At 47.1% G+C, this 106787-nt stretch overlaps 1 protein-coding gene and 1 pseudogene across 1 annotated transcript; one reads left to right on the top strand and one right to left on the bottom strand.

Annotated features, from left to right (window-relative positions):
• Window positions 1–13130: 13130 nt before the first annotated feature.
• Window positions 13131–13979, top strand: LOC142583724 (3'-5' RNA nuclease TATDN2 pseudogene; annotated as a pseudogene).
• Window positions 13980–34390: 20411 nt separating this feature from the next.
• LOC142583370 (CDK5 regulatory subunit-associated protein 3) lies at window positions 34391–75238 on the bottom strand. Its single transcript, XM_075693801.1, has 14 exons — window positions 75123–75238; window positions 74781–74826; window positions 74336–74467; window positions 74067–74216; window positions 73880–73968; window positions 73695–73784; window positions 70446–70585; window positions 68343–68505; window positions 67520–67597; window positions 65011–65128; window positions 53280–53386; window positions 45192–45397; window positions 41523–41694; window positions 34391–36173 (listed from the first exon to the last, which is right to left on the bottom strand). The coding sequence occupies exons 1-14, from the start codon at window positions 75126–75128 to the stop codon at window positions 36102–36104; spliced, it is 1569 nt and encodes a 522-aa protein (XP_075549916.1). The 5' UTR covers window positions 75129–75238; the 3' UTR covers window positions 34391–36101.
• Between the last annotated feature and the right edge of the window lie 31549 nt (window positions 75239–106787).

Here is a 106787-nt window from a genome sequence, read left to right as displayed (position 1 = left end):
ATGCGTGAATGGAAACATTTTATGAAGATTTTACTTTGAGAACGCGTTATTTGCGTAGCCATATCCACGTTTTAGACGAAGCCTCTTACAACACCAGCCAACACGAGCCTCGCAGACACATATACCGTCATTCCCATGACGGCACGGTGCCCCCTTAGGAAACTCCCATAGACGATGGCGCCAGATTACCCTCTAGGTGTTATAGTGAGAAACTCTATGCGTGCACATCATAGTGTGTCGGGATATGACAGTAAAATATTAAAACAGCTGGTCACTGCAAGCCAAGGCATCCCTCCCTTGCCACCAGCCACTCTCTTCCTGCCCAGCGGTTATCAGCAGTGGCCAGTCGAGATTTTCCGGGCCATGGAGGAGCTGTTACGACCGGCCTGCAGAGGTACCGATCAACAATATTCTCCCAGCGCGCCGCAGCTGCGGGGGTGCCGATCTAGAGGAAAGGCGACCTCCGAAGCCTTCCCACCCCACTGCGGCGACTCGCTTTGCAAGGACGACAATGCGCCTCGTCCCCAGCCGTACGGCGCCGCTGTGTCTAGGCGCGGTCGGCGGGCCAAGTATTGTTAGTGGATTCGCCGTCTCCGTTTCAGTTTGTTTGGAGCGGGGGAACTCCTGGAAGATGTTTTGCGGTGCCGTCTCACAGGCCTTAAAAGTCGTCAGTCAATGGACAGACGCAGCGGCCACTGTCTGCGGGGTCAACTCTGGGATCAAGAGGCGTTTGCTCGGGGGCAGGTCCCTTGTCTGCGTGAACCCTCTCAACTCGGTGTGTTCAGTGAAACTTGTGCTGAAGTGAGTGTGTAAACCCTCCCCCTCAAAGGCGGGTCGGCTACGATGACTGAACGCTCCGAATTTGTCGCAGCTTGAAAGGCCGTTTTCCCTCTCCTAGGGTTCGAAGGAACGTGTATTCCTCTTTCAGTCATGTTAGACAGATGAACTGCAACATTATGATGTAGATAGTGTAAATAAATCCCATATTCCTCGTTCTTGATAACAACAAGTGTCTCCCTTTGACAATGTCCTCAGCGTGGATGAGTTGGACGGTTAAAGAACCCCAGGTGGTCTAAATTTCCGGAGACCCCACTACGGCGTGCCTCATAATCAGAAAGTGGTTTTGGCACGTTAAACCCCATAATTTTTTTTTTTACGGCATGGGCCAGCTGCCATCTATTTCATGCCCGACCCCAACCATTACAATGCCCCTAGAGGCCAACAGATGCAGCAAAGCAATAACAAAAACACAGCATCGGCACGGTTTACTCCCCCACACAGTCACTGTTAACTTTATTAAAGGGGTTGGGACACCAAATTTTGAGGCTATAAAAAGCATGTTGTAGGCTGCTTCCGTATGCAAGAACACCCAGAACGAGGTATTGGACGCTGCAAACATTTCAAAATAATTTTAATTCAGCTCCAAAAAGTCATCAAAAACTCCTTCTCGTAGTCGAGACCCATCGCGAGCGCGGCAGTTACTACGTCACAGAGGAGGAACGAAAATATGGACGTCATAGCACACTAGCACAAAAACGTGACGTATGATGAGTACATAGCCTCCACTATGACCGATCTACACGCATATAAAAATCCTTTCTTAATGCAAAGAAGGGGTAAGGCGTGCAGACACGGACACAAGAGGAGAGAAGTAGACAACACGAACGCCGCACGGCGGCCCGCGAACGGCAAACTGCGAGCGGCGAGTTGCCGTGCGGACGCGTTTGAGTGTAACACTAGCCGGCCGACTCCGAAAGGAACCAGGATATGCGGCGTTCGTGTTGTCTGCTTCTCTCCTCGCATAGTTCGGCAGCTCGGAACGGTCTCTCGTTCGCTTGGCCTTTCTCAATGTGAGGGCCCGCCCACGTTACCGGCACGGAAACTCGCCGCACGCCGTTTTCCGTTCGCGGGCCCCCGTGCGACGGCGGTTTTGCTCGCGAACGGCGAGATTTCCTTGCCGTAGAGAAGACGGGCCCGGGGCCCATTTGTGCGGCATCCGTACGGCGAAGCGGCCAATCAGCGACCGAGGAGTGGTCACTCAGGCACCGACGGCAGCTTCACCGCCTCTGATCGTTCGGCGCCGCCGATATCGTCGCTAGGCCTTTTCCGGTTCACTGCAAAGCTAAATCTTACGGCACTTCGGAATAAATCACCGACTCTCACAAGCCGCAATATTTTGTTACCGTTGTTGTCGCTTTTCGCAATAATTATAATAATCGCGACATGCACTTCGAATCGCCAGTTGTTGACCTCTGCTGGCAGAGCACGCATATGCGCGAGCAGACGACGCAGCATAGTTTTACGTCACTAATTTTTGTGGCCCACATGACCAAGCCATGTTGTATTTCCTTCTCTGTGACGTCATAGCATCCCCCGGAGCCCAGAAACCGAAACCGAAATCGCTCGGTATAATAATGTTATTAAATTATTTATCGGATATATATGAATCCCGCTGTGTGTATCGCGCTCCCTGAAGCATGACGCAACGTTTGAATTAACAAACGCATGAACGAAAATTTTGATGTCTCCACCCCTTTAAGCCACTTGAACAAATAAGAGCAATGCAAACAGAGTGACATGCCCCTGTTAGACGGCGTGATTCCCGGTAGTTGTGCTGCCCCTACTGTTCTTTCCAGCCTGTTGAGATGAATAATGCCACTGTGAGAAGGCCCAAAATACTCTGTTGGGCAGACACCATCGAGCATGAATGGCCCTGTGATGAAATAACAGTAGTCTGGGCACGCTTGAAAGGCACCTTTAGCAGTCTGCTTTTCAAAGCACAGTCATGTGTAGCCATGTATAGATGAAATGGCAGTAGTCAATGCGAAATTACCTGCCACTTTTAGGAGCTTGTGTACAAAAAGCACATTCATGTGGCTGCATTCTTTATTTGGGTTTTATCTGGCTCAGGGCAAGTACTAATGCGAATGACAGAACAATTATGAAACATCATTAGCTTAGTGAGGCCCAAAATACTCATTCGACTATTAATAGCAGTAGTCGAGGGCACGCTTGAAAAGGCACCATTAGCAGTCTGCACTTCAAAACACAGTCATGTCGTAGTCATTGAAAGTGCAACGGCAGTAGTCACCGTGAAATTTACCGCCACATTTAGCAACTTGCATGCAAGAAGCACATTCATGTGGCTGCATTCTTTATTTGGGATTTATCTGGCTCAGGCAAGTAATGCGAATAAGAGAACAATTATCAAACATCATTCGTCATTAGCTTAGTGAGGCCCAAAGTACTCATTCGAGTAGCTATTTATAGCAGTAGTCAAGGGCACGCTTTAAAGGCACCGTTAGCAGTCTGCACTTCAAAGTGAAGTCATGTCGTAGTCATTGTAGGTGAAATGGCAGTAGTCAATGCGAAACTGACTGCCACTTTTAACGGCTTGCATGCAAGAAGCACATTCATGTGGCTGCATTCTTTATTTGGGATTTATCTCGCTCAGGCAAGTAATGCGAGTAAGAGAACAATTATCAAACATCATTCGTCATTAGCTTAGTGAGGCCCAAAGTACTCATTCGAGTAGCTATTTGTAGCAGTAGTCAAGGGCACGCTTTAAAGGCACCGTTAGCAGTCTGCACTTCAAAGTGAAGTCATGTCGTAGTCATTGTAGGTGAAATGGCAGTAGTCAATGCGAAACTGACTGCCACTTTTAACGGCTTGCATGCAAGAAGCACATTCATGTGGCTGCATTCTTTATATGGGATTTATCTGGCTCATGCAAGTAATGCGAATAAGAGAACAATAATCAAACATTAGCTTAGTGAGGCCCAAAATACTCGTTCGAGTAGCTATTAATAGCAGTAGTCAAGGGCACGCTTTATAGGCACCATTAGCAGTCTGCACTTCAAAGTGAAGTCATGTCGTAGTCATTGTAGGTGAAATGGCAGTAGTCAATGCGAAACTGACTGCCACTTTTAGCGGCTTGCATGCAAGAAGCACATTCATGTGGCTGCATTCTTTATATGGGATTTATCTGGCTCATGCAAGTAATGCGAATAAGAGAACAATTATGAAACATACATAGCTCAGTGAGGCCCAAAGTACTCATTCGAGCAGCTATTAATAGCAGTAGTCAAGGGCACACTTTAAAGGCACCATTAGCAGTCTGCACTTCAAAGTGAAGTCATGTTGTAGTCACTGTAGGTGAAATGGCAGTAGTCAATGCGAAACTGATTGCCACTTTTAGCAGCTTGCATGCAAGAAGCACATTCATGTGGCTGCATTCTATATTTGGGATTTATCTGGCTCAGGCAAGTAATGCGAATAAGAGAACAATTATCAAACATTAGCTTAGTGAGGCCCAAAATACTCGTTCGAGTAGGTATTAATAGCAGTAGTCAAGGGCACGCTTTAAAGGCACCGTTAGCAGTCTGCACTTCAGAGTCAAGTCATGTCGTAGTCATTGTAGGTGAAATGGCAGTAGTCAATGCGAAACTGATTGCCACTTTTAGCAGCTTGCATGCAAGAAGCACATTCATGTGGCTGCATTCTATATTTGGGATTTATCTGGCTCAGGCAAGTAATGCAAATAAGAGAACAATTATCAAACATTAGCTTAGTGAGGCCCAAAATACTCGTTCGAGTAGGTATTAATAGCAGTAGTCAAGGGCACGCTTTAAAGGCACCGTTAGCAGTCTGCACTTCAGAGTCAAGTCATGTCGTAGTCATTGTAGGTGAAATGGCAGTAGTCAATGCGAAACTGACTGCCACTTTTAACGGCTTGCATGCAAGAAGCACATTCATGTGGCTGCATTCTTTATTTGGGATTTATCTGGCTCATGCAAGTAATGCGAATAAGAGAACAATTATGAAACATACTTAGCTGAGTGAGGCCCAAAGTACTCATTCGAGCAGCTATTAATAGCAGTAGGCAAGGGCACACTTTAAAGGCACCATTAGCAGTCTGCACTTCAAAGTGAAGTCATGTTGTAGTCACTGTAGGTGAAATGGCAGTAGTCAATGCGAAACTGACTGCCACTTTTAGCAGCGTGCATGCAAGAAGCACATTCATGTGGCTGCATTCTATATTTGGGATTTATCTGGCTCAGGCAAGTAATGCGAATAAGAGAACAATTATCAAACATTAGCTTAGTGAGGCCCAAAATACTCGTTCGAGTAGGTATTAATAGCAGTAGTCAAGGGCCTGCTTTAAAGACACCGTTAGCAGTCTGCACTTCAAAGTGAAGTCATGTCGTAGTCATTGTAGGTGAAATAGCAGTAGTCAATGCGAAACTGATTGCCACTTTTAGCAGCTTGCATGCAAGAAGCACATTCATGTGGCTGCATTCATTATTTGGGATCTATATGGCTCAGGCAAGTAATGCAAGTAAGAGAACAATTATCAAACATCATTCGTCATTAGCTTAGTGAGGCCCAAAGTACTCATTCGAGTAGCTATTTATAGCAGTAGTCAAGGGCACGCTTTAAAGGCACCGTTAGCAGTCTGCACTTCAGAGCCAAGTCATGTCGTAGTCATTGTAGGTGAAATGGCAGTAGTCAATGCGAAACTTACTGCCAATTTTAGCAGCTTGCATGCAAGAAGCACATTCATGTGGCTGCATTCTATATTTGGGATTTATCTGGCTCAGGCAAGTGATGCAAGTAAGAGAACAATTATCAAACATCATTCGTCATTAGCTTAGTGAGGCCCAAAGTACTCATTCGTGCAGCTATTTATAGCAGTAGTCAAGGGCACGCTTTAAAGGCACCGTTAGCAGTCTGCACTTCAGAGCCAAGTCATGTCATAGTCATTGTAGGTGAAATGGCAGTAGTCAATGCGAAACTTACTGCCAATTTTAGCAGCTTGCATGCAAGAAACACATTCATGTGGCTGCATTCTATATTTGGGATTTATCTGGCTCAGGCAAGTAATGCGAATAAGAGAACAATTATCAAACATTAGCTTAGTGAGGCCCAAAATACTCGTTTGAGTAGGTATTAATAGCAGTAGTCAAGGGCCTGCTTTAAGAGCACCGTTAGCAGTCTGCATTTCAAAGTGAAGTCATGTCGTAGTCATTGTAGGTGAAATGGCAGTAGTCAATGCGAAACTGATTGCCACTTTTAGCAGCTTGCATGCAAGAAGCACATTCATGTGGCTGCATTCATTATTTGGGATCTATATGGCTCATGCAAGTAATGCGAATAAGAGAACAATTATGAAACATACTTAGCTCAGTGAGGCCCAAAGTACTCATTCGAGCAGCTATTAATAGCAGTAGTCAAGGGCACACTTTAAAGGCACCATTAGCAGTCTGCACTTCAAAGTGAAGTCATGTCGTAGTCACTGTAGGTGAAATGGCAGTAGTCAATGCGAAACTGACTGCCACATTTAGCAGCTTGCATGCAAGAAGCACATTCATGTGGCTGCATTCTATATTTGGGATTTATCTGGCTCAGGCAAGTAATGCGAATAAGAGAACAATTATCAAACATTAGCTTAGTGAGGCCCAAAATACTCGTTTGAGTAGGTAGTAATAGCAGTAGTCAATGGCCTGCTTTAAAAGCACCGTTAGCAGTCTGCACTTCAAAGTGAAGTCATGTCGTAGTAATTGTAGTTGAAATGGCAGTAGTCAATGCGAAACTGATTGCCACTTTTAGCAGCTTGCCTGCAAGAAGCACATTCATGTGGCTGCATTCATTATTTGGGATCTATATGGCTCAGGCAATTAATGCGAATAAGAAAACAATTATCAAACATCATTCGTCATTAGCTTAGTGAGACCCAAAGTACTCATTCGAGTAGCTATTTATAGCAGTAGTCAAGGGCACGCTTTAAAGGCACCGTTAGCAGTCTGCACTTCAAAGTGAAGTCATGTTGTAGTCACTGTAGGTGCAATGGCAGTAGTCAATGCGAAACTGACTGCCACTTTTAGCAGCTTGCATGCAAGAAGCACATTCATGTGGCTGCATTCTATATTTGGGATTTATCTGGCTCAGGCAAGTAATGCGAATAAAAGAACAATTATGAAACATTAGCTTAGTGAGGCCCAAAATACTCATTCAAGTAGCTATTTATAGCAGTAGTCAAGGGCACGCTTTAAAGGCACCGTTAGCAGTCTGCACTTCAGAGTCAAGTCATGTCGTAGTCATTTTAGGTGAAATGGCAGTAGTCAATGCGAAACTGAGTACCACTTTTAGCGGCTTGCATGCAAGAAGCACATTCATGTGGCTGCATTCTTTATTTGGGATTTATCTGCCTCAGGCAAGTAATGCGAATAAGAGAACAATTATCAAACATCATTTGTCATTAGCTTAGTGAGGCCCAAAATACTCATTCAAGTAGCTATTTATAGCAGTAGTCAAGGGCACGCTTTAAAGGCACCGTTAGCAGTCTGCACTTCAGAGTCAAGTCATGTCGTAGTCATTGTAGGTGAAATGGCAGTAGTCAATGCGAAACTGATTGCCACTTTTAGCAGCTTGCATGCAAGAAGCACATCCATGTGGCTGCATTCATTATTTGGGATCTATATGGCTCAGGCAATTAATGCGAATAAGAGAACAATTATCAAACATCATTCGTCATTAGCTTAGTGAGGCCCAAAGTACTCATTCGAGTAGCTATTTATAGCAGTAGTCAAGGGCACGCTTTAAAGGCACAGTTAGCAGTCTGCACTTCAGAGTAAAGTCATGTCGTAGTCATTGTAGGTGAAATGGCAGTAGTCAATGCGAAACTGACTGCCACTTTTAGCGGGTTGCATGCAAGAAGCACATTCATGTGGCTGCATTCCTTATTTGGGATTTATCTGGCTCAGGCAAGTAATGCGAGTAAGAGAACCATTATCAAACATCATTCGTTATTAGCTTAGTGAGGCCCAAAGTACTCATTCGAGCAGCTATTTATAGCAGTAGTCAAGGGCACGCTTTAAAGGTGCCGTTAGCAGTCTGCACTTCAGAGTCAAGTCATGTCGTAGTCATTGTAGGTGAAATGGCAGTAGTCAATGTGAAACTGACTGCCACTTTTAGCAGCTTGCATGCAAGAAGCACATTCATGTGGCTGCATTCTATATTTGGGATTTATCTGGCTCAGGCAAGTAATACGAATAAGAGAACAATTATCAAACATTAGCTTAGTGAGGCCCAAAATACTCATTCAAGTAGCTATTTATAGCAGTAGTCAAGGGCACGCTTTAAAGGCACCGTTAGCAGTCTGCACTTCAGAGTCAAGTCATGTCGTAGTCATTGTAGGTGAAATGGCAGTAGTCAATGCGAAACTGACTACCACTTTTAGCGGCTTGCATGCAAGAAGCAAATTCATGTGGCTGCATTCTTTATTTGGGATTTATCTGGCTCAGGCAAGTAATGCGAATAAGAGAACAATTATCAAACATCATTTGTCATTAGCTTAGTGAGGCCCAAAGTACTCATTCGAGTAGCTATTTATAGCAGTAGTCAAGGGCACGCTTTACAGGCACCGTTAGCAGTCTGCACTTCAGAGTCAAGTCATGTCGTAGTCATTGTAGGTGAAATGGCAGTAGTCAATGCAAAACTGACTGCCACTTTTAGCAGCTTGCATTTAAGAAGCACATTCATGTGGCTGCATTCTATATTTGGGATTTATCTGGCTCAGGCAAGTAATGCGAATAAGAGAACAATTATCAAACATTAGCTTAGTGAGGCCCAAAATACTCGTTTGAGTAGGTATTAATAGCAGTAGTCAATGGCCTGCTTTAAAAGCACCGTTAGCAGTCTGCACTTCAGAGTCAAGTCATGTCGTAGTCATTGTAGGTGAAATGGCAGTAGTCAATGCGAAACTGATTGCCACTTTTAGCAGCTTGCATGCAAGAAGCACATTCATGTGGCTGCATTCATTATTTGGGATCTATATGGCTCAGGCAATTAATGCGAATAAGAGAACAATTATCAAACATCATTCGTCATTAGCTTAGTGAGGCCCAAAGTACTCATTCGAGTAGCTATTTATAGCAGTAGTCAAGGGCACGCTTTAAAGGCACCGTTAGCAGTCTGCACTTCAGAGTCAAGTCATGTCGTAGTCATTGTAGGTGAAATGGCAGTAGTCAATGCGAAACTGACTGCCCCTTTTAGCGGCTTGCATGCAAGAAGCACATCCATGTGGCTGCATTCATAATTTGGGATTTCTATGGCTCAGGCAAGTAATGCGAATAAGAGAACAATTATCAAACATCATTCGTCATTAGCTTAGTGAGGCCCAAAGTACTCATTCGAGTAGCTATTTATAGCAGTAGTCAAGGGCACGCTTTAAAGGCACCGTTAGCAGTGTGCACTTCAGAGTCAAGTCATGTCGTAGTCATTGTAGGTGAAATGGCAGTAGTCAATGCGAAACTGACTGCCACTTTTAGCAGCTTGCATGCAAGAAGCACATTCATGTGGCTGCATTCTATATTTGGGATTTATCTGGCTCAGGCAAGTAATGCGAATAAGAGAACAATTATCAAACATTAGCTTGGTGAGGCCCAAAATACTCGTTCGAGTAGGTATTAATAGCAGTAGTCAAGGGCCTGCTTTAAAGGCACCGTTAGCAGTCTGCACTTCAAAGTGAAGTCATGTCGTAGTCATTGTAGGTGAAATGGCAGTAGTCAATGCGAAACTGATTGCCACTTTTAGCAGCTTGCATGCAAGAAGCACATCCATGTGGCTGCATTCATTATTTGGGATCTATATGGCTCAGGCAATTAATGCGAATAAGAGAACAATTATCAAACATCATTCGTCATTAGCTTAGTGAGGCCCAAAGTACTCATTCGAGTAGCTATTTATAGCAGTAGTCAAGGGCACGCTTTCAAGGCACAGTTAGCAGTCTGCACTTCAGAGTCAAGTCATGTCGTAGTCATTGTAGGTGAAATGGCAGTAGTCAATGCGAAACTGACTGCCACTTTTAGCGGGTTGCATGCAAGAAGCACATTCATGTGGCTGCATTCCTTATTTGGGATTTATCTGGCTCAGGCAAGTAATGCGAGTAAGAGAACCATTATCAAACATCATTCGTTATTAGCTTAGTGAGGCCCAAAGTACTCATTCGAGCAGCTATTTATAGCAGTAGTCAAGGGCCTGCTTTAAAGGCACCGTTAGCAGTCTGCACTTCAAAGTGAAGTCATGTCGTAGTCATTGTAGGTGAAATGGCAGTAGTCAATGCGAAACTGATTGCCACTTTTAGCAGCTTGCATGCAAGAAGCACATCCATGTGGCTGCATTCATTATTTGGGATCTATATGGCTCAGGCAATTAATGCGAATAAGAGAACAATTATCAAACATCATTCGTCATTAGCTTAGTGAGGCCCAAAGTACTCATTCGAGTAGCTATTTATAGCAGTAGTCAAGGGCACGCTTTAAAGGCACAGTTAGCAGTCTGCACTTCAGGGTCAAGTCATGTCGTAGTCATTGTAGGTGAAATGGCAGTAGTCAATGCGAAACTGACTGCCACTTTTAGCGGGTTGCATGCAAGAAGCACATTCATGTGGCTGCATTCCTTATTTGGGATTTATCTGGCTCAGGCAAGTAATGCGAGTAAGAGAACCATTATCAAACATCATTCGTTATTAGCTTAGTGAGGCCCAAAGTACTCATTCGAGCAGCTATTTATAGCAGTAGTCAAGGGCACGCTTTAAAGGCGCCGTTAGCAGTCTGCACTTCAGAGTCAAGTCATGTCGTAGTCATTGTAGGTGAAATGGCAGTAGTCAATGTGAAACTGACTGCCACTTTTAGCAGCTTGCATGCAAGAAGCACATTCATGTGGCTGCATTCTAAATTTGGGATTTATCTGGCTCAGGCAAGTAATACGAATAAGAGAACAATTATCAAACATTAGCGTAGTGAGGCCCAAAATACTCGTTCGAGTAGGTATTCATACCAGTAGTCAAGGGCACGCTTTAAAGGCACCGTTAGCAGTTTAGCAGTCTGCACTTCAAATCGCAGTGATGCCGTAGCTATTGTTTAATTTGTTTATCTGACTGGGCAAGGAACATGAATGCAAGCACAATTATTCACCCGGAACAGCTCCGCTACCATTGTTTGTACTAAAAGACGCTTACTAAAGTTGAATGTGCTTTATTGAGGCAATTCTTTAATTCAGAAGCCGTTGGCATAGCAATGGCCATATCCATACAATGTCGTTGGTAAAGTAATAAATGGTGAAAGTTGCAAAAGCTCTCAGCGCACTGCTTTTCTGGTCTCTATACTGAAAAATGTTTTTGCAACGATGAAAGAGTCAGACAGGAAATGACACCCCATTGCCTGACGTTAGTCGTTTTGAAAATTTGTACCAGCATATATTACAGGCAGCGAAACCGTCAGTTTACTAAGACTGGAAGCATGAGAAATGCCAGACCATAGCAAGGTGCTGTTTCATAATATGGTAACCTTTCATGTGCACTTCTGGTGAGCTGCCACATGCACTGGTGCATAAACATGAAGGGGGGTAAGAGGCAAAGTTACTCTGCAACCCACATGACACTTTTAATAAAATGTGGCAGTAAACCCTTCTGTTTTCATAGCTGATGGAAATTTGTTTTGTGCAAGTTGGTTAATCACATTGCTGCAACAAGAAGCAAGCACAGAAAACACAGCGAGGAGGCAGATTGATAACACAAGGAAGAACAGTGAGAAAGGCTTTAATGAGATGGAAAAGTCCAGCCCTGCTGTTTACAGGAGCTGGTGCTTTGAATGAGAAGAGCTAATGAATATGTGTAAAATGACTTTGCTGAAAGAAAGCTTGCAAAAACAAATGCTAACATAACATGAAAGGACAGAAATAAGAGTAAGCGCAAACACGCATGGAAGCAGGCACATATTCACACACAAACTCCAAACTAAGAAAATTTGAAATATAACAAAATGGGGGAAATAAAAAATTAGACAAACGCAAAAAAACATACACACACACACATTTACAAACAGACGCGTGTAGAGGTATTAGGAGCGGGTTCACAAGCTGATGTGCCCACCTTCTCGCTTGTTTGTTTTTTCTTCTTCTTTTTACCGTTCTCTTAACACTGTCTTGGGAATTTTTAATAGTAACATATCACGAGAACCGAAAAGCAGCGCGGAGCTGTGTTGTGAGAAAGCATATCGAGCGCTGGCAGCACACCTTACGCGTAATTGTGTCACAGCATTACAGCTTGCGCATGCAGTGAGCACTAGTGGGCAGCAATCAAGCGACGGTGCTATACAACGCTCGAACACCGCCGCTAGGCGCTCGGCTACCTCACTGCTGACAACGATCGTTCACGCTAAGTTGACGGCAACAAATCTTTGCGTTGGAGGCTGCTTTTGCAAATATTTTCTGTTAAGGCACTCGTACGTTTGTTTCATGCACGCACGCTTTTCTCATTTCTCCTGAGAATGGTTTTGCTCCATCACTTCACCCCTTCCGAATAAAAACGCAGCGACACAGTACACGCACACCCACAGTACGCACCAGACTTTGGCAAACTTTCCTCGTCGTAACTTCACTCGCGAGCGAAACAAAATAACACGGAACACGAACACGCAAGATGTGTGCTTGTAGCGGTGCGTCGCCGCAGGATTCTGTTTTCGGGCAAAGCGTGGCGCGGCAAAAGCGATGCTTGCTGCAATGTTTCTTCGCCGGATAACGGCTCAAAATAAACGCAAGCGGCACAAATGATGCATCGTAAACTCGCAGTAATATTTCCGGCATGACAGACCATCACAAACACTTCGGGAATTCACTCTGACGAGGGGCTAACGCACACAGCTGACGCGACTTGGCCCCGTTGAAGCGCGGGCGGCCATCCTCTCCGTCGGCGGGGTTACCGGCCGTCCGGCTCATGACGTCAGTCCAGAGTGCGCGCCTGGATGCTCGTGTGCATCCGCCTCGGAGGAGAAAAAGGCCTCTTGTTTCTTAAGTTCTACCTGACTATAGTCTTTCCAATATCTTTGGTTTATTTCTTTTAATTTGCGTTTCTAATTTTTAATTAAGAATTTCTCTGAGCTACCTCCAGCCGCCCGATTCTTGGCCTATCCCCCTTGGTGGGGGCGAGCCATAGTAGAAGTTCATCATCATCATCAGCTCAGGCTGTACAGTTCCAACGAGAAGGAGGCCGATCTCGACTCTCCGGTAGCACCGAGTGCCTGCTTCGGCTGCCGCGCGTCGCCCTAGTTGTAGGCTCATCTTAAGTCACGATGGCATGGCCGGCCCAGCAGAGCAAGAAGTGGCCCTACACGGTGGCTTCGAAGACAGGGCTCATCGACTCGCACTGCCATCTAGACTACCTGTTCAGCAAGGCGAACCACTTCGGCAGCTACGCCGACTACCGGCACGACAACCAGCAAACTTTCCCAGACTGCTACGAAGGCTGCGTGGCCAACTTCTGCAACCCGGTCACCTTCAAGCTGGAGTACATGTGGGACGCGCTGCTCTCCGAGGACAAGGTGTGGGGCGCGTTCGGTGTCCATCCCAAGATGGCGGCCGAGTACAACGACCAGATCGAGCAGCAACTGCTGCACGCGCTCCAGCACCCAAGCGTGGTGGCATTTGGTGAGATCGGCCTCGACTACTCGGACAAGAACCGAGACGTGCAGCAGCAGGTGTTCCGCACGCAGTTGCAGCTCGCCACGAGCCGCGGGCTGCCTCTGGTCATCCACTCCCGCAACGCCACGGCGGACACCGTACGCATCCTGCGCGAGATGGTGCCCTCGAACTACATGGTTCACGTGCACTGCTTCAGCGGTAGCTGGCGCGAGGCGCGCCAGTGGCTCGACCCGTTTCCCCACCTCTGCCTCGGACTGACGCCCAAGCTGGAGTCTTCCGGCGAGCTGGCCGACGCGGCACGCAACATCCCGCTGGACCGGCTGCTTCTGGAGACGGACGCGCCTTTCTTCCTGCCCAAGGACGAGCAAAGAAAGGGCGCGGTCGCCCACCCCGGTATGGTCATCCACGTGGCCACGCAGCTGGCCAACCTCCGAAATATCTCCGTCGACGAGGTCCTGGAGGCGGTGCGCCTCAACACGCAGCGCGTGTACGGCATCTGAGACTCAAATTGCCCAGCAGTGTCGGGCTCGTCGTCAGCAGCGCCATTCGGTAATGGTGGACGTGCAATGCATTGTGCAGCTATAGTGCAGCGTGCCGCACACTGCATTGGCTGCTTCCCGACGAGAATGCAGTGCTAGTAAAATTGTTTTGAAGGCGTCCTATGGGATGTTCACTACGGACTCAGCGCGTCTAGGCTTGCGCCATGCTCATGACTGAATGCTTAACATTTATTACCCCGTTCGATGTAGAGTGTCTTACGAAGATACATAGCCCTCCCATGTCTTTTTTTGTATTTTGTTATTAAGAAGAAAAGTTCTAACTATAGTGCACTGCGCTGCTGTAGGCCGTCGTATGAGTACTCGTTGGCATCAAAGACGTGCCAAGGGCCTAAAACGTTAATAGAGAATCGGCTGCGCCTAAAATATCACGATATTCGCACCAATTTCTACCTCAGTATAATCCTCAGTTTGAAGTGAAAACTGTCGTGCAAAATGAATTCTTGAAAAAAATAACCATAACTTAGTAAATGCGTGGTAGGAACTAAAACCCCTCCATCCACGCGCCACCGCCGCTTTCTTAAGTAGCGACAACCTTTGATGTGCGCCGCCTTTTCCCCTCAGACCAAATCCGGTTCCGGCATTTCCGGTTTCAAGATTTCCGGTCCCGGCGTTCCGCGTCCTGGAGTTGCGCTGCGGGAATTTCTGCTTTGATTGCTGTTAGACCATGGTGAGACCCCCGCGCGTGCTTAGCAGCCGGCGCTAATCTGAGTAGCTCGCTCTGAGTAGTTCGCGGTCGCTGTTTTCCAAACGTACGAAAAACGGCAGTGGTCTCCAAGCACCCAGGCACTACATTCCACTGTACGCTGTCTCTCGTGGCACAACCCGTCGCAGGTTGACGCGAAGCAGCGAACACGGCCAGATCGCCGATTACAATAGGCGGTGGTTCTTTAATGGAATCGCATTAACAGTTTAAACCGCAGCTGGTGCAATTAAAGCCTCTCTGTCGATGCGAAAGTAAACGACGCTAAAGAAACAGCCTCACTTCCACTGGGAACAGGAAGCTGAAGCTACGTAAGTTCCGCTTGACGCCGGAAGCTAAAGGGGTAAGTGGGAGAGGAGCGGGGAGGAGGAGGGTAGGTTGGCGGTTCTTAACTTGGTCGGCGGAAACGTGGATGGAGGGGCTTTAGTAGGAACTACTTTCTGCAGGCCTACCAATGTTGTCGAACACAAATATAGGTCGCCTCCACTAAAACCCCTCCATCCACGCGCCACCGCCGCTTTCTTAAGTAGCGACAACCTTTGTGCGCCGCCTTTCCCCCTCACACCAAATCCGGTTCCGGCACTTCCAGTTTCAAGATTTCCGGTTTTGGCGTTTCCGCTTCCTGGAGTTACGCTGCGGGAATTTCCACTTTGACGGCCGCGCGTGCTTAGCAGAGCTGTGGCAGTCACCATGAGAAGAATGCAAAGGGGACAAGCTGTTGTATTCCGCTGAACTAGTAGTTCGCGGTCCCTGTTTTCCAAATGCACGAAAAACGGCAGTAGTCTCCGAGCACCCAGGCACTACATTCCGCTGTATGTTGTCTCTCGTGGGACAACCCATCATAGGTTGACGCGAAGCAGCGAACACGATCACATCGCTGATTACAATAGGCGGTGGTTCTTGGATGGAATCGCATTCACAGTTTAAACCGCAGCTGGTGCAATTAAAGCCTCTCCATCGACGCGAAAGTAAACAACGCTAAAAAAACATAGCGTCACTTCCACTCGGAACAGGAAGCTGCAGCTACGTAGGTTCCGCTTGACGCCGGAAGCAAGGGGGTGAATGGGAGAGGAGCGCGGAGGAGGAGGGTATGTTGGCGGTACTTAACCTGGTCGGCGGAAACATGCATGGAGGGGCTTTAGCCTCCACTATACTGAACTTACCTAGATAGAAAAAGTTATAATTCGAATATACGTTAACCGATGTCCTTTTTTAGAAAAAACTTTGAAAGTAGCACTCATTTATTTGCCGTAAGCTTGGCGACTAAATCTCGCTCGCCAATGCCACATGATCCATTCTCGTCGGAACTGCCAAAGATGTCTTCCTCGTCGAATTAATGCTTCGCGGGCGTCTTCGGCACCCCAATTAAATAACCAATCGGCGGACCAAGCTACGTTTCTTCCAACAGGTTTCCGAAATTTAGCGAGGGTGTTTTTCAGCATTGTCGCTTGTATTAGTGTAATTTGCACGACTTGGAAAATAATCGAACTAGTTGTAATGGAATTTAGCTGTGTACACAGAGTCGGAAAGCAAACTAGTGGACAGGTCGAATGTTCCAACTTTGGAAGGAGCATTGGTTGCAGTAGCTTCTAAATTTCTCGCGAGCAAATAAACCGACAACTCGCAGCGCTGAATGTAAAGATAGCATCTTGTGCTTACACTGCATGCTAAACTATTGGGAACGAGCTCCTCCACTGGAAAAGCTGGCGCCACCGTCGGTGTGACGTGGCATGAGGGATCACGTGGACACAGCGGCCACGTCGGCTGCTTTGGAAGCGCCGAAGCGAACTGAAAACAAAAGTTTGAAGTCCCACTTGGCTGCGGTTCAGATTAAGTGGTGAGGTTTTCCCGCCTTGGGTATCTACTTGAAAGTACTATAATAGGTAGTGGCTGCTTTTTGAGGCATGCAGCATGGTAGGCTACTGCTCGGTGCAGCAGTGCCAAACGTACGCAACGGAGCTTGGTGTCAGCCTTATTTATTCCCACGTAGCCGCAGGACAAGAAGCTGAGTGAAGCTTGGCTCGCGAAACTTAGAACCGGCAAACAGCCATCGGCTGCAAATCGGCTATGCAGCAAGCACAGACGCGAGGAAGATTTCTGCTACGGCGTCGGGACTACTATGTTCGGTGAGTAGCAGAAAACGCGCAGTGAGACGCTCGCCCGCTGCCCGGCTAATGGCATGACGCTTTATTTGGACTATGAACCTGTTGATGCTAGAGTCTGGCAAGTTCACTGCAGAGTGAAGGGAGTGGTAGCAAGCACATTAAAAAAAGGCTTGGTACATGTTTGTGTTATGAATTAATGTGCTGGATTATGAAAAATAAGCCGCGGGAAATCGCACGCTGAGAAGACCGATAAACATGCAGTGCGACGCAACTTGAGAAAGAATATTGAAACGTCAAATAATTTAGAAGAAAAAAGAGTGAATCGTCGCAACGGCGCATCACAGTCGCCGTGGGCGTCGAAGTCTCTATAACGAAATTATTTTTGAACAGCTCTGATAGCGTCCACGCAAAAATGGTTGTTTGTGTACTGTGAAATGCTCATTATTCTACGGCCTAAAGCTCACGGCACGGTGCGAAAACGCGCTCGCAGCGAAAGCATAACATATGTGCACGGACATACATGCAGACGCACAGTCGGTCGCTGCGAACCCGTGCGATCGCTTCATTGAGGCTTCATTCTGTTATGCTCCAGTCGGTTACACAGAGGGCCCACTATAAGAACATATTTCACATAGTTTGCTCTCAGCGTTTGCCTACCTTTCACGCAAGAAGCCGGTTCGGGAGACCCCATCGCGGCGACCGAATGCAGTGGCATTGACTGTACATATTCGGTAAAGAGATAGCGTCTGTAAACGATTCTGTGCTTTCAGTTTACTCAACAGTATTATTTTAACAGTAAAAAATTCCCTCGTTTTGAGATTACCTACAGAAATGTAGAGGAGGGCTGCCGCGTGGTGTTTTGCTTGAGCGCCGACAGCCAAACCTATAGGAGGAGCGCGCCGCGCTATCCCTTCGCAAGGGAGGCGCATATGACAGATGGCGACTGCGTAAGTCCTCGCCCCCAGTAAAGCATACCGTCAAAACGATTTGTCGTCCCGCGGCATAGCATATGTCATGATCACCTTCAGACCTTCCGAGCTGTAGTTATCGTTCCTGCTACCGCTGCCCGCGGACAAAAGTACACTACCGAGAATATTCCTGCTGCTTAGGGCATGACTAACAATAATGCAAGGGAATGAAGCTAAACAAAACCAAATGAAGCTTAAGCGTACACCGCTAATAGCGCCTGCCTAAACTAAGTACATTCTGCGATTTGAAACGCCACCAACATATTTGAAATATATACAAAGAAAGCAGTGGTACGTCCATTCAGCGGGAATAAGGAAGTCGTCCCGAGTGAAGTGTTTCCAATAAAGCAGCATAGTAGCGGTCATATTTTCTCAATGCGAAAGAGACTTATCCATGTCGGTCTCCAATGCGCGTTGGTTGCTTCTCTAAGGAAACAATGAATTTTACATTGCTGTCTTTCCCCCGCGATGACACGCCCTAATGGCACACAGCAAAATTCTTTCGACATCTGATTTTTCTTTACTTTTTCGGGCTTTTTCGCGGCGATATCACGACGATTTGAGATCTGCGAGGTAACGCTGCAGCGCACGCTGTACTGTGAGAACCTGAGGCTGAACCTAGATCGGCTGGTTCTCGGCGCGGCCGCTAGGGGATTAGCATTTATTTGGAGCCGCGAACAGAGAGAAAAAACTTTATTTTCATGTTAGGTGGTGTGGTGGAAGGACCCTCTGTCCAGAGCCTTGCTTGCGGCATTCTTCAGTGCAACACTGATAAACGCCGCAAGGTAACTTTGGTCGTCGGCGCTGGTTGCTTCTGTCAGCCACCCGGCATGGGGTTTAAGGGAAAGATTTGTATAGGCAGGCAGAAAAGGTGGAGGCGGTCCACGGGTCCAGAGGATATGGGATGTGTTCGGGCGTTCGCCACAGTATCGGGGAAGTGCATTCGTGCTGGCGTAGGGAGTGTTTCAGTCTGGGCCTGACGAATCGGTACACCCTGTTCACGGGTGAGCACTTTGCTGAGCTTGGGGAACTTGCGCCTCGCCTCTTGATAAGGCCGCAGAAGCAGGGGAGCACACCTTTTCATCTGGGCTGGTCCCGGAATGTAGGGTGCCTGGTTCAAAGTCTCGCAGGCGAGCTGGTTAGCTATTTCATTTCCAGGCAGCCCATCATGACCAGGTATCCAGATAGAGAGAGCAAGCAAAGAGAAGAAAGATAGGGAGGTCAACCAGACGACCATCTGGTTTGCTACCCTACACTGGGGGTTAGGCTAAGGGTGAATAGAAAGAATAAAATAGGAAGGAAGTGCTGAGTGTGTGCAGTGAAGCACCGTGACACCAAAGTGGAGTTCCATATATGTGGTGATCTGCGTTGATCACATCTGGGACGACCGAATGGCCAGTGGTCGTAGCCCGAATAGGAGGCTGCGGGTGAGCCATGGGGCTTACTCGAGAGTTGCAAGCACTGGATTAAGAGCATCCAGTATTTGCACTGCACTTCACGCTGACGGTGTACGCAACTTTCTGAAAAGTGCACGAAGGGTATTTATGAGCGACCGAAGCATCACAACCTCTTGCTGGTCTTCTTCGGACAATTTATGCGGAGTCGGCGCTGTGGACTCTACCTCGGTGCGCTGTATCTAGCTATAGTGTACTAGATTAGGTAGCTGTATCCTTTGATGTGACTGTGGGTCCGGCTGTGGCACCAGCTGTGGCATCGGCTGTGGCACCGGCTGTGGTATCGGTCGGGGCTCCGGCTGTGGCTTCACTTGTGGCGGGGGCTGCCGCTTTGGTAGCGTGGGCCAAGCTTCTGTATTGGTACAGTGCTCTAGAGTATTGGTGTTGGCTCTGCGCAGCGCGAGCAAACTCGCGTTCTCGCACACGGCACTTACGCGCCCCATCCCCATGCAATTGCGGCATTGGAGTGGCCTTCGGATAAATGGTCGTACGGGGTGTCTAAAGTTGCCCAAGTTGACGTGTAAGGGAAGCGATTGGCCCTTGAAGATTACCTTCACACAGCGGGATTCGCCGAGTCGAGACAAGTGAGTTATGGCGAAGCCATCAACGGCTGGCTTCACTAGAATAGGCAAGTCAGCGCTGGAGATGGAGACGTCCACGTCGTAAATGACGCCAGTAGTGGTGTCACTGTCCAGAGGAATATACGAGCGGACCTTCATGCCGCCAAGTTCCGTAACTTTGCTCAAAGTTCGCAGCGCAGTCTCATGTACACGTCAATAGCCAAGACATTTTTTTTCGTGTGTTGACTCTGACGTCCGCGACTTGATTTGGCGTCACTGCTTCAAGAAGCACCGAGACATACTGTCCGTTGAGTCACCTCAGGTTGACGGTAGCGAGTTCTAGTACAAATAGAATTGTACTGACTGAAGTATTCCGACTTGGTCCTACAGTCGACGTGCTTGAAGACAGGTAGGTCCTGGTGTTTCGTGTTTCTTGCGGCTACTCAAGCTGAAACTCGTCATCGGAGAAGTCCCCATTGCTGAGCGAGTAGACACTGGTATCGTCGCGGTCGGTGTCGCTCTGGAGGCCAGTGCGCCTCCTGGACGCAGCCACCACTGAAATCGCCATTCCCGGCAGAGGCGCGGGGACGTCAAGCTGCATCCGTGCCACAACCCATGGCGGCTTCCCCGTGATATACACAGTAATCAGGCGAAAATAGCTGAGCTAAAAGAATAGCGTACTCGCTCGCAGTCACTTCGTCTTCCAGGTATCCAGATAATTTCTAAAGGACCCTGAAGGTGCTCTTGAATAAGCGTCGAAATGTGTGCCGGGAGATCGCTGTGCAAAAATTTCCTGCAAGCCGCCATGGAGTCGGTAAATATGATTCTTGGGTAGGCTGAGTTACTAGTGGGAATGTGTTTGATCGCGACTGCGATGGCTGTCAGCTCTGCTAAGGTGTCCGGCACTGCCGTGAGAGGCTGCAGCAGGTCCAAGGAGCTTCGCTCGAATGTCGCCGAGTTCGACATGGACCGCCAGCGTCATGGACTTGACCGAACCTCCATGGCTCCCGTCGCCAGTGCGATGCTGGCGCCGTTCAGACCGATACGTGCACATCGTTCTCTTCTTTCTTTCCGCGCCGCATGCCTCATACGTATGACAATGGGACGTTTCTGTCTTTGGGTTGGGTCAATGAGCGATCGGATGAGATTGCACGTGGAGCTCATATTCAGTGTGTTGTTGAGCGTGTTGCACGTACCGCACCACTGCTCACGAGTGAGACGTTCAGTGTAGTGGACGATCTGCTCGTTGAACGTGCTGATACGTAAGCGTAATTTGCGATTGAGCTTATTTCTTTTCCATCTCTTGATGAGGGCGTGTCGTGCCTCCCAGAGATGAAGATGCCTATCCATGCTTGGTTCCTCCCACTTCTCTATTATCTCCTTCGTGTGTGTCTGGATTCGTTGCCTGACCATCTCTACCCAATCTTTCAGGTGCATGTTCTGGAAGTCTCCTGCATGTGTCTTGCGGAACTCATTCCACTCCGTGAGGCGATGCTTGTGCTGGCGCTGTGGGAATCCTTTGATTTGCAGAAATATATGTATGACAGTGTGGTCACTCGTTAAGGTATATATCGTGCGTGTTAAACGATTTGCGCAGAGAGTCGCCCTTTTAATGAAGGCAAGATCGGATGGGGTATCCCTTTCTACGGAGTTTCCGTGCCGCGTCGGGGAGTCGGTCTCGTCATGGAGAGTTAACTGGGCCTGTTGCACATGGTGCGGATCCTTTGGAGGCGTCTTTTGTGTATCCCCATGAAATGTGTGCTGCATTGAAGTCGCCTGCTATTAGATGACAGAATACATTGTTGGCCGCATATTCGCAACCTCCTTGAAGAAGTCTACTTTCTATTTTGGCGGACTATAAGCATTCGTGATGAACAAGTGGGGCTGTGCCTTGCTCTTGTCTATTTTAGTTGGGAGGATGCGTACAGTGAGGCTCTGCGCTGTGAGCAACATTTGACGCTATATCTTTACGAGTAAGAATGGCCATTGTCGAATTATGGCTATACGTCGTATAGCCTGCAAGGTGAGGTGTTCGGTTAGTTTCCTGGAGTAGGAGAATGCCTAGTCGACGATCTTGAGCGGCAATGTACCGTGTGAGAAGACCCCGTTTTCGAGCAATCCCACTACAGTTCCACTGCCACACCACCAGATTAGTCGTCATTGTTCTACTGATGATGCTGCGGAGCGCCCGCTGTAGGGTAAGGAGTGGGTCGCGTTAGGCTGGTAGATCGACGTGCCGATCACACCCGTCCTGACGCGGTAATGGAGCCATAGCAGCCTGCAGTGGCGTGTGTAAGACCATTGCCTCTGCCTGGTTGCTGAGAAGCTCGTTGAACAGGGAGCGCATTTGGCTCATTATTTGTTAAGTATATATTTTTAGTGCCGCTTCAACTTGAGCAGCAACCTGTTCAGCTATTTTGGCCTCTAGATTGGTTTGCACGTATTTCATTTCGTCCTTTACTTGCTCAAAATCCGGTTCAAGGTTTTGTGAGGCTCTGGCATGGTAGTTTGCCTTTTTCATCGCCGTTTGCAATGACGCTGGTTTTACTTGTACCAAGGGTTGCATCGTATCACCTAATCGTGTGTCTTCAGGTGCGTGTGCCTCTGCTTGCATGTCCATGTCTTCAGTGGGCTCTAATGATTGTGAAGCTAGCGTTGACGTTCGATTAATTAGGTCTGCGAGTTTGAAGTATAGCGTTCTTATAATCCTTGGTTACTTTTTGAGCTCATGTTTGAACTTTAGATGCACAGGTCACGGGATGGAAGGGAGGTGCCCGGGTGACTGACTCACGTTTCGCTGGTTTACGGGTTTCTGTTCTTGTTCGCCTCGGGAATGGTTGTGATCCGGAGACTGGCCGCGACCTCCGGGCCGGCTATGGCCCCCGAAGTGGCCGCGGCCATATAGTTATTGTATGGAACTCTATGGCCGCGGCACCTGGATTCATAGAGTTTCCTCTATGCCAGGTTTCGCTGCGGCCTCTGGATCGACTGCCGGCCCCTGCACTGTCGACGGCTTCTGGAGCTACTTCTGTCTCTCGATGTGTTGTCGGAGTTGCGTTTTGGGCTTGGGCTTGCGATGGTGACTGTTTTCGTTTTCTTCTTGTCGTTTCGTTGTTGCAAACGCTTCGGGTAAGCCGCCTCTGACCTCTTTATGAACTCTGACCTCTTCGCAAGTTGGGTCATAGGCCTTGTGGTCCTTGTCACAACTGGGCAGCCTAGTTTGCAGTCATTATCCTCTACAGGATCCCCGATAGACTTTCTACATGTTCTGCACCTTTGTTTTCCATTGTCGCGACAAACGTCAGATCAGCAAAATTGCGCCTTGGGTCGGTGAGGGATGCAGCGGTATACACCTCCCCCAAAGCTGACCTGGCGAGGCACATGCGGGCCCTTGAAAGTTATGACTGTAGTGGCTGTTTTACCCATCGTACGAGCCGCAATAATTTCATAATTTGTGGCTCAGAGTTCTCGCATCAATTCTTTGGTTGGGGTGTTCAGTTCCACGTTGTTAATCACGCCTCTACGCAAGTTGTGGGGCGACGCAATATGGATGTGGACAGGGTAAGTGTTGCCATTAAGAATGGTTTCCTTAATGCGCTGGATGGAGCATTTCTGTCGCCGATGGCTCATCACTGGTTATTATAGCCAAGTTCACTTCTTTTTTAATGTCAACCGTAGCGGCGCAAGCTTCCGCAGTGGTCAGGGCCGCTGAGACGCATAGCGCGTCGTGAAGCACTCGTAGGCTCCACTGGGTTAGGAATAGGCAAGTTGGCGTACGCAAAATAAGCGTTGCAACGTGCTGTGTACCTTGGGAATGTATCGATACTAGGGTGGTCCATCCATCAGCGTCGGCGACGAATTTCGGGGCCATTGCTGCTGCAGGAGTGCGGGCCTTTGGCGTACTTGCAACGGTAGGCCTACTCTCCCAGCACTTGGGGCTAGCCGGGCGCCCTTCCAGGTCCGTGACAAAAGCACACAAACTCACAGTATGTTGGCCCGATCATAACAGAAGTTGGCCAGAATGTTCGGATAATGTACTACACTAGCTGAGCTATGTGCGAGGACTGGTCCTTGTCGAATAAGCTGGCATTCGGGTCTTCCCTCTGGAGCGATGCGAAGGCACGTGTTCTCGGGCTGGAGCGACGTTCGCCCACCGAGTCGCGAACAGCTTTGTTCCTGAATACAGGTCGTGATTCCTCGGTCAGGAATACAGGTCGATCGATAAGTGTTTATTATGACCAACAAGAACGTCGAGCTATATTCGAATAAATACGGCACTTGGGATTTTGCAGAAGTACTCCAACAAGCATAGGGCATTCGTGTGCGTGTGTGGAGGCTATGGGGAACCAGCACTGGATAGGCGGCGCGTCGAAAAGAGTGCGTTGCACGCCGCCCTGGCGACGAAACGCGGCATATTCCAGCCGCTCGACCAGACGACACGTCCGCGGCCGTTTCATAGTTCGCACATAGGGTTCGCATGTTTCCGTTTTCGCGCCGCTTCAAGTGGACAGTTTTCGTAAAGAAGCTAGCGCCATCAAGTGAAGAAATGACGAAAGAAGCTTTTCAAGCTTTATATATTGTCCACAGTGTGTCGCGGCGATCACGTGCGTTTATTTAACGGTTGCGCCGTGTGCCGTGTGGTGCTAACGGTGCTTGTGTGGCAGCCTGCCTCGCAAATCTAGTAGCTATGGTGCCGGTCTTGCTGCGCTATGGTTTCGGAAGTATTAGTTGGCCTGAAGACATTCCATACTTCTCTGGCTAGACATAAGAAATTCTGATGTTACTTCGCCACAGCAGTCAGTGGAGAAGAAAGGATTACCGCATCAGCTGACTCGGGCAAGCAAAGGTTTCAATGCTCCGCTGCTTGATCCGTAACAACCCTGGCTACATTTAGCACTTATTACATAAATTTACCGGATGCATCTCAGCGCCGAGTCCTCATCCGCATGCGCATTTTTAAAAACACATAGGCGGCTTAGTCGCACGTGCGCCGGCAGTATGCGCACGCAACTCGTATTACAAGGCAGCTTCCCTGCCACATAATTCTTGGCAATGAATGGAAACTATTTACCTTTCGTATCGTTCGCTTGGTGTGGCATTGGAAGGAGCTTGGCGGTGGTATTGCGAAAGAAGAATGGTCTGTACACATGACGGATGGTGCATGCTATTGCTCATTTTGTTTCAGACAAAATGCCGACTGCAGATTCTGCTGTTTGGTACTGGCTGCCGCGGCTGACTGTCTTCACTATCGAATAAACCAAGCACACACGCGAAATTCGATTTAGAAATCAGCCCGACACCGCTTGACAGGGCGACTAGACGGGAACTTACTCCACTCGCCTGACTGCTTGGATCCAACGCCGCCTCCGTTCTTGTTCGTAGGGTTTAGATGGAAAAACGCAGAAGGATACATCCTCCCTCATTCCGACGTAGTTGTGACACTTGTATACGCAACAGTACCGTCGGCGTCCTTTTGTTTTCCTTCGACTTTCAGCGCACGCAACGCCGCTACCAGCAGCCATTTTCGTCCGCGGGAGCGGCAGCATTGTGCACGTTCTGACCGCCAGGGTGGCGCTGCAGGCGTCGTGAAAACTCCAGCGCTGGTTCCCCATACACCATGCAAAGACAAACTCCTAGCACTCTCTGGACAAGAACGGTTTAACGAGGATGCACGTTTTGGCATTGCCGAAACAACACTTGGCTTAACTTGTGACAAACGTTTTGCATTGCTACTGCGTGCAGCCACTTAACATTAAATTATGCTGTGATCCTTATGCTATGTTTAAAAATGATATTAAAAAGGTTCCAGTGGCGCTCCACTTCGTGAACGCGGGTGACGCGCCAGCTATACCGCACACGAGGCTATCGGCGCTCGATGCGCCTAGACGCCTATACTGTCCGCATCGCAGATCATATTCAAGACAGGACTCGCGCGGCCGCGCCATGCGCAGCTGCCACCGGAGTAGAAGGTCCCGTTGTAAACATTCGCTTACTATCTAAGTTACCAAGCATGGTGTCAGCGCACACAGGCAAACACGAACACTTCACACTTGAAGACCGCAAGCACGGACTGTCAAAACGCTGGCGTGAAGTATCGCGGCAGCAGCAGTGAGCGCAGTGACCTTCGTGCTGTCTACCGCTTCAATGCAAATTGAGTGGTGAGGACACATCAAAGCACGAGCCGTTGACCCACCTAGACTGTGCCCTCAAAGCAGATGGCTTTCAAGATAAAGCCCACGCAACCGCGGTGTGAGACAGTGCGGTGGTACCGCTGGCAATGTAGTACAGTTCAGTGCCGCATGGTGGCACGGTGGTAAGGAGAGCAGGATATGGGCTGGACTAGTTTTGAAGTGAGGGAAGCTCGCAGTAGAATTGAGCATGAAGAACGGCTGAGGAATATGGAAGAAAGTAAATGGGCTGGGAGAGTGTTCAGGTATCTGTACAGGAAAAACATTGATTCACAGTGGAGGGAAAGAACTAGGAAGCTTACCAGCAAGTATGCGGCCTGTGAGGTGGGCAACACAGCAACAAAAAAGGTCAAGCGGAAAGTCAGAGGCTGAATTAATCTCATGGGTGGCGGCAATGGAAAAGAAACCTGCCATGAGTAACTACTTAAGAGGAAAAAACGAAATCAGGAAAGAAACCATTTATGATAATTCAAAGGGAAGCTCATTACTTTTCGAAGCGAGATCGGGATGCCTTAGAACACGCACCTATAAAGCGAGATATAAGAAGGAAGAAGAAGCATGTGCTTGCTGCGGTAAAGCTAGGGAAACGACGGAGCATATTTTATTAGAATGTGAAGACGTCTACCCAGCGGTCGATTTAGGCACCACTGGCCTCCTTGAAGCCCTTGGGTTCAGCGGGGGCAGTGGTAAAGCAAACAGGTCCGCAATAGACATTAGTAAGAGGCGATTGGAGGATTGGTGGAAGAAAAGTAGGGAAACGACAAAAGACGGAGACGTACAAAAGCACAGTTCGCAATAGGGGATCAGAAAATTTGCACGTGGTAGTTCATAGTGTTTTTTCTTTCTTTTTTTTCATTGGTTAACCTAGGTAGGATATTAGGTTGCATAGTAGCAAGAGCTTGGTGGCACAACCCACCGCCCCGTTCCAAAGGGGACGCTCATAACATTATTAGCTAGTGTTTTCTTTTGCATAGAGTAGGGGCGCAAATTTTGAATTCTTGATAATAGTAAACGTGCCGGCTTTGTCTAGGTCTGGCGGCTCCCCCGTTCGGCCTAAGTGGTAGGAGGGACCTATTCGATAGGCTTATTTAGTTCTTTCAGCTAGCCAGGTAGGGAGTGATAATTCTCTATTTTTGTTTGGGATAGCGGTCGAGGTCGGCTTTGCTGGAGTAATTTGGCGAACTTGCTCGTTGGGCTCAGGGACGTAGGCCTAGCGATGAAATCGAAGAACGTGAAGGCCGCGGCGGACGGGGAGCAAGTGCAGTGCGACGAGTGCTTGCGATGGTGCTTCCTCGACGAGACTAAATTTCAGAATTTAGCAGACGCGGAGGGGTCTAGCTTCACGTACAGGTCGTGCGAGGGTGTCCGGGAAGCCGTCCGAAAACTGGAAGGGAATTGGGCGGCTAAGTTCGATGAGCTTAAAACTGACCTGAGGGAGCAGCAGGAGAAGCGGGTAGCACTGCAGGCGAAAGTTGACAATTTCGTCAAGGTGGAGGCGGCCCAGGCCGCGCAGTTAGTAAGGACCGGGGCTGAGCTTGAGGAAGAGAAAGAAAGGAGCACCGAACTGGAAAGGCGGCTCGATGCGCTTGAGACGCGGGCAGCGGAGAATGTCGGGTCAGGACATCAAAGCGGTGGCAAAAACTCAGAAAGTAGGGTAGACCCTACAGGCGAAGTGGGAGGCAGGGAGCCAAAGCAAGCGGTCGTCAGCTCGCCGCCAGTGAATCGGCGTAGTTACAGTGAAGCAGCGCAGCACGCCCCGGGTGAGGCGACGCTGCAGCCACAGGGGCGCCAACGAGCGTGAAGAGAGGAGGGGAACAAGCTAACCCCAAGGAATGAGCTCATAGCCAATGATAAGAGGCAGCATAATCTGGAAGTTAGGAGGGAGGGAATGCCCTAGTACTTATAGGTGGGGATTCAAATATGAGGAGGTGCAAAAGAGCTATAATGGAGCGTGCAAAGGGTGATAAGCGGGTCGCAGTCGGGACGTTCCCAGGCAGGACAATGGACGCAGTACTCGGAGAAACAAAAAGCGAGTTTTCTGAGAATGTTGCAGAGCGCAATTTGGTAGTGGTAACGACGGGACTAAACGATGTCTTGAATGGTGAAGCCGCAAAAGTAGTGGAAAGATTAGCGGAGGGAGTTGACGATTTAAGGGCGATAGCACAGCAAGTCCAGATCGTGGTATGCACAGTGCCGGAGGTGCAAGGACAGAACGGCGAAATTGCCAAGGTCGTTGTGGCTGTTAATCGTGAGATAAGAAAGCTAAGCCAGGAGAAAGGATTTGAAGTGACAGACAAACAGAGAAGTGCATAGAGCAGGCTTTGGCGGAGGCTTTACACGAGATGGCATCCACTTTAATGGAAGGCTAGGAGCCCAGATCGGCTGGCGCCTGGCAGGTCAGGCAGTAGCTTTTTAGGGAGTAGACTACGCCTCAGGGCGTAGGAGTGGATAGAAACAGTGTAGAAAGTGCAAGAATAGAAGCTGACGCCAATAAAATGGCCACTAGGAGGTCCAGGAAGAAAACTACAAAAACTAAATTTAACACCAGGATAAGGTACATAAACATGCTAGGCGGTAGAAAGAGAGCGAAGTGGTTAGAAATACAACAGCAGCTGAAGGACGAAGAAGTAGGTGTATACGCGCTATGCGAAACACATCTCAGGGATCTAGAAGACCTACCGTTTATTGAAGGCTACATCTGGGAAGGGAGCAATAGAACAACAACGGAGAGGAAGGGAGGAGGAGTAGGAATGCTCATACACCAAGGAACAAATTGGCAAAGAATAAAGTTAACTTGCAAAGAACATGTCTGGATATCAGGCACAATTGCCGGTAAAGAGACATGGCTAGGAGTAGTTTATTTAGGGACAGGGGCCAAATGCAGGCAAGAGAACAAGGATCTAGTGAAGTGTCTCGATGACGATATAAAGCAGTTTGGAGAAGGTGCCAATATTTGTCTGCTGGGTGACATGAATGGCCACATCGAGGATCTGGATGAATACAGATTGTAATGGGAGGTTGATGCTAGACTTCTGTGAACGACACAACGTAGTTATAGTAAATAGAGAAACTAAGTGTGAGGGACAAATCACGTGGGAGTCCCATAACAGACAAACGACCATTGACTACGGCTTAATGTTGCAGGGGTTGTATAGCAAGCTCGCAATAATGGAAATAGACGAAGAGGGGAAATACAGCCTCGGAAGTGATCATAAGCGTATTAGTCTACAGTTGGGAGCCCTGCTCAAAAGAGAAATGCAGGGAAGTCAAAAAGAGTACGCAAAATTAAATGACGAACAAATAGCGCAAATAGCGGCCATCATAGAGGAAGCAATAGAGAAACATCCCATGGAAAGGTGGGATCATAATCAGTTAGAACTACTCAATAGTACAAAAATAAAAGAAGTAAAAGGAGTAAATCGCTGGAGAGGAAAGAGGAAGCCACGAAGTTGGTGGAATAAGGAAATTAGGGAGGCCATCGAACAACGACAGTTGGCATCTCGGGAACACAGAGAAGCAAAGAGGGCGCAGTTATCTGAAGAGGAAATAGGCCAAAAATGGGAATCTTATGAACAAAAGAAACAAGTGCAGGTGCTCGTTCAGGCTAAAATAAAGCAGTCCTCTGATCGCTGGCTGGCTGAAGTTCCCGATGCAACTAACAAAGGGGGTCAAGAAAATTCTGGAACCACATAAGCTGGCTGGGTAAAGCGAATCACAGAAAGCAGGAACAGATTCACGAAGCCGAAGGAAATTGTTTAGAGGGAGATGAAGCTGTGAACTACATCGGTTCAGTTATAGCAGAGTCATTTAGGAAAGACGGTAGGGTAATCGCCCCAAATGAGGGAGCAACACAGGATAGCGTAATAGAAAACAACTTAGAACTGAGCAATCTTAACTGGAAAAAGGCGGAATCAAATGTTCCAAACGGCACGTCCGCGGGGATAGACGAAATTCCAATCAAGTTAATTAATAAACTTGGCCCAAGAAGCGAGGAAGCGCTGATACAAGCATTGAAGGCAGTCATAACAAATCAGCAAATTTAGCACAGCTGGAAACGGAGTAAAATGAATTTGATTTATAAAGGGAGAGGTGATAAGAACATAAAATCCTTCTGACCAATTACGATAACATCAGTTATATATAGGCTGGCGATGCAGGCGGTGAAATTAAAGATGCAGTCATGGGTAGAAAGTAATAGAATACTCGGAGAACTTCAGAACGGGTTCAGAAGTGGTAGGCGCTTACATGATAGCCTGTTCGTGCTTACCCAGTGCATAGAAATAGCTAAGGCGGAAAATAGACCTCTGTATTTAGCCTTCCTGGACATAAGTGGTGCATACGACAACGTGAACAGGGAACTCCTGTGGAACATATTAAAAGATGAAGGTATCGGTCATGAGGTAACTGATTTTCTACAGGAAATATATCGAGAAAATAATGTTAAAATAACATGGGAAGGAATTAAGAGTACGACAACTGTCGAGGTACACAAAGGATTAAGGCAAGGTTTTCCTCTATCACCGCTGCTGTCACCAGCTGCTGTTCATTCTTTATATGACAAGTATGGAAAGAAGGTTACAACGAAACAATCTAGGCTATAATCTGTCATACAGATTAGGCGGAAAGGTTGTTGAGCAACGACTACCGGGTTTAATGTATGCGGACGATATTGTACTGTTAGCAGAGAGCCAGGAAGATTTGCAAACTCTGGTTAATTACTGTGGAGACGAAGGAGACAGTTTAGGTTTCAGTTTTAGTGCAGCTAAGTTCGGTGGGATGTTTTTCAACGATACAACTGATGACGAGCTTGCAATACAAGGCCATGAAATACCCTGAGTGGCCGAATACAAATATGTCGGGGTATGGATAAACAAAGGGCAGATGTACACGGAAAAGCACGAACAGTCTCTCATAGCAAAAGGGCGAAGAGATGCCGGGATGAATGAGGCATAGGGCATTGTGGGGGTAAAACAGGTATGAGGTACTGAGAGGTATTTGGAAGGGAGTAATGGTGCGGGGCTTACTTTCGGGAATGCGGCCCTGTGTTTAAGGGCAGAGGTTCAGTCGAGACTAGAAGTAAATCAGAGAGCCGTGGAAAGATTAGCACTAGGTGCCCTTTGGGAAAACCACAAATGAAGCAGTACAGGGAGATATGGGCTGGGCATCGTTCAAAGCATGGGAAGCTCAGAGTAAAATACTATACGAAAAACGTCCAAGGAAATTGGACGATAACAGGTGGGCAGCTAAGGTATTTAAATACCTATACAGAAAGGCCGTTGACTCACAATGGCGGAAAAAAACTAGGAAGCTAACCAGTAAGTATGACAGACACAAGAACAAAGATAGACAGAGCATTAAACGACAGGTTAAAAACGCAGAAGGTGAAAATTGGATAAATTCAATGGAAAAGAAGCATAGTGTTGAACTATATCGAGACTGGAAACAGCAGATCAGAAAGGAAGCGTTTTATGATAACTCAAGAGCCAGTGCCCTTCTCTTAGAAGCTAGGTCAGGATGTCTTAGAATGCGGAGCTATAAAAAGAAATCTAACGAATAAGAAGACACATGTACTGTGTGTGGTAAATCTGTAGAAACAATAGAACACCTCATATGTGGTGGTATCAATCCCCATGTCGATGCAGCCACAGTCACGCTTCCTGAGGCCCTAGAGTTCAGAGATAATAATAGTCATGTAAATAAATATGCGGTGGAAATTAGCAAAAGGTGATTGGAGAGTTGGTGGCTCAAAAGCAGAGAGGTGACATAAGGTTAAAAGGATAGGAAGACATATTTAAAGAAAATCGAAAATTTTAATAACAGACAGCACAGGTAAATAAAAATAAAAGGCAAAATAAAAAGCTGAGCATGGTGGCAACTGCCATCACCCCGTTTCAAAGGGGATGCTCCTACCTTCCATCCATCTATCCATTCTCGCATTATTCCCTCATGACAGCTAGTTACCACCTCTGATTGTAGTGTCTGCCATTAGAGGCGGTTGCAGGCGCTGCACAGGGGGTTCCGAACGCGTTGCTTGAGGAAGTGGCGCTCCAAGTACCGGTTAGCTTCAGCGCACGGGTAACGCACAGTGGTAAGGGGGAGCACACCCCATAACAAAGTGCAATTTAGTGCCGCAAATAACGACCTGCCAATGCATGCTGATCGTATTCTTGAATAGCAAGCAGGATTGGTTCTTGATAACTTTTTTTGTTATCCATTAATAGCAAACATTTCAGCAACGCAATTTCAAGCATATGTGCTTCAGACATTGTGTTCAAAGTGTTAGTTTAAAGAGTATGAAACACGCTTAATGATTTTTATCCTCAAATTTCTGCGCTCTGGTTTGCTTGCTTTGCGACTTCAAACAAACACTGCTTCACGAGTTGCCCAATTACGCTTGCGCGTAAAAACTTAAATTTCATTTAAGAATTGATGCATTTATATAATGTATTCCGATCACCTAGCCAGTGCATGGCTTGGAGAAACGCACAGCACTAAACTCGAGGCCAAACAAAATCAACATAGCGCACTATCGTGTGTCTTCTGTGCAGGCCGTTGCAGCCCAGGTAACAGTGCAGATAACCGGCCAGATGCCCTAGTACGGCCACGTACAGAAGAGGGCTGGCATTATTTTGCAAGTCACCTATCACTCAATCACTTTCAGCGTTGTGGGCATGTTATGTTATCCTAGATTAAAAAATATGGGAACAAAGGTTTACACTAGAACTTCCATAGTATCGTATGATGCAATTTTCACTTAGTTTCTGTGTCCTGCTGTCCGACTTGTTTGAAGAGATGTCTGGAAGTAACTTGTGATCACAGTATTGTAGGCATCACGCAAGGCATATTGTTATTTTATCACACTCGGACATTGACGAGTCAGACAGTCCGAAGCAGAGCTGCTTCCTGTTTAGAAGCCTTTGTGAAAAAACCGTCTGTTTCCCCAGCACCCTACCTCTAACCAGCCGGATAGGAATACCTGCTGCATGAGTGACCTCATTTGCCTGACATCTCACGCAACCAAGGCAAGCCTACTTATTATTTATTACAGAGTGCACTTCCTTCTGCTGGTGTTCCTTATTGCTCATAGCAATAAACGTTGTTCAAGTTGACACCCCTGGTTACCTTATTCGTTTGAACCCAACGTAGCTGCGATTACACCCTCTACGGGATGGGAGTACCACAGAACGGCTGTGTGAGGCTACTGGCCCTAGCCACTCGCAGAGTGGACCCCCACAACATACAAGTTGCGTGGACTCCGGGTCACAAGTCCTAATGCAGCAATCAGCAGGCACATACCTACGCTCGACCGCGTGCACACTGGGAGCTGCGAGAGGGATACACCGAGCTGATCCGGCCCGAGGCAATAACCATTAACCTACATGCATATCTTATAACACTATCGCCTTTCCCGAAAAACACTACCGCCATCTTATAATGCCCTGACACGAGAGGAATCCATGATACGGCGGAAACTCCACAAACAAACACATGTCCAAACTTGAGCCTCTAACATGCCATACAACCTGCGCTGTATTCCTGTAAGTGCCCACACAGCGATCAATGTGCAACACTTTACCACATGGCGTGGGCTAGCGCTAGCACACCACAGCTCACACCCATAACACATGCCACCACACGGCAATGGGAGGCTGCGCTGTTCAGCTCCGATTCGACGGACCAGTTCAACCCGGTCAACCAAGCGAGGAGGGCAGCTAAGGCTGCTGGACTCCTGGACTGAGGAGACCAGCCACTGCAGAGCGGAGGAGCTATCTACACTCATGTGCTCTTTTGTATAACATTTTTTCTCTCTCTCTGTTCCCGCCTAATATTCAAAAAATTGAATAGTACATAGCTGATTTGCGAATAGAATTCCTCGAACATTTACTATTTGGTTCAGTGATATATTCAAGTGTTCGCACACCCCTAGTTCTAAGGCAACAATAATTGCAACCATTTCCCATAAACACTTAAGCCACTGGCAACGATTTATGCCAGGTGACCATTTTTGGTTAGAGAATAATGCATCTAACTACATCAACAAAAGTTGTAAAATTTGTCACTCACATCTTCTTTTTTTTTGTAAGGCATTGTTAACAATGCAATGCGAATCTGATTTTATTTATTTCCAAATGTACCTAATCGCTGATGCAATCGCTAAAATATTAATAAGAGGGCCTATATAAAAGCTAATGGTTCTCCTTTTACTATAGCTGATGTTATGTGCTCACACGGACGAGTTCACAAGTGTTCCATGATGCACATGCATGCACCAAGTTCTATCAGAAACATACAGTTTTGCCGCAAATGGCACGAAAGCTACCGTGGAGGCTTATCAATTAAAGCGCACGTGCATAAATCATCTATCTAAGGCACACATTCAAAATGAAATTCCTTTTCAGGTTTATTTCAATCACATTCAAAGTCTGAAGCTCCAATGTGAAACAACAAAAGCCCCAGATCCCTCTGAAAAAATTCAGTGCCCCGTTGCAGGACAAGTCCAAACCTCAAATATTCCTTGAGTTGATCACGTAGCATTAAACACATTTGCCAATACAATTTCAGCAATTCCTCAAGGAATAAACTTTCTCTGTGACTCCAAATAGTAACAAATTTTTTAGGTGTTACAAGCATGCTTGTAACGGCATGGAAGTACAGCAATAGTTCATATTTGCAATGTTAACAGTGAAAGAGACACTCACAGACACTCACTCGGACATGCCAACAGTGACATGTCACAGCAAATTATGCAAAACATTTATGCATGCACCACATGCCGACTTTAACATGATTGCTTACATTTCCAGCAGTACTTTGCATAGGTAATTGCACATTGACTTCTTTATTCCAGTCACTCTTCGAAAGTAAGACTGATGCACCCTGCACCACTAAATCCACTCTCCAGGGCAAACACAACAGTGGAGTCAATAGACTGATATATATATATCTAACTGCAAAATAATATTACAGGGAAAATTCACATGTAAATAGAAGTAAAAATTTGTGGAGGTAATATGCATGTAGAAATGCTGACAGTAATAACAACCATCTTCGTGAAGAGGCAACCAGATGATGTGTACTCTAACAATAATTTTTGACATTGTGCCACATGATGCCGGCATGTCCATTTCATGCTGTATGATGACCACGCTGTAATCACAGCCAATGTATGTTTTGTGTCATTAATGGTTAATCATTACATGCAATGGCACACATTTTGACCAAGGTAATAGCATGGATGTCATTCAGTGTGAGACAGCCCACTAGAACCAAGTGACAGCATGCTTAAAACGCTATGGAAATGTGTTAGGTATATGCTGGAAATGTGTCGGAAATTCGTCCCACACAAATGTCACTCAAAAGTGGCAGCTGCTACCATGGGAGAAGCTGTACAATTTCCGTGGTCTCCCGGCAACCGTCTCCTCTTACAAAATGCGCACTTCAATACTGTACACCTTTTAAAGAGTAATTTTGCCACAGTAATACTCACTTGTGTGTTTCTTGCCAGGAACACCATGGTACCTCAGCGTCCCTCGGTATTCCTGACAAGGTCTTAAATAGAGTGGAAATTCAGGGTAGTTGGTCATTCATGAGCATCTAATTAAAGGACGTAAAGCAAGGGACAAACATACAAGAGACAAGCAGCATCATGTATGTCTCTTTTATGTTCATCTGTTGTTTTACACACTGTTAGATGATCAGGCTTTAAAAAAAAAAAAGGAAATGCACGCTGCACTAACGACAAGCATCAATGTGGGAACATTACACCTTCTCAGCAGGTGTAGTGCTCACTCTGTATATACACCCTTTGGGACAGACGTTACCCTTTAAAGGGAGTACTGTTAACGTACACTTTAATGGGTGTACAGTTACTTAGGCTGTGTCGGGCATACCTTTTGTTATTTACTATCTGTCCTGGAGGAAGCCCTTCACACATGCCTCTAGCTCACGTGAGCCAACAGGAAGCCTGACATGCCAGGGGGGGTCAAGTGGTTGTGACCAAGCAAGCCATCAGGGATGGGTGGCCATTCACTTGCAGTGGTCAACAGCCTCCTGGCAAGTACTCTAGGTGTTGCTAGAACAGAGGTCATCACATGACGTTGATTCCTCCCATTATGTTGACGGGCCGGCCCTTGTACCTCTTTGAGATGTCATCTTGCACCTTGGAGACAAAAGAAGAAAAAAAAAAGCAAATCATCAGATGCAACTTGCCTTGTTGGATAGGAAACATATTTAGGATGTGCAACCAAGAAAAGCTCTAAAAGTAGACACTGAATAAATATAAATTGCGAGATTACTCTAACAAAACCTTCTCCAGATTTCTTTTTCTCATTCCAGAAGATGAGTTAGTTCTTGCATATAAATATGCAACTGAGAGGACCTCTATAAATTTACAATTGAGATCACTCACTGTAAATGGAAGCTCTAATGCAGCTACATTGGCTGCCTAGGAGGTCATGTGCTGCCAGGCATTACTCCTTGCTACACTCTAAAAACAGTTTAGTACACCATTTTGAGGCATATCTTCATCCCGCAACAATAACATTCATCTATTTTATGTCTCTTTCCTTCCTTTAACAATGTGCACCCGGTACTTCCAGGTCACGAATAACATGCGTGTTATCAGCGTGACACAGCATTCTTGACAGAAAAGTTGTGAGCACAAAGTTTTTAAGAAAAGGAAATGCAAGCAAGACAGATGACAACTATTGTTGTGAGACAAAGATACAGCCCATCAGGCGAAAACTGCCTTTAGGGTGTATGAATCAGAGGCCCGCACAGAGGGGACGCCGCACCTCAGTTTAAAAGCAAATATCTGCCAGATGTATGCAAATTTTAAAAAGTATGTAGCAACAACAGCATCTTCTGTTGAAGTCAACTGGCCCAATCCCACTGTCCTCCAAGAACTTTCCACTATCCCTACACTTTCTGCTACACCAGCAGGAGGCACTTTAGTAGTGCGCACTCCATGCCTAGTGTGAAGCCTGTCCCAAAAGCTTGTGCAGTATGTTTTGAAGAAAATTCACAAACCTTGAGATACGTGATTTGATCAACTTTGAAACACTTCCCACTGGACACAATACGTTGATTCCACCTCTTTTTTCCATTGCTGGACACACCCTTGGAAATTCTCTTCTGTTAAGCGCTTCAGCAGTAATGCCGTTTCCGTTTTAATTGATATCACATCTCCAATATGTTGATACCGGAGCAGCAGTTTGCATTTCGCAAACAAAAAGTTGTGGGGGGCTAAATTCTGCAAGCAGAGGGGGTGTTTCCAGCACAGTCATGGAATTGCATGTCAAAGGCTTGCAATGCAGAGTGTGCAGGGGCATTATCGTTGAGCAGAATCCAAGATATACAGTGCACAAGATATCTCAGTAGCTTCAGGACCTCCTCGTAGAAAGCTGCATCAGCAGTTTGACCTAAGTGATGGTGCACAGTGCCACGACAGTGAAAAATACAATCAAAATTACTTCGATTTTTGCTTTGTTCTTCGTGCTTTGTTTTTTTGGCCTTGGCTCAACTTTCTTTTTCCGTGGCAGTTTGGGCGAGTTGGTATGTCATAACTGTTTAAGGCTAGTAGCGCCGCTCAGGACGAGCAAAAAAGGAAAGAGGTAGCGCTCACCCTGTTTTCCGCTCCCTTTGATTACCCCTACCTCTTTCCTTTTTTGCTCGTCCTGAGCGGCGCTACTAGCCTTAAACAGTTTCTTTTTCCACTCCTTGCTCTGTGACTTCGGCTCCATGTCATATTCGTAAATCCATGTCTCTTCCCCAGTGACATGGAGTGATGAATTCTTCCTTGCAAGAATTCCTCGCCATCGTCTGAAGTTTCCCAAGAAAATGCAACATTTTTTTCATCACAACTTTTGCTCAGTAGTCAGCAGCTTTGGCACCATCACGGTGCAAATCTTTACGGTTTTCAAATTTTCAGCAAGAAATCCAGTGAACAGATGACTTTCCTAAGCCAAGTGTTTCTTCCATAATTTTAACAGTAAGTCGGCTGTCACTAGCACAAGATAACACATACATTGATGTTTTCATTTTTGCACGAGGTGGAGAGATGTGCTGATCTAGCATCATCCTTGGGGGTTTTCATGACCTTCCCCAAAAAATGCTGCGCTCACTTGGAACAGTTCTCTCCCTCAAGGCATTCTTTCAGTAGGCCTTTTGCAACAGCTGATATATTTCTGCACCATTCCTGCCAAATTTAAAAAAAATTTGATACTGATCCTTTGCTCCACCTGCTCGTCAATCTTCATTTCAACAAAGACTAAAAGTGGGTTGCATAATATGTGCAACCTACTGCATTTACTCGCATAATGATTGCACTTTCTTGCAAAAAAATTGACGCCTATTCAGGAATGCGATCATTGCGCAAGTGAAATTTCCCGCGAAAATAAAAATTGTTTTTTCATCCCGCATTTGCTGAGGGATGGTAACAGGTCAACAAACAGGCGGCTGCCACTGTAACAGTGGGGGACACCAATACAAAAATGGCGACTGGCGGAGCAAGCCGAACGCACCGAACGCGATTTTTTCTTCTTCTCGTGAGTACATTGAATTGTGATTCAGTAATGAATAACATTGTTAATATCGGCAAGTTTGCAGCTATAACGTACCCATGTCCACTTTGAGGGGACAAAAACAGAGATGGCCGTGCTTAGCTGCCAGTGACATAGGAACATATGGCAGGCATGCTGCGGAAACTGCGGCATTTGTCTTCACCACTATCCTAATACGGCACGTTTCCGTTAAGGGTGGGCGAATATCTTAGCTGTGTTACAAGTGTCGGCGTATGAATAGGGTACACTTCCAATATATCAGTGTAAACGTGGCTACTATCGTTGCCGCTCGCAATTTGTTACGTGCCCACGAGTACAGACAAGAAGAATCAAAAGGCGCCTTTTTTGTTGTTGTTGACCACAACCATTATAAAGCCTACAAATAGTAAAGCCAAGGCAAGTTTGGTTGTAGCCCTTTTTTCATGGAAGTGCGGAAAGTGATGAAAGGAATGAAATGGGGCATCTGCTTAAGAATGTTCGGTGCGTGCAGACCGCTTGGTGTGTCATTCACTTAGCATTTGACAGCATTCGACAGATGGTAAGCGCGATCATCATTAGCTAGACTTGGCACACGAAATATCGCTGCAGCAACTTCAGGGTACGATCGTTACACAAGAAAAAAAAATCACATTTTGACGACAAAATTCAGAGGTGCAATCATTGTGCAAGTAAATATGGTATTTGTCAAGAATCCTGCCTTGTCATACAGACAGGTTGGGCTCATACGATAGTAGTCAACCAGATGCTTTCGAATTGAGAGGGTGTGAGTAGTGCTGCTACACCCTCTCCCACTTTTTTGCCAATTCACGACATGAACCTCTGGGATGGACCTCATTGACCTTGGCAACATTTCAAGAAGAAAAGCAGAAGCACAATTTGAGTGGCCGTAATGCCACTGTCCTTTTTCTACTTCTTTTTCCTCCGTTGAGGCTCGCAATATGTTCACTTCGCACATCTTTGTTGTCTTCTGTGGAGGCAAGCCTTAACAATCTGCCTTCTAAGAGTAGCATAAATTAGCTTGAAATTTCTTAGGTTCCAGGGGTGGAGGAATGCAGCATCCTGAGCTTATTTTACAATTTTTACTTAGTGCAACGAAGATGCGACGACTGCGTGATGACAACAAAGCACATGTCAACAATGCCAGGTAAAAAGATAAAAGTGCTGTATTTATGGCACTGGAATGTTAGCATGTGTTATTGTAAGGGTAAAATACGTCATGCACTTTGTTTTGCAACTACAATGAGAGATGGACGACTTTCACTTTCAGGTTTTCTGTCTGGCATCGCAATGACCAACATGCCTTTCCAATTCGCTCCAAATGAAACAGGGAAATAGCGCACCCCCCAAATTGGAACTACTGCGCGCAACACATCGGTGTGAAATTTGAGCATAAATAAGCCAGCGGTTTAGCCAGTAAACTCAAGCATACCAGATTCTCTCAGTCATGTGACATTTGCTCGCTAGAGGAAACTCTGACGCTACCACCTGTGCTAGTTTCTTAAATGGCACTGAGACACCACGGCAATGAGAGACATGGACAGTCTGGCTTGCATCGAATGCGGTGTGGCAAAAAGTATGCTTTGGCAGTACTGACAAAAGCTTCCCTGGAAGTCAGTCTTCAGTTCTTGGTTCTTCCCTAGTTAGCTTAGCATTATTCTCTGCTCACAACATAATATGTAAAAGAAGCAAGTGGAAACGCAAGATTGAAACCAGTGCACAAAGGGCTACTTTTCCCAAATTCAGTGACCCAAAAGTGGTCATAATTATTAATGATAATGAGGTAGAATAAGGCACCTTCTTATACTTTGCAGCAGGGGCTAACTAAACTATTATGACAGACACAATTTAGAGACCAACATGCTTTTATGGTGCCGTGGCTCTATGAAAAACGTGCCAGTTCATGTCAGTAAATGTGTGATAACAACTGATTAACTAATTAATAAATATTTTAAAAATTAGCTTTTTATTAAGTACTTTATGGCTGATCTAATGACAGAACTTAAGTGTGATTTAGGAGTACCCATGAAATTAATGCGTGCCACATGGTACACAGTCACGCTTTCATTTTATTTATACAACTCCTCAGTTTTAATGCTATTGTCTGACGGTCATGCATTACCTTGCTTTTTTTTCCTTTGCTTCTGGATTTTATGGGTGGTAGTTGTTAAAAGCTTATACATTGTGCACTTATTGCCTGCTGCAAAACATACTTCAATACTGCAACTACAGAGGTGTTTCTTGGCACACAGATGAATGAATTAATAAATGTGGGCAGAGCGCAAAAGAGACAGGACGAACAGAAGTAGCCAAACACGGTGTCCATTCTGTCTACTTCATGCTATACCCACAGTCATGGATAACCAACAAGCCTAACTTAGTACAAGTCTGGAATTAATTCAATCCGTGCCAGAGGCATGACCCCTTAGCATGAAGGAGTCCTGAGACTGGCACTTGTTTCAGCATATTTGTCCATAAACCCTGTCACAGAAAGCATTATACAGTCAACATTATTTGTGTACAACGAGATCTGAGAAAAAGCTGAAGATTTCCAGTCTGCACTGGTACATGCAAACATAGCAGTCTTGCATGGTTTTACGATCATCAAACTGGTCGGAAATTAAACTTTTCCGCAAGTCCCTTGGTTTGTAAGCTTTTGACTCCAACTGTACATCTGAAACTTAGCACTAGCCTTAGGATTTCCTGTAATGACTACTACGTGCCTCAAGCTTGGACTGGCTTCAATTCAGCAATTGCAACGTGTGCCTAGACATAATTAAGTTAAACAGCAAACTACCAAATCTTAATATTACATTATCACACATATATTCACATCTGCTGTTGCTGGTATTGCGTTCTAAAAGGACTACCCCTCCTGCACAGTCAATTGAAATGTTGGCTCTCACCACATGAGAGATTAACCCATGGTAGTATGTGTCATGCACACTGACCTGCTTTTGTAGCTGCCGTATCTTGGCCAAGATGAGGTCCAGCTTGGGCTGCAGCTGCCGTTGCTCTTCAAGCGCCTCCTGACGTCGAGTGGCAACAGCTTCTCGCGACTGCAAGTTCTTGTCGGCCAGGTACAGCTTCTGCTGGAGCGTCTCCACTAAGCGGTCGACGTACCTGCACATTAGTTCAAAGAAGCACTGCCATGACACTCCGACACATCGTTAATTTTTTAAAGTTAAACAAAGGTTAGAACTCTCTTCACCCTGGAGAGAAAAATACGGGCAAGAATCGAGCACCCTTAATGCAATAACTTCCGCGGCTAGCGCTAAGACAGCCACCTTTAGAGCAGGCATTTTGACAAGTTTTAATGCGTTCTGAGGGCACTTCACACACTGTCTGGGGGCTGCTTATTTATCTATTTATGTTTGTATCTATGTGTGTTCATATCTAACCATCTTCCCACCTACCTAGTTCACTGGGTAGTCTGCGGTCGAATGGGTAGCGCATGAGGCTGCTGTGCTGAGGTAACAGGGTTTGACACCAACCATCCAACCAACTTGGGTCACTGAGTGTTTGCCAATGTTAATGTACGTGCCACTTTTCAATTAACCTCTTTCACGCTGACGTGAGTCGCATGGAACTGGGTAGGCAGCACTGTTCGAATAAACTGTTTGATGCCAACTTGGCCCAATGGGTATTTGCCAGCAGGCTTGCGTGCACGCTTCAACGAACATCGCCAACACCAACTTGGCTAACTAGGCAATTGCCACCGGGTACGCACTGCTCTACAATGACAAAAAAAGATCCCACATGAACTGAAATTTGGGCGAGCTTGTAAGAATTCATACTAGACTTAAAGCGTAAGAAACGAGGACACAAGAAGAAGAGCAGACAGGACGAGCGCTAAGAAGTGCTGGTCGATTTCTTCGATGCCGGGCAGAGTCGGATCGACGCCACAAGGGTTCCTCGAGGGGAGCAAGCTGATGCATTAGTCAGCTGCGCCACAAATGCACTGGGTATGCACTGCTTTTCAATGAACATCTCGCCAACTTGAGTCACTGAGTATGTGCCACTGAGTGTGCGGCAAGCGAGAGAACAATTCTCATCGTTTGCAGGCACTAGTGGGCCCCGCTTCTAGTCTCGGAGGCCACGAACCGACTACTCAGTGACTACTACACCAGGTGATGAACCATGTCTAGAAGGAAGAGCAAAAGGGGAGCCCAGCTGCCACATGACGCGTTTCTCAGCTTTTGCACGCATCGATGTGCTCTACATTCTAGACCACGCGCAGACATTATTCCGGTGCCACTGGGTGGTGTGGAGTGTTCTTAGGGAAGCGCAAAACGGGATTCTTGTTACCGTACCACCTCAAACGTACCATATTTACTTGATTCTAACACGCCCTCGATTGTAACGCGCACCCGCTTTCCGTGACCAAAAAAATTTTACAAATGATAACCTAGATTGCAATGTGCACCCGTTTTCCACAACCAAAATAAAGAAAGAGTACAATACCGCACACCTCATCCTTTCATATAGAAATACTATTTTCTCTCATTTGGAAAAAAAGATTTATTCCCAAAACACTAAAGTTGTAATGAATAAAAACGCAAATGGAAGCAGCATACCTTGCCGCCAAGATTTTCACTGCGCCGGTACGAGTCACATGGGGTAATAGATATCACTCATCATCGCTATCAGACAACTACTTACCACTATCAACAGACCAAAGCATTTCATCCTTGGTGCCGTCCATGGCATTCGAAATCTCGAACTTTTTAAAGACCTTGTTGACCATGGCAAATGCAATCGTGCACCCATCCAGCAAAGTCCTGCAGCGAGGCACACTTCATTTTATTGGTGGGCATGAATTCGTGGCAGCCACTGACAAGCCATTCCATGTAGAGCACCCAAATTCTATCTTTCACTGGCTTGTTCAAACAAACATCGATCGGCCGGAGCTGCGATGTCATGCCGTCGGGTATCCCGACAAGGTCGGTGTTGCATGCAGCCAGCTTGTCCTTGATGCGCTGGTCAAAGTGGTACCTGAATGCGTCGACCACAAGCATCCTATGCAGACCCAAATTGCCACTGGGTCTCTTCAGCCAAACGTTATCAATCCAGTCAACGACCAAGTCCGTGGTCATTTTTACTTGTGCACACAATCAGGCCACTCGGAAACACGATTCCTTTTGGGAGCGTCTTCCGTCTGAAGATAAGATATGGGGGCAGCTTGTGCCCATCCGCAGTGCAACAAAGCATTGCGGTGACTAGTTTTCTCGTGGGTGGAAGACAAAATGCGCACTTGCTTCACCCCCTTCTTTTCAACGGTTGTGGTGGCAGGCATGTCAAAGTAGAGCGGCGTGTGATCAGCATTTCCAATCTGTCTGAAGTGGTAGCCGTTTCTATGGCACAGCTTCAAAACATACCGCTGAAAACTGTGCAACTTCTCTTCATATTCTTCGGGCAATTTTCGGCATATCCCTGCCCGACCCTGAAGAGAAAAAGCCTTTTCTTTTTCATAAAATTTGATAGGCAGCACCTGCTCGCTTTCAAGTCACTCCGCATTAGCCTTTTTTGTAGGGCTATCTGCATCGCCCGTACTTTGAGCAGATCGGTCGTCACAGGCCGCTGTGCCGCTCGCTGCTCTTGCACGCAAGCAGCTCTTCTATTTCGGCAAAGCGGCCCTGCTTTGGTCCACTGAAACCTTTCCTTGTTGCTTTGCTGGCGAAAATATTCTTCTGTTTGTGCCAGTCCCGCACGCAAGTTTCGGGAACTCCGAACGGCCGTTATGCGGCCCGATTTCCGTCCATCTCCGCGCACATGATAACGTTCCTTTTAAATGCGGCATCATGGTGGACTTGGCGTGCCTTCTCAGTCTGATTGCTGATTGAATAAACGCAGAAAATGGGAAGACAGGTGGTAGACTAGGTGTAACCAGCGCCTGGTTACACGTAAAACATGGAGGTATGCACATGGAGGAAGCTACGGCAGCTAGGCTAGAAGCGCGTACGAGGTGGCCATTTTTCTAATGCCAATGGTGATATGGTAATGCAGATTTAGAGTCATACTCGATTCTAATGCGCACGCAATTGTTGGACCCATTGTACCAGAAAAAAGCTGTGCATTAAATTCAAGTAAATACGGTAACTCGTTTCGATGGTGGCAATATGTTGTGCTGGTATATTCCTTCAATTTTAAACGTATTACTGTCGAGTCATTGCGAGATTGGTTCTGTAGATTTTTTTCTACTGAATAACAATCAATAAACCAGATTTCATTTTTATACCATGTGATGGCTCAGTGCAACACATTCTTCTTTTTTTGTTGTTGCATTGCCATAAACAAATAAGTTTAGTTTAGTTACGGTTCTAGCTCGGTTGTAGGCCCCAACAGTTCACAGAATTTCTATTCGCATTGGTAGCTGTGTTAGCTAACTCGGCAACTGCTACACCTTTCGTGATAGAATTAGCGACACGGTATAACTAAAAAAGAATTGCTGCAACCTTGTTGCGCAGATTACCCTCTTCCCCCTCCAGACGATGTTTCATCAAAGGTTAGTAACACAACCAACACCACGAGTGCCCGTGTATCCGGTCTCATGTTCTTTGTGTCATGTTATTTGTGAATCTCGACAGCCGGCAACGATACGAGCACAAGGGGCGACCTACTTGGGCGAGCTGTGCAGCTGGTACAGGTGCTGCATGCGCACTGTCGTCAGGGAGGACAGGCACGACCGTACGGTGGCCAAGTGCGCGAGCACCGACTCGCGCGTCTGTAGCTGCACCTCGGCGGGTGCCTGCTGCAGCACGCTGGCCGAGAGGGCATCCCCGTCAAGTTGCATCTCGCTCAGCCACTGGGCCAGGAAGCACTCCAGCTGGGTACGAGTACAAGACAAGCCGTTTTGCAAGTCATTCATCACATGTCACTATGCTACGTCGAGGTGACCAGCATAGGTTGGTAGGATGATAAGCGGACACTCATCTTACTCGCTCGCCAATATAGACAGCTCATGGGATGAAATATCCAATGTCTGGTGTTACGCCGTCCAGCGTTATGGCACCAAAATTCATAGGGAGATGAACCTTCTACCTTTGGTGGGAGCCGGACCCACTACCTGCGCTGTTAATTAAGATTAATTTAATTAACACACACAACCTTTTGGTGAGTCAAACCCACGACATTTGGTGTTAATTAAGGCAAAGTTAAGTAAGGCACTCAAACTAGGCAAACCCCCGATTTTTTGTTGGAGTCGAATCCACGACCTGTGGAGTTAATTAAGACAGTCATACCCACGATCTTTGGTGGGAGTCAAACCGTCAATGTTAGGTAGAATCTATTTGAGATATGGGTGAACCAGCTATATCTCCAAGTTGGATTCCAAGTGACATCGTGAAGGTCGAGAGTCGAACCCACTACCTTTGGTGTTAATTAGGGTGAAGTTAATTATGGCAAAGTTAATTATGGTACTTGAACCCACAGCCATTAGTGTTAATTAGGGTGATTTTTATTAAGGCACAGTTAACTAAGGTAGAGTTCCAGTGCTCGAACCTGCAACCTTAGGTGTTAATTAGTGCAAATGTTATTAAGGCACAGTTAATTAAGGTAGACTTAATTACAGCACTCAAACGCACGACTTTTGGTGGGAGAAAACAATACGAAGTAACAACACATTAGAATGAAAATGTCAAGTAATGTAATGACTGTCTCGTGAGCGGGCAGGATTTCGCATTCATCCTCTCTAGCGTATGCCAAAATAACTGCCAACTTTTTTTGCAGGCAGTCAACCACAAAGGTTTTGTACAGTCGACCACAAGATTCACCGACCATGAGGTTTAAAAGAAGGCAAATATCTCTGCAACTTCTCAACACTGCCTGGTATTCATATTTCCAGTCTAGTACTAGCACATGTGAACAACAGCAGAACTGATATTTGGGCGAGTTGGTACGAATTCATAGTAAATCTTAAATCTTACGTGCGCGCTAAATATTTTACTATGAATGTGAACAACACTGTGGTGATTTTACTGGCTGCTGTTACAGACTATTCAGAAACGTTTTCCGAAATCCTGTGGTCCACAAACTGTGGCGGTCGACAGTGGTCACTCATACTTTAGTGTGCTCACAGTCTTCGGCACTTACTCAAGTTCCTACTCGCACCTTGTGTCAACTCCCGCTCACTTGCACACACACTCACATCCGTTCACAGCCGCCGACAATCCCTCACATCTTCACTCACATTCATTCAAATGCGCTGTCACCAACTTTCGTTCATTCCCGCACTAACCAGCACTCACTCCTGCTCGTACTCATGTCCATTCAAACACACCAGCGCTCATTTCCATTCATATACTCAAGCGTCTGCACACACCCTTCAGTCACTCGCTAACGCTCTATCTTGTGCCTGTGGAGCGAGCGTAAGTCAGTGTATGGGTATGCTGACCTATGCCAGGCTTGGCTTGGCTACTTTACAGGCAACATTTGTCGTACGACACATTGCACAACTAATGCACAACTAAGGGCGAGTCCACATTGGCGACTGACAAAGGTTGCGCAACTGACCACGACTGGTGACAGAGGAGTTACCCACACCGACCAATGTTTGCGATGGCAAGCATAACTTGCCCATCACCACACCGAAATGTAATGCTCGCTGTGACTTGAGGCTTGCATGCTATCAAAATGACACACTATATTTTATAGCAGGCGATGCCAGTCAAATGATATTCTATTGCTCCTCTATTTTTCCTGCTCTTTCTGTTGCTTTTTTTCATATGTTTTGTTTGCTTGTTTTTCATGAATTTCTTAATAGCTGGAGTTTCCTTCTTATAACTGGCATAGCAAGCCCTTCAATGGCCTATTCTCCCACTTGTTCATCATTTAACCCTTCAAGGGCAGGTGTGGGGCTGAAAATTAACTTTTCAACCATTGCACTGATATCTATGAAGTTTTATAGGTTTATGTATCTTGTTGTTTTAAGTATATATTCTAAATTTCCTTAACACCGATCAATTCGAAAAAAGTTATAACTGTGATAGGGGCCAATAAGGCCCCTATCACAGTTATTTTTGTTCTCACTAATGTCAGATATGTAATATTTTGTGTACTATTAAAAAATTTAGAAGTATAAAAAGTACTTCATTTTGTTCCTGACAAAATTTGTCCAGAAACTACTTTGAAAGTAGGTTTTGGCGAAGCAGTTTGGAAATCAGTGTTTGTAAAGGTTTCTTTTGGCCAAAAAGCGCCAACTGAGAAAAATGAGCTGAAAGATTTCAGAACAAGCTATTTTATTTTAATGCCAACAATAATTATTCAATGTGACCCGCTCCATAGGTTAGACCCTCCTCTTGAATTCAAACCAGCTCTGTGACAATTGCTTCAAGTTGCCTTCACTTTTTTTAGAGCACAGCTCTTAATAGCCCCTTCCTGCAGCGAGTGTTGGCGGCGGTGGCGTAACCGAGCGAAGAAGTGCCGTGAAGAATGAAAGCAAATGCTGAGCGCAGCGGTAGGCGAAAGAAAAGCCTTAGCGAAGAGAGGAGGAGGAAGGTGCAGGGAAACCATGAGGTGGAAAGAAGAGGAGGAGCGGAGGGGAGACGGCCGGCACATGCACTGAGTTGCCGGCAGCCACGGCATCTGCAGCCGCGTGGGTGACCTCATCTGCGCTTCCGAGGAGGGAGAGGGCAGGGTGCTGTGTGGAGGGGAGGGACAGTGATCTCTACTGTGTGTGACGGTGATCTCTACTGTTGCAAGGACCAATGGCGAGCAGCTACGAGTATAAGGCTCGACGTGACGCCCTCTTCGGTGTCGTCGCTGCTGACACTGGTTGCACGAATTCCCCACGACGAATGGCCGCTTTCGTCGTTGGTGGAACAAAAGCATGAGAAGAAAAGCATAGTGACACACAACACGGGCGGTGCAGCAACAATGGTTTCGATATGGCGCCAGAGTAGTGCACGTCATCTGTACGAAGTCAAAGTACTGCATGAGCAGAGGTCATTCTGCAGCAGCTGCTGTTAATCGAATCCACATGTCACCCACGCGCTGCCTCTCACAATTTCTCAATGAGCAAGGCTGAAGCACCACACTTCGCTCTGTGTGGAATGTGCTACACAAGAGAGACTGTCCGCACCAGCCAATATATAGCGAAATGAAAACATGTATAGAGCTGCACACAAATTTCGCATTAGGGAGTATCGTAATTGACAGCAATTTTTTTTCCTAGCTTTAGAGCAGTTTAGCACCCTTGTCTACACTCGCAGACAATGGCACCGCAACCAGAATTATGCATTTCTTTTTTAGTTTGTACTTTGAGGTCTGCTGTACTCTCGATGGAAGGTCTCCCATGATTAAAATGCGCGAAAAACAATCTTTCTAATGTGGGCACTGACTCCATGCTCAATTTCTTGCCCACTCTGCAGCTGTGTCTTGAATACAGCGTTCATGGGCGCTTTCAACGGCAAGCACACACCACCACCACGAGAAGAGAATTCATTTTCTTCTTTTCTCCAAACTTGGTGGTGAGCTAGTGAACAGAAGTAGAAAGTGAGTTTTATTTTCTTTTTTGGCGGAAATTGTAATTTTAGCCCTGCATCCCCCCTTAAAGGAGCCTTGAACCACTTTTTATCAAGTAGAGAAAGGAATTTGAAGTTAAAACAGGCTATTTGAGAAATATTTTGCTGCAAAAGGTACTCCAATGCGTTCATCAGAATGGAATTATTCGCAATCAAACATGCCCTTCACGGTGCTTCTGCTCCTTCTTCAATGCCTTGCAATGGGAAGGCTACAGCGGAGCGGGGCGTGCCCACAACACTCTGCCTACTGAATGTCACCTTGTCGCACAGTTCAAATTTAATTTTGGATGTTAATGTAGACAACACTACCAATTTTTCTACCTACGATACACCAGACATAAGACAAATGCGGTTGTCGTCGGCAAACCGCAGTGCGCTTTGCCGGTGGACTCGTCACAGCATTCCACGGTGGCAGCGGTATCTACGCTATATAGCAAACCGCAGCTACATACAACTTTAGTGCCCATGTGCAGCGTTTGCTTTGTGCATGACAGGGCTTGAGTGCGTGGTCGTGCTCATATGCACCAGTGTGACCGTGATACATGGTACGGCCTGGCTTTGTCCTTCACCAACTTGACCGACGGATAGTAGCCACATCCAACTTTCACATCTTTGAACCAAGGCACCTACCGTATTTACACGATTGTAAGTCCACCATTTTTCTTAAATTTGAAAATCTGAAGTGGGGGGATCGACTTACAATCAAAAACGAAACATGGCACCGCCAAAAAAGCGACACCAATGGGAGCTACAACGTAGTTACAATTTTATGTTTGCTCTATGGCTCTACTCGTATCTTTTCGCTATCCCGCGTGTTTGTTCTCTTTTTGGAAGGGTTTTTCAACATTTTTTAGAATTTTACAGTGCACGCAACACTCCTGGGGGGGTGTTGATAGTTGATGGAAGCGCCGCTGTTCCCATTCGTGGCGGCGCCCACAGAACGGCGGCGCTTGCGGGTATGCTTGCGGGGAGTATCGGTAGTTCATGGAAGAGCAGACACCGCGCGAGGATTTCTCTTTCTCTGTTGAAAGGCATTGGCATTGGTTTGACGCGTTCCACTTGACTGCTGGCTACGTGCTACTTCTATGCTTCCTCAGTCGTCATGAGTGCTCCAGGCCCGCTAATCACTCGGCCCTCGTTCACAGCAGCGTTCAAGGGGGCTGCCATCCTTTACGCTGAAGAAACAAATCACTGCGCAGCGGGCCGAAAGTTCAATGAACGGGTGGTGCGTGAGTGGCGACTGCAGCGAAGTGAAATTTTCACCTGTGACGGCAAGTGAGAAATTTCCCATGTGCCAAAGTCTGGACGCTTTCCGGAGCTGTAGGCTAAGCTTGCGGCGTACGTCGCTGAAATGCGTGATTGGTCCCGGCCAGTGAAGTTGCGACATGGTCATTAAGGACCTGCTCCGCTGTGACTATGGGTGGCTGGCGGCCGAAGATAGCGAAATTACGCCATCGGACCTGTAAAAAGAGCCTCCCTGACGACTGCGTGTGATTGGGTGCATTCGGCGTGGGCTGCTGTTCCACAAGATGTCGTGATGTCGTTTGCCAAATGCGAAATTTCGCTAGACGACGACGTGCTGTGGGACCGCAGCAACGATGACGATGGCAGCACTAGTGAAGACGAGTAGTTCAGTGACCATTTCAGCTACTAATAAATTTTCGTTATCGAATGCGCCCTCGGGTATACTCTTTTTTTTTTTCCTGTCACGTGATATGGAGGGGGTCGACTTACAATCGTGTAAATACGGTAACAAGGAGCAGCCAAGAGTGAGCTCACGCTGACAAGCATGCGTGTGGTCTGACCTTAAGGTTCGCGTGCTTCGAGGTTAGATCCTCGTGGGACTGACGAAACTGTTCCAATTAAACAAAGGGCAGAAATAAACGACGAAACGCCGTCGATTCACTAGGCAGTATTGCCTTTAAGTGAGCTTGGCCACGGTACCGCTGTGTTATGCAGTGAGGCATACTATGCGGAGAAAGGTGCCATTGTTACCGCACAGAGCACGCATGGCTTCTTAATTTACACACGCGCATGCGCCGTCTCCGGTCGCATCGCCGCGACGCCTATATAATAAGTTTACTGGCAGGCCTTAAGAGATTTAGACAGACCCCCGGTCTTTTGTTGGCTGTAAGCGTCCCCTCGACTTTGGTAGTTTTTCATCTTAGTGCCTTCCTTTTCGCTAGCTTTCCCGACACACAGGTGGTTTTTCTCCGATTTTCGGTGCAGGGCATGCGCAAGGAACGCGCACTAGGTCCCGTCAACGGTCTCAGATACGAGGCACTCATGGCAGGCGGAACTTGGGCTCAAATCGCCACAGCGACGTCAGGAACGGCTACGAATGGCTGCAAGCATGCTTGCTGGGCGTCTGGGTGCTCGTACGGTGACGGGGAGACGGCGCGTGCGTGCCTGCATAATTAAGACGCGCGCAGTGTGTCCCGCGACGGCGGTCCCACTTCCACTCCTGGCATAATTCACCGCAATAATTTCGGTACACTTAACCGCATAACGCGCCCGCACGGCGGCGAAGTTGACCAGTCAATATCGAATTATCCGGCGAAGGCCAATGTTGAGAAGGAAATAACGGGAGTTTGGGCCCGTTAGAAATGTATTTGCGCCAGCCGGGGCCTTCGGTAGGGATCGACTTATCCGGAGCTATCCAAGGTGTTCATTTCTGCACGCCTTTCCAGGTTTTTTTTCACTGGCACTTTAATGGTTAACATGTCTTCCCGTTGGTCCCATCCACGTCTCCTCGCACTGCCGTGGCCATAGAAGATAAGCGTGAGCGCATTCCGATGTCCAGCTCCTGCACTATTAATTAATTAGGTTGCTTATGCGACTCCAGTCACAAAGCTAAAAAGAAGGTCGCAGTTTCGCCTGAAAGGAGGGGCATCAATTGCGATAGCAAATTACTACACAGCTATACGAAGTAAGTAAAGCTAGTACTTTTATTGGCCGTATAAACGTTGAAACATACACTTACTAACGGAATTAGCAAGCATGGTGCCAGCGCGCACAAGCAAACACGAACACATCACACTCGATGAGCGCGGACACTCGCTGTCAAGGCGTTGGTGCGAGCAAAGGCGGCAGCAGCAGCGAGAGAAGTGACCTAGCTTTGTGCTGTCTATGGCTTCAGCACAAGAGCGGCGAGAACACAGCACGCACAAAGAAAGGTATCAGCCGACTGAAGATCCCTTTCAAGATACGGCGTGCGCGACCGTCCACTTATTGGCAAAGTCGAAGCCCCCCCCCTCCTTCCTCTTGCACTGTCTCCATATATATATGGTGTGCGAGATTGAGCTGCAATCGTCACTTGCCCTAGCGCCCGCGGTGGCGAAATATGCAGTTGCTGCTGGAATACAAAGCCCCTTCCCTCTCTCCACTCACCCCCGCCACGGCCATTCGCGCGACAGAGGATAAATTTCTCCTTCACGCGTGCCGCCAGATTGAGCCGCGAATGCCGGCTTCCCTCCCGTGCTTTCACTCGCGCATACAGCATGGGATGCGCGGGCGACGGTGTTATCGCCCTTCGACTTTATACGAAACATCGCGGCGTCGGCAAAAACGCGACTGGAGTGTCCACATAATTGCTATCGCAATAAAATAAAGCAGTGCTCAACTGATTCGAAAGCCATTGTACAGCCAGACCATTTGCCACCATTGCACGACCTCCGAGGCTCGCCACTGCGAATGCTGCCTAAGAGGGACAAACTGCTTTTTTCAACAAGATCCCAGAATGACTGGCACTTTGTCCGCCACAGTGGCTTAGTGGCTATGGCGTCGTGCAGCTAAGTTCGAGGTTGCTGGTAAAAAATTGGACGCAGCAGCCGCAACTTCGTGGGAGCGAAATTCAAGAACGCTAGGTTCCAGATAAAACTTGACCACGCGACTTTGACGTGCAGACAAAGCACGGCACATGGCAAATGTATTTGCTTGTCACACTTCATTAGAATGTCCAAATAATGGTTGAAAATCAAACTAGCAACCCCACGCCAAGCAGCAGTATGCCGTAGCCACAGTTTTCCTGCTCCGCACAAAATAGAAGGAGAGCTCGAGAGCAAACATCTTGTTAAATACCTACAAACACCCCATTCATCCACACTTTGTGCAATGCAGTGCCTATCAATAGAGCGGAAATGATCAAACCAATGTGAACAGTATCATCTCACACAGGTCATCACGCACCTCCTCTATCTCATTGAAGAACTGTGTTCTTGTCTCTGGGTTGTGAAGCAGTGACAGGGCGTCCACTCCTCTGGCCACCTTGGCACCAGTATGACTCGACTGCTCCTCTGAAAATATAAGGCTGTTTTATAAAAACAGGTGGCACCTACCAATTATGCCTCCCTCAAAATCTTAACCGTAACTGCTCAGTCATCAAGAGTGATCGAACAAGAGATGTCACTGTAGTCAATGTTTAGACAAGGGGACTTTCACAACGTCAGGGCAACAACCACTCACCTTCTTTTTTTCTATTAGAAACTACTTTTTTTTTTCTTTTGAAGTCTGAGTCTTCTTACTTCCCGTTTTCTGGATAAACTAGGCCCTCTATATTGATAATGCCTGCTTAGAAGCAAGTATTTTGTTCGTTTTTGTCCATCCCAACTTCACAGAAGAACTGACCTCCTCTGCCCCACACCCTTATCAGTTCCATGGATTTTTTTTACACCATGTAGCGGTCCGAGGAACGAAGCAGCGTTCGGTTAGGCTGGCACTGTTGATTGCAAGAATATATACACTCATAAATGTAGCCGCTTGCACTTGGTAAAGACACCTGGTAGTGTGTTAGTACTATTAGTGGAGTTAGTGGTGCGACTCTGTTCTGTACTAATAAAGCGCCCTACTAGAACACCTTGTTATCACAAGTAACAGCCCCCTCCTGCAGCCCTTGCTTATCACTACATATTGACATACCTGTCGCCTACTCTATGCACCTGCTTTATTTTTCCTCCCCCATCAGGGATGGGGCAGAGTTCCATATACAAATGCTGCTTAGAAAAGCAGCTGCCACCCAAACAACCAAAAAATCCCATGGTCGAAAGATTCGCTTCCATGACATCCCTGGTTCAACCATTGCTCGACCTCTGTTATGTTTCAACAGCTACTCAGGTGTTTCCAGCATCTGATTGCACACATTGTTGCCTCAGTATACAAATGTCAAGAACTTCCTACGTGCTCACCCTCAATTTCAGTGCCAAAAATATAATACAGCCAAGTGAATTCGGTTTCTGAACAAGACATGATGCTTCCTTGGAAGCTAAGGGTGACATTTGCAGCATTTCAAAATTAAGGCCTCAAAACCCTACATTTCTCCGACAAATTCATTTCCAAAAGCCACACTTAAACATTTTTCTTGTTGTGAAGCCACACCTTTAGGCAAAATTTACATATAACCTGCACCTTGGCTTTATTGTTAAGCTGTTTTTAAATTTTTAATGCGAGCTATACATGCCAAAATATTGTACTTGTGGCAGCTGGCGCGGCGCCACACTGCCGGTTCGGAAACACCACATAAGTCTGTATATTACACAGATGGCAGTGGAGTATGTTCAAATTACAGGGCACTTTCGCACATTGAAGAACACATGATTTTGAGAGGACCACAGCATCAGTTGATATAAACCAGATGTTCATATAAGGTGGGTCGACTTAAGGAGACTCCACTGTATTTGTTTTTGATCGCTTTTATCCTATGTGCCACGGTCTTGGACAGTGCGAGAAAACCAGAAACACCTCGGTGTAGTGTGTCCACTGCATGTCCCAAACAGGCAACTCCACAAATACGCTATATTTTGACCCCTTCGAGTGCCTTCAGATTTTCCTCTTTTTACTTTACATCATGTGGTTATGATTTTTAAGCTGCTTGTCAACAACACCTCCTGGGCCAGGAAGCCAGACTGCTTTTGGCTCATAGTTCGGACTGGTCACATTGAAGAGGATATAATTACAGTGGAACCACGGTTATAGTACAGTCGACTTTCATTACAACAAATGTCCACAACAATTTAATAATGATAATAATAATTTAAAAATGTCCATTTTAATACAGTAAGACCTCATTAATTCGAACTCTGTTAATTCGAATGTTTCTTGCGGTCCAATAAAATTTGACCAGACAATTAGAACCAGCAGCCTATCCAACCTGGTTATTTCGAAGGTTTGGGGTGCTATGCGGCAATTCCCAATCCCCATTTCACTGCAAACCCAACTAAACGATAGCCATTTGGAGCCGCGAGGCGACATTACATAGCAATTGCAATTATTTATAGACGTAGTGCTGCTAGCACAAAAATCAGTCCACGGTACACACCACGCACCGCCGAAATGCGCGACTGCAGAGATGTGCTTCACTGCAACGCAGCGAGCATACCGGTTTTTGTCATACGCTCTCGTCTCCCACTCCGCACGCTCCTCGCAGTCGCAGCGTCAGCGCGTGTTCCATGCCGCTGCCAGTGGCTGCCGTTCACACGTCGCCTGCGTGTGTGTGCGAAATGCCGGTCTGCGCTGTTTCTTTGTGTGCGGTGGTTAGGGGTGTTGCAGCTAGCGTGGCGTTCTTTTTTTTTTTTTCTGAACTGTGCAGAAGTGCCAGCGAGCGAAGATGCCAAAGTATAAGAGTTTTACGCTGCAGCACAAGTTCTGCTTGATCCACGAAGCAGGTAAGAACACATGTTCCAAGACTGAGTTGGCTGAAAGGAACAGTGTGTCCCTCTTGACGTTGTCCACAATATTGAAGAACAAGTCAAAGGTACTGGAGGCCTACAGCAAGACGTATTCTTCAAAGCAGTCGCAAGTACGGGCTCCCATGTACCAAGATGTGGAATCAGCTTTACCTCGCTGGCTGCAGAAAGCAAACGCACCCCACCTTCCCATCAATGGAGCAATACTGCGGGAGAAAGCCAATGACTTGGGTCTGCAACTTCTACCGGCACAACAAGAAAGCCTGGGTCACAGGCGCAATATTTGAAGATTACATTCCGCAGCTTGACCGCTAGTTCGCGGCCACAGGCAGGAATGTTGATAATTGCCCGGCGCATGGTGACATCCCCTACCTGAAAGCTATCAGGAAGGTATTTCTTCCTCCAAACACCAAGTCGATCTTGCAGCCAATGAACTAAGGTGTCATTCACCACACGAGGAAGATTTACCGCCGCCACCTGCTCAAGCGCATCCTCTTATGCTACGACAACGCCAAGGAGTACTCCATCGACCTCCTCGGGGACAAATGTCTTAGGTATTGTGTATGGACGACCGCACGCCAAGTTTCATCCTAGACGCCAGCGCTCGTTTCTCCCCTGGCGGAACGATTTCATCTCCAACGGGTGTAGGTTTCCGCCGCCGCTTCCCTTAGCGGTCGTGCCCGCGTTCAGTTCGCGCTGCGCGCGAAACGTCTCTTGTTTGCGACGGCGCCTCTTCGGATGACCGGAAATTATTATTGCGTTGTTTACTGTCACGACAGCAATGTAAACACGAAAGGGCTGATGCCACCAGTGAAATTCTGCCGATTCACAAGAAAATGGTACGAAAAAAAGCAGACGACAGACATGGATTACTGCGGTGCGCCGAGTGTAGTAAACAACTGGCAAACGAAGCGAGCGCGTTCATTAATCACTCCTGAGTGTATGACGGTTTTTATATGTAACCCACATGAATTTAAAAATTACTCGGTACATAATTCTTTTATTCATATAAAAACTTTGAGTTGTTCGACGAGCGCTTGTCTTGTCTTCTTTCTCGTGTTTCGTTTGTGAGTGCGCTGCCAAAAAATGGAAACCACTTCTGTTGTATGCGCTAGCAGTGGCCGAAGTTCACGCGTGCCGAGAAATTGAATACATGCACGATGCATTGAACATGACCGGAGTACATTCCCGCTTCACCACTGCATCGCTCCATCGACTTACTGGACGATACACGCCCGCGTCTTGGTCGCGACGGCATTGCTGAAACAGGAATGATTACTAATACTTTCAACTTCCGTCTCTTGGGCACTGTTAAAAAGTGGCCAAGCTGTCTACATTGCTGCCTCTATTCCATATTGTAGGGAACGTACTAGTTAAAGTTGTGTGCGCATGTCGTACTTGTGCTATGCAGCGATATATTTTTTTTATTTCCGCACAGTGTCGATGGAAGTCCGTTGTCGCCATCAGAGACAACATGGGTTTGTTGCAAACATTGTGAGACACTGCAAAAAATGAATTTAGCTCGTATGTGCCGCATCGTATGTGCTGACGATTTTTCCAGCGGCACATACGATGTCGTTTACAATTACCTGCTCAGCGTCACTTACACGGTTAAACAGACGCTGCCCTTTTGCAGCCATAAAAATAATCGTCAATCGTATCGATCTACCCGCCGTGGTTGCTCAGTGGCTATGGTGTTGGGCTGCTGAGCACGAGGTCGCGGGATCGAATCCCGGCCACGGCGGCCGCATATCGATGGGGGCGAAATGCGAAAACACCCGTGTGCTTAGATTTAGGTGCACGTTAAAGAACCCCAGGTGGTCAAAATTTCCGGAGTCCTCCACAACGGCGTGCCTCATAATCAGTAAGTGGTTTTGGCACGTAAAACCCCAAATATTATTATAATCGTATCGATCTTCTTAAAGGTAAATAGAAGAGTGTACAGTCTGTTTCACACTTAGGGGAAAACTCGGAACGTATTGCATCGCGATTCGGCAAGCAATGGAGTCGTGCGGTGGCAGCAGCTCGAGCAGGCGCAGACGCTCGAGGGGCGGAGTCGTGATCTGCGTCGTCTGCTACGGCAGCGCGCGCTGGCCGCATTGTCGGGAAGCGTGCTACTGTCAGGGGCAGTGCACCGATTTCATCGGTACTGCGGGAGCTGAGCTTATATTCTTTACTAAACGTTGTGCGAAGCCAAACTCCGAGGCAATGAAGGCATTGGCGATAATGGAGTTCCACAAACTTCTTTTGACAGCATGCTTCGTTTGTTCTTTCGAAAGGCCGGGGTACTGAGCGCGTGCACGTATATTTCTTCACTGTGTGTGCTACCGTAATAAGCAGTGACAAGATGCACCAAGATGTGCGCGGAACGTGCTCAGTCTTTGTTTGACTCGAAAGCAAAACAAAGCACTCAACAATGATAACTATGGGGGTCGAACACGATGAAACAAACGGATACGATTAAAGAAATGTTTTAGGTTAAGACAATGAGCCGGAAGTGATTTTTCTCGACAATCATTCACTACACCAGGCAGACCCTGCCCGCCGGCGGGGAATCGGACACGTCATGCTCGGAACTTCAGTTAGTATCTCGTCATGTCCCCAGCGGCAGCGATGACAGCGCTCATCCTGGAAGGCAGTGAAGTGTAGAATGACTTGATCAGGGATGTCTTCATTCGCAACACGTCTCAGTCGCTGACAATGGTGGATCGAAGCCTATCCTCGGGGGCGACTGATAGAGGGGATGTTGCGCCAGTGATAGTTTCAACGAGCCCCAGACATTTTAAATAATGTTGGCGCGTGGGGATTGAGGCGGCCACTCCAAGAGAGTGACTGCGCGCTCTTCCGGCAGTTCTTGCACAACAGGAGCAGTGTGGATCGGCGACCTATCGCGTTAGAATATACAGTCGCCTTCCAGAAACGGGCCGTCAAGAATGTATGGAATCAGTACGTCGTCTATGACTGCCCTGCACCTTTCAGCGATGAACTTACCTTCGAGGCGTATCAGTGGGCGTCGCACAACGCTTAGTAAAGAATACCGGCTCATTTCACGCAGTAACCATGAGATCGGCGCCCTGCAACTGACAGTAGAACGCTTCCCGACAATGCGGCCAGCGCGCGCCGCCGTAGCAGACGACGCCGTTCAAGATCCCGCCCCTCGAGCAGCTGCGCGAGCTGCTGCCGCCGCCTGACTCAAGCGCTCGCCGCATCGCGATGCAATGCGCTCCGAGTTTCCCTAAATGTCAAACAGACTGTAAATCGCCCTTCGAATGAAATGTCCACGCGCACACACGTACGCACACACCGCGCGTGGCACGAAACGTGCCCAAACACGCGCAGTGCAGGAGGCAATCAAGGCGGTGCGAACGAGAGATGGGAGAGGGGTACCACCCGCTATTAGAATTTTGCTTCGCATGCGGCGCTCTCAACGCCGGCGCAGCAGCGCCGCTCTCGGTGCCGTTCTTGTCCATGCATGGAAGCAAGTGGAACCCACTTTGATCATGCGGTGTTTTGAACACGCTGGCTTCTCATAGGAAAGCACCGTCGATGCTGATGCTGACTATTCATGAGCACTTGATGAAGAAGGAGCCGAGTATTGCGACCGCATCAATGCACTCTGCGCAGAGGATAGCGAATCCGGTGCGGTCGGCTTTGCCGAGTATCTGAACTTTGAAAATGACCAACAAACATACTACTCAGACTTGGAGAGTAAAGCTACTACTGATGCGACCATGTGCGATGACGCTAACAAGCCCTCCCAAGCACCCGCTCTCGGGGAAGTTATCCGCAGTTTTGTTGAGTGCCACAGTGGAAATTCTCAAAACCTGCACGTAGTTGGCCAAGCCAACTAGAAAACATGACCCCTGGAGTTTCGAACTACAGGACGCGGCAAACCAGCATCTCTGATTACTTTAAGTAGTCCAAAGATTGCCGAATAAAAGTAGCACATTCCTGCAGCGAAATTTTTTGCCTGGGTTGCATTCTTTTGTGCTCAGTTAATTCGAAAAACTGCTTAATTCGAAGATTTTTTTTTGTCCCGATGACTTCGAAAACGAGGTTCTACTGTAGAAGTCCGTAATATTCAAAACGCCTCACTTCCAAAACCTTGGTCGCAATGTGTACCAAAGTTATTACAAAGAGTGAGTGACGAACGTCTAAAGTAAAAAACAAACGAAGAAAGTCGCAGTTTCACCGAAGAGGCGAAGCGTTGATTGCGATAGCAAATTAGTAGCCATATGAAGTTGCAAACATTTGTTTGCTAACTAAATTAACAACCACGGTGTCAGGTGCGCACAGGTAAACACGAACACATCTCGCTTGATGACCGCGGAAAATTGCTGTCGAAATGTTGGAGTGAGGAAGTGTGGTAGCAGCAGCGAGCGAATTGACCTTCGTGCTGTCTCTCGCTTCAATGTGAACTAAACGTCAAAAGCACAGCGCATACGAAACTACCGGAACTGGGCGCACTTTTTCCACATCACAGATCGCTTTCAAGATATGGCACCCGCACGGCCATGCCGTAAGCAGCAGCCACTAGAGTAGAAGCCCCTTCTCCTCCGCCTCCCCCGCCCCCGTGCCACATGCGCGAAGGAAGACAGTGCGCTGCCACCCCGTCTTTCTCCCTCGAGAACGCGATTTTTTGCAGTGATTGTCGGCTGACCATCGCAAGTGAGTTGTCAGCCCATGCACAAATGGCAAAAGTCCATTTTATACGCCCGATTTTGAAAAAATTGCCACTAATTTTGTCCACTGTAGCCGATAGTCTGTTGTAGGACAGCCCGTTAAATGTGAACTTCGTCGCATCAATAAGATAGGTAGAGCAAACTAAGGTTGAAATATGGTTCATTATATCCGAAAGTCTGTTGCATGCAGCTCCGTTGTAAGGAGCTCAATATTGTACATCCACCACTTTTGCGACGAACCATATTTTATGACGGATTAGTGCAGACCCGGCAAAGACACCATAGAAGCAATGCATTAAATACCTCGGTTATCCAATGTGATTTTACACCTGACCCACATTAAACGATGACCCACACGATGCGCGGAACTGAACAGCTGATGAAAGGAAAGTGCCGCGAGCCTCTCCTCGCGCCATCTCTCCTTCCGGGGGGGACACTTTCACATGCGGAGCGCTTCACCCCGCTCGACCGGTTTGCTCAGGCACAGCTTTCTTCCCTGAGCCTCGTCTCACTGTTTGTTTCTCTCCCTCTCACCCCCAACAACCGCCCATGCCACCCGCTTTGCTGAAATAGCACCTTTTCTCCTACACAATCACTTTCTCCCTCTCTACTCCTTGGCATGGCCTCTTGCCAGCGTTCCAAGCATTCCAAGTTCTCACTCTCACAGCAGCAGCAGATCGCCAACAAGGCTGCGGCAGGAGCCTTGGGGCGTGCATTCGTCATGTGTTCATGTGTTAGGTATGCGTTCGTCATGATCGTTCAGTTGAAAAGTCGTTCAGTCGAGAAGGTTTAGGTTGTGTCGGTCAAGGACGATGCACAATGTCCCGAAAGCGGACAGTTCTGTTGCTCGGCAATAAGCTGAACATCATTGAGGAGGTGGAAAAGCGGCATGGAGCCACAAAAGCTAGCATTGCCCGGGACCTGAAGATACCTGAATCTGCACGCAAGACGATCCTGACGAACAAAGCTACAATCTTGGAGAACGTAAACAAGTTCAAGCTCAAATGGAAAGCAGCAAAAGAAGGTCAACACAAGAAGTTGGAAAAGGTACTCGTTAAGAGGCTGCATCAAGCACAGAGCTCTGCAGTCAATGTTGATGGCACCATCTTCAAGAAAAGCTGATCTTGTGGCATTGTGTCTGGGTATCGATGACTTGCAAGCATCGAAGGGGTGACTGGATCATTTAAAAAAAAGGAAACAGGATTGTGTACAGTCACTCCTGCGGAGAAAGCACCTTCGTGGACATTTCGACGGTTAACCAGTGGATGCAGTCACTGTCGGAGATGGTTGCGGCATACAAGCCCTGCGACGTTTTCAACCCCGACGAGCGCGGCATTTTTTATAACATGCAGCCCAAGCAAATCCTTGCGCTTAAAGGAGTACTGACACAAAAAAAATCCACGTGGTTTTTTTCTGCTTTAATAAGTAGTTAATGACCCAGTAATCACAGCACGAAACCTCATTTACTTCAGAGCGCGACAGGTAATTATTTGCAGTCTTTTTTGTAGCGACCAGTCGAAGTTTCGGTTTCAGAGACTAACGAGACGGGACAAACGGGAATGTAAACAAAGTGGTCAAGTGTTTGCAAAAAGCCATGACGTATGCTCTGACGCGCAGCCAGCGCACGACCAACTTGCTGAATATTGTCGTGCGACTGCGGCATCGGTCGGACGACTGCAGCCAATGACAGCGCCGGTAGCGTGAACGTAACGGCCACATGGTAAACCCGGCAGGGCGGGGCTTCGATCATGTCTGTTTTTTTTATTTCTCTCCCTGGTCGTAACGCGGGCCTCTTTCGCCGGCGCATAAATGGGCTACAATTTGTTTCTGACACGAAATAACTTCTAGAATAAAGTGACCTCGAAATAGTGCGAGTTATAAAACGTTGTGCGAAATAGTAAATCATTGGCGTGATTTCTACTCGAGCGCGGTAAATGCAGACACGCCAGCAATCGTCTGTATACGAAGCGGCTCACCTGACTGGCCTGTTTACTCATCGCTACTAACGGCACCGGGAAAACTAACCGTATTTTCACTTAAGAGAAACAAAAATGTTCAGGCATTGATTGTGCTGACGAATTTAGGCGCTTTATTATGAGCTGCGGACGCATCGCAAGGACCCTCGGCCTCGGATAGACGGCCGGCGAGCTAGGCCTACATCGTCTCCCAGCGATCGCAAGCTCGCTTGGCATGCTCGTTCGCTTCTGTCGGCGCCAATGAAATCAAATGTGCTGCAATTTAAGCGTGACATAACTGTGTACACGTTGTGCCGACTAACATAGGCACTTCGTTATACGAGCTGCAAGCGATCGTGTCACAAGCGCAACCGGTGTCGGATTCGATGGCCCAGCGAGCTAAGCCTGCCGGCTCTTGGCCATCGGCGGCTGTCAACGGATCCGATACTGCTAACGCAGCCTTGCGGAAACACGTCTACAGTGCTCGCATAGACCTGTTTATATTGTCATCGTTTGTTTCAAACATGATAGCTATGCAAATACGGTTGCTTTCACTTTCTGTTCGAAGTTACGCAGCATTCCGAACTTCCACGCAGAGGCGCCGGTTCTGGGCCGCCGCTCGCTCATTCGTACTATGTGTCCCGAATCGCCGCATGCGGCAAGTCGCACTCGACGTGCCGTACCACAGATCGCACGGAAAATTGCACCATGTATCTCGCGCTTTAGACGTGGCCAATCACTTAGCGACTCAGATATTGCGGCCGGTGATGGCGAGGACGAACCTCAACGAAACCCTCGCATCGGCCACAATCAATGGTAAGACACAACGAATCGGCGTTGAACGTTGTGGCAGCGCAGTCAAGCTGATAGTGTGGGAAATATCCCGATGGACACGACAAAAACTGCAGTTGCAGCTACACGGAGAGCGTCCCACTACAACAGCTAGAATAAGCAACAACGGAGGAGAAGAGCACATTTAAGCCGCATGGTAGCCAACGAAAATTTGTGACGTAGCCACATGACGTAGCGTTTTCTTGGCTATTTACAATCCCGGTTGATGTCAATGTCGCAAGGTGCTCTGTTTTGCGGTTGGCTGTGCGCACGTACTTTAAAATTTATTTTAATGATGTTCTAAGCGATATTCGCCGCTGATATTTTATAGACGATGTGTGTGTGACCAACTAAATCGATCTAACAAGTTATCTCGACTTCAAATTTTTGTGTCAGTACTCCTTTAAGGTTGACAGCTGCTATGGTGGCAAGCGAAGTAAGGAGCGTTTGACGGCACTAATCTGTGCCAACGAGGATGGTTCCGAGAAGCTGCCTGTGCTCATCATTGGAAAATTTGCAAAGCCACGGTGCTTTAAAAACTTGAGGACAATGCCATGCAGCTACAACCTTAATAAAAAGGCGTGGATGATGTCCTCGCTCTTCACCAGTTTTTTGCAGCAGCTCGCCAACAAAATAGGTGCTAAGGCGAGGAAGATACTGCTTTTCGTGGATAATGCACTGTGCCACCCACCAAATATGTCGAGCTTGAGGAATATAAAGGTTGCGTTTTTTTTCCACCCAACTGTACAAGTCGGCTGCAGCCGCTGGATGTCAGCATCATAAAGTGCATGAAGCAAGGCTACAGGAAGCGGTCAGTGCAGTGTCGGCTGGTGGCTATGGAGCACAACGAGTCGGAAAAGAAGGTTTTGTGCTCAATGCCATGCATCTCACCGCCAGTTCGTGGAACGCAGTGTCAGAAAGCACAATCGCCAACTCACTCAAACATTGTGGCATCAAGCGAGAGACTGTCTCCTCTGCTTATAACACGACAACTTCGATCAACTGCACGCTTGATGTCAATGCAGGCTGCGCCGATGGCAATTTCAAGGATTTAAACTTCACCACGACCTTCGCCAAATACGATGAGGCCAATGACAACATTGCTATCGGCTGCAAGGGGTCACTGGACGACGCTTTGAGAAGACATCGCCTGGTGCCGACACCGCTGTAACATCGGATGAGGACGATGACGCCACGGATGTTGCTATACTTGTGCCTACTACATTCGCTGATGTGCTAGGACACATAGGCAGCATGCGTAATTTTATCTATTCACGTGAGGCCGTCGAAGACCTCCTTTTGGACATTGCCCAACTCAAGCGAAAGCTCTTGCATCTTGGGTCGAAGACAGTATAAAAGAAACTGACCAATTTTTTCTTTCTTTTTCTTTCTTTAAATTCGCACCGGCTGGCGGGAATTGTGGTAGTGGATTGCAGCAAAGGTTTGTTCAATAAAGCATGACTGGCACCTGTGCTGCAGTATTCTTTTCACATTTCCCTTTTGGTGGTTTGGGGTTTCCAAGCCCTGCCACATTTTAAAAGCATTTTACGATGCTTTTTCCGGTCCCGAGAAAGTCGTATAATCGGGGTTCCACTGTATATGTTTTCTTGCCAGCGTCTACAAATTCTGGCACCATACCATCATTACGGAGTCGGCAGCAAAGCAGAAAAATGCTTGATACAAGTATTTTGCGACAATATCCCTTGAATACACTTTGATGACAAATAAAGTAAAAGTGCCAACTCAGCCAACAAGAGCATATAAGACATACCGAGTATCTTTTCAGCAGTTCCATCTCCCGCAGTGCCGTCAGCTTCAACACTAATGTCCCAAGAGATTGCATCTCCGCCAGCGACTTCAATTGCCTCTTCGCCGTCACCAAAACCCACCTGTATGATTGCAAATGTGGAAAGTTGGGTGAGTTGGAATATATTCATAATACAGTTGAAGCTTGTTGTAAGGAAGTCACATCAGCCACAAAAACAAGTTCATCACATCTGATATTTGTGATAACCATACAAGTAGATATTGGCAAAAAGAAAATTGCCATCAGGTCTATGTCTAAGAAAGACAAGCAAGGTGCCTTTAACGGATCAGCAAAGAGTCCCCTGCAGATTTTAATCAATATATTAAATACACCGCCATGAAATAAAATGCAACCGTGCGATCAGTGTTCTTGCACGGGATCCGCACGTTGACTTGCCGACTGTGATCCAACCAACTCAAGCTACTGCTACCACCACCTGCAAACTCCTCAGACAAGACAGGGACCATACGTGCATTTGCACGTTCCACTACAATGGCTGTCCATCTAGCCCAAGTATCTGATCTTATATTCGATCATTGATAAGTTTTACAGAGTGTGAACATTTGATGCCAAACTTTTCACGACGGTTTGTCACCAGCCACTCTGCCAGCCGCGCCGCTTAGGCCACAGGGACCAGCGCCATTTCGACGGGAGTTGGAAATCAAAGTTCTGATTTTGTGTCTAGTCGACACAAGTGCAAATTTGTTTGTGGTCGCCATGTTTGGAGCATCGCACCTGTGTTTTAGGCCCAAAACACCATGTGGCATCCAATATGATGGTTACTGCTGTTATAGAATTGTGCTATGTGTGGCAGCTGTGCAGGGAAGTCCGAATAATCGTGTGGGTCCAAACGACAAGCCATTTGAAAAATCAGTCACCAACTGTATTTGACATTTTTGCTACCAGAAGATATATACAGCCGAACCTCATCAGTATGATGCCATTTTGCACGATTTCCCGGTGCCAAAGTTCGTGATCGAGAACAGAGAAAATGACATAATACAATTAGGCTCCTTTTTTGCTGGTTACTTCATACGCCATTGGAACATACGGTCTTTAGGCATCAATGTTTAGTACAACGTCAAACTGAGATCACATGACACGTTTTCCAGCCACTAGGTCCCACGTAAACGAGGGCAGTCATGAGCCACGGGCAATCGAGAACAGTAACCGGTCGCTGCAGCAGCTTCTCCGCAGCACTCGCCAACCCGTATGTGTCACATGAAAATGCCGTCACACGCTCAGTTTCCAATTCCAGTACCAGCAAAGCTCATGGCTTGTTGCATGCTGCATTCACAGCTTCGTTACCAACCCTATCGCAATAGGAATCTTCCTCTGTCTGCTTGACAGTGCGTGACGTAGTGCTATGAGTAGCATTGAAAGTATACAGCACGCTTTTCATATGCGATAACACGAACATGCCACTTTTTGCTGCTGCAGGGGGCTCGAAGTAAATGCCACATTCTGCTCTGGTGGCATCATATTCTGGCATCGCTCACCGGCTTGTTTCAATTTCCGTTTCCTTTGCCGTCTTAAAACTCTACACAACAGGAAACTACAAAGCATGTGTCATGTTGCTAGGGCCCAACAGTCCGAAGTGCGTCGGTGTCTCATGTCGCAACGATTTTCGCCCAAGTGGGTTCGCCAAGACTTCTTGCCAAAATGCCCAGTCCAAAGAAGCTGCTGACCCAGGCCGAACCCGGAGGAGCACGAATGTAAGCTTGCCAAAGCCATAAAACCAATGCGTCTCTCGGTACCACTCGGGTCCCCCGGCTCTGCGCACATTGACGTCTCGTGCTGCAACAATTTATGCAATGCTTTGCATTACAAGGGTGTCAACTAAAAAAAAGAGCCTGCCAAATTTTTTTGTTGCTTCAGATGGTACCTTTTTTTTAGTTAGTATATTTTTTTTTCATTTCTTCCTAAAACATATGAACGACGTTTTACTGTATATTGTGGTAAGTGCAAACAAAAATTTGCTTCGCTATAGCAGATTCCATGTCGGGTCCTGCATTTCTATGAGAACACTCCACTAAATTAAAGCAACACCAACCGAATTTTAATCATACTTCTTTATATCTGACAACTTGTTATATCTGTGTTCATTATATTGATATTTGACTGTAATGGGTACAGCACAAAAAACACAAAGATGACACCAGAATAAACACACTGAATTGAGAAGTATTGCTCAACACCAGGTCATGGGTACGAGGAGGAACGGCCGATACAGAGCCCTTGCTTTCAGTAAGGTAAGTTGTTGAAAGCAAGCACTGTACGTATATCTGTCATCACTTCTTGAGTTTAAGTCCGGATGTTGCACAACACTTTATTCCAATTCAATACGACTGATCAAGAAGCCCACATCACCACCCCTTGTAGAAGGGTAGACACCACAAAACCTGTGTCACATGACATGCCAAGATAAACTGTTAGCCACCAAAGAGAAGAAACATTATAACTCGGAACATACGTGCACAAAGTCTCCGTTGGGGGACGTGGCAGTGGAATCGCTGGCGCTTGTTCCAATATCAAGATCACCAAAATCGATCTGTCGGGATATCAGTACTGTAAGCACACGTCATCTAACCACAAACAAACAAAATTAAGATGAAAAATAACTGAATGCAACGAGGCACTGAGTATATGGTGAAATGAGCAGAGAGGATTACAGGGCAAATAATTCGAAAAATCACCATGTGCAATCAAAAGAAATAATGCATCTGGCAGTTTTTCAACTGCCAGACGCATTACATGCCATGCTTTGCAAGTATGCTACTTGGTGGGAACACAGCATAACAAATGACTAAGAAAATGTGTTGTTCTTTTACATATTACATGCCGTTCTTTCCCAACAGAATTTCAGCTGTGAGTCAGTGCCCGTATTGTGTTCTTCACCATCATTTGTTCTTTTTTACGCTGTTTCTAGTCTTTCAAAAACAAAAGTAGTACACACTAGTCAGCAACTACAAATTTCGCCTGTTTGTCTTCCATTGCCAATAAAGAAAAAGAAAAGTGACGCAACATGATATGTTTGTTCAATTTGCAAATTGCAATATGAGCCTCAAAGTAATTGGTAAGAACTTAATTAGTGAAACTTTGTCAATTACCCGGTTATGCCTTTCAATTTATTGTGCTAGTAATGTCTGTTTCTTTGAGCAATGAGTTCAAGGATTAAAATTGTTCTATCTGCTACAGGCGATTCTTAAAAATTCTGTGCAGTCTAAAAAAAAATATATATCTTTGCCTAGTGTAACGATAACGGTGGTTACAACAAGCAGACACTGTAAAGTTACCTGGTCCTCGCTGTTGCCATTGTCAATGTCCACGGGTAGGACAGGCAGTGTCTCCTCAACCACTTCGGGTGGTTCGCCGTGCCGCCAGTGGTACGTTGTCACATTGCCGTGAGAGATAAGAAACTGCATGAGCGGCACCACCTTGCTGTTGCCATCAGCTTTGCTGCATAGAAGTATGGCAGGTGTGGTCTACCTTTATAGCTCAATTCATAGCTGCCCGACCTAAAAGCCTGAGGTTTTACATGCCAAACCAAACTACAACCTAGTTATGAGGGCCACTACAGTACGAAAGTCCAGATTAATTTTGACCACCTGGGGTTCTTCAACATTCACCTACACCTAGGCACATGGGCACTTTTTGCATTTCGCCCCCATCGAAATGTGGCTACTGCAGCATAATTAAGTGAATGAATAAATAAATAAACAAATAAATAAACAAATCTATCCATCTATTTGTCATTATCATTATGACCACCCTCAATGGCATATTTACTTCTGCCGTAGAGCTCGAAAGCCTCTTCCAGTAACCTTCAGTTCCTCCTGCACTGCATGAACTGACTGCATCAGTCGAGCCCTTCACACCCAATGTGCTTTGGGCTCAACATACTACATTTTCACACTTATTGCCGACACGGGAACTTTAGCAAGTTGACGTATACAAAGTATAAAAGATCTATTTTGTCTCCTGACATGGTTTAGCATAAATTTTCATTTTCATATATACAACTTATAAGGACTGGAACAACTTTCTCAGTGATATCATGGCAGTTGAACATTGTGCACTTCTATGCCAAGCTTAACTTCAATTTTTTCAATTGCGGCAACACCATGTGACCTCAAATCCTGCTCTTCATTGTATTTGTCGCAGAACTACTCACTAATGGTACATTTGGCTGGTCGAAATCGAGCACTCGGGTCCCATTCGGCTGCTCCTCTTATAACGCTGTGCTCAAGCTCAGTGCACTTGGAGACGCTCTCACCGTCAGCCTGGGAGAACAACCGAGATCCAGCTGAAATCTGGTCACATGGCTCCTGCAGCTTCCGTTGCCGACGTGACATTTGCTGTGCCGGCAAGAGTGACAGCGCCTCAGCGCTTTGTCCGCTTACAAACAGAACAATGAACGTTTTTCCACGTCTTGCCTCCATCTTTCTTTCTTTCTTTTTTTTTTTTCCTCTTTTGGTCTGGCAAGCATCTGCACATTCAGCCCGGTCATGCTTTCTCTGGCTCCGAATGAGGGCAGGCTTGCATCGGCGCAATCCGAGACAGGGTGCGGTAGGGATCAGCCCAATGTGCCATTATCTTTTTTGTCCATTCCTTCTTTTTTTTTTTTCAGCTTTAGGCAATCTTACCATATGGTCAGCACAAATATTGCTAGTATTGTGCAAATCTATAAGTACTAATTCATTATTGCTGTACACGTGCAACCCACTCTCCTTTACAATGCCTATACTCTGCATCACACACAGCAGGCAACATCACAAAAGCTGGAGGGACTTCTCACAGTGCTCGTATTCAAAACCAAAATACATAAAAGAATGACCCAGGCATGCATCACATTTTTCAATGTAACATTAAGCTTCTTACTTTTGATGTCCCAAGACTTGATATAATTATTACATGAAGGGCATTGTAGACCTGAGCCTATTTACCACCGCACATGCGGAGTGCTACATTCCCGAGGCAACTCTCCACAGCGCACCCCTCGCGCCCATAACCAAAACATTGCTGCATGCCACTGCATTTTGGTTCATGCGTTTCTCTTTTGTGGCTTTGTTGATTGCATGCTGAAATCTACAAGAAAATTAATACTGAAACCATAAAGACGCACAAAAAATATGTGATTTAATGTAGCCTCACATCTACAAGGTGCAGTTGTAGTTATCCAGTTAAGTAGGTATTCTGCAGAAAGCGTCGCCGACCAAAACTCCACTGGGAAATGTGCTGCATGAAACTTTTGTGCCCGGATTACTTGCGTAGCTTCTGCTGCTGCATTGCCTACTAAGCATGAAATGGTGTGGAGGGAAAGAGCTTCAGGATAGGTGAAATAAATAAATACCAAAATTTTCCCCAGGGTTGACAGCACCGCACAAGCATAAACCTACCTTGATGGCACTGTGAAGCCAAGGAACAGCCTGTAGAGGTCGATGGCTGGCTGAGCTTTGTGCAGTTCTTTGACAGCACCTTCGAAGAGGCCCGGCAACTCGTCCAGTAGTGAGAGAAGCTCCTTCTTGACACACTCGCCCTACGAGAAACATTCATCCACCAGCTCAACAACACGTGAAACGGAAAATTGTCTTTCGCTTGACTGTAGCACGAAACTCCACGCTGCAGTAAGGTGGATGACAATTTTTCTCATTCCTAAACCTTCCTCCACCTTGCAGAGTTGTGCACAAATTATTTACAAGCTGAACAATGTGCACAAAATAGGTTTTTTTTAAACAAAGCTTTTTTTTGCTCTTCCCCGCGCTTTGCATGGACGGTTGTCTGACCGAGCAGACAGTTAATCCATGAGACAGTGCAAGCAAAGCTTGTGGCTTGCTGGCCCAATCCTGATAACAGGTTCTAATGAGATTAGTAATGCAGGCCCATATTGGAGGCAATCACAGCAGCCAGGTGCTTCTCAGCACTAAACAAACAGAGCTAACCAATAATAGCGGGAAGCTATCGCTTGACTATGGGAATCATCCTCCGATGCTTCCTGTTCAATTTTATTCAGCTTAGAAAAAGTCGGCTGCTTTACACGCTTTACTACAGTTTATAGTGAAGTCACCAGTCAAAAAAAGAAATCTCCTCTATATCAGTATCTATTACCTAAATGATATTGCACGACAAAAAACGACACGGACGTGAAGGAAGACGACACACCAAGCGCAATTCATTCATGCCCGTGTCGTTTTTTGTCGCGCAATATCATTTAAGTAATGGATTACCAACTTGCCCGGAACGCTGCTCTTATATCAGTATCTCCTGTAGTTCACCATCTTGCCTTTGTGCAGCTATGATAAATGGGTGATTTTCACTACATAGAGTGCAAATTTGCTCTTCATTAAAACAGCGATTACACATCCTTGGCTCAGAACTCTTGAAATAATGTACTGTCTTGAGCCATGCAAACAGTCTATAATAATCATCCTCAGTCTCTTGCAAATTTATTGTGCCTCTAATCATGCCTGTGCATGACACAAAACGTGACTTGAGGCTTTCTATATTTATCACGACGTCCCAGTGTGATCTAATGTTCTCCTGTGGCAGCAGGTGACATAAAGAGCTAAAATGACGGGCAACACCTCCCAAAGGAAGGAAGCAAGGGGTTGCTGTCATTACACGTATGTACCCTGCCACTGTTTTTCAGGTACGCTGCGACAGGAAACCTAGGTGATCAGACAGTGCATGTACAAATAGTCATATTTACTTTTAAAACGGTGTGCTGAAAGTATGGTTTACATGGCCTAACTACACATGTAATTCCAGATATATACTACATTAATTTTTTTTTTATCCATTTCTTCACTACAGCCATCTTCACTATAACAGGGCTCAGAAGGGTCTGGGGAGCCCTGGCTCAAGTCCTTGCAGTCTTTCTGCTGCAGCCACTGCCACATGTGAACTGGACAAGTTCAGTTATGGCAACTGGAATGTGCCTTCCTTGTCATTTGTTACACATAATGTTACAAGTTAATTATCATTTTATCTGTGTCTGAATATCAAATGTTAATTCTTACATAGTCACACTACCACACGGCATTCTGGCCTTGCTTATTAAAAGCTTGGTTACATTGTGTGCTGGACCCGCCATGGTTGCTCAGTGCCTATGGGGGTTGGGCTGCTGAGCAAGAGACCGCGGGATCGAATCCCGGCCACGGCGGCCGCATTTCGATGGAGGCGAAATGCGAAAACGCCCATGTACTTAGATTTAGGTGCACGTTAAAGAACCCCAGGTGATCGAAATTTTCGGAGTTTTACACTACGACATGCCTCACAATCAGAAGGTGGTTTTGGCACGTAAAACCCCATAATTCTTTTTTTTTTAACCCTGTGTGCCGGGTGCAAAAAAAAATTAAATTATGGGGTTTTACGTGCCAAAACCACTTTCTGATTATGAGGCACGCCGTAGTGGAGGACTCCGGAAATTTTGACCACCTGGGATTCTTTAACGTGCACCTAAATCTAAGAACACGGGTGTTTTCGCATTCTGCCCCCATCGAAATGCGGCCGCCGGGGCCGGGATTTGATCCCGCGACCTCGTGCTCAGCAGACTAACACCATAGCCACTGAGCAACCACGGCGGGTTGTGTGCCGGGTGCAACTACAGCGTTGAAGAGCGGAATGTGCAGCAACACAACAGACATAGAAGTGTGGAATGGTGAAAGTGAAAGATGCTCACAGAAAAAAAAAGACCTGCAAGCACGACAGGAAAAACTTTCCATGAAGGAAAATTGGTGAAAGTTCGTCCAAAGAAATGCGTTCATCTAAAAAAATACAAACTTTAAGATGGAAATAAATATTAAGAAAGAGAGGTATGCCAAATTTTAGGCATGTAAAAGCCAAACACTCTACCTCAGCTATTTTATAACATAGGTGTGCAGACAACAGGTAAACACTAACTTCAACTATTAGCCCGACATTCAATGCTCACATAATGCTTACAAGTAAATCAAGAAATAAAATACCAAATACGAAAAGTCAAGTAGTGCCAAGTGTCATGTAGGTTGTATTGCTCAGAGAAGAAAAGAAGAAATCTTTTTCGCAGCATCACTGGACTCCCGACTTCTGCTCCCAACTGTACATGACTGAGAACTGCATAGGCCGTTAGCATGTTGCATTTTGAGTATAGGAGACACAGTAAGCTACGTCCATGTGCTAGAGTCATTGTTTGGCTTTTAATTCACCAGAAGGCAGATCCAGTGACCACTACGTGAATAATAATACAAAAACGGCAGTTTTCTACCAGCTTACGTTGAGACCCATAAGCTTTCTTTACAACAAAGAAATTATGCATTGCTTTTCGTATACTGGACCATTAGAGTTTTAGCTGCAGCTCATGTATATTAGCTCAACTGGTTCCAAGAAATAAAAGAACTGAGTCACAGACACTAACACTGGCAATGACATCTTGCAACGCTACATTCAATAAAGAACCAGATTTATGTTGCACCACACTTCTGCAACAACAGGTCCACATAATTAGCTTTGGACAGACTGTTACACAAGGTTTCGACCTCAGCATTGTGGTTCTCAACTTAATACTGGTGCTAAAGAGCACTAGTAAAGCTCAAATGAGCACATTCAGGCCACAAGGAGCAAATGAAGAAGTGGTTACAATAAGCAGCAAAAATTGTGTTTTTCTGTACCTTGATGCCCAACTGCTTGCATTCTTGCTGGTACCTGTCCCTGAGGTCCTGGGCATGCTTGGCATAATCAGCCTCTTTCTTGACTGCTTCCTGGTTACAAAGACAAAGCACGAGTCAACACACAACGCTTATCACCTCTAAGCGTGTGCCGTTCTTCTACTTTAGCTACCTTATGTGGCAATTACCTCTTGGATCTGTTGACATTTTGATATCTGCCGCTTCAGTGCTGGTACTTCGTAGTTGACCGTGCGTATAATCATCTGTGCAGCCTCCGCTGAACAAAGAATACGCATGAAATCAGTCCTTTCTCTGCTAATAACATTGCAGTTGTCAAAAAGTGTTGAAGTAATGGTTAGAAATGACAGCTGTTACCAAGATAAACATTGTCCTTTTCGTAAAGGCGAATAATTTCCTGCCAGTCCTTCATTCGCTGGGAGGAGTACCGGCCAAAGAGGTTCTTGGTGCTGGCCTCCGTGTCCTTCAAGATGTCCACTATCCTCTGGCAATGGAAGTAGTGAATGTCTGCACATGACACAAAACGTGACTTGAGGCTTTCTATATTTATCACGACGTCACATTTGATGCCACGCTCTCCAGCGGCAGCAGGTGAATTCGAGCAGCAATAATATGAGAACGCTCACATGTCCCCGCGAGAAGGTTCATGATTTCTTCGACCTCTGGCATGTCCTGGATGGCGCCATTGATCTTCTCGCGTACAATGAGCGCTTTAGCTTGCCAGTCCTTGTTGCAGTGTCGTCTGCTTATCAACCAGTCTGAAAAATATGCAGAAGTGAGGCCGTCGGCCAAAAGGTGTATTATCGCTCCTTCATCGTGACGGCACACATCAAGCCATCGAACGCCAGTAAGACAGACAACAGCACTCCGTTGCTGCACTTGCTTTAAACAGGCCAGTCTATAATGTGCCCTGACTAAAGCTACAAAAACAAAAATATTTGAACGAGCAGCAGCGCGATATTAGCGGGAACATCCAAGTACACTCCTTGACAGTGCCGCTTATGGCGGGGCAACATGACAGCAATTCATTGAATACTCAGGTCAATAAAACATTTAACCATCGCAACTTACCCAACAACTTGTTTGTTTGGATATCAATCGGAAGCAAGACCTCGTCCTGCGCGAAAAGTGAACAAATACTGAAGGGCCAGATAGTCCAGTAAGATGAAGCAACACACAATGCAAGCTAGGAACATCTGCCGACTTCAACATGAGCCGTGCAAAAGCAGCTTAGGCGCGTCGTCATTACGATTCAAAAATGATGAGCACGCGATTCAGACGCCAACCAAAGGACACCAGCTAGCAGACTACAAAATATGAATTAACACTGTTCTCCTTCACCAGAACGTAATCTCAGAAATATTGACTCATTAACCAAAACAATAACACAAATATGAAAATTAAAAGCAATACCTGCATGGTGATGCGATTGTTTGACGTAAATAATCTGTAGCATATGACACGATTTCACTTTCCGCACGGCAACGAACACGCAAACACATCGGCCGTGAGCCACACAGCAGACTAGGCTTGATAGGAAGGCCTTAGAAAAAAGAGAGCGCTGTAAATCAGTCATAATAATTTTGCCCTTATACCAATGTTATACTTTAAAGCATTCAAATGCTAATCATGCCTCATTAGTTTATCCCTATTTTACATATATTTCATAAATATGAAATGAGCGAAACGAAAATTGAAATATTTGCTTTAGAACACGGTGAAAGAAGCGAGGTAATCCGACGGCGACGCGAGGCGCGGCCACTTAGTATTACTAGTATTACTGCAGTTGTGGTGTTACTCGAGTGTACTAGACTGCTTAAATCCTTAAACATCGTAAAGTAGCAACGCTCTCCTCCTCCACCTTCACTCCTCCTCGTTTACCTCCCTTTTATAGTGCCTAGAATATTCTGGCTAGTGTGCCGTCCGTGGCCTCCCGGGTGGCACCGGATGCAATGAATGCCGGCGGCTGCCGCTAGGAGCGCTGCAGTGCAGGTGGGTGCCGCGGCACCATCCGGTCTTCGTAGCCCGCCGTGTTTCCACAGCATCGGCAAGCGGGCTGCTGCGCTTTTTGTTTTTATTAAGCTGTAGCAGCAGCGCAGTTCAAATGTGGGCAGCTGATTTATAAATCAGGGTTTGTTTTGACTACAACAGGCTTCTCTAGCGCTTGTCGCTTGCATGAAAAGCGTGTGCTAGCTCAGCTGGGCTTCGAGCGGGGAACTCGATGTGTTTCTATGCTAGCGAAGAGAAAACGTAATTTTTAAGGCAAATGCCTTGATCTCCATGTTCCTAAGCCGTGTTGCGAGGTACAGAACATATCACACGATCCAAGGAAGGCCAGAAACGAACCAAAGCATGACCAGACGTGTATAAGAGATGCTAATCATTAGCAAATTTAATTATTGATTATAGTGATCAGATTACGGGGGAATAGGTTGAATTACGGGGATTAAGGTGTATTAATTAAGGATGATTAGGGTGCATTAAGGTGAACTACCTTAGGCTTTACAAGGCGTTCGCCTTCGTGTCTCTTCGGCGATAGCTAAGGGCACTTGTTTTTTATTCTAGCCATGATATGGCAGCGTAATTTTTTAAGGGTAACTTTTAGGTTACATTCTTCATTCTAATAAAGTAAAGGAATTCTAAAGTTACGTTACTGTTCAATAGATGTTATATTGATGCATAACCATTGAAAACCGCTGTAACCGATAATCTTTTGAAATGACTTGAATTTCGCTGTCCTTTCTTTTTATATTATTTGCTGCTATTTCTGCCTGTTATCTTATTGTTGTCCTCATAGGTTTGAATGTTTTTGATTGTTTGTAAACCATGTACCCATCTCCTCACAATGCCCATTGGACCACCAGGATAGGATCATAGGTAAAAAAAATTTGCCTGTAAAATGGACTGCACGCGGTGTTCTGTGCACTATGCATTTTTTAATACCTGGTACACACGTGCAGATTTCTTTTTTATGTCTGATATAAGTGAACGAAAATGGGAAACAGATCTTTCATTTAAGCGTAACAAATATTTTATTCTCGCGTAACAACAGTCAAACACGGGCATATAAGACAGGCCTAGATGAGATAATGCACACATACATGAAGAAGATAGATCTAGTGGCAGTGACGCAGTTTAAAGAGCTTCTGTCGTTGCCTTTGCGCTTCCCTCTCTTTGTTGATGCCTTTTACAAAAAAAAAAAAAAACCGAAACCTCAAGAAAACATAGAACTTCACAAGTGTTGTCAAAGCTGGTTTTTCATGCTCTGGGCACCCTAGTTGGAGAAAGGCCAGTGTCTGCAGCTGACCTGAAAAATCAGCTAGGCTCGCTACATGTAACTCGTTTTTGCTAAAGAACACAGTAAAAGCATCTTCCACGGCCTTCACAGCGGTTGACAAGGTCTGACTAAGATAGACAAGGCCTCCATTGTCAAAATGCGCAATGCAGTAGTGAAGCAGCGTCGGCACTAGCTTCAGCTTTACTTACGCAGTGGAAGCCTGCACACTGTGGTCAAGAATTTTGGGCAGTGATCTTTCGTGCAACATAACAGTATAGTAGATTAAAGCACTACTGCTCCTTTTTTCTTGTTTTTTTCCCTGGTACTCACGAAAAGTAAGGTGCATGCTTAGGATACTCAGGAAATATCGTGGGTATAGCGTAGGGTTTCAGGCGTGGTTTACCGCGGGGAATCTCGTGGACAACGCCGATCACGGTGATAGAGAACGCGCGTTCGACTAAGCTGTTTTCGAAATGTTTTTCGCAAACCACAGCAGTTGGTACCGGCCTTCTGTCCGCTCTCCTGATCATTCTTGCCTATTCTACTGCCGCTTCGTATCAGTGGTGGAGTGAACAAGGATACACGCCCTTTGTTCGAGCGGTGACCGCTTCGACTCAACGGCACAAAGCAGGTCCTCTCCTCGCACTTTCTCTTCTGCATTTTTTCACCGCCACCACATAGTATTCGTAATGGCAAGCATACGAACACAGCAGCGACGCACTCACTCTTTGACAAGACCAAGAACAAACACGCAACGCTGTAATAACACTGAAAACGCCAACATAGAAACCGACGCAACAGCTGCGAAACTGATATGCGAAGCAGACGACACGCGCAGTCTGCACCCACCCATGTGGCAGCGACCTCTGTCGGTCACCGTGGGCATTCATTGCAGGAGGCGCCACGCTCCTCCATTGAAAAGAGCGGGTGCACGGTACACTAGCCAGTATATTCTAGGCACTATCCCTTTTACGCTCCCTTTTCGACCGTGGCGCCGCCTACACCGCTAGAGTGTAGCAGACGACCTTCCGCAGAGAATGCACGCATAGCGAAGCGGTGCGCTTTAAGCGTTCGCGTTGGCTTTCTAGCTCTGAGTAACTTCGAGTACAGCATATTATTTCTATACGGACGGTTATACAAATTCCGTGATGGTGGCTTTTTTTTAGCAGTTCTGAACGAGCACTAACGCTGCGCCATAACGATTCCGAATGTATAGCATGCGCTACAATTAAGTACGCAGCATTTGTCAAGTGTGGGTCGCAAGATCTTGTTGCTAATGGTTGTAAATAACACATTTATGATCGAATGCCAACATCCTGACCTCCAGCAAGCCCTCAGTAGCCTAAATAATCCGCGCCGTCCTTACCATGTGAATTCGCGGTGCGTATCAGCTATGACGCACAAAGGCCGACAGAGGGCACGAAGGATCGCTGCTCTGAAGGTCCGAAAAAGTATTACAAGCTACAGAGCCGCCAACGTGCGTCCTTTCCAAGCTTCTAAGCACGCGCAAAGGCTCAGAGGTGGGCGCTGGTGCTATTATGTTTCTCGTGCCTCAAAGTCAACAGAAATGCACGCGGCCGATCATCGAGTCGGGATTGTGCGTATATAGAAAATGAAATCAGTTTTCTAGTATTCGTTCGCGAAGTTGGAATGCTGTGAGCGCTTCATTCAGGTTCAAGCAAGTGCATTACTTTTTTTCAGGTTAGTGACATCACGAATAACATTTCACCGTGCGTTAGCTCGTCCGTTCATGAAGTGACGTACTTGACGCGAACCGAGTTGCACTAAGGTGCATGCATTGAGGACGGTTGCTCTCACTCCGAAATAACATTCGTGAGATATGACTTTAGTGAAGTGCACGACCACGCAAAGAATTGCCGGGCTATGACGCGGCCGAAATTACGGTAAGTGAAATGATGCAGTCGTTCGATTGAGGTACCATTTGTTGTCTCATAACGTGTGTCTCAAAAACATAGCGGTCGAACGAGCTAACAGTTGAACGAACGAGTAAGCGAACGACGACTAAGTCAGCAAATGAACGAGCGGGCGACCGCGTGCACGTTTTCTTCGCGAGTGCTCCATGGACCGCCGCATCTTAGCCTGCAAACACTTTAAAGCTGACACGAATTAACACGTACGTCTCAAACAGTGGCGTAGCCAGAAATTTCGTTCGGGGAGGGGGGGAGGGGGGGGGGCACAGGTTGCAGCTCGGCCTCCTCCTTAAAAGGAAGCTTTAGCTGAGGTGCTCCAATCTAAATACATGTAGAAGGAGAATTCGTATTTCTCGGCAACCACCTCATCAAATTTGACGAGGTTTGTTGCATTTTAAAAAAACTTATATTCTAGTGACTGGTTATTTCAAATTTTTCATTTATGTTGTCAATTCGATATTGAAAATTGGCAAAAATCGCAATTTCAGAAAACGAAACTATCAAGTTTAAAACTCTGTAACTCAACAATGAAAAACGATATCACAATTCGGTGAATTGCATCTAACACTACATCTACAGCGGACAAAATTGATGTGTTACTCATGAATGTTAAAAAAAATTGTATGTAAATACGGCTTTTGCAGAACCCTTGTACTCAACGTAACCAATTGACGTAAGATACAAATTGACACACCAAATTTGTCCGCTTTGACTGTTATTGTAGAGGCCGTTTACACAACCGCGATAACTTTTCTTGATGCAGAGCTATTAGATTGTAAACGTCGTTCTATTATTTTTTTCGAAATTTCGAGTTTTTTCAAAATATTTTAAACAAAATTCAGGCCCTAAATCGAAATTCCGCTTTCAACAGACACTAGAATTCAATTTTCCCTCTCAAATGCAACAAATTTCATTAAAAGTGATCCAGGGGTTATCTTAGAAAAAAGTTTCCGCGTATTACATGTACTTGAATACGCCGAGTTGGAGTTGGGCCCGAGCTAAAGCTTCCTCTTAAACAATTTGTCGAACGATCAAATACATGAATAATAACTACATTGCCATTGCCAAAGATGCTGCAAACGAATTCTTGAACGCTATGCACTGTCAAACTAAGTCAATTATGTACTTTTTAATAAAAGAATATACTCGTATGTGCCAAAAGTTGCGCCCAAAATAACTGATATCAATGCATCCATGTTGTTTGTCTATTTAATAAGTAAAGAAAACATCACATGAACTTTAGAACTACATCAGTTCGAAACCTGCAAAGCAGTGCATGCCGCTGATATGAAAAATATAAAGGCCATGAAATGAACAAGTTGAGGACAAACATGTTAATGAAACTCTGTCGTTCAAGAACATTGTTTACATTTTTGTACACATACAACGACCAGTGAAAAATCTCAATGACGCTGTCATTTGTTCCAATGTATTATGCAGGAGCAGCTGTCATCAGTCGTGTATCGTGAGTAATTGCACCGAAATTATAGTCGTAACAAAGAGCACGTACAAAAAGCAGGAGTTATGCAAAATATACAAGGGCGATTCAAATGGAAGTGAGCCAGTGCGAATATATGTCAAACGGGGTGCTTTATTTAAGAATAGTCTCCATGAGCATTTAGCTATTTGTCCCATTGATTAACGAGTCGCGTGATTCCCGTGTTGGGACTCCTTGGGCTGCTGCTTCAAAAAGTCTGCAACCGACTCTTTCACGTCATCGTCCGGCACAAATCTGCTTCCCTTGAGTTGTTTTTTCATTTGCCCCAAGATGTGGAGGTCGCAAGGCGACAGGTCTAAGCTGCATGGCGAATGTTGCAGTGTTTCCCACTTTAACTTTGCCATTTTTATGTTAACCACATTAGCGACGTAGGGACGGGCATTGCCGTGGAACAAGATGACCTCATTCGTCAATTTTCCACGTCGTTTGTTCTTCATTGCGAAACGCAGCTGATCTGGCGTTTCACGCTATCGAAAACAATTGATAGTCTCTCAAGCTTTAGCAAATTGTATCAGTTGTGGCCCCTGACGATCAAAAAAAAAAAGTCACCTTTTCGGCGGGAACGACGGCCTTTGCTTTCTTGGGGGAGGTGAATACGAATGTTTCCACTGTAAGCTTTGCCGTCCTGCATCATGCTCGTAGTAGTGGCACCATGGTTCGTCCCCGATCACAATTGCAGACAAGAAATCGTCACCCTGACTGTGGTACCGGATCAAATGAGTCAAGACAGCGCCAAACTTCTCCGTCTTCTGGCGGTGGTTCAAAATCTTGGGCATTCATTGCGCACACAAGAGCCGATAACTGAGATGTTTATGAATTATGGTGCGAACCGAACCGTGACTGATGCTGACACACTCTGCCAGTTCATCGATGCTTATCCTCCGTTCTTGTCTTATCAGCTCATCAACCTTTGCATTTTTTGCGGGGGTGATTGCATGGTGGCTTTGGCCGGCCTTGCATCGCCTTTGCAACTTTCACGTCCTTCTTTGAACCGTTTGTTCCAACGCTTTACAGTGGCCAATGAAAACCAATGTTCAACGTACACGGCAGCCATACGGCCACTAATTTCTTTTTAGGAAACACCTTTAGCTGGTCGAAACCTCACGGCACCACGCTGCTCAACTTCTGGAGCGTCCATTACGTCACGCAATCATGTTCAACCCAGCGTATGAGGGCATTAGAGAACATTTATCCTCACACCTGCGTGTCACTATAATAAATAAGAGATGCCTCTGGGCCACGTGCATGCCTCGCAGATAATGAACCGAACCATTATTGCGCAGGGTGGGTTGGCTCACTTTAATTTGACTCGCCCTCGTACATCAAGAATGTGAAGATACAATGGAACATACAAATTCGGAGATACAGCTTGATATAAGGCAAAAAAGTGTCACCGGAAACAAAGTTCACTGCACGTATACACAAAACCTCGCCACAAGATATTTAAATATACGTATAAGTTTCTAATAAATCTACATATCTAAGAAAAAAAAAAACACTTTACTCAATGCGTCAAACAAGGCAAACAAACATGTTGCGTCATCGCAGATTCACAGAATCCTGGATCCCGCCCCCATTCCATCTCCGATGTATCGCGCTCGACGGAAGGCGGCACGCTTCCTCCCCGCTTTTTTACTTTGCGTACACAAGACTGAGCCGCCATCGTCGGCTCTCTCATGCCACCCCCCCCCCCCCCTACGCTTTCACTCGCACATACAGCATGCGGCGCGTGGTCACGATGTTATCGCCCTCGGACTTTAACGCGACATGAGGACAACGGCGACGGCAGGAATGCGCCTGGAGTTCGATATAATTGCTATCGCAATAATATACTAAGAGTATCCGGTAACTGAAGCGTCCCGTGGCCCATTACTTCCTGCAAAAAAAGTAACAAAGTCGATCTTTCACCATGCGCCGCGACAATGTCTTTCTGTCTTTTGTGGGGCGGCAACACGGAATTGAAAAAAAAAAAGGGCAAAGGAAAACATTCGAATGCCTACTTTGGGCACCTAGTGTGGCTATCGAAGGAATATCGAAAAAAAAAAAAAACGTGAGACGCTTGGTCCACCGAGAACCATACGCATACTGCTCTCTATCCTACACCGGCGAGACAAGATTTTCCAGAGAGGTTGCGCTCAAGTAAACGCGGTGCAATCCGTCGAGTCCCTACAGCGATGGCGGCGAGCGACCATTGTTTCTTCTTTCTTTCGGGGGAGCACGCACACTTTTCCTTTCTATCGCAAATCCACCGGGCGACCGCCAGTGACGAACACGAACAAAAGACGCAAAGAAAGCTATTCGCTATAAAGAGGCTAGTTAGTAACCACAAAATGGAGAGAGTTGCTTTCATAACATGAGTTTTCACGCTCGAGCCTCAAATTTTGTCAAAAGGAATGCGCTGAATCCTGAAGGTTTTGTAATCACGTTTTCGCACGCAGCCTCGCGTGCCCTCGAATTCAAGCCTTTTGGTGTACAATATGATTAAGCGCATCAAATACGACCGTACTACTTATATAAACAAAGTACACGTCGCGCAGGACTATACTATGAAAGACTCGCAACCACCTCGTATAGTCGAGTGGAGAATGTTGGTCTGAAGTTCTCCGTCCCGATTCAATGAATCCATGTCTTTCTTCCTAACCCGTAGCACTTATCGGACGTTATAGAGAAGAGGTTCATGTCTTTGCTGAAACTATTTTGGCATACGAAGGCGCCGCAAGATATGGTCATGAAAAATGCCGTGAAGCGACGTCACACTTGCCACAAAAGTTCCAGGCGTTCGCAAACCAAAACACAGAAGAGCAACGGCGCCAATATGTGCTCCTTGTCCCTCCGTAGACACCACTCAAGCGAAAATGGCGCTGAAGCGCGACTGTACAAACGGAGCCGGCGCGAGGGCCCACGTGATGCAATTAGGCCTATGGTGACGAGGCGTCGGCCTCGACCAGAGCGTGCGAGGGGAGGGCGGCATTCATCAAAGCGTGGCGCTAATTTACGAAGTTCAAAGGGTCTTATACACTACCGTATTCTAATACACTCTAGTGTAACTTTAGGCAATTAATGTATGAAACTCTGTGCTTTAGCCCCCACATTGGCTGGATGGATGGATGGATGTTATGAGCGTCCCCTTTGGAACGGCGCAGTGGGTTGCGCCACCAAGCTCTTGCCATTATACTGCCTAATGTCCTACCTAAGTTAAACAATAAAAAAAATAAACACTACGAACTCCCACACCCAAATTTTCTGATCCCCTATTGCTAACTGTGCTTTTGTACGTCTTCGTTTTTTGTCGTTTCCCTACTTTTCGTCCACCAATCCTCCAATCGCCTCTTACTAATGCCTATTGCGGACATGTTTACTTTTCCACTGCTCTCGCTGAACCCAAGGGCTTCAAGGAGGCCAGTGGTGCCTAAATCGACCGCTGGGTGGACGTCTTCACATTCCAATAAAACATGCTCATGGTTTCCCTAGCTTTACCACAGCAAGCACATGCTTCGTGTTCCTTCTTATATCTCTCTTTATAGGTGCATGTTCTAAGGCATCCCGATCTCGCTTCGAAAAGTAGTGAGCTTCCCTTTGAGTTATCATAAATTGTTTCTTTCCTGATTTCGTTTTTTCCTCTTAAGTAGTTACTCATGGCAGGTTTCCTTTCCATTGCCGCCTCTCTGACTTTCCGCTTGACCGTCTTTGTTGCTGTGTTGCCCACCCCACAGGCCGCATACTTGCTGCTAAGCTTCCTAGTTCTTTTCCTTCACTGTGATTCAATGTTTTTCCTGTACAGATACCTGAACACTCTCCCAGCCCATTTACTTTCCTCCATATTCCTCAGCCGTTCTTCATACTCAATTTTACTGCGAGCTTCCCTCACTTCAAAACTAGTCCAGCCCATATCGTCTTGCACAGCTTCATTTGTAGTCTTCCCGTGAGCGCCCAATGCGAGGCGACCCACTGACCTTTGGTTCCCGTCGAGTCCTGATTGCACCCCTGATTTAAAGCAAACAACCGCATTTCCAAAAGTCCTGGAACCATTACACCTTTCCACATACCTCGGAGGACTTCGTACCTATTGTATCCCCATAGCACTCTGTGCTTCATTATGGCTGCATTTCTCTTCCCCTTCACTGTTATTGTTTTTTCCTGTGTTTTCATATATCTATTGCCCTCGTTTATCCCTATACCAAGGTATTTATATTCTGTTACCCGAGGTATTTCCTGGACCTGTATCTCCACTGTCTGTTCACTGTTTTCATTGAATACCATAAACACCTGATTTTCTAACACTAAATTTAAAACCTAAATTGTTGCCTTCCTGTCCGCAGATATTAGCCAAACGTTGCAAATCACTTTGCTTGTTAGCTAGCAACACAATGTCATCTGCATAAAATAAACCTGGGAGCTGCTGCTTTGCTACTGTACCCGCCGGTTTGCATGAGACATTAAACCCGATATTACTTCCTCCTAGCGCCCTCTCCATCCTCATCATTTACATCATAAACAGCAGCGGGAGTAAAGGGCACCCCTGCCTCAGTCCCTTGTTGATATGAACTTTCTCCTCGCTCCTCATCCCTTCCCATTAACCGCAAACGGTATTTTCTAGGTAAATCTATCTCAAAAGCTGTAGACAATCGTCACCTAAACCTTCCTCTTTCAGAATATCCCACAAGATGTTGCGGCCTACGTTGTCATAAACTCCTGTAATGTCTAAAAAGGTCACATATAACAGTCTGCGTTCTACTTTTGATATTTCAATACACTGTGTAAGAACAAATAAGTTATCGTCTAAACGCCTACCTATTCTGAAGCCATTCTGAAGTTCTCTCAAAATGCCATTATTCTCTACCCAAGTTTGAAGCTTTAATTTGATTGCCTGCATTGCTAGCCTGTATATTACCGGTATAATGGTCAACGATCTATACGAGTGAATTCTATCTTTCTCCCCCTTGCCTTTATAAATTAAATTTATTCTACTTTGTCCCCAACTGTCTGGTATTCGTCTATCCTTTAAAGTTTGTTCCACTGCTTTCACCAGAGGTTCCTTACTTTTTGGTCCTAGTTCTTTAATCAGCCTAACGGGAACCTCGTCTAGCCCTGCAGCTGTGCGCTTAGGAATTTTCTCTTCCGCTTTCTTCCAGTTGAAATTTGTCAGCAAGAGCTCCTTTTCCACTGGGGTCTCTTTCGTGCTCTTTTTTTTCTTCAAATACAACCTCCTATATGAACAACCTCGTCATTACCTTGGAAAGATTCGGCTGTCATTTTTCAGGTGTAATTTATTGCCGCTTCTCCTTCCAGTCTGTTTTCATCTTCGTCTAGGATATGTTGTATTGTTGTTGACTTCCTGCCTAATAATTCTATGTGGTTCCAAAATATTCTAGGTGCCGCCTTCTTTTTCTCACGTATTTCTGACAACCAACGTTCACTTTCACCTTTTAATTTTGCTTGCACCAGTATTTGAACCATAGACTTTTTCTCCCGGTATATTTCACATTTACTGGTCACTTCATCCTGCGGCAACTGCGCCTTCTTTGCCTGCCTGTGCTCTCGAGAAGCTTTCTGTCGTTCTGCGATCGCTTCTCGTGCCTCCCTGTGCCACCAGCTTCTCGGTTTCTTTGTTCCTTTCCAACGAACATGTTGTTTCTCTTTCCGTATTTCTGTCGTCATTACACTTAGAAGCTCACCATATTCCCACTCTTTAGTTGGCCATTTGCCAATTTCTTCCTCGACTCTAGTGACTATATTTGCTATTTGTCCAGCATACAAATTTGGACTGGCCATTTTGCGCTCCTTGCTCTCTTTCCCAACTACATATCCCATTTTTAAAATGATGCGTTTATGGTCACTCCCTATGCTGCTATACCCTTCCTCATCAATGACCATTTCTCTCAACTTATCATGAATTCCTTCTGTCATCAGACAGTAATCAATGGTCGATTGCCGGTTTCCCACTTCCCACGTGATCTGCCCATCACACTTAGGCCCTGTATTCACGATAACAAGGTTATGTTGCTCATAAAGGTGTAGCATTGACTTCCCGTTGTTATTGGTATGGCCATCTGAATCCTGTATGTGGGCATTCATATCACCTAATAGGATAATTTCGGCACCATTCCCGAAACCCTTAATATCAGCGCTTATGCATTCCACTAATTTTTTATTCTTCTCTGTGCAATTGTTTCCGATCCACAAATACGTAACGCCCAGCCAAGTTTTTTTCCCACTCATTGTACCTGATAACCAAAGATGCTCTTAACATTTTGAATTTACTCTTTTCCATTTGGCTCCCTGATGGATGAGCATTCCGACTTCCCCTCCCTTTCTTTCCGACTTAGTTCTGTTGCACCTTTCTCAAACATAACTCTCAATAACTGGCGGCTCTTCTGAGTCTCTAAGGTGCGTTTTTGTAACCGCATACACCCCTATTTGTTCTCTATTTAACTGCTCCTCAATCTCTGCACACTTTTCCTTTCTTCTGTCGCCCTGCATGTTTATGTAGCGAATTGTATGGCGAGCTCTCTTTCTTGCTTTCCTCCTTTTCTTGCTATCGACGGTGACGCTCTTCTGAGATTCCCCTAGGGGACCTTCTTTATTACTATCTACTCTGGCCTCCTGAGCGCGCGCGGGCCCCCTAAAAAAGCAACAGCGCGACCACCAAGTCGCCATCCCACTTCTTGTGCCAGCCTGTAATTGAAGTGGATCCCGTCTCGTTTAAAACCACCACACCTTCTCACTTCCCTGTTTACTTCGACCACCTCGAAGCCTTTCTCTCTGCTCATTTTCCATATTGCCTCATTAGCAGCCATTACGGCTCTTTGTACGTGACTGTCACATACAGGCACCTCCGGCACCGTGCACACCACGATCTGCACCTGAGAGGATAGCTCGCGCAAGTCGTCCACCCCCTTCGCCAAGCGCTGGGCTAGTCCTGTCCCTTTCCTGTTTATGACGTCATTGAGCCCACCTGCTACTATGACAAGGTTGCGCACGTGGGCATTTTCCGCGAGCTTTTCTTTTGCTCGCTCCATGACATGACCCAGTGTCCACCCTGGAAATGTCCCTACCGCCACTCTTTTATCGCCTTTCACCCTCTCCACAATTGCTTTTGAGCAACTAGCCATGTTTGAGTCGCCGGCGATAATCACCCTTTCACTCTCACCTACCTCTCCCTGCTTCCCTTTGTCCTTTTCCGCGTGATTCGAACTCGACAAGGGGCATTGTCCCCTGGGCTCCTGCTTTTTCCGCGCGGCGGCCTCGAGGTAGCTGCCGCTCTTTCCAGCTAACCCTTCATCACGCTGCACGAATTCCACGTACCCTGGTGACACTCCCTCGCCTGTCGCGTTGGAGGTCTGCGTTCCATTGTCACGCACATTCTCGTTCACAATGACGGCCCTGTTCAGCATTTCCTCGGCTGCTTCAAGTCTCTTTTCAACTACCTTCCGTGCATCACGCTCCTTGTTTAGCTCATTTTTGAGCTCTTGCACCTGTTTGACAAGCTCTTCCTGGAAAGCCTTCATTTTCTGCAGCCTAGTATCGACATCACATTGTGTGCTGGTTGGTTCCATGCCCTCTCCATTCTCATCCGTATCCTCATCTGCCTTGAACGACCCCCCGTGCACTGCCTGCTTTCCCGGCTTTCTCGCAATGTATTACACGGCTTTCTTCAAATACTATAATGCTATAATAATGCTACTACTGATGCAAATACCACGGTACTATACCACTACATCAATGCAGAGCACGTGCCTTTTAGCAAGAACCGATACGCACAGGATCCAAATCCTCAAAATGTCGCAAAGCAACTCTCACCACTGTTTCAAAAGCAATCAATGCCGCGGAGACCGAAGGTATGACACGCTCTCGCACGCGCTCAACCACGCGGCCACGCTCTCACTTTCCTGCCAAAAACACGCACGGTAAACCCACCTAATAGCTATTAATCTTGCCACCTCCAAGCTAGCATTTAAAGACTACAAACACTCAACGTCCCAACCAGCTGCACGTGTTGAAGCACGTGGCGTGAAAGGACGCTCTAACAATTCTGCAAAACCAAATGTGCACGAAACACACCAGTGCACCCGAAATACGAGAGACAAAAAAAAAAGAATCGAGGAGGAATGCGCCCCGGGGAGGAGAGTGTCGCTACGATAGAGCTTAGTTTCTCACTATATGGTCGCTACTTTCAAATTATTAAGGGGTTTTAGTCGATGGATGGATGGATGTTATCAGCGTCCCCTTTGGAAAGGGGCGGTGGGTCGCGCCACCAAGCTCTTGCCATTATACTGTCTAATGTTCTACCTAAGTTAAAGAAAAAAACACACTATGAACCCCCACAATCAAATTTTCTGAGCCCCTTTAAGAAGATCGGTGTGCCTGACGATTATTTTCATGGTTGCAATGCGGCGAAAGGGCAGCGTCTGCTTAGCCATGTAAGTGCTGCTGAGCAGGTAATTGGAAACGACATCGTATGTGCCGCCGGAAAAATCGTCGGCACATACGATGCGTGTTAGCTAAAGTAATTTTTTGCAGTTTCCCACAACACGTTTGCTACAAATCCGTGTTGCCTCTGTTGGCGACAACGGACTTCCATCGACACTGTGCGGAAATATACGAAATATATCGCCGTATAGCACAAATACGACACGAGCACACAACTTTAACCAATGCGCCCCCTGGAATATAAAATAGAGGCAGCAGCGTAAATAGCTTGGCCATTTTTCAACAGTGGTCAAGAGACGGAAGTTGAGGGTATGAGTAACCATTTCTGCTTCAACAATGCGGGCGCGACGAAGACGCGGGCACGTATCGTCCAGTAACTCGATCGATCGGTGCAGTGGTGATGCAGGAATTAACTCCGGCCATGTTCAATGCATCGTGCCCATATTCAATTTCTCGGCACGCGTGAACTCCAGGCACTGCTAGCGCATACAACAGAAAGTGGTTTCCATTCTTGGGCAGCGCACCCACTAACGAAACAAGATAAACGAAGACAGGACAGGCTCTGGAGTCTAACAACCGAAAGCGTTTTTTTGAATAAAAGGATTATATGCCCAGTAATCATGAAATTCGTGTGGATTACATGTAAAAACAGTCATGCACTCGCGAGGGATCAATGAACGAGATCGCTTCGTTTGCCAGTTGTTTACTTTGTTCGGCACACCGCAGTAATCCATATCTGTCGTCTGCTTTTTTCGTGCCATTTTCTTGTGAATCGGCAGAATTTCACTGATGACATGAATCCTTTCGTGTTTACATAGCTGTTGTGACAGTTAACAACACAATAATGATTTCCAGTCATCCGAAGAGGTGGGGTCGCAAACAAGAGACGTTTCGCGCGCAGCGTAAGCTATGCGCAGGTGCGACCTTGAAGGGAAGCGGCGGAAACGTAGTACACCCGTGGGATGTGAAATCGTTCCGCCAGGGGACAAACAAGCGCTGGCGTCTCGGATGAAATTTGGCGTGCGGACGGCCTATGCACTACGGAGGAGGTTTCTTGGGGCGTGTTGTATGCGTTTGTCCCCTAGACATGCCGGCATTGCGGAGTGCGGTCGAGTTTGTTTACGCTCCGCCGTCGTCTGCGCGCGCGGTGAGGCATTGAGCACGGACGCCCCATCTGCAAATGGGGCTTCCGTGGTGATCGCTGTCTGAAAGGGCAAGATTCTGACTGGTGTTGTATAAGTCGCGGGTCGCTTTTTTCTTCGCGACGATAGATTTCGTTTTTACAAGCACAGGAGGGCACATATAACCAGAAAAGGGAGGCCTCAGGAGAGCACCTGAGGTTATAATAAAGCAGGCGGCGCAGGATCTCCAGGCCATAGCGGGGGGATCTAAGCTGGAAGCAGGGCGGCCCGTGGGTTGGGGCCGCGGAGACTGAAGCGTGCCACGGGGTGTTCGCATAAAAAATTGGCTGTCCGCTTCTTATACACCCCAGCTGGTACGCGCAGGCCTCGGCGAGCCCCAACCCATGGACCAGTCCGGGTTCCACCCTTGGTGTCCTGGAGGCGCCGCCAATAATGCGAAATAATGACACGTTGTTTCAATTAGTGAAAACATAATTGAATAATTATAATCACGTCCAGCCACCAACCTGCGACGCTAAGTTCAGCGCTACCGCAATCCCGCGACTTCTGCCGCAAGCCTAGGGACGAACGCATACAACTCGCGCTAGGACACTCCTCCGTTGTGCTTAGGCAGAGTCATATATTCAAGGAGCAAAAGTCCCCACATTTTCGCTTTCGCACTCGCATTTACTTGCGCATGCGCGCAAACGTCCGGCGCCTCCGCATGTGCCATGTCCCGCTGCCACCCGGTGGCGTATTTACAATTGCTGTATGTAGGTACTAACCCCTATTGCGGACACGCTTACTTTCCCCCTGCTCTCGCTGAACCCAAGGACTTCAAGGAGTCCATTGGTGCCTAATCGACTGCTGGGCACACATCTTCACATTCTAATAAAACATGTTCCATCGTTTCCCTAGCTTTGCCGCAGCAAGCACATGCGTCTTGTTCCTTCTTATATTTCGCTTTGTAGGTGCGTGTTCTAAGGCATCCTGATTTCGCTTCGAAAAGTAATGAGCTTCCCTTTGAGTTTTCATAAATTGTTTCTTTCCTAATTTCATTTTTTTCTCTGATGTAGTCATTTACGGCAGGTTTCTTTTCCATTGCCGCCACGCATGAGATTATTTCGGCCTCTCCGACTTTTCGCTTGACGTTCTTTGTTGCCGTGTTGCTTACCCTACAGGCCACATACTTGCTGGTAAGCTTCCTAGTTCTTTCTGTAAATCAATGTTTCTTTCTGTACAAATACCTCAACAATCTTCCGGCCCATTTACTTTCTTCCATATTCCTCAGTCATTCTTCATAATCAATTTTACTGTGAGCTCATAATGCACAGCTTCATTTGTAGTTTTCCCGTGAGCGCCGAATGCGAGGCGTCCCACTGACCTTTGGTTGCCATCGAGTCCTGATTGTAACCCTGATTTGAAGCAAACAATCGCATTTCCAAAAGTAAGTCCTGGAACCATTACACCTTTCCACATGCCTCGGAGCACCTCGTACTTACTGTATCCCCATAGCACTCCGTGCTTCATTACGACTGCATTTCTCTTCCCCTTTAGAAGGCCTTCATAGACTACCAACTAAACGTGGTAAAACCCCGGCAGTTCTGGTTGGTTTTTCTTCGCGTGCAACGAAGGATCAATTGATGGCAAAGAAGCAAAGTATGAGGGAAGCTAAGTCCACGGTATACTTTCTTGACAATTTAACAGCGCAGAACAAAAAGCTCATGTGGAGATGAGGACAAAGGCTACAGAGAAGCAGTTTGAATATGCATGTCATAGTAACGGGAAGCTGTTTGCGGGCAAGTGCAACGGTGAACAGGCAATACATATTGCATGCGATGCCGACCTGGAAAAGATCATCTAAACGAACGCCACTGTTCCTGCATCTTGTTTATCTGTTCGCCTTCCTTTTCTTTTTTTCATGGCATCACAAACTAGGCCCTTTTACTATGATGCTTTATCTTTTAATTCTGCTGTGCGCAATTCTCTTGTTCACGAAAATGACAGGATGTCAGTGTTTCATGTGAATACTAGAAGCTTAAAAAATAAGCACGTTGAAATACAGATGGCCTTGGGTTGCCTATATCATAGATTTGATATACTTACATACACAGAAACATGGTTCACCAGTGAAAATGATGTATCCTTCCTTGGGTACAAATTTGAAGGGGTGTTCAAAGAAAACCGTTGAGGCAGTGGCATAGCATTGTACGTTAAAGAAAATCTTCAGTATGAATTTTTGTCAGACTTTTCTTTTGTTCGTACGCACTACGAATCGATTGCTGTGAAATGTTGTGGAACCCTGGTTGCCTGTATTTATTGACCCCCATCTAGTGAAATTGCCGAATTTGTTCAGTTTGTATGCGATCTGCTTGAATATGCATGTATCGTAAACATGCCTGTTGTTTTAGTGTGAGGGTTCAATATTGATATGTTGACAAACAGTTCCCCACGACGTTTACTTTATGAAGCCATTGATACATTTCACTGCACCAATGTTATCCGGTCACCAACCAGAATAACCTTAGAGAACGACATGTTAATAGATTTGTGTGCCAAAAAACCATGAGTTGTCTAGTGTTCTATCTGATGTTCTCACATTTGATTTAAGCGACCACCTACCTATTTTCTGCTTTTTTTCTCCGGTTAATGAGAAAACGAAAAAAACTGCCAGCTCAACAAATCGTACACCGAAGTTTCAATCAAGATAATCTGGCTACGTTTAGATCTATGATAGAAAGCATTGAATGGAGCTCGTTTACAATGAAAAAAAACATCCTAGTATAGCCTACAATATCTTCCTTGAGTTACTAAAAAGCAAATATTGACACGTGTACTTATCTTTATCGGGCAACCACGTTTCGCCGCCTAACAAATGTAATCGCACAGCATGGGACGCGCCTACATGTATCCGAAGGTTCTGGAAAGTTATCGATGCTTCTATCCGCTGTCTGTTGTCGCCGAGACTTATGTTGTCTGATTTCATCGCTTGACGCGAATGGTGTAGAACTTTGTAGAAGGCATGCGGGTCCCAACGATTAGTCTGGAACATTCGATGACTGCTGCATAAAAGCCGACGCGCTTGACCCGCTGATCAGATTTTCGACGATCGCCGACCGTGTTCGCCGCTATCGTTGTGTTATAAGTGTAGCCTGTTTTTGTGGGCACAGGTTCGCCCAATAAAAGCTAGTTTTGTCTTTCGCAGTATTACCACTGTGTTCTTCAACGTCACCACCACGTGACATCTGGTGGAGGTGCTTGTGCGTTCATGTACCGAACGCCCCCGCGAAGCCGCGATTCAAGCCCGAAGCCCGAGGAAAAAACCGACATCGTCCAAGACCAGCGTGCTAGCCGCAGATTGCAAAGACTGCCCCCAAATTCGGACCGCTGGAGGACACCTCATTACGCCGACTGGAATCTGCACGGCAAGAATTACCGTTCATGACCGGACTTACCCTGCCACCTTCGTTGTCCTCCAACAGTGTTCACGAGTCGTCATTCTTGGCATGGACTTCCTGAATCAACATGGTGCAGTCATCGACCTGAAGTCGAAATCGATAACGCTGTCACAAGATCAAGCGATACCGCCGGAGAGCTCTCGTAGTCACCACGCCTTGAGTGTGCTCGAAGATCAAGTGAGCATCCCGCCGCGCTCCAGCATTATTATTTCCGTCGGCACTGAAACACCCGCTGACGTAGAAGGCGTCATCGAGGCCGACCAGCATCTACTGCTCGACCGTGAAATTTGCGTCGCAAGAGGGATCGCTCGACTCCACGGAGGGCAAGTGGAAGTCATGCTAACCAACTTCAGCCAGGAGTTCAAGTACATCAACAAGGGCACGACGATCGCGTACATCGAGGAAATTCTGGAAACTAGTAATGCGTTTGTCCTCTCGGATTCTGCCGCATCTTCCCCGATGAGCATTGTCCCCGAACCAGACTTCGACGTGAATCCAAGTCTTCCTATGAGTAAGCAACAACAGATCAGAAGTCTTCTCTGACGATACAAAGACTGCTTTTCGACGTCATCGAGGATTAGACAAACACCAGTTGCAAAGCATCGCATAATAACCGAAGAGAGCGCTCGACCACTCCGCCAGAGCCCTTACCGAGTTTCGACGCGAGAACGTGACGCTATTAGGCAACAAGTCGACGAAATGCTGCGCGGCGACATCATCCAGCCGTCGAAAAGCCCGTGGGCCTCTCCTGTAGTCCTGGTAAAGAAAAAGGACGGAACCCTACGCTTCTGCGTCGATTATCGTCGACTGAACAAGATCACGAAGAAGGATGTGTACCCCCTTCCACGGATAGACGACGCATTGGATCGGCTCTGCAACGCTAAATACTTCTCGTCGATGGACCTCAAGTCTGGCTACTGGCAAATAGAAGTCGATGAGAGAGATCGCGAAAAGACTGCCTTCATCACGCCAGACGGCCTCTACGAGTTCAAGGTCATGCCATTCGGACTGTGCTCGGCGCCTGCAACGTTGCAGCGCGTCATGGACACGGTGTTAGCCGGACTGAAGTGGCAGACGTGCCTTGTCTACCTGGATGACGTCGTTGTCTTCGCCGGAAATTTCGACGATCACCTTAGGCGGCTTGCGACAGTGTTAGAAGCCATCAAGTCATCAGGGCTCACTCTGAAGCCGGAAAAGTGCCGCTTCGCTTACGATGAGCTTTTGTTCCTAGGCCACGTGATCAGTAAATCAGGAGTACGCCCCGACCCACAGAAGACAGCTGCCATCGCAAAGTTCCCGCAGCCAACCGACAAGAAGGCAGTGCGTAGATTCCTTGGCATGTATGCCTACTATAGGCGCTTTGTCAAGGACTTTTCATGCATCGCGGAGCCGCTAACACGTCTAACCAAATGTGATGTCGCGTTCAAGTGGGAAACGCGGCAGGCCAAGGCATTTCAAGAACTCAAACGACGCATGCAGTCGCCGCCAGTACTTGCACACTTCGACGAGGACGCCGATACCGAAATCCACACTGACGCCAGTAGCCTAGGCCTCGGTGCCGTCCTAGTCCAGAGGAAAGAAGGACTTGAAAGGGTGATATCGTATGCTAGCCGGTCGCTGTCAAAAGCGGAAAGCAACTATTCTACGACTGAAAAGGAATGCCTCGCCATCATTTGGGCTACAGCTAAATTCCGCCCTTACCTCTATGGCAGGCCATTCAAAGTCGTCAGTGACCATCACGCATTGTGTTGGCCAGCTAACTTAAAGGACCCTTCAGGACGGCTGGCACGGTGGAGCCTCAGACTACAAGAATATGACGTCACGGTAATATACAAGTCCGGAAGGAAACACTCCGACGCCGACTGCTTATCGCGCGCCCCCATCGATCCCCCGCCGCAGGACGACGAGGACGACGACGCCTTCCTTGGGATAATAAGTGCGGAAGACTTCACTAAACAGCAACGAGCCGACCCGGAGCTAAAAGACCTCATCGAGTATTTGAAAGGGAACACCGACGTTGTCCCTAGGGCATTTAAGCGCGCGTTGTCTTCGTTCACACTAAAAAACAACCTGCTCGTGAAGAAGAACTTCTTACCAGTCCGCGCCGGCTACCTTCTTGTTGTACCGTCAGCGCTGCGTCCAGAAATACTGCACGCCCTACACGACGATCCAACCGCTGGGCACCTCGGATTCTCCCGGACGCTGTCGAGAATACAGGAAAGGTATTACTGGCCGCGTCTGACCGCCGACGTCGCCCGTTACGTCAAGACATGCCGAGACTGTCAACGACGCAAGACACCACCGACAAGGCCAGCAGGATTACTACAGCCGATCGAACCTCCTCGCCGACCATTCCAGCAGATTGGGATGGATTTGTTGGGGCCGTTTCCGATATCAACATCCGGGAATAAGTGGATCGTCGTGGCGACGGACTATCTCACCCGTTTTGCTGAAACTAAAGCTCTGCCAAAAGGTAGCGCAGCTGAAGTGGCGAAATTTTTCGTGGAGAACATCCTGCTGCGACATGGTGCCCCAGAAGTCCTCATCACCGACAGAGGAACGGCTTTTACAGCGGAGCTCACCCAAGCCATTCTGAAATACAATCAGACAAGGCACAGGAGGACAACGGCCTACCACCCGCAGACGAATGGTCTTACGGAGCGGCTGAATAAGACCCTCGCCGACATGCTAGCGATGTACGTCGACGTCGAACACAAGACCTGGGATGCCGTCCTGCCGTACGTAACATTCGCTTATAACACGGCGGTACAAGAAACAACACAGATCACGCCGTTCAAGCTGGTCTACGGCAGGAACCCGATGACGACGCTCGACGCCATGCTGCCGCACGTCACTGACGAGGAGAACCCTGACGTCCGTACCTACCTCCAGCGCGCCGAAGAAGGCCGACAGCTCGCCCGCCTGCGGATCAAGAACCAGCAGAGGACCGACAGCCGACACTACAACCTCCGACGACGCTTCGTGGAGTACCAGCCCGGTGACAGTGTTTGGGTTTGGACCCCTATACGCCGACGAGGACTGAGCGAGAAGCTTTTGCGTCGCTATTTCGGACCGTACAAGATCATCCGACGTATTGGCGCACTGGACTATGAGGTCGTGCCAGACAGTATTTCGCTATCACAGCGGCGCCGCTCACGACCTGAAATAGTCCACGTTGTGCGACTAAAGCCCTACTACCAGCGTTAATGAACTTTCGGGCTTCGCGTAACTGACCTTTGGACTTTGTTTCTTTTTGTTCTTACTTATGTTTAATAAGTGTCCTTTTGTGTTTCGCTCTGTTATATTTGTAGCATCGGGACGATGCTTTTTAAGAGGGGGGTATTGACACGTGTACTTATCTTTATCGGGCAACCACGTTTCGCCGCCTAACAAATGTAATCGCACAGCATGGGACGCGCCTGCATGTATCCGAAGGTTCTGGAAAGTTATCGATGCTTCTATCCGCTGTCTGTTGTCGCCGAGACTTATGTTATCTGATTTCATCGCTTGACGCGAATGGTGTAGAACTTTGTAGAAGGCATGCGGGTCCCAACGATTAGTCTGGAACATTCGATGACTGCTGCATTAAAGCCGACGCGCTTGACCCGCTGATCAGATTTTCGACGATCGCCGACCGTGTTCGCCGCTATCGTTGTGTTATAATTGTAGCCTGTTTTTGTGGGCACAGGTTCGCCCAATAAAAGTTAGTTTTGTCTTTCGCAGTATTACCACTGTGTTCTTCAACGTCACCACCACGTGACAATATGATAGTGCATTTCCATTGTTAGTAAAAAAAACCTACAAAAAGTCTCGAAAGCCATGGGTAACAAGAGAGTTGTATTAACGAATTGTAGCACGTGACAAACTTTTTGGCAAATTCATTCGATTAAAGGACCCAGTCATACTTAAGGAATATAAAAAAATAAAAAAAAGCAAGTTAGGTGCTGATATAAAAAAAGCACGGAAAGAATACAAGAATAAATTTGCCGCAAATTCAAACTGTCCTAAAAAAATCTGGAATTGTCTTAGTGACCTTATGGGAAGGGCTACTTGTCATGTTCCCAACACATTAACACTCAATAATGTTGACTACAGTGGCGTTGCCTTGGCAGACAAATTTAATGCAGATTTCTTATCCTCTGGTGAATTGGTTCAAAAACAAGATAGAAAGCATGGAATTAATCAATACATTGCCTCTCCAGTTGTAAGTTCTATATTCTTGAAGCCGTGCAGTAAACATGAAGTGTTCACATTCCTTCGAAACCTAGATAAATCCACGGCGGCTGGAGCAGATGAAATTAAGGCCAAACCAATTATTGCTGTTGCCGATCTAATCGGCTCGCCACTACAACGTATTTGTTATGATGCTTTAGACCAAGGTGTTTTTCTAGACGGTATGAAAATTGCAAGAGCGGTTGTTTTGCAGAAAGGTGGCCCCTATGACAACATAAGTAACTATAGGCCTATATCAGTCCTTCCTTTGTTTTCTAAAGTACTGTAATATTTGATAAAACAAAGATCATGTAAGTTTCTCGACACCAGACAAATTCTTGTGACAGAACAGTTCGGTTTTCGGGAGAAGAAGTCAACTGAAATGGCACTACTTAGTGTAAAGGAAAAAAAATATTTTCTAATATGTATGAGAAACAATTCACAGTAGGACTTTTTTTAGATTTCAGAAGGGCATTTGATTATATTAAACATATATTTTCTTTTATAAGCTACCGCTTTATGGCATTCGAGGAGTTGCCTTAAGTCTGATCCGTAGTTATCTTTCCGGTCGCGTGCAGTATACATGTTTGAATGGCCATTAGTCACAAATCAAACAATTAATATATGGTGTACCACAAAGGTCTATTCTAGGTCCAATATTCTTTATTATCTATATCAATGATATAGTAGCCATCCCTAGTAGTGCAGTAATTCTTTATGCAGATGATACCAGTGTATTTCTTTCTGGTATGCATCTCGATAATATACATGTCGAGGCTAATGCATGGTTACAAGAATTGTCATTATGGTTAAACATACATAAACTCGAATTAAATGTCAATAAAACCAAGGTAATTGTATTTAAAGCACGCAACAAACGCAATGATTCTGGACTTCAACTTACATTTGAAAACAGCGCAATTGAACATGTTTCATTCTACAAGTTTTTAGGTGTCCTTCTTGAAGAACACTTGAGCTGGTCCCAGCATATTAATAAAATTCATGCCATAGTATCAAGGTCACTCTGTGCTCTACAAGATTAGAAACCTTGTCCCCAAATGGCTGGAATGGCAGTTATATTACACTATAATACATTCACATCTGCACTATTGTATACTGATATGGGGGTCTACAACCAAAACTAAACTTATGAGGTTTACAACATTACAGATACGATATGTCGAAAATCTCTCGTATAATGACCATACAGGTTTGCACTTTTTCGAACACTCTGTTCTAAATGTGAATCAATTATATGAGTTGAAATTGCTTTCTTACGTCTATAACGAAATCAAGCTCGATCCTTATAAATATCTTGAATTGCACTCTAGTAGTAATGTGTCTTACAAATTAAGGCACGACCATTACAGAACGCCACTTGTGAGGACCAACTACAGAACCCAAATGCTTTCATACTTAATTCCCTGTATTCTCAACAGACATACACAGGCCATAGAAATTATTCAGAAATGCGTGTCCCTGAACTCTTTAAAAAGAATGTTAACGCTTACCCCCTTTCCTGTCCTAATAATCAATAGGTTGTGATACAGAATTTCTTATGATCCAAAGGTTCCTTATCTTTACAAATTTTTTTTCAAGATCGTAAAAGCTTGTACCTTGTTCGGTTGTTTACTTTGCAAAAAACTGTGTTGTGTATGTGACTGTAGTGTATGTTCTTTCTCTTGCTACATGCTCAGAGTGTGTGTATTCGGATGCTTGGGTCTCATCAAGCAGAGCACATCTGCCTTTTGCCCTTGTATCCGAGACCTTGTTGTCTGAAATAAAGATTATTATTATATTTTTTCCTGCGCTTCCATATACCTATTGCCTTTGTTTATCCATTCATGGCCCTGTATTTCCACTGTCTGTTCACCGTTTTCATTGAATACAATAACACCCGATTTTCTAACGCTAAATTTCAAACCTGAATTCTCGCCTTCCTGTCAACAGATATTAGCCAGACGTTGCAAATCACTCTGCTTGTTAGTGGAAGCTGCTGCTCTACTACAGTACCCGCCTGTTTGTACGAGAGATTAAACCCGATATTACTTCCTTCTAGCACTCTCCCTATTGTCACCATGTACAGGCGCCGACAAAAGTGGTATACTCCATGCAGCGGGAGCCGGAGCAACGGCAAACTACGGCAAACTAGAGTCACTGGAAAAAAAATTCAGAATACCGCATTCGTTTTCCCCGCGCCGCCGACGCGTTCATTGGCCCAACCGTGCCACGTGACTTTGGAGTGCCATATACCGTTCAAGCGCCGGGCGGGCCGGCTGAGTTAGAGCGCAGAGGTTCCCTACGTTTTTTTGGTGTTCCGATTGTCGCGCTCGCGTTTGACTGCAAGGAAATCATGCCTGGCTGCTGCGCCTTCGGATGCAGCAACCGAACTGAGTCTGGAAAGACTTTTTTCTAGATTCCGACCGGGAAAAATGACCGAGGGCGTCGTTCTGCGTAGTTACACAGAATCGGCCGGGAGAACTTCAAGCCTACAAAAAACACCCGCGTGTGCGAGGTATAAGTACACCTTGCTTGTTTTCGGCACTGTTTTAGAAGATACTTAAGCGAAGTGCACGCGGTGTTAGCGATGCTACGAAAATACGAGTTCATTGCAAGGATCATTCGCGTCTTGCACGTTTGACGCGGGCACACCGGTACGCGTTTGTTGCTCAACACATGCGGCTATTCCGTGCTCGTGACACGCGAAGGCACACTTGTCGCGCGAGAATTCCGCGTCCTCACATGCACCAGGTACTGGCATGATTTCTCCGCGCACGTGAGCGCGCTCTCGCCTCAGTTACTGGACCCATTGTTACGTTTCGCCTACGACGCGCGGTAAAGCCGGCGCGGATGCAACGGACGCCGGGGCTTCGTTCAAAGCGGCAGACATTTTGGCCCGTTCGGCGCCGCCGCTACGCCCCCCCGCCAAGCGCGTCCAGGCATGTTCCAATGCCACGTGTCTTCATGTGCGTGTGTGTGTGTATGTGCATGTTGGTGCCCACGCTTGTCGAAGCGCGGCAGCCGGGGAGAGGAGCTCCCCCCAACTGTGAAGCGAGGGGGTCTGACCGGCGCCGACACGACGTGTGAGCCACCTTCTCCTCCCATTGTGCCCCAGCGGCGCCGGCACGACGGCTGCGCCACCTTATCCCATTGTTCCCGAGCGGCACAGTCACGTGCTCGTCTATAGAGGGGTTCCTTCTTGCCCTCAACTGCGAGAGTATAAAAGCAGCTGCCCCCGGACGCCAAAGAAGGCTCCGATTTCTTCTGTTGAGTAAAGTGCACTCCCGTCTCTCTACTTCGGTCAACCTGACCGCCAACTCTTTGCGATGTTAGAATAAACAAGTTGTTTTGTTGTTACCAGTCGACTCATGCTTTGCCGGGACCTTCGGATGCTTCCAGTTGTACCCCAGGCCGCCAGGCCAACGCTACCCTTGGGGCTTGCGACCCAGGTGCAACAACGGGCGTCAGCGCCGAGTTCCCAACAACTGGGGGACGCTACCAGCGCGCGTAGCGAGCGGACGCATGGGACATCGGCTCCGGCGATTTTCGACCGTGGCGGCGGCCCAACGCGTTTGATCCCGACAATTTTGGCCTTGACAGGACCAGCAGGTCAGCCGGCACGCAGGGAGACCACTCCCAATCCGGTTGACCTTTTTAAGCGTTTTTCCTCCCATCCGCCATAGCGCCGCGACGCAGCCTCAAGGCTGAACGCCGGCGTTCGGCGGCGGGGAGGCCGCTCCAAGCCAACATGGCAAGCGCAAACCAGCAACGCGGCTACGACCCGGAAGGCATGGCATGGACAACTGTGCCGCAGACCAGTCGGGACCAAGCCTGCAACGCTAATGTGATCCGGGCCTTTGAAACAAGAGCCCAGAAACTCCAAGCCTGCGCACAAGGGAAGGCCACGTCAGCTCACGGAGGCCACCATGCGCAACCCGACAAGGCATCCGATGAGCGCGCAGCCGGAGGCCCAAGGCAAGTCAAAGCTGCATGGAAACCCAAGTTTCTCTGCAGATTTAGACCAGACGATGTGGTGCTAATCATCAAACCATTAACGGCGACAAGCTTGAAGAACTTACAACACGGTGAGCTAGGCCTAGCCCTACGACAGCGAGTCGGGGAGGCCGAAGCGGACAACTTTTACTTCACAATATCCCCGGACCAAAACCTGATCATCGTGGGCACGTCGAGCATCCACGCGGCAGACAAACTGGTCGGGGACTTTGCGATAAAAATCCAAGAAGGAGCAGACCTCCATTTGCACGGGCACGTAAAACAGAGCGAAGACAACGTGATTCACGGAGTCATCACAGTGGCCAATCTGGAAACCACCGAGTCCCTGCGAGGGAAGGTGAAAAGCTTTCACGGAGAAAGCACCATCCTGGAGATCCGAAAGTTCGGAACTTCTAACAAAGCCAGAATCACCTTCGAAGGCAAGTACAAGCCCAGAGCTGTACTGTACAACGCGCAAGTCATACCGGTAGCAAGGTACCGCCGCACCATACCAGCGTGTAACTTGTGCGGCACGGTGGGGCATAGGCCAGATACCTGCCCGACACCGAGACAAGAAAACTGCGGACTCTGCGGAACGCTAGCCCCGTTTGTGGAGGGGGTGCGGTCCCCTCACCTGTGCAACCCAAAATGTGCGGTGTGTGGCGGCGAACACGCCACGAACTCCAGAGACTGCACGGCGAAATTTCGCACGAACGCGCAGCAACAACCCAGCAATCAGGAGAAAAGGAGGAGGAAAAAGAAGAAAAAAAACAAGAAGACGAAGAAGGGAGGAAGCGGGAATCGCCCGCCCCCTCCACCTAGCAGGGAGTCGACTTCTGATCAACCCAAGCAAAAGAAGACCTGGGCCAGCATAGTCCAGAACGGGATGCGGCAGGTGAGTGGGACCGCCTCTCCTCCTCCTCCTCCCAAACCTTCCTCTCCACCCACACCCAACCCAGTAGAAACAGAGTTACGAAACCAGATAGCAGCCCTAAAAGCGCAGATCGCGGTGCTAACGAGCAAACTAGAAAGTGCGCTAGCTAAACCCCAGCCACCTCAGCTAGAGGAGACGATGGAAAGCGACACAGAACCTAGTCTTGAAAATAAACTAGAAGCTATGATGCGAAGGGTCCAAGAATCCATTCCCACCATAGTCTCACAACAGATAGCGAAAGCGATGACGGTTCGCAAATACGCTAACACGAGGAGACTCCAGACTCCCCGAGCCTACAGGATGCGTAGGGTGATAAGCGAGGACGAGGAGGAAGACCACCAGGAGCAATTTCCCCTCCAGAATAACAACAATCTCCAGATACAACATGGCGAGACAAACTAAAAAGAGTCCCATAACATTAACGCAGTGGAATAGTCGAGGCTTGAAATCGAGGACTAAGAGAGCGGATCTTAGGATGCACCTGTCTACGTACGAGCATACTCCGGCAGTAGTGGCCGTACAGGAACCTGGCGGGAACGTGAGCCTCACAAACTACAAAACGTTCCAACTCGACCCCCTAACGTGCATCTTTGTGCACAAAAACTACACTGCAAATTTGGTAGATCTAGAATTACAAACCAGCTTTTCGCACGTGATGGTGACTCTTCTGCCACTGAAAAAGGAGGATTCGCCGCTACACATCCTGAACGTGTACTGCCCACCTAAAGCAAAAAACGTAACCTTCTCCACACTCCTGAGCAGAGCTATCAGGGAAGCAGGACGAGACCCGTTACTAGTAATGGGAGATTTCAACGCGCAGAGTCCCTCATGGGGCTATCATCGAGAGGACATACGAGGACGGAAGCTAGCGGAGGCGGCGTCCGCGTTAGGTCTAACCCTACACACTGACCCGGCGTGCCCCACGCGGATAGGGAACTCGGTGCAGAGGGACACGTGTCCCGACTTAACCTTCACGAAAAACGCGAGGCGAGTGGAGTGGACGAATACGGAGGAAACTCTCGGTAGTGACCACTGCCTGATCACCATAACGATCCGTACGAAACCCCTTACCAGGCCTACGGGGCACACTATGCTGCCGGACTGGACGAAATTTAGAAAGGAATACGAGGTAAGCTCCATCCAGGAGCAGGGATATCAAGCCTGGACAAAACAGCTGCTGATCAACCTGCGTTCGACGGAAACGCAGGTAAAGCTCTCAGAGGCGGTGACGGACGTGGACACCCACCTCCTCCACCTCTGGGCAGCCAGACGCAGCATGGTCAAAAGATGGCGTAGACAGAAGCATAACCGAAAGCTAAGAGCTCGGATCGCGGCAATCACTAAAGAAGCGGCGGAGTACGCGGCGCAACTCGCGGACGCGAACTGGGTAGATAGGTGCAACGCGGCCGCTGGGCAGATGTCTAGCAAGAACACATGGCGCCTCTTCCGGGCACTCATAGATCCCAACCAGACGCGCACCGAGACGCACAACCACCTGCAGAGAGCGGTACATGCATTTCAAGGAAATACGGCCCAGCTTGCACTGAAGCTTCGGGACCAGTACCTGACCACAACCCAAGATCCAAGGGGAGACGCTTACAGATACAATGGAGCCCAAAATGCTGAGCTGGACGAACCTTTCAAAATAATCGAACTCAAGGCCGCTCTAGCGAGGATGAAACGCGGGACCGCGCCAGGAAGGGACGGGATCTCGGTAAAACTCCTAGCCAATCTGCCGGACCGCACATACGAATCCCTCCTAGAACACTTTAATTCGATTTGGGTGGGCGAAGCTCCATTTCCCACGGAGTGGAAGACGGCGCTGATAACTTTCATCCCCAAGGCGGGCAAGGCCATAGATACGGATAACCTAAGACCTATTTCTCTCACCTCGTGCGTGGGCAAACTGATGGAAGCTATGGTCAGAGACAGACTATCTGAGTACCTAGAAAACAAGCGAGTCTTCGCCGACTCGATGTACGGCTTCAGGCCAAATAAATCGGCTCAGGACATCCTGCTGCAGCTCAGCAGGGAGGTACTAAACCCGATCGAACATCCGAACGGGGATAAGATAGTGCTGGCCCTAGATCTGAAGGGAGCCTTCGATAATGTGACACACGAGGCGATCCTCACACACCTATCAGAGACGGGATGCGGCAGGAACGCTTTCGAGTATATAAAACGCTTCCTCACGGACAGACAGGCCTACGTGAAGATCCAGAACGCGGAACACGGCCCCTTTCTATTAGGCACGAGAGGGACGCCACAGGGAGCGGTGCTATCCCCCTTGCTTTTCAACTTGGCAATGAAGAACCTGCCGGTCCACTTGGAGAAAGTCCCGGGTGTGCAACACGCGCTGTACGCGGACGACATCTCCATTTGGGCCACGCAGGGCTCTCTCGGTGAAATGGAGGCCAGCCTGCAGGAGGCGGCCACCGCGGCGAGCGAGTACGCGAAAAGATGTGGCCTTCATTGCTCCCCTCAAAAATCCGAATTCGTGCACATTCGCCCCAACAAAAAATGCACAAACAAGATAGAATTGAGACTTGGATCGGAACCGATACCCGAAAGAAAAGAAATTAGAGTCCTAGGTCTTTTCATCCACCAGCGTCGGCTGGCGACGACCACGCTCGACAAACTAAAGAAGGTGGGAGATCAGGTCGGCCGAATGGTCCGCAGAGTCTCGAACAAGAAAGGGGGACTGCGAAGCAAAGACGCCTTGCGGCTGGCCAATGCCTTTGTAACAAGCAGAATCCTGTACTCGACCCCCTATCTCCGCCTGAACAAACACGACCAGAACATCATCGAGGTGATAATACGCAAAATGGCGAAGAAGGCCCTCGACCTCCCGATAACCACGTCTAACCTGAGACTCCAAGGTCTGGGTATGACGAACTCCTTCGATGAACTTAGAGAAGCCCACCTCACAGGTCAATACACGCGATTATCGCAGACGCCGTCAGGACGCCGCCTTTTGGCCCGTCTGCACATAGAACACACGACTCTCACCGAGGAGAGAGTAAGACTCTCTCAGGAATGGCGTTACGCCCTGCACGTAAGACCACTCCCAATTAAGATGTCCAGGGACGACCACGAGGGTAGACGCAGGGCCAGGGCAGAGGCCTTAGCTCACCACTACGGAAGGAAACCCGGGGTATACTATGTGGACGCATCCGGCCCGCACCATGGCGGGTGGTACACGGCGGCAGTGATCCACGAGTCCAAAACGGTGAACGGGCTCACCTTCAAAGCCCGAAGCGTCACTCAAGCAGAGGAAGTCGCCATCGCTTTAGCGGCAACACACTCCGATTCCAAGACAATCATAACCGACTCGCGAGGGGCGTGTCGGAACGTCCAACAGGGCTGGGTCCCGTACCTGGCCTACCGGTTACTGCAAAATAGCTCGTACGTAGGAGGTCCATCCCACCGCTTCATAGTCTGGGCTCCGGCCCACTCGGGGCTAGGAGGAAACGAGGCAGCAGATGCAGCCGCCCGCGCGCTCTCTAACCGGGCAACCTCGTCCCCCGCCTCCTCTGAAGAAGTAGCGGAAGCCACGCCGACCTACACTTACAAGGAAATAACACAATTATACAAAGATAGACATAAACTGTACCCCCACCCGTGTAAAGGATTAACGAGAGCGGAGGAACGCCTGTTCCTCCGCCTTGTCACGAACACCATGATGTGCCCGGCCTCGCTAACGCACTTTGACCCTGCCTTTTCCGGGGAGTGCCCGCACTGTGGGGAGAGGTCCTCGGACCTCTACCACATGGTGTGGGCGTGCCCCTTCAACCCTGCTTTTACTCCACACCCAAACCCCACCCGGGAGGACTGGGAGGCGACCCTACTCGCCTGTTGCGACCTGAAAGCCCAAAAGGCGATGGTCGAACGAGCTATGGCGGCAGCGGAAGCCACTGGGGTCCCGTACTAGGGACTCCACCTAGTGTTTGTGAGGGGAAGGGCACTAAGCCTGACTCCAGAGCACCCTCCATGTAACTCCCTCTTTTCAGAGGAAATAAACGTTTTTACCGCCACCACCACCCAACAACTCGTGCCAGCGGCGCGATTACAACAACTGTCTGGCAGCGGTGAGATCGCGACAACGGAGGCCAGCAGCGAAGATATGCAGTTGACTGTATGCTGAGCAGCTCAACGACCATCCGGGAGCAGTGCAACGAGCCCTGTGTGATGACTGGTTGCCTGCAGCGGAACGACTGCGCGGAA

Source organism: Dermacentor variabilis, chromosome 5, assembly GCF_050947875.1.
Source record: "Dermacentor variabilis isolate Ectoservices chromosome 5, ASM5094787v1, whole genome shotgun sequence".
In the NCBI taxonomy this organism is placed as follows: Eukaryota; Metazoa; Arthropoda; class Arachnida; order Ixodida; family Ixodidae; genus Dermacentor; species Dermacentor variabilis.
The sequence above is the reverse complement of the archived record's forward strand: the minus strand, read 5'-3'. Positions and strand labels throughout refer to the sequence as shown.

Excerpts from the sequence above, each read along its gene's own strand:
- LOC142583370 (XM_075693801.1), bottom strand. Across the intron at positions 53,387-65,010 it reads AACTGCTGAAAAGATACTCG|AGGAGCAGTCGAGTCATACT; the intron begins GTATGTCTTATA and ends TTATATTTTCAG. Across the intron at positions 36,174-41,522 it reads TACGGCAGCTACAAAAGCAG|GTGCAAGATGACATCTCAAA; the intron begins GTCAGTGTGCAT and ends TTTGTCTCCAAG.